Below are 144,179 nucleotides of genomic sequence, written 5' to 3'. Positions count from 1 at the left end.
GAAGTGTGTCAGTGATTGAGGGGAAATGTGTTTGGCTGATGTGTGTCAGTGAGTGTGGTGCGATGTGTTTGGGTGATGTGTGTCAGTGAGTGTGGTGCGATGTGTTTGGGTGATGTGTGTCAGTGAGTGTGGGGCAAAGTGTTTGGGTGATGTATGTCAGTGAGTGTGGTGCAATGTGTTTGGGTGATGTGTGTCAGTGAGTGTGGGGGAATGTGTTTGGGTGATGTGTGTCAGTGAGTGTGGTGCAATGTGTTTGGGTGATGTGTGTCAGTGAGTGTGGGGGAATGTGTTTGGGTGATGTATGTCAGTGAGTGTGGTGCAATGTGTTTGGGTGATGTGTGTCAGTGAGTGTGGGGGAATGTGTTTGGGTGATGTGTGACAGTGAGTGTGGTGCAATGTGTTTGGGTGATGTGTGTCAGTGAGTGTGGTGCAATGTGTTTGGGTGATGTGTGTCAGTGGGTGTGGGGCAATGTGTTTCGGTGATGTGTGTCAGTGAGTGTGGGGCAATGTGTTTGGGTGATGCGTGTCAGTGAGTGTGGGGCAATGTGTTTGGGTGATGTGTGTCAGTGAGTGTGGGGCAATGTGTTTGGGTGATGTGTGTCAGTGGGTGTGGTGCAATGTGTTTGGGTGATGTGTGTCAGTGAGTGTGGTGCAATGTGTTTGGGTGATGTGTGTCAGTGAGTGTGGGGCAATGTGTTTGGGTGATGTGTGTCAGTGGGTGTGGTGCAATGTGTTTGGGTGATGTGTGTCAGTGGGTGTGGGGCAATGTGTTTGGGTGAAGTGTGTCAGTGAGTGTGGTGCAATGTCTTTGGGTGATGTGTGTCAGTGAGTGTGGTGCAGTGTGTTTGGGCGAAGTGTGTCAGTGAGTGTGGTGCAATGAGTTTGGGTGATGTGTGTCAGTGAGTGTGGTGCAATGTGTTTGGGTGATGTGTGTCAGTGAGTGTGGTGCAGTGTGTTTGGATGATGTGTGTCAGTGAGTGTGGTGCAATGTGTTTGGGTGATGTGTGTCAGTGGGTGTGGGGGAATGTGTTTGGGTGAAGGGTGTCAGTGAGTGTGGGGCAATGTGGTGGGGTGAAGTGTGTCAGTGAGTGTGGTGCAATGTGTTTGGGTGATGTGTGTCAGTGAGTGTGGGGCAATGTGTTTGGGTGATGTGTGTCAGTGAGTGTGGTGTGATGTGTTTGGGTGATGTGTGTCAATGAGTGTGGGGCAATGTGTTTGGGTGATGTGTGTCAGTGAGTGTGGGGCAATGTGTTTGGTTGAAGTGTGTCAGTGGGTGTGGGGGAATGTGTTTGGGTGATGTGTGTCAGTGAGTGTGGTGCAGTGTGTTTGGGTGAAGTGTGTCAGTGGCTGTGGTGCAATGTGTTTGGGTGAAGTGTGTCAGTGAGTGTGGGGCAATGTGTTTGGGTGATGTCTGTCAATGAGTGTGGGGCAATGTGTTTGGGTGATGTGTGTCAGTGAGTGTGGGGCAATGTGTTTGGGTGAAGTGTGTCAGTGAGTGTGGGGCAATGTGTTTGTGTGATGTGTGTCAGTGAGTGTGGGGCAATGTGTTTGGGTGAAGTGTGTCAGTGTCTGTGGTGCAATGTGTTTGGGTGAAGTGTGTCAGTGAGTGTGGGGCAATGTGTTTGGGTGATGTGTGTCAATGAGTGTGGGGCCATGTGTTTGGGTGAAGTGTGTCAATGAGTGTGGGGCAATTTGTTTGGGTGAAGTGTGTCAATGATGTGGGGGAATGTGTTTGGGTGATGTGTGTCAGTGAGTGTGGGGCAATGTGTTTGGGTGATGTGTGTCAGTGAGTGTGGGGGAATGTGTTTGGGTGATGTGTGTCAGTGAGTGTGGTGCAATGTGTTTGGGTGATGTGTGTCAGTGAGTGTGGTGCGATGTGTTTGGGTGAAGTGTGTCAGTGAGTGTGGGGGAATGTGTTTGGGTGATGTGTGTCAGTGAGTGTGGTGCGATGTGTTTGGGTGAAGTGTGTCAGTGAGTGTGGGGCAATGTGTTTGGGTGAAGTGTGTCAGTGAGTGTGGGGCAATGTGTTTGGGTGATGTGTGTCAGTGAGTGTGGGGCAATGTGTTTGGGTGATGCGTGTCAGTGAGTGTGGGGCAATGTGTTTGGGTGATGCGTGTCAGTGGGTGTGGTGCAATGTGTTTGGGTGATGTGTGTCAGTGGGTGTGGGGCAATGTGTTTGGGTGATGTGTGTCAGTGGGTGTGGGGCAATGTGTTTGGGTGATGTGTGTCAGTGAGTGTGGGGCAATGTGTTTGGGTGATGTGTGTCGGTGGGTGTGGTGCAATGTGTTTGGGTGATGTGTGTCAGTGGGTGTGGGGCAATGTGTTTGGGTGATGTGTGTCAGTGGGTGTGGGGCAATGTGTTTGGGTGATGTGTGTCAGTGAGTGTGGGGCAATGTGTTTGGGTGATGTGTGTCAGTGGGTGTGGTGCAATGTGTTTGGGTGATGTGTGTCAGTGGGTGTGGGGCAATGTGTTTGGGTGAAGTGTGTCAGTGAGTGTGGGGCAATGTGTTTGGGTGATGTGTGTCAGTCAGTGTGGGGCAATGTGTTTGGGTGATGTGTGTCAGTGGGTGTGGTGCAATGTGTTTGGGTGATGTGTGTCAGTGGGTGTGGGGCAATGTGTTTGGGTGATGTGTGTCAGTGGGTGTGGGGCAATGTGTTTGGGTGATGTGTGTCAGTGAGTGTGGGGCAATGTGTTTGGGTGATGTGTGTCAGTGGGTGTGGTGCAATGTGTTTGAGTGATGTGTGTCAGTGAGTGTGGTGCAATGTGTTTGGGTGATGTGTGTCAGTGAGTGTGGTGCGATGTGTTTGGGTGAAGTGTGTCAGTGAGTGTGGGGGAATGTGTTTGGGTGATGTGTGTCAGTGAGTGTGGTGCAATGTGTTTGGGTGAAGTGTGTCAGTGAGTGTGGGGCAATGTGTTTGGGTGATGTGTGTCAGTGAGTGTGGTGCAATGTGTTTGGGTGATGTGTGTCAGTGTGTGTGGTGCAGTGTGTTTGGGTGAAGTGTGTCAGTGAGTGTGGGGCAATGTGTTTGGGTGAAGTGTGTCAGTGAGTGTGGTGCGATGTGTTTGGGTGATGTGTGTCAGTGAGTGTGGTGCAATGTGTTTGGGTGATGTGTGTCAGTGAGTGTGGGGCAATGTGTTTGGGTGATGTGTGTCAGTGAGTGTGGTGCAATGTGTTTGGGTGATGTGTGTCAGTGAGTGTGGGGGAATGTGTTTGGGTGATGTGTGTCAGTGAGTGTGGTGCAATGTGTTTGGGTGATGTGTGTCAGTGAGTGTGGTGCGATGTGTTTGGGTGAAGTGTGTCAGTGAGTGTGGGGGAATGTGTTTGGGTGATGTGTGTCAGTGAGTGTGGTGCAATGTGTTTGGGTGAAGTGTGTCAGTGAGTGTGGGGCAATGTGTTTGGGTGATGTGTGTCAGTGAGTGTGGTGCAATGTGTTTGGGTGAAGTGTGTCAGTGAGTGTGGGGCAATGTGTTTGGGTGATGTGTGTCAGTGAGTGTGGGGCAATGTGTTTGGGTGATGCGTGTCAGTGAGTGTGGGGCAATGTGTTTGGGTGATTTGTGTCAGTGAGTGTGGGGCAATGTGTTTGGGTGATGTGTGTCAGTGGGTGTGGTGCAATGTGTTTGGGTGATGTGTGTCAGTGGGTGTGGGGCAATGTGTTTGGGTGATGTGTGTCAGTGGGTGTGGGGCAATGTGTTTGGGTGATGTGTGTCAGTGAGTGTGGGGCAATGTGTTTGGGTGATGTGTGTCAGTGGGTGTGGTGCAATGTGTTTGGGTGATGTGTGTCAGTGGGTGTGGGGCAATGTGTTTGGGTGAAGTTTGTCAGTGAGTGTGGGGCAATGTGTTTGGGTGATGTGTGTCAGTGAGTGTGGGGCAATGTGTTTGGGTGATGTGTGTCAGTGAGTGTGGGGCAATGTGTTTGGGTGATGTGTGTCAGTGGGTGTGGGGCAATGTGTTTGGGTGATGTGTGTCAGTGAGTGTGGGGCAATGTGTTTGGGTGATGTGTGTCAGTGGGTGTGGTGCAATGTGTTTGGGTGATTTGTGTCAGTGAGTGTGGTGCAATGTGTTTGGGTGATGTGTGTCAGTGAGTGTGGTGCAATGTATTTGGGTGATGTGTGTCAGTGGGTGTGGGGCAATGTGTTTGGGTGAAGTGTGTCAGTGAGTGTGGGGCAATGTGTTTGGGTGATGTGTGTCAGTGGGTGTGGGGCAATGTGTTTGGGTGATGTGTGTCAGTGAGTGTGGGGCAATGTGTTTGGGTGATGTGTGTCAGTGGGTGTGGTGCAATGTGTTTGGGTGATTTGTGTCAGTGAGTGTGGTGCAATGTGTTTGGGTGATGTGTGTCAGTGGGTGTGGGGGAATGTGTTTGGGTGAAGTGTGTCAGTGAGTGTGGGGCAATGTGTTTGGGTGAAGTGTGTCAGTGAGTGTGGTGCAATGTGTTTGGGTGATGTGTGTCAGTGAGTGTGGGGCAATGTGTTTGGGTGATGTGTGTCAGTGAGTGTGGTGCGATGTGTTTGGGTGATGTGTGTCAATGAGTGTGGGGCAATGTGTTTGGGTGATGTGTGTCAGTGAGTGTGGGGCAATGTGTTTGGGTGAAGTGTGTCAGTGGGTGTGGGGGAATGTGTTTGGGTGATGTGTGTCAGTGAGTGTGGTGCAGTGTGTTTGGGTGAAGTGTGTCAGTGGCTGTGGTGCAATGTGTTTGGGTGAAGTGTGTCAGTGAGTGTGGGGCAATGTGTTTGGGTGATGTCTGTCAATGAGTGTGGGGCAATGTGTTTGGGTGATGTGTGTCAGTGAGTGTGGGGCAATGTGTTTGGGTGAAGTGTGTCAGTGAGTGTGGGGCAATGTGTTTGGGTGATGTGTGTCAGTGAGTGTGGGGCAATGTGTTTGGGTGAAGTGTGTCAGTGTCTGTGGTGCAATGTGTTTGGGTGAAGTGTGTCAGTGAGTGTGGGGCAATGTGTTTGGGTGATGTGTGTCAATGAGTGTGGGGCAATGTGTTTGGGTGAAGTGTGTCAATGAGTGTGGGGCAATTTGTTTGGGTGAAGTGTGTCAATGATGTGGGGGAATGTGTTTGGGTGATGTGTGTCAGTGAGTGTGGGGCAATGTGTTTGGGTGATGTGTGTCAGTGAGTGTGGGGGAATGTGTTTGGGTGATGTGTGTCAGTGAGTGTGGTGCAATGTGTTTGGGTGATGTGTGTCAGTAAGTGTGGTGCGATGTGTTTGGGTGAAGTGTGTCAGTGAGTGTGGGGGAATGAGTTTGGGTGATGTGTGTCAGTGAGTGTGGTGCGATGTGTTTGGGTGAAGTGTGTCAGTGAGTGTGGGGCAATGTGTTTGGGTGATGTATGTCAGTGAGTGTGGTGCAATGTGTTTGGGTGAAGTGTGTCAGTGAGTGTGGGGCAATGTGTTTGGGTGATGTGTGTCAGTGAGTGTGGGGCAATGTGTTTGGGTGATGCGTGTCAGTGAGTGTGGGGCAATGTGTTTGGGTGATGCGTGTCAGTGAGTGTGGGGCAATGTGTTTGGGTGATGTGTGTCAGTGAGTGTGGGGCAATGTGTTTGGGTGATGCGTGTCAGTGAGTGTGGGGCAATGTGTTTGGGTGATGTGTGTCAGTGGGTGTGGGGCAATGTGTTTGGGTGATGCGTGTCAGTGAGTGTGGGGCAATGTGTTTGGGTGATGTGTGTCAGTGGGTGTGGTGCAACGTGTTTGGGTGATGTGTGTCAGTGGGTGTGGGGCAATGTGTTTGGGTGATGTGTGTCAGTGGGTGTGGGGCAATGTGTTTGGGTGATGTGTGTCAGTGAGTGTGGGGCAATGTGTTTGGGTGATGTGTGTCGGTGGGTGTGGTGCAATGTGTTTGGGTGATGTGTGTCAGTGGGTGTAGGGCAATGTGTTTGGGTGATGTGTGTCAGTGGGTGTGGGGCAATGTATTTGGGTGATGTGTGTCAGTGAGTGTGGGGCAATGTGTTTGGGTGATGTGTGTCAGTGGGTGTGGTGCAATGTGTTTGGGTGATGTGTGTCAGTGGGTGTGGGGCAATGTGTTTGGGTGAAGTGTGTCAGTGAGTGTGGGGCAATGTGTTTGGGTGATGTGTGTCAGTCAGTGTGGGGCAATGTGTTTGGGTGATGTGTGTCAGTGGGTGTGGTGCAATGTGTTTGGGTGATGTGTGTCAGTGGGTGTGGGGCAATGTGTTTGGGTGATGTGTGTCAGTGGGTGTGGGGTAATGTGTTTGGGTGATGTGTGTCAGTGAGTGTGGGGCAATGTGTTTGGGTGATGTGTGTCAGTGGGTGTGGTGCAATGTGTTTGAGTGATGTGTGTCAGTGAGTGTGGTGCAATGTGTTTGGGTGATGTGTGTCAGTGAGTGTGGTGCGATGTGTTTGGGTGAAGTGTGTCAGTGAGTGTGGGGGAATGTGTTTGGGTGATGTGTGTCAGTGAGTGTGGTGCAATGTGTTTGGGTGAAGTGTGTCAGTGAGTGTGGGGCAATGTGTTTGGGTGATGTGTGTCAGTGAGTGTGGTGCAATGTGTTTGGGTGATGTGTGTCAGTGTGTGTGGTGCAGTGTGTTTGGGTGAAGTGTGTCAGTGAGTGTGGGGCAATGTGTTTGGGTGAAGTGTGTCAGTGAGTGTGGTGCGATGTGTTTGGGTGATGTGTGTCAGTGAGTGTGGTGCAATGTGTTTGGGTGATGTGTGTCAGTGAGTGTGGGGCAATGTGTTTGGGTGATGTGTGTCAGTGAGTGTGGTGCAATGTGTTTGGGTGATGTGTGTCAGTGAGTGTGGGGGAATGTGTTTGGGTGATGTGTGTCAGTGAGTGTGGTGCAATGTGTTTGGGTGATGTGTGTCAGTGAGTGTGGTGCGATGTGTTTGGGTGAAGTGTGTCAGTGAGTGTGGGGGAATGTGTTTGGGTGATGTGTGTCAGTGAGTGTGGTGCAATGTGTTTGGGTGAAGTGTGTCAGTGAGTGTGGGGCAATGTGTTTGGGTGAAGTGTGTCAGTGAGTGTGGGGCAATGTGTTTGGGTGATGTGTGTCAGTGAGTGTGGTGCAATGTGTTTGGGTGAAGTGTGTCAGTGAGTGTGGGGCAATGTGTTTGGGTGATGTGTGTCAGTGAGTGTGGGGCAATGTGTTTGGGTGATGCGTGTCAGTGAGTGTGGGGCAATGTGTTTGGGTGATTTGTGTCAGTGAGTGTGGGGCAATGTGTTTGGGTGATGTGTGTCAGTGGGTGTGGTGCAATGTGTTTGGGTGATGTGTGTCAGTGAGTGTGGGGCAATGTGTTTGGGTGATGTGTGTCAGTGGGTGTGGGGCAATGTGTTTGGGTGATGTGTGTCAGTGAGTGTGGGGCAATGTGTTTGGGTGATGTGTGTCAGTGGGTGTGGTGCAATGTGTTTGGGTGATGCGTGTCAGTGAGTGTGGGGCAATGTGTTTGGGTGATGTGTGTCAGTGGGTGTGGGGCAATGTGTTTGGGTGATGTGTGTCAGTGAGTGTGGGGCAATGTGTTTGGGTGATGTGTGTCAGTGGGTGTGGTGCAATGTGTTTGGGTGATGTGTGTCAGTGGGTGTGGGGCAATGTGTTTGGGTGAAGTGTGTCAGTGAGTGTGGGGCAAAGTGTTTGGGTGATGTGTGTCAGTGAGTGTGGGGCAATGTGTTTGGGTGATGTGTGTCAGTGAGTGTGGGGCAATGTGTTTGGGTGATGTGTGTCAGTGGGTGTGGGGCAATGTGTTTGGGTGATGTGTGTCAGTGAGTGTGGGGCAATGTGTTTGGGTGATGTGTGTCAGTGGGTGTGGTGCAATGTGTTTGGGTGATTTGTGTCAGTGAGTGTGGTGCAATGTGTTTGGGTGATGTGTGTCAGTGAGTGTGGTGCAATGTGTTTGGGTGATGTGTGTCAGTGGGTGTGGGGCAATGTGTTTGGGTGAAGTGTGTCAGTGAGTGTGGGGCAATGTGTTTGGGTGATGTGTGTCAGTGGGTGTGGGGCAATGTGTTTGGGTGAAGTGTGTCAGTGAGTGTGGGGCAATGTGTTTGGGTGATGTGTGTCAGTGGGTGTGGGGCAATGTGTTTGGGTGAAGTGTGTCAGTGAGTGTGGTGCAATGTGTTTGGGTGATGTGTGTCAGTGGGTGTGGGGCAATGTGTTTGGGTGAAGTGTGTCAGTGAGTGTGGGGCAATGTGTTTGGGTGATGTGTGTCAGTGAGTGTGGTGCAATGTGTTTGGGTGATGTGTGTCAGTGGGTGTGGGGCAATGTGTTTGGGTGATGTGTGTCAGTGAGTGTGGGGCAATGTGTTTGGGTGATGTGTGTCAGTGGGTGTGGTGCAATGTGTTTGGGTGATTTGTGTCAGTGAGTGTGGTGCAATGTGTTTGGGTGATGTGTGTCAGTGAGTGTGGTGCGATGTGTTTGGGTGATGTGTGTCAGTGAGTGTGGTGCAATGTGTTTGGGTGATGTGTGTCAGTGAGTGTGGTGCAATGTGTTTGGGTGAAGTGTGTCAGTGAGTGTGGGGCAATGTGTTTGGGTGATGCGTGTCAGTGAGTGTGGGGCAATGTGTTTGGGTGATGTGTGTCAGTGAGGGTGGTGCAGTGTGTTTGGGTGATGTGTGTCAGTGAGTGTGGTGCAATGTGTTTGGGTGATGTGTGTCAGTGGGTGTGGGGGAATGTGTTTGGGTGATGTGTGTCAGTGAGTGTGGGGCAATGTGTTTGGGTGATGTGTGTCAGTGGGTGTGGTGCAATGTGTTTGGGTGATGTGTGTCAGTGGGTGTGGGGCAATGTGTCTGGGTGATGTGTGTCAGTGGGTGTGGGGCAATGTGTTTGGGTGATGTGTGTCAGTGAGTGTAGGGCAATGTGTTTGGGTGATGTGTGTCAGTGGATGTGGTGCAATGTGTTTCGGTGATGTGTGCCAGTGGGTGTGGGGCAATGTGTTTGGGTGAAGTGTGTCAGTGAGTGTGGTGCAATGTCTTTGGGTGATGTGTGTCAGTGAGTGTGGTGCAGTGTGTTTGGGCGAAGTTTGTCAGTGAGTGTGGTGCAATGTGTTTGGGTGATGTGTGTCAATGAGTGTGGTGCAATGTGTTTGGGTGATGTGTGTCAGTGAGGGTGGTGCAGTGTGTTTGGGTGATGTGTGTCAGTGAGTGTGGTGCAATGTGTTTTGGTGATGTGTGTCAGTGGGTGTGGGGGAATGTGTTTGGGTGAAGTGTGTCAGTGAGTGTGGGGCAATGTGTTTGGGTGATGTGTGTCAGTGAGTGTGGTGCAATGTGTTTGGCTGATGTGTGTCAGTGAGTGTCGGGCAATGTGTTTGGGTGATGTGTGTCAATGAGTGTGGGGCAATGTGTTTGGGTGAAGTGTGTCAGTGAGTGTGGGGCAATGTGTTTGGGTGAAGTGTGTCAGTGAGTGTGGTGCAATGTGTTTGGGTGATGTGTGTCAGTTAGTGTGGGGCAATGTGTTTGGGTGATGTGTGTCAGTGAGTGTGGGGCAATGTGTTTGGGTGAAGTGTGTCAGTGAGTGTGGGGCAATGTGTTTGGGTGATGTGTGTCAGTGAGTGTGGGGCAATGTGTTTGGGTGATGTGTGTCAGTGAGTGTGGGGGAATGTGTTTGGGTGACGTGTGTCAGTGAGTGTGGGGCAATGTGTTTGGGTGATGTGTGTCAGTGAGTGTGGGGCAATGTGTTTGGGTAATGTGTGTCAGTGAGTGTGCGGCAATGTGTTTGGGTGATATGTGTCAGTGATTGTGGGGCAATGTGTTTGGGTGAAGTGTGTCAGTGAGTGTGGGGGAATGTGTTTAGGTGATGTGTGTCAGTGAGTGTGGTGCAATATGTTTGGGTGAAGTGTGTCAGTGAGTGTGGGGGAATGTATTTGGGTGATGTGTGTCATTGAGTGTGGGGCAATGTGTTTGGGTGAAGTGTGTCAGTGAGTGTGGGGGAATGTGTTTGGGTGATGTGTGTCAGTGAGTGTGGGGGAATGTGTTTGGGTGATGTGTGTCAGTGGCTGTGGTGCAATGTGTTTGTGTGATGTGTGTCAGTGAGTGTGGGGGAATGTGTTTGGATGATGTGTGTCAGTGAGTGTGGGGGAATGTGTTTGGGTGATGTGTGTCAGTGAGTGTGGGGCAATGTATTTGGGTGAAGTGTGTCAGTGAGTGTGGTGCGATGTGTTTGGGTGATGTGTGTCAGTGGGTGTGGGGCAATGTGTTTGGGTGAAGTGTGTCAGTGAGTGTGGGGCAATGTGTTTGGGTGATGTGTGTCAATGAGTGTGGTGCAATGTGTTTGGGGAAGTGTGTGAGTGAGTGTGGGGAAATGTGTTTGGGTGATGTGTGTCAGTGAGTGTGGGGGAATGTGTTTGCGTGATGTGTGTCAGTGAGTGTGGTGCAATGTGTTTGGGTGAAGTGTGTCAGTGAGTGTGGGGCAATGTGTTTGGGTGATGTGTGTCAATGAGTGTGGTGCAATGTGTTTGGGTGATGTGTGTCAGTGAGTGTGGGGCAATGTGTTTGGGTGAAGTGTGTCAGTGTGTGTGGGGCAATGTGTTTGGGTGATGTGTGTCAGTGAGTGTGATGCAATGTGTTTGGGTGAAGTGTGTCAGTGAGTGTGGGGCAATGTGTTTGAGCGATGTGTGTCAGTGAGTGTGGGGCAATGTGTTTGGGTGATGTGTGTCAGTGGGTGTGGTGCAATGTGTTTGGGTGAAGTGTGTCAGTGAGTGTGGTGCAATGTGTTTGGGTGAATTGTGTCAATGAGTGTGGTGCAATGTGTTTGGGTGATGTGTGTCAATGAGTGTGGTGCAATATGTTTGGGTGAAGTGTGTCAGTGAGTGTGGTGCAATGTGTTTGGGTGAAGTGTGTCAATGAGTGTGGTGCAATGTGTTTGGGTGATGTCTGTCAGTGAGTATGGTGCAATGTGTTTGGGTGAAGTGTGTCAATGAGTGTGGTGCAATGTGTTTGGGTGATGAGTGTCAGTGTGTGTGTTGCAATGTGTTTAGGTGAAGTGTGTCAGTGAGTGTGGGGCAATGTGTTTGGGTGAAGTGTGTCAATGAGTGTGGTGCAATGTGTTTGGGTGATGTGTGTCAGTGAGTGTGGTGAAATGTGTTTGGGTGATGTGTGTCAGTGAGTGTGGTGCAATGTGTTTGGGTGATGTGTGTCAGTGAGTGTGGTGAAATGTGTTTGGGTGATGTGTGTCAGTGAGTGTGGTGCAATGTGTTTGGGTGATGTGTGTCAGTGAGTGTGGTGCAATGTATTTGGGTGAAGTGTGTCAATGAGTATGATGCAATATTTTTGGGTGATGTGTGTCAGTGAGTGTGGCGCAATGTGTTTGAGCGATGTGTGTCAGTGAGTGTCGTGCAATGTGTTTGGGTGAAGTGTGTCAGTGAGTGTGGTGCAATGTGTTTGGGTGATGTGTGTCAGTGAGTGTGGTGCAATGTATTTGGGTTAAGTGTGTCAATGAGTATGATGCAATGTGTTTGGGTGACGTGTGTCAGTGAGTGTGGCGCAATGTGTTTGAGCGATGTGTGTCAGTGAGTGTGGTGCAATGTGTTTGGGTGATGTGTGTCAGTGAGTGTGGTGCAATGTGTTTGGGTGATGTGTGTCAGTGAGTGTGGTGCAATGTGTTTGGGTGAAGTGTGTCAATGAGTGTGGTGCAATGTGCTTGGGTGAAGTGTGTCAGTGAGTGTGGTGCAATGTGTTTGGGTGATGTCTGTCAGTGAGTGTGGTGCAATGTGTTTGGGTGAAGTGTGTCAATGAGTGTGGTGCAATGTGTTTGAGTGATGTGTGTCAGTGAGTGTGGTGCAATGTGTTTGGGTGAAGTGTGTCGGTGAGTGTGGAGCAATGTGTTTGGGTGAAGTGTGTCAGTGAGTGTGGTGCAATGTGCTTGGGTGAAGTGTGTCAGTGAGTGTGGTGCAATGAGTTTGGGTGAAGTTTGTCAATGAGTGTGGTGCAATGTGTTTGGGTGATGTGTGTCAGTGAGTGTGGTGCAATGTGTTTGGGTGATGTGTGTCAGTGAGTGTGGTGCAATGTGTTTGGGTGATGTGTGTCAGTGAGTGTGGTGCAATGTATTTGGGTGAAGTGTGTCAATGAGTATGGTGCAATGTGTTTGGGTGATGTGTGTCAGTGAGTGTGGCGCAATGTGTTTGAGTGATGTGTGTCAGTGAGTGTGGTGCAATGTGTTTGGGTGAAGTGTGTCAATGAGTGTGGTGCAATGTGTTTGGGTGATGTGTGTCAGTGGGTGTGTGGCAATGTGTTTGGGTGATGTGTGTCAGTGAGTGTGGGGCAATGTGTTTGGGTGATGTGTGTCAGTGGATGTGGTGCAATGTGTTTGGGTGATGTGTGTCAGTGGGTGTGGGGCAATGTGTTTGGGTGAAGTGTGTCAGTGAGTGTGGTGCAATGTCTTTGGGTGATGTGTGTCAGTGAGTGTGGTGCAGTGTGTTTGGGCGAAGTGTGTCAGTGAGTGTGGTGCAATGTGTTTGGGTGATGTGTGTCAATGAGTGTGGTGCAATGTGTTTGGGTGATGTGTGTCAGTGAGGGTGGTGCAGTGTGTTTGGGTGATGTGTGTCAGTGAGTGTGGTGCAATGTGTTTGGGTGATGTGTGTCAGTGGGTGTGGGGGAATGTGTTTGGGTGAAGTGTGTCAGTGAGTGTGGGGAAATGTGTTTGGATGATGTGTGTCAGTGAGTGTGGTGCAATGTGTTTGGCTGATGTGTGTCAGTGAGTGTCGGGCAATGTGTTTGGGTGATGTGTGTCAATGAGTGTGGGGCAATGTGTTTGGGTGAAGTGTGTCAGTGAGTGTGGGGCAATGTGTTTGGGTGAAGTGTGTCAGTGAGTGTGGTGCAATGTGTTTGGGTGATGTGTGTCAGTTAGTGTGGGGCAATGTGTTTGGGTGATGTGTGTCAGTGAGTGTGGGGCAATGTGTTTGGGTGATGTGTGTCAGTGAGTGTGGGGCAATGTGTTTCGGTGATGTGTGTCAGTGAGTGTGGGGCAATGTGTTTGGGTGATGTGTGTCAGTGAGTGTGGGGGAATGTGTTTGGGTGACGTGTGTCAGTGAGTGTGGGGCAATGTGTTTGGGTGATGTGTGTCAGTGAGTGTGGGGCAATGTGTTTGGGTAATGTGTGTCAGTGAGTGTGGGGCAATGTGTTTGGGTGATGTGTGTCAGTGAGTGTGGGGCAATGTGTTTGGGTGAAGTGTGTCAGTGAGTGTGGGGGAATGTGTTTAGGTGATGTGTGTCAGTGAGTGTGGTGCAATGTGTTTGGGTGAAGTGTGTCAGTGAGTGTGGGGGAATGTATTTGGGTGATGTGTGTCATTGAGTGTGGGGCAATGTGTTTGGGTGAAGTGTGTCAGTGAGTGTGGGGGAATGTGTTTGGGTGATGTGTGTCAGTGAGTGTGGGGGAATGTGTTTGGGTGATGTGTGTCAGTGGCTGTGGTGCAATGTGTTTGTGTGATGTGTGTCAGTGAGTGTGGGGGAATGTGTTTGGGTGATGTGTGTCAGTGAGTGTGGGGCAATGTGTTTGGGTGAAGTGTGTCAGTGAGTGTGGTGCGATGTGTTTGGGTGATGTGTGTCAGTGGGTGTGGGGCAATGTGTTTGGGTGAAGTGTGTCAGTGAGTGTGGGGCAATGTGTTTGGGTGATGTGTGTCAATGAGTGTGGTGCAATGTGTTTGGGGAAGTGTGTGAATGAGTGTGGGGAAATGTGTTTGGGTGATGTGTGTCAGTGAGTGTGGGGGAATGTGTTTGCGTGATGTGTGTCAGTGAGTGTGGTGCAATGTGTTTGGGTGAAGTGTGTCAGTGAGTGTGGGGCAATGTGTTTGGGTGATGTGTGTCAATGAGTGTGGTGCAATGTGTTTGGGTGATGTGTGTCAGTGAGTGTGGGGCAATGTGTTTGGGTGAAGTGTGTCAGTGTGTGTGGGGCAATGTGTTTGGGTGATGTGTGTCAGTGAGTGTGATGCAATGTGTTTGGGTGAAGTGTGTCAGTGAGTGTGGGGCAATGTGTTTGAGCGATGTGTGTCAGTGAGTGTGGGGCAATATGTTTGGGTGATGTGTGTCAGTGGGTGTGGTGCAATGTGTTTGGGTGAAGTGTGTCAGTGAGTGTGGTGCAATGTGTTTGGGTGAAGTGTGTCAATGAGTGTGGTGCAATGTGTTTGGGTGATGTCTGTCAGTGAGTATGGTGCAATGTGTTTGGGTGAAGTGTGTCAATGAGTGTGGTGCAATGTTTTTGGGTGATGTGTGTCAGTGTGTGTGTTGCAATGTGTTTAGGTGAAGTGTGTCAGTGAGTGTGGGGCAATGTGTTTGGGTGAAGTGTGTCAATGAGTGTGGTGCAATGTGTTTGGGTGATGTGTGTCAGTGAGTGTGGTGCAATGTATTTGGGTGAAGTGTGTCAATGAGTATGATGCAATGTTTTTGGGTGATGTGTGTCAGTGAGTGTGGCGCAATTTGTTTGAGCGATGTGTGTCAGTGAGTGTGGTGCAATGTGTTTGGCTGAAGTGTGTCAGTGAGTGTGGTGCAATGTGTTTGGGTGATGTGTGTCAGTGAGTGTGGTGCAATGTATTTGGGTTAAGTGTGTCAATGAGTATGATGCAATGTGTTTGGGTGATGTGTGTCAGTGAGTGTGGCGCAATGTGTTTGAGCGATTTGTGTCAGTGAGTGTGGTGCAATGTGTTTGGGTGATGTGTGTCAGTGAGTGTGGTGCAATGTGTTTGGGTGATGTGTGTCAGTGAGTGTGGTGCAATGTGTTTGGGTGAAGTGTGTCAATGAGTGTGGTGCAATGTGCTTAGGTGAAGTGTGTCAGTGAGTGTGGTGCAATGTGTTTGGGTGATGTCTGTCAGTGAGTGTGGTGCAATGTGTTTGGGTGAAGTGTGTCAATGAGTGTGGTGCAATGTGTTTGGGTGATGTGTGTGTCAGTGAGTGTGGTGCAATGTTTTTGGGCAATATGCTTGTCATGGTTGAATAGCTGATAGTGTGTACAAGCTGTGAGATGTGGGTGTGTGGCTTCTAGCAGTGGTAATTGTGTGAGGGTGAGGTGAAGCTATGAATGTGAGGTCTAAGGTGTGTTTGGTAGAGTTTGTTGTTATGTGATTGCTGCGGTGCATTGAGCAATGTGTGGGGCTAGTGATGCAGATGGTGGGATATGGCATTTGAAGAACTATTCACAGAACTTGACCACTTGTGTGGTGTCATTAAACTTCTTTCTGCACTGCATCTAGGTTCTCGGGGCTATACTGCTGACATTCACCATGACGGCTATCTGCTCCCAATGTCTTCTGTACATTTGCCTGGAATAGCTCCTGGCCCCCTGTTGAAACAGGACCTCTCTCCTCATGTTCAGGTAAGGCCTCAGTACGTCGGCAGGAATTTCAGCGGCAGCAGCGGGGCTATAAAAGGCCCCAGAGACCAGGTAAGGCCTCAGTGCGTCGGCGGGAATTTCAGCGGCAGCAGCGGGGCTATAAAAGGCCCCAGAGACCAGGTAAGGCCTCAGTGCGTCGGCGGGAACTCAGTGGCAGCAGCGGGGCTATAAAAGCCCCAGAGACCAGGTAAGGTGTACCAGTCTCCAGTCTGGGAACTCGGAGGGAAGGAGAGAGGTAAAAAGTAATCCAAGTGTGACGTCACCAGAAAGCGGGTAAGTGATTGGTTGGTAAGTATTTCTCCCTTTTTAAGCTTAAATCTCTTTGGTTTATAGTTTCTAAGGTGCGATATTCATCATCCAGAATCGGGACAGAGTGTATTTAAAAGTAATATCAAATTTAATTAATTACATAGAGTGGGAGATCAGGTGATGTGTTGCTGCTGCAATATGTGGGAGCTGGTGGACACCATTGATGGTCACGGTGATCACATTTGCAGTAAGTGTTGGCTGCTCGAGGAATTCCGGCTCTGTGTTGAAGAGCTGGAGTCCGAGCTTCAAACACTGAGACACATCAGGGAGGGGGAGAGTTACCTGGACTCTGTGTATCACGAGGTATTCACACCAATTAGATTAATTAATTCAGATGTAGTCCGTGGCCAGGGTCAGGATGGTGTGACTAGAAGTGAGGCAGGTACGGGGATCCAGGAGGTAGTGTTGGAGGAGCCGCAACCCTTGCACTTGTCCAACAGGTTCGAGGCTCTTACTCCCTGTGAGGATGGGAACAGGGACTGTGGGGAGGATGAGCAACCTGGCCACAGCACCGTGGAGCGGGGGGCCATTCAAGTGGGGGGAGTTAAAAGAAATGTTGTAGTGGTAGGGGATAGTATCGTTAGGGGGATAGATAGAGTTCTCTGCAGCCGAGAGCGAGAGTCCCGAAGGCTGTGTTGCCTGCCCGGTGCCAGGGTTAAGGACATCTCCTCTGGACTGGAGAGAAACTTGGAGTGGGAGGGGGAGGATCCAGTTGTCGTGGTCCATGTTGGTACCAACGACAGAGATAGGACAAGGAAGGAGGTTCTGCTGAGGGAGTTTGAGCAGCTAGGGGCCAAATTAAAAAGCAGAATCACAAGGGTAATAATCTCTGGATTATTACCTGAGCCACGAGCGAATTTGGCTAGGACAAATAAAATTAGAGAGTTAAATGCGTGGCTCAAAGACTGGTGTGGGAGAAATGGGTTTTGCTTCCTGGGACACTGGCACCAGTACTGGGGCAGGAGGGAACTGTTCCGTTGGGACGGGCTTCACTTTGCCAGTGCTGGGACTAGAGTCCTGGCGGATCATATAACTAGGGCTGTAGAGAGGGCTTTAAACTAACTAGTGGGGGGGAGGTTCCTAGAGAGCAAATAATAAAAATGACAACAGGGAAGGTCATAGACTTAGGTAGCAGTGGGGAAATAAAAAACCAGAGCGTGTCAGGAAGGGGCAGAAGGTATGGAGTAAAAGGTAAAGTAATAAAAAGGGCAAAAGCATGAACTAAGTGTCACAAAACATCTTTGAAAGTTCTCTATCTGAATGCACGTAGCATTCGTAACAAAATAGACGAGTTAATGGCACAAATAATTACATATGGGTATGATCTTGTGGCCATTACAGAAACATGGCTGCAGGGTGACAATGCCTGGGAATTAAACATACCAGGTTATTTAACGATCAGGAAGGACAGGCAGGAAGGAAGGGGAGGTGGGGTGGCTATGTTAATAAAGGAAGGAATCACTGTAATACAGAGAAATGATATTGGGTCAAAAGATCAGGATAATGAAACAGTTTGGGTGGAGGTAAGGAATAATAAGGGGAAAAAAACACTAGTGGGCGTAGTCTATAGGCCTCCGAACAGTGGCAACTCTGTTGGACGGAGTATCAATCAGGAAATAGTTGAGGCATGTAATAAGGGAACATCTATAATTATGGGGGATTTTAACTATCATATTAATTGGACAAATCAAATTGGGCAGGGCTGCCTTGAGGATGAGTTCATTGAGTGTATTAGGGATGGGTTTCTTGAGCAGTATGTAACTGAACCGACCAGGGGGCAAGCAACCTTAGATCTGGTCCTGTGTAACGAGACAGGATTAATTAATAATGTCCCAGTAAAGCATCCCCTTGGAATGTGTGACCATAACATGGTTGAATTCCATATTCAATTAGAGGGTGAGAAGGTTGGATCTCAAACAAGCATGCTAAGCTTGAATAAAGGAGACTATGAAGGTATGAGAGCAGAATTGAGTAGAGTGGATTGGGAAAATAGATTAAAGGGTGAGACGATACATGATCAGTGGTGTACATTTAAGGAGTTATTTTACAACTACCAAAAAAAAAATATTCCACTGAGAAGAAAAGGGTGTAAAAGAAAAGACAGCCATCCGTGGCTAAGTAAAGAAATTAAGGATAGTATTCGACTAAAAACAAGGGCAAATAAGGTAGCCAAATCTAGTGGGAGGATAGAGGATTGGGAAAACTTTAAAAGACAGCAAAAAAATAACAAAAAGATTGATTAAGAAAGGGAAGATAGATTATGAAAGTAAATTAGCAAAAAATATTAAAAACAGATAGTAAGAGTTTTTATAGTTATATAAAAAGAAAAAGGGTGGCTAAAGTAAATGTTGGTCCCTTAGAGGATGAGACCAGGAAATTAATGGTGGGAAATATGGAGATGGCAAAAACACTGAATGAATATTTTATATCAGTCTTTACAGTAGAAGACACTAAGAATATCCCAACACTGGACAAACAGGGGGCTAAAGGGGGGGGGAGGAGCTAAACACGATCAAAATCACTAAGGAAGTGGTACTCGGTAAAATAATGGGACTCAAGGCGGATAAATCACCTGGACCTGATGGCTTACATCCTAGGGTCTTGAGGGAAGTGCCGGTAGGGATTGTGGATGCATTGGTAATAATTTTCCAAAACTCCCTGGACTCGGCAAAGGTCCCGGCAGACTGGAAAACTGCTAATGTAACACCCTTATTTAAAAAGGGCAGTAGACAGAAGGCTGGAAACTATAGACTGGTTAGCCTAACATCTGTGGTAGGTAAAATTTTGGAGTCCATTATTAAGGAGACAGTAACAGGACATTTGGATAATCATAATTTAATAGGACAAAGTCAGCATGGTTTTATGAAGGGGATGTCATGTTTGACAAATTTGCTGGAGTTCCTTGAGGAAGTAACATATAGGGTGGATAAAGGGGAACCAGTGGACGTAGTGTATTTAGACTTCCAAAAGGCATTTGACAAGGTGCCACACGAAAGATTATTGCTTAAGATAAAAAATCACAGGATTGGGGGTAATATTCTGGCATGGATAGAGGATTGGCTATCTGACAGAAGGCAGAGATTTGGGATAAATGGTTCATTCTCAGACTGGCAATCAGTAACTAGTGGTGTTCCGCAGGGGTCAGTGCTGGGTCCCCAACTCTTTACAATCTATATTAACGATCTGGAGGAGGGGACCGAGTGTAACATATCAAAATTTGCAGATGATACTAAGATGGGAGGGAAAGTAGTGAGTGAGGAGGACACAAAAAACCTGCAGGCTAAGTAAGTGGGCAGAGATTTGGCAGATGAAATACAATACTGGAAAGTGTGAGGTTATGCACTTTGGCAGGAAAAATCGTAGAGCAAGTTATTATCTTAATGGGAAGAAACTGGAAAGTACTGAGGTACAAAGGGATCTGGGGGACCTGGTGCATGAAACTCAAAAGGTTAGTATGCAGGTGCAGCAAGTGATTAAGAAGGCCAATGGAATGTTGGCTTTCATTGCTAGGGGGATAGAATATAAAAATAGGGAGGTATTGCTTCAGTTGTACAAGGTATTGGTGAGACCGCACCTGGAATACTGCGTACAGTTTTGGTGTCCATACTTAAGAAAGGACATACTTGCTCTCGAGTCAGTACAAAGAAGGTTCACTCGGTTAATCCCGGGGATGAGGGGATGGACATATGAGGAGAGGTTGAGTAGATTGGGACTCTACTCATTGGAGTTCAGAAGAATGAGAGGCGATCTTATTGAAACATATAAGATTGTGAAGGGTTTGGATCGGGTGGATGCGGGGAGGATGTTCCCGATGATGGGTGAAACTAGAACTAGGGGGCATAGTCTTAGAATAAGGGGCTGCTCTTTCAAAACTGAGATGAGGAGGAACTACTTCACTCAGAGGGTGGTAGGTCCATGGAATATGCTGCCCCAAAAAGCTGTAGAAGCTACATCATTACATAAATTTAAAACAGAAATAAACAGTTTCCTAGAAGTAAAGGGAATTAAGGGTTACGGGGAGCGGGCAGGAATTTGGACATGAGTCTAGGTTCAGAGCGGTCATGGCCCTGTGGTTAGCGGAGCGGGCCCAGGGGCCGTGTAGCCTGATCCTGCTCCTATTTCGTGTGTCTAATTCTGTTAGATTCAGGAGATGGTTCTGTGATAGTGGATTGGCGGTTTGGATCAGATCAGCCATGATCTTATTGAATGGTGGAGCAGGCTCGAGGGGCCAATTGGCCTACTCCTGCTCCTATTTCTTATGTTCTTATGTTCACCTACTACACTAAAGCCTCCAGTGCTGCTTTGGAGAACTTACAGCACACTCTCTCCCCTGTTGTGACATCAGTAGATTTTTTTGCTGCTCTGACTCTCTTCCCCAGCCCGTTCTATCACCTACTGCAGCCAGATTGTGCCTCCCCTTTAAGATGTGCAGGCTGCCTTTTGGAAGTGCAGGCTAGCTTTAATTTGTGCCAGCCTCGCACGAACTTGGGCCCTGAATGTTCAGCTACTTAGCAGCGCATTCAGTGCTGGGCTTGTAGGGGTTCGCAAAAATCCCCTAAATCCCTGAAGATCGGAAAATATTGGTCCACATCGTGGACGAAGAATTGCGTGATTTGAATTGTCTCAACATCAGGACTTTAAGATTAAAATGGTACCTCTGAGTTTCGAACTGTGTATGTTGCAAAGAGGTTTGAAAATGGCTGTCAGAAAGGCATGGCCAAATGACGAAAGAAAGCAGCTCGAAGTGTCTGTGTAAGTGGGAGGATCAAGCAGTGGCGGTCAGACCTGTCAATCACCCTGTAGTACAAGATGTTTGTTTATAGGAACTGCAGAGACGATCGATTGATACTGCTGCCTTATTGACATAATAAAGGATTAGCTGCGGTTACTCTAAACCGCAGAACAAAGGGCTGTTTACACAGCAATCCAGCCCATTGAAAACCCTTTACACACACAATGAGACACATTGAAACTACGGAAAATACTTTGATAGGGGGCAGATCAGTATGGATGAGTTTTGAATCACCCATTACTCACTTTTGTTCAGCCCAGGGAGCTCCGGATGTGGCGGGAACATTTCAGCCCCAGAATGCAGACACATTCAAACCACTCCAAGGCCATTTGAGTCAGCCAATCATGGTCTTTCTCTTGTATATTCAGACTTTTGGGTGCGAATTTGCACACAGACCCCTTTCAGCGCAAAGCAGCAGGAGCTGGCAGGATATAAAGGTAGCTCCTGAGAAGCTATCTCTCTCTTACTTCCTTGGACCACAGGTGAGCAGGTTTCTGACTCCTCAGCAAGGCAACCTAGTAAGGAGTTAAAGGGGGGGTGTTAATTTGAGGGAAATTTCTAAGATTGTTTAATTAACATTGTAGCCATTTATCCCTCATTTTTGCCACCTGTCTTCCCCCATTTAAGCAATTGTACAGTGATTACTAAAATCGTGTGGTGTAGTTTTCTTTAGTGTAATAAAAGTTGATTTTCTCACATCCAGACGAGTTGTCCGCTTTTAGTATATCATTAATTATAAGTCCTCTAGTCCGAACTGGAAGGTGGGGTTTAGTGATTCGAAACCGCTGTTTGGGATTGGTCAGAGGTGCAGTGGCAAAAAGCTGCTTGACCAGGTAAATTACCGTAAACCAGGTAAAGGAAGGTAAATTACCATAAATCCCGAAAAAGATGCCCCCCTACACATTGGCGACCGCGGCAGGACTGGAGGTATTTCTTGATATGATGAGTGGTCTGGATCTGGAGAAAGCATCAGCTCTTGTTGCTCTCATTTTCAGTATGTGGGTAGCCCTGCGGATGTTAGCGGCAGCGTGTAGGCTGACCTATCATGGTATAGGTGGCTGGGTTAAGAAGGGTGAGATGAGGAAGCAGGAGCAAGTGACAGAGGCGAAGAATCGGGAGTCAGAGTTGGGAAAATGCCAGGCAGAGATAGAGCGCCTTGAGCAGGAAGCACTGAGGCCAGAGATAACGAGATGAGACTGCGGGAAGAGAATGTCCGCCTCATCTCAGAAGTTACAGCAGCTTATAAGCTGGCCTGCAACCAAAGGTTTAGTGAAGCAGCTCATGGCCCCTGTAGGGCAGAGACAGAAAGCCTTAACATGGCTTTTAAAGGAGCAAGGGGGATGATTTGCCTGATCGGCCCGAAGGCATGTCAGCCAGATTTTACCAGCAGCCCAAATCAAACCGCCCCACAGGTACACCCAGGGAAAGGCTGGCTAGGGAATTAGAGATCCCAAGACAGCAGGCCACAGCTCCGGGTTTTGAGGAGCTCTGGCAGCAAGAAGGGGTGGACAATGGGGTGGTAGGAGAATGCCAGCAGGTCCCGCTAGGCAGGCGGGGACCAGGACCAGTGTACCCTCTCCGACAACAGAGGTACAGTCCGCCCGTGAATGATAATGACCCAGGGGCTGTTCAGCATACCTATCTGGTAGCCTATGATACCCCACAGCTCAGAGGCCTGGTGAAACATATTTCCCTGCTCTCCGAAAAGGGAGACCCCTCAATGCACTTCCAACAAGTAGACCAGGCAGCCGGTGTTAACGGCTGTGATGATGAAGAGAAAGCCAGAATGTTGCTTTTCTCTGTGGATAGCAAGCTCTATCAGAACCTTTCCGATGAGGCTAAGAGAGGGCAGAAGGGTTTTGAAGACCTGAAGGAGGAAATACTGGAAGCCATGGGTGCGAACAACGGCGATCCGTTCGATCGCGTAGGGAAAACCCTGCAGAAGGAAGGGGAGACCCCACAGGCATTTGCAGACAGGCTGTGGCCAGTCTACAACAACGCGTGTACAGGGGGACAAAATAGGGCACACCTGAACGAGAGGCAGCGGGCCCAATGGCTTTGTTGCCTGGTGTTCAATTGCCTGCCCCAGATAAAAGTAAAGGCTGATACTTGGTTCGACCCCCGAGACCCCCTAGCAACTGAAGAGACTGTAATCCGGCAGCTCACGGTAGCATATAGGAATGGGAGGAATAGTGGGACCCCCCAGCAAAAGGGTAATGTCCACGAGGTTAAACCTGGGGCTCAATATAAGAAAGAGTGGCGCCAGGAGGGGAGCCGTCCCTCCCAGAACAAGGTCACTTGTTACAAGTGCGGGGAGGAGGGCCACTGGTGCAGGGATTGTAAAAAGCCTGGGGGAGACGATAAAGCCGGGACCCCCGCAGCCCCAACTCAAAGGTTAGAGACAGGAACTGCCCCCACCTCAGTCGAGTTGCTACTGGAGGCAATGCGGTCTCCCCTGACTAACCAGGGAAAGGTGGCAGCCATCAGTGGTGCTGCAGCCCCCTCGCCCACCTCTGCCTCCCCACAATGACTGGACGGTAGGCTGGCCAAGGAGGGTGCATGAGCAGGCACTTTCTGTGACCCATATGAGTCCGGGCCAGTGGCAGCGATAACAGGCAGGGATGGGACACAGGAAAAATCAGGAAAATTGCATAAATGTGACAACACAAGTTCAAGTTCACAGCCTGTAAAGACAGGTGCTGTGGCTTGTTTCCGGGGGAAAGTTGTCCAGCCCACAAATTGGGACACTTCCCTGCCCCATTGGGACTTAAGTTTTGGTCAAAGTTTAAATTTGGACAAGTTACGTGGCTCAGAAACAAATAAACAGCAACCTGAGATTAGAAATCTGCAGGCTGCTGCCAATCCATTCACAGAGACTGCTCACGCAAGCGCGGTTCCCCAGCCCGTACCCCCAGCAGTTCCTCTTCAGCTTTCCCGCGCAGGTGCAGTTGCGCGCCTGAGGGGAGAGGTTTGCCAACACCAGGTTCGCGCAGGCACAGTCGCGAACTTGGAACCCCCAGCGGCTCCTGTTCACTGGGAGGCTGAGCGCGCAGGCACAGTCGGCCGTTTAAAGGTCCCCGCTTCCCAATCTATATGCGCAGGTGCATTAGCCTGCTTGGAAGACCCAGCAGTTCTTCCTACCCTTTCCAAAGATATCGAATGCGCAGGCGCCGTTGCCTGTGCTAGTGTAGCAGTTCCCCAGCCCTTTAAAGAGAGTGTTCACGCAGGCGCAGTTGCCGGCGGGACCACAGCGGCTCCTCATCAGTTTTCCCGTGCAGGCGCAATCGCATGTTTGAAGCCAGAGGCTTCACAGCCTCTGCCGAGGGACTCCGGGGAGAAGGTTTGTGCAGGCGCAGTTGCCTGCTGGACCCCAGCGGCTCCTCATCAGTTTTCCCGCGCAGGTGCAATCACCTGTTTGAAGCCAGAAGCTTCACAGCCTCTGCCGAGGGACTCCGGGGAGGAGGTTTGCGCAGTCGCAGATGCCTGGTTGAATACAGAGGTTTCACAGCCTCTGCTGAGGGACTCTGGGGAGAAGGTTTGCGCAGGCGCAGTCACCTGTTTAAAGGGACAAGCTTCCCAGCCCACTTCCAGAGTGGTTCCCCCTATGGTGTGTGACCCTGGGGAGGCAGGGATAGCAGTCCCTCTTGCAGCGGAGCCGGTACCAGGTTTTGGACTTGGAGAGGAAGATTTTCAGCCACCAGCAGCGGGTGGTGAGGCAATACCTGCCCCCAGGACAGGAGTGTGTAGGGAAAGGGAGACAAACCCGGAGTACCGGCAGGCTGCCAGGTATATTATACAGTCCGGGCTGTTTGCATCGGGGGGAGAAGGTTCCCAGCCAGCTAGGGCTGTGACCGAGGCTCAGGGTCCGCCAGCCAAAGTTTCCCCCACAGAGACGCCCCTCAGAAAGTCTCAGCGTGTCCGCAAGCCCAAGAAAAGATGGTCAACAGAGTACCTGCCACAGAGAGCAATCTCCCGACCCGGGGGGAAGCCAAAGAGCAGAGGTCCCCAACCAGCAGCCATAAGCTGCGAGGGACTAGAGGCAGGAGACAGTCCAGGTTCGCTGCAGCCAGCAGTAATCTGCGACAGTGCCAGAGATTAGCCTGGCCGCCCGGAGATGGGCGGCATTTGTATTATAGCTTTGGTTTGAATATAGCGTGCTTTTAAGGTGAATTTTAAGTTTTGATATAACTAGTTTTGTAGTTTTAAGTTTAAATTTTAAGTTTATAAATGTGCCAAATGTTTGTATTTTGGTCCGAGGTCGAGGGACCCGGCCATGTCTCCACCTAAGGCAGCAGGTCAGTGAGAGACCTGGCTGCATGGCTATTTAAGTTTTTTCAGGAGAATGAACCAAGGAGCAGCCCTGTTCGCCCAGCCCGAGCTGGGCATCGAATGAAGACGGAAAGATGGGATCACCTCGCCACCGGACAAATCCAGAAGGAAACCCTGCAGCGACCTTCGGAAGAAACCGGACAGGGTCCGGAGGAACTTGCCTACTCCTCCTACGTGGAAGAGATGGCCCCAGCTGGGTGGGGCACGGCCCCCAACCCAGCACAATCCTGACCGAAGTTCACTTGCGGGAGACCTCGCTGTTGAGGAGTCATGGTGGGGAAGCGCGGGTGCCTTGTCAGATAGGGACGCGTTCCCTGGGAGTGGGTGATGACGGCCCAGGAAAGATTGTAAAGGGGAGGGGGAGACCCAAGAGTCATGTGGGTGCGTTCGGGGAAGGGAGGAACTCACCCGAGGGCCCACGGGCAAGGTTAGAGTGTAAGTGTGGCTAGGGAGGATGAGTGGGTGGCCGGACCTGGGATCCAAGTTTGAGGGGCCAGTGAGAGCCGCCACACAGGCCCCCATCATTTTCTGCAGCCAGTCGAGGGAAGACGGGAGGGGGAGGGACTGGGAGTTGCGATCCCATACTCCCTGGTCTCAGTCTGTGCCAAGGTAAATTTAAACATGAGGGGTACCCCGCCTCCACAAAGGGACAAGGGAACGGCTCGGAGCTGGCAGAGCAGACTGTTCTGTAAATTCCATTCTGCATGTTTTAAAAGTTTAAGACCATTCAAGGGGGGTGGAAGGAACATTTACTGCCCGGGTGAGAGGAGCAATACCCACTCGAATTTCGCGACCCATCATTGGCACGTGATGGTCGGGGTTTGTTTACGCGTGTTGTTCAAGATTTTTTTTGTATTTTGTGTTACAGCCCCAAGTTGAGCAGAGGCATAGGATCCTCTCCGTGCTTGGGATCATTTTGTGACAACTCCAAGTTGAGCAGAGGCGTAGGAGCCTCTCCATGCTTGGGATCATTTTGATTACATTGTATGACTAAGAGTGCAACATTTTGTAATAAGTTGTAATGTAACAAGTGATTGTAAATTTTGATTGCATTGTATAATGTAACAAGTGATGCAGGGCTATGAGACCCCTTATTGTAAACTGATGTATCTGTAAGGTGCCTACCATACCACGGGTTTTTTTTGAATTTGAGGGGAATAGATGGGTCGGGGGATAAGTGGTAGGTAGCTATAGGTAAACACAGGGGATGGTTGTTTGTCGGGGGTCAGAAAATTTTGCTCACTCCTTCGAGTGGATACTACAATCAAGTTGGAAGTATCCAAAGGGCGGAATGTAGGGGTTTGCAAAAATCCCCTAAATCCCTGAAGATTGGAAAATATTGGTCCACATCGTGGATGAAGAATTGCGTGATTTGAATTGTCTCAACATCAGGACTTTAAGATTAAAATGGTACCTCTGAGTTTCGAACTGTGTATGTTGCAAAGAGGTTTGAAAATGGCCGTCAGAAAGGCATGGCCAAAAGACAAAAGAAAGCAGCTCGAAGTGTCTGTGTAAATGGGAGGATCAAGCAGTGGCGGTCAGACCTGTCAATCACCCTGTAGTACAAGATGTTTGTTTATAGAAACTGCAGAGACGATCGATTGATACTGCTGCCTTATTGACATAAAGGATTAGCTGCAGGTACTCTAAACTGCAGAACAAATGGCTCTGTTTACACAGCAATCCAGCCCATTGAAAAACCTTTACACACACAATGAGACACATCGAAACTACGGAAAAGACTTTGATAGGGGACAGATCAGTATGGATGAGTTTTGAATCACCCATTACTCCCTTTTGTTCAGCCCAGGGAGCTCCGGATATGGGCGGGAACATTTTGGCCCCAGAATGCAGACATATTCAAACCACTCCAAGGCCATTTGAGTCAGCCAATCATGGTCTTTCTCTTGTATATTCAGAATTTTGGGCACGAATTTGCACACAGACCCCTTTCAGCGCAGAACAGCAGGAGCTGGCAGGATTTAAAGATAGCTCCTGAGAAGCTATCTCTCTCTCTTACTTCCTTGGACCACAGGTGAGCAGGTTTCTGACTCCTCAGCAAGGCAATCTAGTAAGGAGTTAAAGGGGGGTGGTAATTTGAGGGAAATTGCTAAGATTGTTTAATTAACATTGTAGCCATTTATCCCTCATTTTTGCCATCTGTCTTCCCCCATTTAAGCAATTGTACAGTGATTACTAAAATCATGTGGTGTAATTTTCTTTAGTGTAATAAAAGTTGATTTTCTCACATCCAGACGAGTTGTCCGTTTTTAATATATCATTAATTATAAGTCCTCCAGTCCGAACTGGAAGGTGGGGTTTAGCGATTCGAAACTGCTGTTTGGGATTGGTCAGAGGTGCAGTGGCAAAAAGCTGCTTGACCAGGTAAATTACCGTAAACCAGGTAAAGGAAGGTAAATTACCGTAAACCCCAAAAAAGATGCCCCCTACAGGCTGTACGCTACATCATGTTAATCAGCAGGCACCACAATGTTAGCATGCTGCCTGCATTAATTTGAATGGGAATGGTTTGATCCCACATTGCAATCCCGTGCCTGTTTTCGGCTGCAAACCAATTTTTAGCCGAGACATTTTATTTTGTTTATACTGGGAATTTAAAAATGATTGCTAACAGAAAGATTTATTTATGCAGTTGCAGTGAGTAAAGATTGACCTAATTTTTTTTTTCCAGGAATCAATCAAAACAATGCTTGCTTCACTGTCTGTAACAGAAGTCCTAGAAAGTCCTTTGCAAATTCTTTCACGAGAGATAAGCAGCACTCCCAACATTCTCCTCCCCCTGAACAGCATAATCTCTGGCTGCCCCTGAGCAATGCAATGCTAATATAATAAAGACAATATACATGTGCACATTTACTATCCATCACATTTCAGGAGCCACATTCCTGCATTGTACCTCAGATGTCATGCTTCTGATATGCAAGTCATAATTCATATTTATAGTTCAGTCATATTTACACCTGATTGGCTCAAAATTTGTATTTATAAAATAAAAATAAATCAGATGGAAATATAGAAATTTTAAAAACAGAAAATCAATCAAATCACTCAAAAAAGTTTTCTCTTGCTTCAGAATATTTTACTTACCATTTCTCTTTCTCACAAACATAAATATCCAGCGGTCAGAATAAGTTCCCCGGCTTTATGCAGATCTTCAATCCGAAGTCTGGATTCCCAGGTAGGCCCTATTTCCACCAGCCAGGAGGCTCTTATCTTTTATCTCTTTTCACCTGAGAGACTGGATCCAGACCTAGGAGTCTCCAACCCCTGGCCATGCCCTCGTGACGGGTGGGGGGCGGGGTGGTGGCGAAGGTGGGCGTGTTTGGGGCAGACAGAGGATCTCTCACAATCATGGCCCTGCAGAAACTCGGTGTCAAGATTTTACACCTGGCATATCTGAATTCCAGCCTAATTTGAGGATCTTCCACTGCACTCCCATTCAACTTATGACAGGAGTGAACAGGAAGACCTGTGAAAATTGGGACCAAAGTTTATAAAAGGACAGAAACATAAGTAGTTACATGTTTTGCTATAATGGGGGAAAAATTCAGTTGGTTTGCGTCTCCCGTTAGCGCCTTAAGAGGGCGCTAATGGGGCGCAAAGCAACTAGCGTCCGGGCGCGGTGATGTCTGTGCTGCTCGCGAAATTGACCAGAAATTTTGCGGCGGCACTAAACAAAACTGCCCCGATCTCCTGCGCCCACAGATCTTGACATCATTCGAGTGTGTAATGCCCTTGTGCCGCCCCGGACCGGATATTGTGTGGCGCCCCCCTTCTTTCCACCTGGCGCAAGCAACGACAGGTAGACTGCAACGTTTCCCAGTCGGTGTGGGGCTGGGGGGGGCGCTATTTAAAGGCAGCCTCTTCCTGGCTTTTTCTGTGGTAGACATTTTTGCACCACTCATTCTGACAGAGAGATTCTGAGAGAGAGCAGAAACTTCTGCATTGAGTCAATGCTGTGTGAAATAGTTTTGGCTACTGAGCATCACTTTGCAGGTACTTTTGTTTTTGACCTTCATTACTTTGATTGTCAAGAGACTATGGGGGCTGCACTGATTCTGGGCGTTGTCCTGCACCTGCAGATTCGGAGGCCACAGACTCGCAGAGAGTGGCAATCATGACCAGATGGAGGAGTGCCAATAGGCCACTGTACAGGAGACCTTACGCTCCCAGGGTATTTTGCCAACAATTCTTCTACATTAATTTGTCTGAGGAGCAGTGTTTGCGCAGGTTGCGCTTCAGCAAGGAGGTGGTTACTGAGCTCTGCCACCTACTGCAGCCAGATCTGCAGCCTCTACTGAGGACAAGGATGTCTCTGTCGGTGGCAGTGAAGATCACAGTGGCTCTGAAATTTATGCCACCAGCTCCTTTCAAGCAGCTACTGGGGACATCGCCAATATAACCCAGTTCGCGGTCCATTGCTGCATCCGTCAGGTCACAAATGCCGTCTATAAAAGGAGACACCAATACATCTCTTTCCCGATGACCCGGGCCAAACAGCATGAACGCGCATTGGGCTTTGTGAGGATAGCGGGCTTCCCCATGGTGCAGGGCGCCATTGACTGCAGGCATGTGGCATTGCGAGCACCGCATGAGAATATAGAGGATTTCCGCAACTGCAAGGGCTTCCACTCCTTAAACGTTCAGTTAGTCTGTGACCACAGACAGCTGATACTCACTGTCAATGCCCGCTATCCTGGCAGCAGCCACGATGCATTCATCCTGCACCAGACTGCTGTGGCAGAACTTTTCCAGGCACTGGATCACCCAAGTGGTTGGCTCCTCGGGGACAAGGGTTATCCACTGTGCACCTGGCTGATGACACCACTCCATAACCCCAACACCCCTGCTAAGCTGCGGTACAACAAGAGCCATCTCACCACCAGGAACATCATTAAGCAGACGATCGGCGTGTTCAAGCAACGGTTCCGCCATCTGGACCATTCTGGAGGAGCCCTGCAGTACTCGCCTGATCGAGTCTCCCACTTCATAGTTGTGTACTGCATGCTGCATAACCTGGCAATCCTCAGGACCAGCCAATGCCACCAGGCCTTGGAGCACCACCAGAGGAGGAGGAACAAGAGGAGGAGGAAGAGGAGGAGGATGATCATCAGCAGCACCAAAGCGGGAGGGAGGACCACAATGTTGAAACTGGAAGGACCGCCCGTCAACGGCTGATAACAAGCTGCTTCTAGGCCCCTGCTGAGGAAATGGCTTCTGCCATTGAGAACAACATGAATGAAACCAACCCGCAACCCCTAAGCCGGCCAAGGCAGCAATGATTCCAAAGAGCAAACGTGTACATTTTGAATACAAAAACTTTTTATTTTACAAACTCTGTGTGTGTCATTTCTTCATGACAAACTAATAGAAAGAAACACAAAAAAACAGTCTTTAACATAACTGGTTCTCACAACCTGGAGATAATGTCCAAAACACTAAGCTAAAGTTTGAACACAAACCTCGGCCTTTAATAAAAAATTGACCAACATTTTGTCACACCTCCTACCTTTTGACCTTCGAGGGTGATCTCCTTCCCTTGCGCACTTCCCTCCTTCCCACCCTACTGCTCCTCCATAATGGGGCCCCAGTGGCTGCAGCAAGGCTGGTGGAAGGCTGCTGATTGTCAGAACCTGAGACTGCAGGTGCCCTTCAAGGACAGCCTCGACCAGCTCTGGGCCTGGAGGGACCGCCTGCAGACTGCACCAACTCTGAATGGGCGGCAGCAGTCTGGGCTACAGGATGTGGCAAGTGCAATGGGGAAGTGACAGTGGTGGCAGAAGGAATGCTGTCATCTTGAGAGAGGACAGCATCTACCTGCTCGACCGACACACTGGCACTCCCATGGGGCAGCATATCAGCATCCGGAGCAATCTGCTGGAGCACAGATTGCTGGCCTGCTGCGGCGCGGTGAGAGCCCCATGGAAATGTGTCCAGACCAGCAACAATGGCAGCAGTCAGTGCTTGCTTGGCCTCAATCTGAGTCTGCATGAGAGCAGTCTCAGCTGGGATCTTGGCAGCCAGTGACTGAATTGCAGCACTAAGCTTTGGCGTGGTATCTGCCTGTACTACAGCAAAGTGCTCCACACTCCTTGCCAGTGCATCAATTAATTCGGGCACCCTTCTCACTGCACCCATGAGCTGAGTGCACATGCCCACCGCCTGGGTGTTCATTTCAGCGATGAGCCGCTCCTCTGCATCCAGTGCAGCAGGACTCGCTGACCTACTCTCCGTCCAGGGAGAAGGCCCCCAAGCTTCCCTACCCCCATCGCGTTGCTGCAGCCCGCTGGGTCCTGGAGCTTCACCCTCATCAGACCCTTCCCCCCTGCTGCTCTCCAGGGAAAGCGTATTCCCAGTGTGGGCATAGGCTTCCTCGGGAGAGGTTGACGCTGATGCTCTGGCTTCCTCTTCCTCCTCGCCTGCAGCTTCATTTCCACTGGCAGCTTGAGGGCCCGTCTCCTCAGCTGGTGAATCACCATCTGAAAGCAGGGAGGTACAAGAGTGGCTTTAGCGTGAGGACAGGGTGGCAGTAAGGGAGGAATGAGTGCAGCGATTTAGTAAGTTGGATTGAAAGTATCAAAGGCTGGTATTCTGAGGGACAAGTGGAATGGGAGAGGACAAAAAGGTGATGACCTTACCATTGCTGTCCAGAACGGGGTCGAACTCTCCAGGGGCAACGGAACCGATCACCTGGCTTGCCGCAATCCTGTGGATGCCTGCCTCAAGATCACTGAGGGTTTGCAGCTGAGGCCGTCCTCCACCCGTCCGTTGCTGCTGTCTCCTATTATTAGATAGCTTGGCCTGCAAGAAAAAGGACGGCAACTGAGTAAATATACAGCCATGGTCTTGCCTGATATGCCTCCCATAATTGAATAGCCCTTACTGTATGCAGCCATGGTCTTGCCTGACGTGCCTCCCATAGGTGAATAGCCCTTACTGTATGCAGCCATGGTCTTGCCTGATGTGCCTCCCATAGTTGAATAGCCCTTACTGTATGCAGCCATGGTCTTGCCTGATGTGCCTCCCATAGGTGAATAGCCCTTACTGTATGCAGACATGGTCTTGCCTGATGTGCCTCTCATAGGTGAATAGCCCTTACTGTATGCAAAGTGTGGATTGTGCGTGTGTGTTTCATGAGAGGGCAATACGTGTTGGATGAGTGTTGGGCATTGGGGTTTGTAGACCCTCTGGCCATAGAGTGAGGTTGAGATGGGGGGATGGAGAGGTATTGAAAAAAAGCCACTCACCCTGACGGGTTGAACTTTTTTCGACATTGAGTATGAGTCCTGGGCACCATGCTCCTGGAGGAGATGTTCTGAGCCACCTCCCTCCACACTCTTCTGTACTCGCACGGCAAAGGCCTCCTGCCACTCTCAGGTTAGAGTATAGATCTTCTACACTCCACCGCGCCAACCAGAGCCTCCAATGCCCGCTCGCTGAAGCACTGTGCTCATTCTCTCACCCTCTCCATAGTCCTTGGCTGTAAGATTTAGGCACAGGTCTCTCCAGGCCGAGATTCATGGCTCCAATGTGCAGGGTATGGCTGGAGAGCAAGATCGACCCTCCCCTTTAAGAACTGTCTGGCGCCAGTGTGTCTGTGTTCCATCGCTAACTGACATCACCTGGGCTGCGCCCGCGCTCTGAGTTAGCGCCTCGCTCCTCGGCATTTGCGCTTTAAGACAGGTGTGCAGTGCCTGATTTAGCGCTTCAATCACCTCCGGGGGCGATAAAAGCCAAGTTTGCAGTTGGAGGCGATAATTAGCGGCAGGCGCTAAACTTTGCGCACGGCTGATAATTGCGCCCCAAACGGGGCGATACTGAATTTTCCCGCAATATGTTTAACTTTAACTGTACAGTTGTTTTTTTCCTACCTTTCAAAACCTTCAACATCATTTTTCTTCAGCGGTCTCTTTCAGCTTTATTGGGAAGCCTGGAGCTATCTTTCTCCTTGTATCCAACTGCGGGAAACACTCAACAAGTCAGTTTGCATCTATTGCTAGAACAGACAAGTTAATATTTCAGGTGTGGATCCTTTAGCAGAACTGGAGGATATAAAAGATGGAAAGCATTTAAAATCAACAGAACAAAGAGAGTACAGTATTAGGTGGGGTTAGACTAAGAGAGAATACAAGAAGGTCTAAGATAGGCTTATAGTGCATGTGTGTAAACACACGACGCGTGGTAACTAAGGTTGGTGAGCTGCAGGCGCAAATAGCCACATGATAATATGATATCATGGCAACAATGGAAATCTGGCTCAAAAAAGGGCAAGATTGGGTAATAAATATTCCTGGATATAAGGGGCCCGATTTTGTGGATTGTGTGGGAAATGGTCGGATTCCCCCGAATGTGGGGTTCTGACACACAAAAAAATGGGTCAGCCAGCTCCATGCAATTTGCCCTCAAGTGGCCAATTAATTTCCAGCTTGTGGGCAGCCTTGCTAATTGTCCATTTCGAGTCAGAGAGCCCCACAGTATGATGTCATCATTCGTGATGCTTTCAAAGTGTCCAGCAAGCTTCTCCACCTCTGCAGGCTTCTCATCCACTCTTGCACAATGGCAGAGGAGCCTGCACCAGCTGCTGCCAGTGGCAGAGGCCGAGCTGCGGCCAAATTCAACGAGACGTCACTGCAGACCTTGGTGGATGAGGTAAGGGCCCACAGGGAGGTCCTCTATCCTCGCTCCGGGAGGAAGAGGCCTCCCAATGAGTCCACGGCTGCCTGGATGGAGGTGGCAGCAGAGGTAAACTCTCTGGGTGTCACCCGTCGTGCCTGGCTGCAGTGCAGGAAGTGCTTCCGTGACCTTCACCACACAGTGAAAGCAAGTACGAAGTTTCCATCACCCTCAACCTGATCCCCATTGCCTTTCCCCAACAGCACTCAGCTTCAGCAATCTCTTCCTCCACATCCCACTTCACAGTCACATCCATGCACCCTTACCCATTCCGTCTCTCTCTATGCTCACATTCACATAACTATTCCACCATCCAGTCGTGTAAATAGTTTTAATGCCATCATTTTCCTGTACATAAAAAATCTGGTGCCAGCTGCTGCAGTTATGACGTCTGTCATTTGGCGAATGGGGATGTCACATAGAGGCCTTAGGATAACTTGCAGATGACAGCAAGCTGGTCAAAGTTGTTGGTAAGTGCAGGCATGGGCCACTGTCCATGGTCAGTTCAGAAGCAGTGAGGCTGCAGTGTTTGATGTACCAGGCTACGCAAATCTGCCCAGGATGAGTGCGTTCCTTGCATTCCGCCCAGCAATGTTCTCGCGCACTGGTGCCGCTAGTTGGCGGGCCTCTGCAGGATGCTCGTTTCCGTCCTCCTCCTCCTCCTCCTCCTCCTCCTCCTCAGCATCATCCTCATCCGAGGCGGCTCTGTGAGGAGCCTCTTGGTTCTGCGGAATCGCCAAGCCACGACGCTGTGCCATGTTGTGAAGCACACAGCATACCACAACGATTTTGGAGACCCTGGCTGATCAGTACTGTAGGGCTCCACCTGATCTATCGAGGCATCTGAAGCGCATCTTCAGCAATCCGATGGTTTGCTCAATAATGCATCTGGTGGTAATGTGGCTGGAGTTGTAGCGCTCCTCAGCTTCGCTGGCTGGTCTCCTCAACGGCGTCATTAGCCAAGAGCGCAGGGGATATCCCTTGTCTCCAAGTAGCCATCCTTGAAGTTTGTTTGGCAGACTGAATAGCGGAGGCACAGTAGACTGGCGCAGTATGAAGGAGTCATGGCAGCTGTCAGGGAACCTGGAACAAACATGCAAAATCATCTTTTTGTGGTCACACACCAGCTGAACATTAAGGAAGTGGAAGCCCTTGCAGGTTGACAAAAACTCCTGGATTGTGATGAGGTGCACTAAGGGCCACATGTGTGCAGTCAATGATGCCCTGCACCCTTGGAAAGTCTGCCAGCTGAGCGAATCCACGCGCTCGCGCCGTCACACTTGCGCGATCCCTGGTGTAATGGATGTGATTGTGTGCGATGACAAAGAGGGCATCGGTTACCTGCGTGATGCAAGTGTGTGCGGCCGCCTGGGAGATGCCGCTGATATCGGCTGCTGATCCCTGGAAGGAGCCTGAGGCATAAAAGTTGAGTGCGGTGGTGACTTTGATGGCCACTGGCAAGTAGTGTGGGCCTGTTGCTCTGGGCTCCAGGTCTTGCTGCAGCATTGCGCAGATGTCAGTCACAACCTCTCGTGAAAGTTGGAGCCGCCTCGGGCACTGCTGCTCAGTCATGTTGAGGTAGCTGACCCTGTGTCTGTAGACCCTGTTTGTGGGGTATCTCCGGCGCCGACGGCCTTCCATGCGCTGGCCCCTTCTGGCCTGTGCTGCCCCAGGTGGCTGAGCCGCAGCCTGCCGCTTCTGCTGGTGCTGCTGTTGTTGCTGGTGATGCTGTTGCTGGAGTTGCCCCAGCCTCCTCTGCTGTTGGAGATCCTCTAATACCAGGAAGGGAAGGTACCAAAGGCCTCCCATGCTTCTGGCAGATGCCTCCGTTGAGGAGGCGCTGAGTTAGGGTGGTGAGAGGGGCTTCCCAGGAGCTCACACTGTGCCTAAGCCTTCAAAAAGTTCCCCCAAGCCTTCATCATCAAGGTCCTGCAGCCTGCAAATGTTGCCTGTTTAATCTCTTCAGTCCTCATTGACCTGCAGCTGCAAGCAAGCAAGCCAACTGTTTTCACACCAGGTCTCATCCGCGGTGTTCCAGCAATGCGTGCTTCACGTGGGGGAAGCCACAAAATCGCAACGGCCCCTGAAAATCGGCTGAAACATGGTAATAATTGCTTATTATTGTTCTGACGGCCAGTCCCGCCAGCGGCGGGCAGGACTGAATCGGGTCGCGGAGAAACGGCGGTCCGAAAGTCGGACGGGGCGGGGAATCAGGCGGGGGGGTCGCGACCCGCTTTTTCGGCGATTTTTGGCCCCCGGCTGCCTGAAAAGCCGCCCGACAGCTGACAGAAAATCGGGGCCAAGGTGTTCAGGAAAGATAGGGAAGGAAAGAAAGGAGGTGGGGTGGCAGTATTGGTTAAGCAGAATGTTATAATGTTGGAGAGAGAGGATGTTCTGGAGGGGTCAAGGACAGAATCTATTTGGTTAGAGTTAAGAAACAATAGAGGTGCCATTACACTACTAGGTGTATTCTATAGGCCACCTACGAGTGGGAAGGATATAGAGGAGCAAATTTGCAGGGAAATTACAGAGAGTGCAAGAACTATAGAGTAGTGATAATGGGGGACTTCAACTATCCTAATACAGACTGGGATAGTAATAGTGTAAAGGGCAGAGAGGGGAAAGATTTACTGAAGTGTGTTCCAGAGAACTTTCTTGATTAGTATCATAAGGTTTAGATTAGCTGTGGAAAAGGACAGGGAGCAATCTAGAGTAAAAATATTTAATTGGAGGAAGGCCAATATCAGTGGGTTGAGAATGGATCTGGCCAGGGTAAATTGGAATCAAAGATTGGCAGGCAAAACTGTAATGGAACAATGGGCTGCCTTTGAAGAGGAGATGGTTCGGGTATAGTCGAGGTACATTCCCACTAGGGGGAAAGGTAGGGCAACCAAAGTCAGAGCTCCCTGGATGACAAAAGAGATAGAGAGTAAGATGAAGCAGGAAAAGGGGGCAAATGACAGATGTCAGGTTGAGAATACAGTGAGAACCAGGCTGAATATAGAAAGCTCAGAGGTGAAGTGAAAAAGGAAATAAGAGGGGCAAAGAGAGAGTATGAGAATAGATTGGCAGCTAACATAAAAGGGAATCCAAAAGCCCTCTATAGGCATATAAATAGTAAACAGGCAGTAAGAGGACGGGTGGGGCCAATTCGGGACCAAAATGGAGACCTATGCATGGAGGCAGAGGGCATGACTGAGGTACTAAATGAATACTTTGCATCTGTCTTTACCAAGGAAGAATATGCTGCCAAAGTCATAGTGAAAGAGGAGGTAGTTGAGCTACTGGATGGGGTAAAAATTGATAAGGAGGAGGTACTAAAAAGGCTGGCTGTAGTTGAAGTAGATAAGTCACCAGGCCCAGATGGGATGCATCCTAGGATGCTGAGGGAAGTAAAGGTGGAAATTGCAGAGGTACTGCCCATAATCTTCCAATCATCCTTAGATATGGGGGTGGTGCCAGAGGACTGGAGAATTGCAAATGTTACACCCTTATTCAAAAAGGGTGTAAGGATAAACCCAGCAACTACAGGCCAGTCAGTTTAACCTCGGTTGTGGGGAAGCATTCAAAAATGATAATCCGGGACAAAATTAACAGTCACTTGGACAATTGTGGATTAATTAAGGAAAGTCAGCACAGATTTGTTATAGGCAAATTGTGTTTCACTAACTTGATTGAGTTTTTTGATGAGGTAACAGAGAGGGTTGATGAGGGCAATGCGGTTGATGTGGTATACATGGACTTCCAAAAGGCGTTTGATAAAGTGCCACATAATAGGCTTGCCAGCAAAGTTGAAGCCCATGGAATAAAAAGGACAGTGGCAGCATGGATACAAAATTGGCTAAGTGACAGGAACCAGAGAATAGTGGTGTAAGGTTGTTTATCGGACTGGAGGAAGGTATACAGTGGTGTTTCCCAGATGTCGGTACTAGGACCACTGCTTTTCTTGATATATATTAATGACTTGGATGTGGGTGTACAGGGCACAATTTCAAAATTTGCAGCTGACACAAAAATTGAAAGTATAGAGAACAGTGAGGAGGATAGTGTAGTGTCCGTGTGTAGATAAAGACACTGAAGACAGGAGTTGGTTCATAGGTATTTACTAAGCAAGTCTGGGGGGGGGGTTTCTAAAGGATATACACAATACACAGGCTTATATAGCCCAAGTGGCAATTACCGGCATTACGCACACCTGGGGCTCTTAAAGGCACATACACCATAATTGCTCTTAAAGGCACATACACCACAATTCCTCCCCTTCTAGCTAACTAGTACATCATATTTTAAGTAATTATTAATTACATGTTATATGCAAAATAATATACATTGCTGTATTAATTAATTATAAGTTAGTCTCTCAGGAGGCTTCCTGACTCAGTCCGGATAACGCCTCGGGGGTGTAGTAGTTTCTGGTGGTGTAGTAGGTTCTTCTGGCAAGGCTGATTTGGCATGAAGGCCAGTGTCGGGTTCATCGGGCTCCAGTATCACCGGATCGGAGGTAGATATGGGTATCTCTACTTCATCGTTAGATGTATAGAGTGGTGGTGTAGGTTGTCCCTTTTCGGATGACTTGATGATTTGGTCAGCATGGCGCCTTATTATGCTGTCTCCAATGTCCACGGTATACATCAGTGGTCCTAATCGTGTGCAGATAGTTCCAGGCTGCCATTTCTCGGTACGGTAGTCCCGGGCCAAAACTGGTTGGCCTATCTGGAAGGCCCTAGTTGGCCTTTCATTCATGCCCTGAAACTGCCGGTTCTCCACGTCCCTTCGGATGTTGGGCTTGATCAAATCCAGCCGGCATCTTAGGTTTCTATTGTAGAACATCACAGCGGGAGTTTGGTTAGTAACCATATGCGTTGCATTCCTATATGCAAATAAGAAGTTATCCACCTTGTGCTGAAGTTTTATGTCTTCATTACCCATGGCCTTGATGGCCTTCTTGAAGGTCTGGACAAACCTTTCAGCCAATCCATTGGTGGCGGGATGGTATGGGGCGGACGTGTAGTGCTTTACCCCATTGTTCTTTAAGAACTTTCTGAATTCTTCGGACACAAATTGCGGTCCATTATCAGAACATATCTGCTCCGGCAGCCCATTCCTGGCAAATATGGTCCTTAATACTGTGATGGTTTTTTCCGTGGTGGTGGAGGACATCTTTATTACCTCCGGCCACTTGGAGTGTGCATCAACTGCGATTAAGAACATTGAGTCCATAAATGGACCAGCAAAGTCGACGTGCACCCTTTGCCAGGGAGATGAGGGCCACCCCCATGGATGTAGAGGGGCCTGTGGCGGAGCATTTTGGACCTTCTGGCATCCTAGGCAGCTCTTGGTCATGTCTTCGATGTCTCCATCGATACCTGGCCACCATACAAACGCCCTAGCTAGGTTCTTCATTTTCACTCCACCCAGATGCCCCTCGTGAAGCTCCTTTAGCATTTTATCCTGGAGTTTGGGTGGAATCACCACTCTGGATCCACACATCAAGGTTCCTCGGCACACTGACAGCTGTTCTCTTCTTTGCGAGAATGCTGGCAACAGTGGTTCGCCATGTGCTGGCCATCCCTTCACTGTTAAATCGTAGACCCGTGAGAGAGTAGGGTCATTTCTTGTCTCCCTTTCAATGGCAGAATTTGTCACCGGTAGACATTCCACTATGGTAGAGTGGAATATCTCTACTGGGTCTACTGTAGGTGCCTCTTCTATCGTTGGCAACGGTAGGCGTGATAAACCGTCAGCATTCCCATGCTGTTTTGACCCTTTGTATTCAATGTTGTATTGGTGTGCCCCTAGAAAAAGGGACCACCTCTGTAGTCTTTGTGCCGTCATAATGGGGACACCTTTTTTAGGGTTGAATATGGAGATGAGGGGTTGATGGTCAGTCAGCAAGGTAAATTTTTGTCCGTGTAGGTAATGGTTGAATTTCTTCACTCCCCATACCAGGCTGAGTGCTTCCCTGTCTATCTGGGCATAGTTACGCTCAGCTGAGTTCAATGAGCGTGACGCAAAAGCTATCGGCCGTTCCAAGCCATCAGGGAATCTATGGGACAATACCGCTCCTATGCCGTAAGGGGATGCATCGCACGCCAGTCTGATTGGTAGTGATGGGTTGTAATGAGCCAAAATTTTCTCGGATGTGATTAAGTCTTTACATTTATGGAAGGCACGTTTACAGTCTTCGTTCCATTCCAAATCACTCCTGTCTGTAGAAGATCATTAAGAGGGTGTAGAATAGTTGATAAGTTCGGTAAAAATTTATGATAGTAATTTATTAATCCCAGGAATTACCTTAATTGTGAAACATTTTCAGGTGCTGGGGCTTTTATAACTGCTTCAATTTTTTCAGGTGACTTATGCAACCCTTCCTTATTAATTATGTGGCCACAATATGATATCTGATTTTGGAAAAATTCGCACTTGGGGCGATTTGCTCGTAGGCCCCGTTGTTTCAGCCTAGTGAGCACCTGCTCCAAATTGGCAAGGTGCTCGTTGTCGTTTTCTCCTGTTATAAGGATGTCGTCTAGGTAGCATTGAGTCCCCGGAATCCCTTGCAGGACTTGCTCCATAGCTCTTTGCCAGATAGCTGGAGCTGATGCTATTCCAAAAACCAGTCGATTGTACTGGTACAGGCCTTTGTGTGTGTTTATTGTGAGATACTTTTTAGAGGTCTCCTCAACCTCCATCTGTAGATATGCCTGTGCCAAGTCAATTTTTGTGAAACGTTCCCCTCCGGATAGTGAGGCGAAAATATCTTCTATCCTCGGAAGAGGATACTGTACCGTGTGAAGGACCGGGTTTACAGTCACCTTAAAGTCCCCACAGATGCGAATTTTTTTCTGTTCCTCAGAGTTATTTTTCAATGTTTTTTTCATGACTGGAACGATGGGTGTTGCCCATTCGCTCCAATCTATTTTGGATAATACGCCTGCCTTTTCCAAATTCTTCAGCTCTGCCTCGACTGCCAGACGTATTGCGTATGGCACCGGTCTTGCCTTAAAAAATTTTGGAATTGCTGTATCTTCCACTTTTATTGAGGCGGTGATGCCTTTCAAGGTTCCTAGTTTCTCTTGAAACACTTCTTTGGCGTTGGCCAAGATGTCTTTTAATCGTTCAGGTATGATGTCATCATTGTTTTTTTCCTTACTGGTCACCGTCAGTGCCTGAATGGAGTGCCAGTCTAAACGTATCTTCCTTATCCATTCACGTCCCAACAACGGTGGACCACCATCTTGTAGAATGTATAAATACAACTTTTGTATTTCTTTGCCGTTGTATACCACAGGCACCCTTATTTTTCCTTTGGGGTAGACTTTCTGCCCCGTATATGTTTTTAAGATAATGGATGTGTCTTTTAGAGGTATATGCGAAAATAGCCTCTCGTAATCTCGTCGATTTATTACGGTTAGAGCTGATCCTGTATCTAGCTCCATTTTAACTGGGGACCCTGCTATTGTGAGGGTAACCCAAATGGTTTGGTAATCCTCTTTGGCAAGTACATTATGTAATTTGAGACAGCTTAGTCTCTTGTTTCCGGAGTCGCTATCGCTATTCTGGTCTTCGGAGCTATTGTCCGTCATCATTTGTACCTTCCTGTACTTTTCTTTATTGATTTTTTGTTTTCTGTCAGTGGATTTATTTTGTCCAGATTGGCATACCCATGCAATGTGTCCAATCTTACCACATTGCCTGCATGCTTTGCCCTTGAACCAGCAGTCCCTCTGGTTATGGGTGGATCTGCCGCAGCGATAACATCTTCCGAACTCCTGTGTCATTTTATGGGTGCCGAAGTCTTGTGTCTCTTGTTGTATCTCTGCAGCTCCTTTTGCTGCTGCTTCATATGATACAGCCATACTGAAAGCTTTGTCCAATGTTAAATCTTTTTCAGAAAGCAGTCTTTTTTGTGTTCCTTCACTTAAGAGACCGCAAACAAATTTGTCTCGAAGATAATCCGATAGTCCTGCTCCGAATTGGCAGTACTTTGATAGCTTTCTTAATTCGTTTAGGTAATCAGCGTTACTTTCATTCTTGTGTTGATTTCTCTTGAAGAACTTGAATCGTTCCGCTATCAGCAGCGGTGTTGGGTTTAAATGCTCCTGCAGGGTATCAACAATTTCTTTAAAAGTCTTGTCCTTTGGTTTGGCTGGTGTGATTAAATTTCGTAACAGCCCGTATGTCTTCACGCCCATTAAGTTCAGAAGTACTGAAGCTTTTTTTTCATCTGTTATTCCATTTGCAGTGCAATAAACCTCTACTCTTTCCACGTATGTGGTCCAATCTTCTATTTCGCCATCAAAAGCCTCAATATTACCAGATTTAGGCATTTCAGAAAAGATATGGCGCTTCCCGCGCTTTTATTTTTCTCTCTCTGTAGCAACGATATGGCGCTTCCCGCGCTTTCCCGCCGCTGCTACCGATAACAACGCTGTTTTACTGTGGTTTCCGTTTATTCACTGTTGGAGACTCGTTCCCGACGGAGGTCTAAACGCTGACCTGCTTGCCGCGCCGGCCGTCTCTCGAGTGCACCCTCCCAGTCCGTTATTGCTTGCCTCCGATTTCGCTGCCTGTCTCAGCCGTAGAGCCCGCCGCTGGAGCTCCAGCCTGACGCCCAGGAAGGATTAGCGCAGTACCTGTCACCAGCTTGGCCAGCTGGTGAAACCACAGTTTCTCTTACTTCCTTGAGTCTTCTGGACGCTGGAGGAATCGATGTCCTTGAGGCGCTGCCGAATTGCAGGTAAGTCCGTTTCCACTTCGTCGCCACTGTAGTGTCCGTGTGTCGATAAAGACACTGAAGACAGGAGTTGGTTCATAGGTATTTACTAAGCAAGTCTGGGGGGGGGGTTTCTAAAGGATATACACAATACACAGGCTTATATAGCCCAAGTGGCAATTACCGGCATTACGCACACCTGGGGCTCTTAAAGGCACATACACCATAATTGCTCTTAAAGGCACATACACCACAATAGTGATAGACTTCAAGAGGACATGGACAAACTTGTGGAATGGGTGGACACACGGCAGATGAAATTTAATGCAGAAAAGTGTGAAGTGATACATTTTGCTTGGAAGAATGAGTAGAAGCAATAAAAACTAAAGGGTACCTTTGTCAGCTTCCAAGAGAGCAGGAGCTAAAAAGCTGCATGAGTGGAGACAGAGAATCAGCGGGAGTTCGGCTCTGTGACACCCCCCAACCGCATTTGGAGAAAAATAAAAGGTGTCATCACAGGGAGAAGGGTTAAGTGATTGGTTGGTGAGTATTTTGCTCACTTTTCTTATCTTTTAAAGCCCAGGAAATTTATTAGTAATTGTAAGGTTTCATTAGTATTAGTAAAGTTTCCTAGCAGTAATAAACCTTATTAGGGTTTGTTAATTATTAATTAATAAAAATAAATAAATTAAGACTCAATAAAGATGGCAGGGCAGGTGATGTGTTGCGACTGCAGTATGTGGGAGCTCCTGGAAGGCAGTGTTATTCAGAAAGAACACGTCTGTGGTAAGTATCTGCGGCTCGATGAGCTTCGGCTCAGAGTTGATGAGCTGGAGGCCGAGCTGTGGACTCTGCGATGCATCAGGTAGGAGGAAGTTACCTGGACACTTTATTCCAGGAGGCAGTCACACCCCTTAGGATAGGGTCTTTGATTTGGTCAGTGGTCAGGGACAGGAGGATGTGAGTGAGGCAGGTATGGGGACCCAGGAGGTGGAGGAGCCTCAGCCTTTGCAATTGTCCAACAGGTTTGAGGTTCTTGCGGCCTGTATGGATGAAAGCGGTGTCTGCAGTGTGGATTAGCAAACTGACCATGGTACCGGGGTACAGGAAGCCACTTAAGCGGGGGGGGGGGGCAGTTAATAGGAATGTAGTGGTAATTGGGGACAGCATAGTCAGGGGGATAGATACAGTTCTCTGCGGCCAAGAGCGAGAGTCCAGATGGCTGTGCTGCCTGCCCTGTGCCAGGGTTTGGGACATCTGCTCTGGGCTGGAGAGGAACTTGCAGTGGGCTGGAGAGGAGCCAGTAGTCATGGTCCATGTAGGTACCAACGACATAGGTAGAACTAGGAAAGAGGTTCTGCTGAGAGAATATGAGCAGCTAATGGTTAAATTAAAAAGCAGAGCCTTAAGGGTAATAATGTCTGCATTATTACCTGAGCCACAAGCAAATTGTCATAGGGTAAATAAAATTAGAGAGATGAATGCATGGCTCAAAGACTGGTGTGGGAGAAATGGATTTTGATTCCTGGGGCACTAGCACCAGTACTGGGGAAAGTGGGATCTGTATCGACGGGATGGTCTTCACCTGAACCGTGCTGGGGCTAGTGTTCTGGCGAGTTGTATAACTAAGGCGGCAGAGAGGGCTTTAAACTAAGTAGTGGGGGCAAGGGATCAAATTTGGGAAGATGTGGTAAATCAAAGTGTAGAGACAAGGCAAGAGAGAAAGGTATTAATATGGAAAATAATAAACAGACCGTGACAGGAAGGGATAGAGAGTACAAATCTAAGAGTAAATCTAAGAGTAGAGGGATGACCTAAGTTCAGGAAACCAGGATGTAGAAGCGGTTTGGGTAGGGATGAGAAATGATAAGGGCAAGAAGTCACTTGTGAGAGTGGTGTGCAGGCCCCCTAACAGAAACCACATGGTAGGATGGAGTATAAAGGAAGAAATAATGGGAGCTTGTCAGAAACATAGAAACATAGAAACATAGAAGATAGGAGCAGGAGTAGGCCATTCGGCCCTTCGAGCCTGCTCCGCCATTCAATGAGATCATGGCTGATCATCCAAATTCAGTACCCTGTCCCTGCCTTCTCCCCATATCCCTTGATCCCTTTAGCCTTAAGAAATATATCCAACTCTTTCTTGAATATACTTAATGAACTGGCCTCCACCGCCCTCTGTGGCAGAGAATTCCACAGGTTCACCACTCTCTGGGTGAAGAAATTCCTCCTCATTTCAGTCCTAAATGGCTTACCCCTTATCCTTAGACTATGACCCCTGGTTCTGGACTCCCCGGCCATCAGAAACATCCTTCCTGCATCTAGTCTGTCCAGGCCTGACAGAATTTTATAGGTTTCGATGAGATCCCCTCTCAATCTTCTAAACACCAGTGAGTATAAGCCCAATCGACACAATCTCTCCTCATACATCATTCCTGCCATCCCAGGTATCAGCCTGGTGAATCTTCGCTGCACTCCTTCCATGACAAGAATGTCCTTCCTCAGGTAAGGTGACCAAAACTGCGCACAATACTCAAGGTGTGGTCTCACCAATGTTAGATCCGTGGTTCAGTGGATAAATAATTACACGGATGCTGTACATAAACAAATAACAGGTATTTACTGGAGGAGGGTAATTTCTAGACTGGGGTACAGAGGCATGCGCACAGCTTATATACCGGTGTGGTTACTGCCGGTACTACAGTATACAGGAGCTGTAAAAAGTAGTTCTGACTTAAAGCACATAAACTACAATTCCTCCCTTTTTAGATTAATAATACCCCCCTTAATATTCAAATAACAATTACACTTTAACATGTACATTCAATAACAAAAGTCCATTTATAGATTCAGTCTTTGGGGCGGCTTCCTGACCCTTTCGGGATAGCGCCTTTCCGAAGGTTCTTGTTCTTGGTGCAGAGGCGATTCTGACCCCTTTTCATCGGGTAGTTCATCGGGTTCCACTGCTACTGGGTCTGAAGTAGATGCTACCGGTATGTCGGGTTCATCCCCAGGTACTCGAGACATGGGGTTGATGCCTTCCTGTGACGCTAAGATCTGATCGACGTGGCATCTTACAATGTTCTCCCCGACATCCACTGTGTACATTAATGGCTCCTGCCTTGTACATATCGTTCCGGGTTGCCATTTCTCTGTTTCGATAGTCACGGGCCAAGGCTGGTTGCCCTACATTGAAGCTCCTTGTCGGCTTCTCGTTGATGTGCTGGAATTGTTTGTCCTCAACAGTTCTTCGCACATTTGGTCTGAGCAAGTCCAGACGAGATCTCAACCGTCGGTTAAAGAACATCATGGCCGGGGTTTGGTTGGTAACTGCATGTGTCGCGTTTCGGTAGGCTAATAAGAAATTGTCCATCTTATGCTGTAGTGGAATTTCCTCATCGCACATGGCATTTATCGCCTTCTTAAAGGTTTGTACGAACCTCTCAGCCAATCCATTGGTGGCTGGATGAAACGGGGCGGATGTGTAATGCCTTACCCCATTCCTCTTCATGAATTTTTGGAACTCGTCGGACACAAACTGTGGTCCATTATCAGAGCAGATCTGCTCTGGCAAACCGTTTCTGGCAAATATGGTCCGTAGGACTGCAATCGTTTTCTCTGTAGTGGTTGAAGACATCTTTATCACTTCAGGCCACTTTGAATGAGCATCCACTGCTATTAAGAACATTGAGTCCATGAATGGACCAGCAAAATCAAAGTGCACCCGTTGCCATGGAGAGGAGGGCCACTCCCATGGGTGTAGAGGTGCATGTGGTGGTGCATTTTGGACCTTCTGGCATCCTAAGCAGCTCTTAGTTAGGTCTTCAATTTGTTGATCGATTCCCGGCCACCACACATAAGCCCTAGCAAGGCTTTTCATTTTCACTCCCCCCAGATGACCTTCATGTAGCTCCTTTAGCACTCTCTCCCTTAACTTGGGTGGAATCACCACTCTGGATCCACACATCACTGTCCCCTGGCATACTGACAACTGTTCTCTTCTGGATGAGAATGCTGGCAACAGTGAGTCGCCATGTGTTGGCCATCCCCTCACCTTCAATTCATATACCCGTGACAGCGTCAGATCATTGCAGGTCTCCTTCTCTATATCCGCGTTTGTTACTGGCAATTGTTCAATTGTCGATGAATAAAATATCTCGATAGGGTCCACTGCTGGTGCTTCCTCCACCGTAGGCAGTGGCAGGCGCGATAGCCCATCAGCATTCCCATGCTGTTTCGTGCCTTTATAATCTATTTCATATTGATTCGCCCCTAGAAACAGGGACCAGTCATTACTGGCACGCCCTTCTTAGGATTAAAGATGGAGACAAGTGGTTGGTGGTCAGTCAGCAAGGTGAACTTCTGCCCATGCAGATAATGGTTGCATTTTTTACTCCCCATACTAGGCTGAGGGCCTCCCTGTCAATCTGGGTGTAGTTGCGCTCGGCTGAGGTTAGTGACCGAGACGCAAAGGCTGCTGGCCTCTCCAACCCGTCTGGGAATTTGTGCGACAACACCGCTCCAATGCCGAAGGGTGATGCATCACATGCCAAACAGATTGGTAGTGCTGGGTTGAAATGGGCCAACACTTCTTTTGATGTGATCAATTCTTTATACTTCTGGAAAGCTCATCTACGTTCGTCATCCCACTTCCATGGTACCCCTGTTTGCAGTAGGGTGTTCAGCGGGTGTAATACCATAGGCAAATTTGGTAAGAACTTGTGGTAATAGTTTACCAGCCCGAGGAACGACCTCAGTTGTGACACATTTTCCAGTGCTGGAGCCTTGACTACTGCCTCAATCTTGTCAGGGGACTTATGTTACCCCTCTGCATCGATGACGTGGCCGCAATACGAGATCTGTTTTTGGAAAAACTCGCACTTGTGGCGATTAGCTCGTAGCCCATGTTCCTTTAATCTGGCGAGCACCTTCTCCAAGTTAGCGAGGTGGTCACCGTCATTTTTGCCCGTGACCAAGATGTCGTCCAAATAACACTGGGTCGCTGGAATCCCTTGCAGGACCTGATCCATCGCCCTTTGCCAGATAGCCGGAGCCGAGGCTATTCCAAACACCAGCCGGTTGTATTGATAGAGACCTTTATGGTTGTTGATCGTAAGGTAATGTTTCAAAGCTTCTTCTACTTCCATTTGCAAGTACGCCTTGTCTAGATCAATTTTGGTGAAGCGTTTACCACCAGATAGCGAGGCGAAAATATCCTCAATTCGTGGAAGCAGATATTGCTCCGTGTGAAGGACTGGGTTCACTGTCACCTTAAAATCCCCACAGATGCGGAACTTCTTTGGTTCCCCAGGCGTATTACTCAACGATCTCTTCATTACAGGAACGATGGGTGTAGCCCACTCGCTCCAGTCCACTTTGGACAGTACTCCTGAACGTTCCAACCCTTCCAGCTCTGCTTCAACCGCTGGTCTGATCGCATAAGGCACTGGTCTGGCCTTCAGGAACTTTGGGCTTGCATTATCCTCCATTTTAATTGTTGCTGTTATTCCTTTTAGTGTTCCTAGTCCCTCCTGGAACACTTCTGTTGCGTCAGTTAGCATTTTGGACAGTCGGCCAGGTGTGACGTCGTCATCCTTTTTGGCCTCTACCTTCAGTGCCTGTATGGAATGCCAATCTAAATGTATCTTCCGGATCCATTCACATCCTAGCAGTGGTGGTCCTCCATTTGGCAATACATATATATCCATTTTAGGTATTTCCTGACCTTTATATGTCACTTTCACCCTTATTTTTCCTTTGGGGTAGACTTTTTGCCCCGTATACGTCTTCAAGACAATCTCTGTAGCTTTCAAGGGTATGTGTGAAAATAGCCGCTTGTAGTCTCTTTGATTTATGACTGTTAGAGCTGACCCTGTGTCCAATTCCATTTCCACTTGGACTCCGTCTATCTTGAGTGTAACCCAGATAGTCTGGTGATCCTCCATTTCTGTTACATTATGTAGTTTCAGACAACCCAGCTCCTTGCTTCCGGAGTCTGTGTCACTTTTCTGTTCGTCTGAACCACTGTCCATCACCTGGTGTACCTTTTTGCACTTCTCCTGTGAAGATTTCTTACTGTTGGTTTTCTTCCCAGACCTGCAGACTCTTGCTATGTGTCCTGCTTTCCCACACTGTCTGCACACTTGATCCTTGAACCAACAATCTTTCTGGTCATGTGTTGTTCTGCCGCAGCGATAGCACTTCCCTGTTCCGTAGGTCATTTCGTTGGTGCCGTATTCTTGCGGTCTCCATTGTATCTCTGCAGCGCCCCCTGCGGCTGCTTCATGTGATACTGCCATATTGAAAGCTTTGTCCAGCGTAAGGTCCTTTTCTGATAGAAGCCATTTCTGGGTTCCTTCACTTTGTAGCCCACACACAAACTTGACCCTTAACGTGTCTGCTAGTCCCGCTCCAAACTGGCAGTATTTCAATAGCTTGCGCAGTTCCGTAGGTACTCAGCTTTGCTTTCGTCTTTGTGTTGGTTCCTTTTATGGAACTTAAATCGTTCTGCTATCAGCAGCGGTGTGGGGTTTAAGTGGCCCTGTAGGATTTCTACTATGCTTTCAAAATTCTTGTTTACCGGCATCTCTGGGGTTATTACATTTCGCAGTAACCCATAAGTTTTTGCACCCATGGAATTTAACAGAACCAGTGCTTTATTAGAATCTGGCACTTCATTCGCCCTGCAGTATACCTCAATACGTTCCACATATGTCGCCCAATCTTCGACTTCATTGTCGAACGTAGAGATACTGCCACTCTTCGGCATCCTTGGTTGTGCGTTAACTATCCCCAATGGCGCCTCCCGCGCTTCCCCTTCTTCTCCGCTGGCACAAAATGGCATCTCCCGCGCTTTCCTTCCTTCCCGCGCTCGCCCGTCTTCTCCGCTGCGGCTTCACAAAATGGTGTCTCCCGCGCTCATCCTTCTTCTCCGCGGCTCAATGGCGCCTCCCACGCTCTCCCTGCTTCTCCGCGGCTCAATGGCGCCACCCGCGCTCTCCCTGCTTCTCCGCAGCTCAACGGCATCTCCCTTGCTTTGCCCCGCGGACCCTGATCAGCCCGTGATCCCTGGCTGTGCTCTGCGCGTTCTTCTCTTGATATTTGTCGATGCCGCTCAATCTAGAACCCAGCTGTTTCTTACCCTCTCTCTCTGCGGTTTGCATTATTTTTCCTCGACGCCGCTCGGCGATCAACCCCCGGCTGCGCCCTGCTCTCTTCACCTTCTTTCTTACCCCGTCGACGCTGCCCGGATCTCTCTCTCTGCAGTCGGTTGGCTCCAGCCGCCACTGCTCGGGAAGGGTCTGCTCTGGACCTGTCGTCGGTCTCGTACTGCTCGTTGTGGCTGGGGAACCAAGCCCGGCTCTCCACAGCCTCCCCAGCGAAGTTGGATCTCTGCCTGACTGCTGGGCGGTTGCTCGCGGTCGACGCCCGTGTTCCTGGACTCGACTATTTATTTTTTTATGTTGCAGGTAGATTCGCGTCAACACTCGTCGCCACTGTTAGATCCGTGTTTCAGTGGATAAATAATTACACGGATGCTGTACATAAACTAATAACAGGTCTTTACTGGAGGAGGGTAATTTCTAGACTGGGGTACAGAGGCATGCGCACAGCTTATATACCGGTGTGGTTACTGCCGGTACTACAGTATACAGGAGCTGTAAAAAGTAGTTCTGATTTTAAGCACATACACTACAACCAAGGCCCTGTACAACTGCAGCAAGACATCCTTGATCTTGTACTTGAACCCTCTTGCTACGGAGGCCAACATACCATTTGCCTTCTTAACCGCCTGCCGCACCTGCATGCTTACCTTCAGTGACTGGTGTACAAGAACACCCAGGTCTCTTTGCACTTCCCCTTCTCCCAACCTATTGCCATTCAAATAATAATCTGACTTCCTGTTTTTGCCACCAAAGTGGATAACCTCACATTTATCCACATTATAGTGCATTTGCCATGTTTCTGCCCAATCACCCAACCTGTCCAAATCGTGCTGGAGTTTCATGACATCCTCCTCACAGCATACCCTCCCACCCAGCTTTGTGTCATCTGCAAATTTGGAGATATTACATCCAATTCCCTCGTCCAGATCATTAATATATATTGTGAACAGCTGGGGTCCTAGGACCGATCCTTGCAGTACCCGACTAGTCACTGCCTGCCACTCGGAAAACGACCCGTTTATTCCAACTCTTTGCTTTCTGTCCACCAACCAGCTCTCTATCCAAGTCAATACCTTGCCCCCAATCCCATGTGCCTTAATTTTGCATGCTAATCTCTTATGCGGGACCTTATCGAAAGCCTTCTGAAAGTCCAAATACACCACATCCACTGGTTCTCCCTTATCTATTTTACCAGTTACATCCTCAAAAAATTCCAGTAGATTAGTCAAGCATGATTTACCTTTTGTAAATCCATGTTGACTTTGTCCGATCCAGTCACTGCTTTCCAAGTGCTCTGCTATTTCATCTTTTATAATGGACTCTAGCATTTTCCCCACTACCGATGTCAAGCTTACCGGTCTATAATTCCCCGCCTTTTCTCTACCACCTTTTTTGAATAGTGGGGTAACATTAGCTACCCGCCAATCCATGGGTACCGTTCCAGAGTCTATCGAGTTCTGGAAGATGACCAGCAATGCATCTACTATTTCTAGGGCCACTTCCTTAAGTACCCTGGGATGTAGATTATCAGGCAATAATCATGGGGGATTTTAATCTACCTATAGACTGGAAAAATCAGATGGGCAAAGGTAGCCTAGATGAGGAGCTCATGGAATGTTTTCACGATAGTTTCTTAGAACAGCATGTTCTGGAGCCAGCCAGAGAGCACGCTATTCTAGACCTGGTATTGTGCAATGAGATAGGGTTAATTAATGACTTCATAGTGAAGGTGCCCCTAGGCAGCAGTGATTATAATATGATTGAATTTTACATTCAATTTGAGGGAGAGAAGAGTGGGTCCAAGACTAGCATTTTAAACTTAAATAAGGGCAATTATGAGGGCATGAAAGCAGAGCTAGCTAAAGTGAACTGGCAAAGTAGGTTAAGGGATAGCTCGATAGAGATGCAGTGGCAGACATTTAAGGGGATATTTCAAAATACAATGAATAGATACATTCCAACGAAAAAGAAAAATTCCAAGGGGAGTACCCACCATCCGTGGTTAACTAAAAAAGTTAAAGATAGTATCAAACTTAAAGAAAAAGCATATAATTGCACAAAGATAGGTGGCAGGTCAGAAGATTGGACAGAATATAAAAAACAGCAAAGAATGACTAAAAGATTAATAAGGAGAGAAAAATTAGAGTACGAGAAAAAGCTAGCTTGAAATATAAAAGAAGATAGTAAGAGTTTCTATAGATATTTTAAAAAGAAAAGAGTTAACAAAGTGAGTGTTGGTCCTATAAAAAGTGAGCCTGGGGAATTAATAATGGAAAATAAGGAGATGGCAGTTGAATTGAGCAGGTATTTTGCATCATAGAATCATAGAATCATAGAAAGTTACAGCATGAAAGGAGGCCATTTCGGCCCATCGTGTCCACGCCAGCCAACAAAGAGCTATCCAGCCTAATCTCACTTCCCAGCTCTTGGTCCGTAGCCTCTACCACCCTTTCAGGCAGTGAGTTCCAGACCCCCACAACCCTCTGGGTGAAGAAATTTCCCCTCAATTCCCAATTACAAAATCTGTGCCCCTGGTTTCTGACCCCTCTGCTAAGGGAAATAGATCCTTTCTATCCACTTTATCTAGGCCCCCTCATAATTTTATACACCTCAATAAGGTCTCCCCTCAGCCTTCTCTGTTCCAAGGAAAACAATCCCAAATTACCCAGTCTTTTCTCATAGCTAAGATTCTCTACTCCCAGCAACATCCTTGTAAAGCTCCTCTGTACCCTCTCTAGTGCAATCACATCTTTTCTGTAATGTGGTGACCAGAAATGCACTCAGTTCTCTAGCTGAGGCCTAACTAGTGTTTTATACAGTTGAAGCATACCCCCCCTGCTCTTGTATTCTATGCCACGGCTAATAAAGGCAAGCATTCCGTATGCCTTCTTAACCACCTTATCTACCTGGCCTGCTACCTTTAGGGATCTGTGGGCATGTACTCCAAGATCCCTTTGTTCCTCTACACTACTCAGTGTCCTACCATTTAATGTGTATTCCCTTTCTTTGTTAGCCCTCCCCAAATGCATTACTTCACACTTCTCCGGATTGAATTCCAGTTGCCACTGTTCTGCCCACCTGACCAGCTTATTGATATCTTCCTGCAGTCTGATGTAATAGCAGAGCACTTGGAAAACAGTGACAGGATTGGACAAAGTCAACATGGATTTACAAAAGGTAAATCATGCTTGACTAATCTACTGGAACTTTTTGAGGATGTAACTGGTAGAATAGATAAGGGAGAACCAGTGGATGTGGTGTATTTGGGCTTTCAGGAGGCTTTTGATAAGGTCCCGCATAAGAGATTAGTGTGTAAAGTTAAGGCACATTGGATTGGGGGCAAGGTCCTAACCTGGATAGAGAACTGGTTGGCAGACAGGAAGCAAAAAGTTGGAATAAACAGGTCTTTTTCCGAGTGTAGGCAGTGACTAGTGGGGTACCGCTGGGATCGGTCCTAGGACCCCAGCTATTCACAATATATATAAATGATCTAGATGAGGGAATTAGATGTAATGGCCCAGAAATTCGGGTCGGGGGCTTCCCGCGGGTGCAAGCCCCCGATCTGCACTTACCTTGCGCGCCGGCCGTTCAGCTGTGAGCCCCCATGGAATTCCGATCCGGGGCCTGGTCCAGCTGCCGGCGCGCAGTGCTTGCGTATCCCAGGGGCGCAGTTAGTTCGATGCATCCCCTGGGATCACGTGGGCCATGGGGAGCCAATCGGAGAAGGGAATGCTCCATTCATAATTCTGACAGGAAGTGCTGTCAAGACTGAAAAATACTACGGACCCAAAACAGCACTAAATCTTCAAATAAATTTTTAAAAAACATCACATTTTTTAAATAAACTATAAATTACGTGAAATAACTATTTTAAACAATAATTCAAATTTAAAAAAAAAATGATTTTATTTTCTAACGGGGCTAAAAATAAACTTACCTTGCTTTAAAGTATTTAAAAATAATAAACCTGTGCAAAAAATGTTTTAATTTTAATTAATTCACCACTTAACTTGTAAAAAGCAGGCCTTATGACTGCTTTTTACATGTCTAACTTCTGGAGACTTACCCTCCCGGGAACACCTGTAAAAAAAAATGAAGTTCGATGCGCACGCGCAGCCCCTCCTGCGCACGCGTTCGACCTCTGAACCCCTTCATTCAGAGGAACGGAAGTGCCGGTTTCCCACGCATGCGCAGTGCATGCAGGAAACCGGCACTTCCATTGGGGATACGGGTGAGTAACCTGTGCGTACTCACCCACGGAGACCCGAATTTCTGGACCAATATCTCCAAGTTTGCAGATGACACAAAGCTGGGTGGGCGTGTGTGCTGTGAGGAGGATGCCGAGAAACTCCAGTATGATTTGGACAGGTTGGGTGATTTGGCAGAAGCATGGCAGATGCAGTATTGATTGTTGGGCAGGAGTGCGGGAAAGGCGGAGCGAGGCGAGAGCGGACCCTATTGTGATGGCGCCGGTGAAGATGGCTGCCATCCTTGCGGACTCCGTGCGTACCAGGCATCTAAGTGTCCTTTGCTGCTTGGTGCGCTCGGCTCCTTAAGAAAAACGCATTTCACTGACTGGATTTCACTTGTTGTATTTGGTTATGTGACAAATAAAATTGAAAAAATTGAAATTGAATAATGTGGATAAATGCAGGGTTATCCACTTTGGTGGCAAAAACAGGAAGGCAGATTATTATCTGAACGGCAATAGATTGGGAGAAGGGGAAGTGCAACGAGACCTGGGTGTCCTTGTGCACCAGTCGCTGAAGGTAAGCATGCAGGTGCAACAGGCAGTTAAGAAGGCAAATGGTATGTTGGCCTTTGTAGCGAGAGGGTTTGAGTACAGGAACAAGGGTGTCTTGCTGCAGTTGTAAAGGGCCTTGGTGAGACAACATCTTGAGTATTGTGTGCAGTTTTGGTCGCCTTATCTGAGGAAGGATGTTCTTGCCATGGAGGGAGTGCAGCGAAGATTCACCAGACTGATACCTGGGATGGCAGGAATGACATATGAGGAGAGATTGGATCGATTGGGCTTATCCTCGCTGGAGTTTAGAAGAATGAGAGGGGATCTCTTTGAAACTTATAAAATTCTAACAGGACTAGGCAGACTGGATGTAGGAAGGATGTTCCCAATGGCGGGGGAGTCCAGAACCAGAGGTCACAGTCCAAGGATAAGTGTTAAGCCATTTAGGACACAGATGAGGGGGAATTACTTCACCCAGAGAGTGTTGAACCTGTGGAATTCTCTACCACAGAATGCACTGGAGGCCAATTCATTAAATATATTCAAGAAGGAGTTAGATATATTTCTTAAGGCTAAAGGGATCAAGGGATATGGGGAGAAGGCAGGGACAGGGTACTGAATTTGGATGATCAGCCATGATCTCATTGAATAGCGGAGCAGGCTCGAGGGGCCAAATGGCCTACTCCTGCTCCAATCTTCTATGTTTCTATGTCTACAGTTTCCTTCTTCAGTTTCAAACACACAGCCAATTTTAGTATCATCTGCAAACTTCTTAATCATACCCCCTATATTCAAGTCTAGATCATTGATATATACCACAAAAAGCAAGGGACCTAGTACTGAGCCCTGCGGAACCCCACTGGAAACAGCCTTCCAGTCACAGAAACACCCATCAATCTTTACCCTCTGCTTCCTGCCTCTGAGCCAGTTTTTGTATCCAACTTGACACTTTGCTCTGGATCCCATGGGCTTCTAACTTCGTGACCAATCTGCCATGTGGATCCTTATCAAAAGCCTTGCTAAATTCCATATAACACTATATCAAACACACTACCCTCATCTACCCTCCTTGTTACCTCCTCAAAAAATTCATTCAAGTTTGTCAGACACAACTTTCCCTTAACAAATCCATGCTGACTATCCTTAATTAATCTGTGTTTTTCTAAATGAAGATTTATCCTGTCCTTCAGAATTTTTTCCAATAATTTTTCCACCACCGAGGTTAGGCTGACTGGCCTGTAATTACTCGGTCTATCCTTTTCTCCCTTTTTAAACAAGGGTACCACATTAGCAGTCCTCCAGTCCTCCGGCACCACACCTGAAGCCAGAGAGGATTGGAAAATGATGGTCAGGGCCTCTGCTATTTCCTCTTTTGCTTCGCTTAACAGCCTGGGATACATTTCATCTGGGCCTGGGAATTTATCCAATTTTAAATCTGCCAAACCCCTTAATAGTTCCTCTCTTACAATGTTTATTTCATCTAATATTTCACATTCCTCCTCCCTGACATCGATCTTCACAATAGAGGATACAAGTAATATCCCAGAAATAGCTGTAAATCAAGAAATGGAAGGGAGGGAGGAACTCAAGAAAATTACAATCACCAGGGAAGTGGTACTGAGCAAATTGTTGGAGCTGTGGGCTGACAAGTCCTTGAGTCCTTATGGACTTCATCCTAGGGCCTTAAAAGAAGTGGCTAATGAGATAGTTGATGCGTTGGTTTTAATTTTCCAAAATTCCCTAGATTCGAAGAAGGTTCCATTAGAATGGAAAATAGCGAATGTAACTCCTTTATTCAAAAAGGGAGGGAGACAGAAAGCAGGAAACTACAGGCCCGTTAGCATAACATCTGTCATAGGGAAGATGTTAGGAGCTATTATTAAAGACGTTATAGCAGGGCACTTAGAAAAGTTCATGGTAATCAGGCAGAGTCAACATGGTTTTGTGAAAGGGAAATCATGTTTAACCAATTTATTGGAGTTCTTTGAGGAAGTAACATGTGCTGTGGATAAAGGGGAACCGGTGGAATTTCCAGAAGGCATTTGATAAAGTGCCACATCAAAGGTTATTGCGGAAAATAAAAACTCATGGAATGGGGGTAACATATTGGCATGGATAGAAGATTGGCTAGCTTACAGGAAACAGAGAGTAGGCATAAATGGGTCATTTTCTGATTGGCAAGATGCAACAAGTGGTGTGCCACAGGGATCAGTGCTCAGGCCTCAACATTTTACAATTTATATAAATGACTTGGATGAAGGGACCGAAGATATGGTTGCTTAATTTGCCGATGACACAAAGATAGGTAGGAATGTAAATTGTGAAGAGGAGATAAGGAGGCTACAAAGGGATATATACAGGTTAAGTGAGTGGGCAAAGATCTGGCAAATGGAGTATAATGTGGGAAAATGTGAAGTTGTCCATTTTGGCAGGAAGAATAAAAAAGAAGTATAGGGGGAAAAATTCATTTGGTTTGCGCTTCCTATTAGCACCTTAAGAGGGCGCTAATGGGGCATAAAGCAACTAGCACCCGGGCGCGGCGATGTCTGCACCTCTTGCGAAATTGACCGGACATTTTGCGGCGGTGCTAAACAATACCGCCCGATCTCCTGTGCACGCAGATCTTGATGTCATTCGAGCGTGCAACACCCTTGTGGCATCCCAGAACGGAAATTGAGTGGCGCCCCCCTCCTTTCCGCCTGGCGCAACCAACGACAGGTAGACTGTAACGCTTCCGATGTCGCTATGGGGCTGGGGGGCTACTATTTAAAGGGGACCTCTTCCTGGCTTTTTGTGTGGTAGACATTTTTGCACCACTCGTTCTGAGAGAGAGAAAGATTTTGAGAGAGAGAAAGAGAGACTTCTGCAGTGAGTCAACACTGTGTGAAGTAGTTTTGGCTTCTGACCATAACTTTGCAGGCACTTTGGTTTTTGACCTTCATTACTTTGATTGCCAAAAGACTTCAGGGGCTGCACTAATTGGGGGCATCGTCCTGTGCCTGCAGGTTCGGAGGGTACAGAGACGCAGAGAGAGAGTGGCAATCATGGCCAGATGGAGGAGGGCCAACAGGCCTCTGTACAGGAGACCTTACCCTCCCAGGGTATTTCGCCAATAATTTTCACACATTAATATGTCTGAGGAGCAGTGTTTGCGAAGGCTGCGCTTCAGCAAGGAGGTGGTCACTGACCTCTGCCACCTGCTTCAGCCAAATCTGCAGCCTCAACTGAGGAGCAGGACGTCTCTGTCAGTGGCAGTGAAGATAACAGTGGCTCTCAACTTTTATGCAACCGGCTCATTTCAATCAGCTACTGGGAACATCGCCAATATCTCCCTGTTCGCGGTCCATTGCTGCATCCGTCAGGTCACAAATGCCCTTTATAAAAGGAGACGAGAGTACATCTCTTTCCCCATGACCCCGGCCAAGCAGCATGAACACGCTATGGGCTTTGCGAGGATAGCGGCCTTCCCCATGGTGCAGGGCGCCATTGATTGCACGCATGTGGCTTTGCAGGCTCCGCATGAGAATGCAGAGGACTTCCACAACCGAAAGGGGTTCCATTCCTTAAACGTGCAGTTGGTCTGTGACCACAGACAGCTGATACTCGCTGTCAATGCCTGCTATCCTGGCAGCAGACACGATGCATACATCCTGCGCCAGACTACGGTGGCAGAACTTTTCCAGGCACTGCATCACCCAGGTGGTTGGCTTCTCGGGGACAAGGAATATCCACTGTGCATCTGGCTGATGACACTGCTCCATACGCCCAATACCCCTGCTGAGCTGCGGTACAACGACAGCCATCAAGCTACCAGGAACATCGTTGAGCACACAATCGGCGTGCTCAAGCAATGGTTCTGCTGTCTAGACCATTCTGGAGGAGCCCTGCAGTACTCGCCTGAGCGAGTCTCCCACTTTGTTGTTGTGTGCTGCATGCTGCATAACCTGGCAATCCTCATGACCCAGCCAATGCCACCAGGCCTTGGAGCACCACCAGAGGAGGAGGAGGAGGAGGAGGAGGTTGATCATCAGCAGCACCAAATCGGGAGAGAGGCACACAATGTACAAAGTGGAAGGGCAATCCGTCAACGGCTGATAGCAAGCTGCTTCTAGGCCCCTGCTGAGGAAATGGCTTCTGCCATTGAGAACAACATGAATGAAACCAACCTGCAACCCCTAAGCCGGCCAAGGCAGGAATGATTGCAAAGACCATACATGTACATTTTGAATACAGAAACTTATTTATTTTACAAACACTGTGAGTGTCATTTCCTCATGACAAACTAATAGAAAGAAACACAAAAAAACAGTCTTTAACATAACTAGTTCTCACAACCTGGAGACAATGTCCAAAACACTAAACAAAAGATTGACCACTAACCTCGGCCTTTAATAAAAAATTGACCAACATTTTGTCACACCTCCTACTTTTTGACCTTCGAGGGTGATCTCCTTCCCTTGTGCACTTCCTCCCTTCCCACCCTACTGCTCCTCCGTAATGGGACCCCAGTGGCTGCAGCAAGGCTGGTGGAAGGCTACCGATTATCACAACCTGAGACTGCAGATGCCCTTCAAGGACGGCCTCGACCAGCTCTGGGCCTGGAGGGCCCGGCTGCAGACTTCACCAACTCTGCATGGGCGGCAGCAGTCTGGCCTACAGGCAGTGGCAAGTGCAGTGGAGAAGTGACAGTGGTGGCAGCAGGAATGCTGTCTTCTTGAGAGAGGACAGCAACTCCCTGCTCGACCGACACACTGGCACTCCCACGGGGTAGAACTTCAGCATCCAGAGCAATTGCTGGCTTGCTGCGGCGCGGTGCGAGCCCCGGAGAAATGTGTCTGAACCAGCGAAGATGTCAGCAGTCAGTGCTCGCGTGGCCTCAATCTGAGTCTGCAGTCTGAGATGTGGTCATGGCAGCCAGTGACTGAATTGCAGCACTAAACATTTGCATGGCATCCGCCTGTGCTACAGCGAAGTGCTCCACACTCCTTGCCAGTGATTCAATGCATTCGGGCACCCTTCCCACTGCACCCATGAGCTCAGTGTGCATGTCCACCGCCTGGGTGTTTATTTCAGCGATCAGCCACTCCTCCTCTGCTTCCAGTGCAGCAGGACTCGCTGGCCTACTCTCCCTCCGGGGAGAAGGCCCCCAAGCTTCCCTACCCCCCATCGCGTTGCTGCAGCCCGCTGGGTCCTGGAGCTTCATCCACATCAGACCCTTCCCCCCTGCTCCCCTCCAGGGAAGGCTTGTTCCCAGTGTGGGCATGGGTTTCCTCGGGAGAGGGTGGCGCTGATGCTCTGGCTTTATCTTCCTCCTTGCCTGCAGCTTCACTCCCACTGGCAGCTTGAGGGCCCGTCTCCTCAACTGGTGAATCACCATCTGAAAGCAGGGAGGTACAAGCGTGGCTTTAGCGTGAGGACAGGGTGGCAGTTAGATAGGAATGAGTGCAGCAATTTAGTAAGTTGGATTGAAAGTGTCAAAGGCTGGTGTTCTGAGGGACAAGTGGAAGGAGAGAGGACAAAAAGCTGATGACCTTACCATTGCTGTCCAGAACGGGGTCGGCCTCTCCAGTGGTGACGGGACCGATCACCCAGCTTGCCACAATCCTGTGGACACGCTCCTCAAGCTCACTGAGGGTTTGCAGCTGAGGCTGCCCTCCACCCGTCCATTGCTGCTGTCTCCTATTATGAGATAGCTTGGCCCGCAAGAAAAAGGACGGCATCTGAATAAATATACAGCTATGGTCTTGCCTGATGTGCCTCCCATGGGTGAATAGCCCTTCATTTATCCAGACATGGTCTTGCCTGATGTGCCTCCCATAGGTGAATATCCCTTACTGTATGCAAAGTGTGGAATGTGCGTGTGTGTTTCATGAGAGGGCCATAGGTGTTGGATGAGTGTTGGGCATTGAGGTTTTAAGACCCTCTGGCCAGAGAGTGAGGTTGAGATGGAGGGATGGAGAGGTATTGAAAAAAAGCCACTCACCCTAACGACCCGAGTAAGGTCGTTGAACTTTTTTCTACATTGTATATGAGTCCTGGGCACCATGCTCCTGGAGGAGACGCTCTGAGCCACCTTCCTCCACACTCTTCTGTAATCGCGTGGCAAAGGTCTCCTGCCACTCTGGGTACAGTATTGATCTTTTGCGCTCCACCGCACCAACCAGAGCCTCCAAGGCCCGCTCGCTGAAGTGCTGTGCTCACTCCCTGGCCCTCTCCATAGTGTTTGGCTGCAAGATTTAGCCACATGTCTCTCCAGACCGAGATTCAAGGCTCCTATGAGCAGGGTGTGGCTGGAGAGCAAGATCGACCCTCCCCTTTAAGAACTGTCTGGCGCCAGTGTGTCTGTGTTCCATGGCTAACTGACATCACCTGGGCTGCGCCCGCGCTCTGAGTTAGCACCTCGCTCCTCGGCCTTTGCACCTTAAGAGAGGTGTGCAGCGCCTGATTAGCGCTCCAATCACCTCCAGGGGTGATAAAAGCCAAGTTTGCAGTCGGAGGCGATAATTAGCACCAGGCGCTAAACTTCGCGCCCGGCCGATAATAGCGCCCCAAATGGGGCGATACTGAATTTTTCCCCCATACTCTTCTTGTACTTGGTTAATTAGAGTGCATGGTGACACTATTATTCAGAATGCTGACTGCATGGCTGTGAAATGAGCAACTTTAAATGTATACCACAACCTCCTCCATCTGACAGCTGGAAGTATCTCATGTTCAATGAGTTTTGCTTCAAAAGCTATTTCCTTTAACTTATCAAAGGTATCTTGTCACTAATGTGTCTCCTATGACATCCATCATATAAAATGATTCATTTGCTGTGAAATATTGGGTAATTTTAAATTACTATAATTTGGTGTCAAATGCAACATAAATAGAGTGGATATAAGAACACAAGAACATAAGAAATAAGAGCAGGAGCAGGCCATACGGCCCCTCGAGCCTGCTCCCCATTCAGTAAGATCATGACGAATCATCGACCTAAAATCCACTTTCCTGCCCGATCCCTATATCCCTTGATTCCCCTAGAGTCCAAGGGGGAAAAATTTGGTTGCTTTGCGCCTCCTGTTAGCACCTAAGAGGGCACAAAATTCAGCGGGAGGTTAGTGGCGGCGGTAACCATTAGAGCCCCGTGGCGCTGCGCCACCAGCAATGACATCATCGCCGTGCACAGCACCCCGTTTGCGCCCCGGCCATGATCTTCGGTATCGCCCCCTGACTTACCGCCGGACGCTATGTCCAACGGGGTCAGGGGGGCCTACCTGCAGCTGGGGCGGCACTAATTAAAGGCGGGGTGCCGGGCGGCCATTTCTGTTGCTGGCCGCCTGCCAGCACCTGCCCCCGTTGCCGTCCCCAGCCTCCTCAGCAGCCCCCCCGCCCCGATGATTGCCGGCTGCGCTCTGTCAGCCAGGCATTTCTCTTGAGTGCTGAGCTCTTTTGCTGGCACTCCGATCCCTGGTGGCCCAGCTGGGCCCCGGGTCGCAGTGCGCTAGGCCCCGCCCCTTTAAGAAGGGTTGGAAGGCCTGCAGTACCGTGGCGCGACGTGTTGCAAAGCATGGCGCTGTGGCATGTAGCGCCACGATTCTCTCTTGCAGCGCCCCAAGAGGGAGGCGGGGTGCTTCCAGTAGCTTCCCTCTTGGGGCGAGACTGGTGAACTTCAGCCGCAGGGTGCTAATTTTTTCGGTAGCGCCCCGGAGAAGTCAGCGCCCCAAGGGGATGTCATGAATATTATCATGACTCATGAAGTAACACTGGGTGGCCAGCTGGTGGCGCCGTCCAAGGAGTATAAATACTCGGGCGTGGGCCCAGCTTGCTCAGGATGTTTCTGTAACCAGGAACTAGTGATGTAACTAGAAATCTCATGGTTTTGAAATAGTTGATTAAAGCCTTGTTTTATACTCAAACCAAGTCAGTAGTCTTTTTACATCAGGGAGCACGATTCAATTTTTCCCCCAAAAAATCTATCGATCTCAGCCTTTAATATACTCAAAAGACTCAGCATTCATAGCCCTCTGGGGCAGAGACTTACAAAGATTCACAACCCTCTGAGTGAAGAAATTCCTCCTCATTTCGGTATTAAATGGCCGACCCCTTATCCTGAGACTATGCCCCCTAGTTCTAGACGCTCCAGCCAGGGGAAAAAACCTCTCAGCATATGAATGGATTTGAAGCAGACCTTTTACATTAAAAACATGATATAAAGTTATGCAGCTGACCATATTTCCTTGAAGCTATACCTTGTAAAACTAAGCATATTGCAATATCCTCTGAAATGCAGGTAGGAGGCCAGCCAGCAGAACATTGGAGTACTCAAATCTGGAGATGACAAAGGCATGAACGAGGGTTTCAACAACAGATAAGCTGAGGCGGGGGGAAGGCTGGTGATGTCACAGAGGTGGAAGTGATTGAGCAGATATGGGGCCAGGAACTTGTATTCATGGAGGATTCCTGGTGGTATCCCCAACAGTAAACAGAGCCCTGAGGAAAATCCAGCTCCATCCAACTCTTACAAGGTGAATATTGTCACATCGGAGCCCAGGGAGAAGATTCCTTACGCCAGCAGTTCCCATTTCTCAGGCTTATTTTGGAGCTGGCATAGTACTGAAGGTCATTATGCTGAGTGAGATCAGGTGTACCAGCCTTCAGGTGGGTCCATGTGAGCCCCACCAGGGGAGGGGGATGATGGTGGAAAAGCCAGACAAATGGTCTGTACCCCTGAAGATTGCTAAAAAATTTTTTTTAATTGTCTTGATCTGTCCCCTGAAAGGGACATGGCTAAATTTGGCGGGGGGGAGTGCGGGGTGGGGGCTTGCAAACCCCACCCTCATGACAGACAGACACTGAATTTATTAGCTGCAGGGAGCAGGTGGGCGCCAGAAATGCGCCCGCGGTAGTCTTTGCACCCATCATGTAAATTGGGTGCTGTACCACTGACCTCACAAATTCCAATGGAGTCAGCACTGGAGGGCACCAGCAATCACGATCCCAGCAGAGCCACAAAGATTGCACCTGCAGGTTTTCAGGGTATTATACTTTACAAAACAGGCAAAAAGAGAGAGAGAAAAAAGGCACACAAAGACAGAGACACATAAGCAGACAGGGACAGGCAGAGGGGGTGGTTTTAAACATATGCCCAAATGGGCGTAAAGTTCAGGATGCCTCTGCTGTGCCCACCCAAGCCCTTTAAAGGGAGGCCTGAACTATTTTGAGGTTTGGGCTTCATTATATGACAGTCAGTGAGTTACCCATTGCTCAATGAGCACTAGCGGGCAGCTCTCCGAATCTAAAGGCCAAAGTCTGACACTAAAGGGGGGCCTATCTAGTAGCTGATAGCAGGCTACAATATTTTTGTGGGGCGAAGGCTCCGCTTGGCCTCTTAAAATTCCATCATACATGGTCCAAGTCATTTTTGAAGCCGCTCTTTAAGAACCACTGGTTAGACCGCTGACCACCTGGTACAAATGGGCAAAGTTTTGGGGATGCACGCTCCACCCATTTGTACTTTAAATTTGGAACCAGGGTCATAGAGACAGCGTAGGACCCTAATCTGCATACGCAAGCTGCCCCCTGCCTGTTTCCAGCAGGGGAGCTGGGCGCCCATTTACAGGCCTGCCTGATGATCACAAACGGGCATCCAGCAGTTAATAATCTCCTCAGATAGACATAAACAAAAACAGATTAAGATGTATAAAGAAAGAGGGAAAGACTCATGGCTGATCATCCAAACTCAGTACCCTGTCCCTGCCTTCTCCCAATATCCCTTGATTCCTTTAGCCTTAAGAAATATATCTAACTCCTTCTTGAATATATTTAATAAATTGGCCTCAACTGCCTTCTGTGGTAGAGAATTCCACAGGCTCACCACTCTCTGGGTGAAGAAATTCCTCCTCATCTCTGTCCCAAATGGCTTACCCCTTATTTTTAGACTGTGACCCCAGGTTCTGGACTCCCCCGCCATCAGGAACATCCTTCCTGCATCTAGTCTGTCTAGTCCTGTTAGAATTTTATAAGTTTCAATGAGATCCCCTCTCAATCTTCTAAACTCCAGTGAGTATAAGCCAAATTGGCCAAATCTCTCCTCATATGTCATTCCTGCCATCCCAGGTATCAGTCTGGTGAATCTTTGCTGCACTCCTTCCATGGCAAGAACATCCTTCCTCAGATAAGGCGACCAAAACTGCACACATTACTCAAGGTGTGGTCTCACCAAGGCCCTGTACAACTGCAGAAAGACATCCTTGTTCCTGTACTCAAACCCTCTCGGTATGAAGGCCAACATACCATTTGCCTTCTTAACCGCCTGCTGCACCTGCATGCTTACCTTCAGCGACTGGTGCACAAGGACACCCAGGTCTCATTGCACTTCCCTTTCTCCCAATCTATTGCCGTTCAGATAATAATCTGCCTTCCTGTTTTTGTCACCAAAGTAGATAACCTCGCATTTATCCACATTATACTGCATCTGCCATGCATCTGCCCAATCACCCAACCTGTCCAAGTCATACTGGAGTTTCTCGGCATCCTCCTCACAGCACACACGCCCACCCAGCTTTGTGTCATCTGCAAACTTGGAGATATTACATCTAGTTCCCTTGTCTAGATCATTAATATATATTGTGAATAGCTGGGATCCTAGGACCGATCCCTGTGGTACCCCACTAGTCACTGCCTGCCACTCGGAAAAAGACCCGTTTATTCCAACTCTTTGCTTCCTGTCTGCCAACCAGTTCTCTATCCAAGTCAGTACCTTGCCCCCAGTCCCATGTGCCTTAACTTTACATGCTAATCTCTTATGCGGGGCCTTATCGAAAGCCTTCTGAAAGTCCAAATACACCACATCCACTGGTTCTCCCTTATCTATTCTCCCTTATCTATTCATCCTCAAAACATTCCAGTAGATTAGTCAAGCATGATTTACCTTTTGTAAATCCATGTTGACTTTGTCCGATCCTTTCACTGTTTTCCAAGTGCTCTGCTATTACATCTTTTATAATGGACTCTAGATGTAGCTTTCCACCCAAGCATCAAGGTGACTATCATTCATAGGACTCCTCAATAACAGCTACTAGGGGCATCAGAGCACACTTATCAATGAAGCGTTCTCATTTGTTTAATACAGTCTAGCCTTGTCACCACTGCCATAACTTATTTTGTCTCACTTTCAAATGAGCAACTTCCTTTAATCCTGTACCTATTATATAATATCACATCATGCAAACTTTTTGACCGTAAATGACCATCCAAGTCTTAAATGATCTGATTGAGTAAGCTAGCACAAAATAAGTGTTACTTTTCCTGTTTAGCTGTTATCTCCATGAATAATAGATCACAACATAAGTGCATATTCTCCTTTAATAGGTGAGGTGAGATTGACTGCCCTTGACATCAAGGCAGCATTGACCGAGTGTGGCATCAAGGAGCCCTAGTAAGACTGAAGTCAATGGGAATCAGGGGGAAAATGCTCCACTGGCTGGAGTAATACCTAGCACAAAGGAAGATGAGTGTGGTGGTTGAAGGTCAATCATCACAACCCCAGGACATCGCTGCAGGAGTTCATCAGGGTAGTGTCCTAGGCCCAACCATCTTCAGCTGCTTCATCAATGACCTTCACTCCAATGTAAGGTCAGAAATGGGGCTGTTCACTGATGACTGCACAGTGTTTAACGCCTCAGATAATGAAGCAGTCCATGCCCGCATGCAGCAAGACCTGGACGACGTTCAGGCTTGGGCTGATAAGTGGCAGGTACATTTGCGCCACAGAAGTGCCTAGCAATGACTATCTCCAACAAGCGAGAGTCTAACCAGCTCCTCTTGACATTCAACGGCATTACCATCGCTGAATCCCCCACCATCAACCTCCTGGGGGGTCAACATTGACCAGAAACCTAACTGGACCAGCCACATAAATACTGTGGCAACAAGAGCAGTTCAGAGGCTAGGTATTCAGCAGCGAGTGTCTCACCTCCTGACTCCCCAAAGCCTTTCCACCATCTACAAGGCACAAGTATGGAGTGTGATGGAATACTCTCCACTTGCCTGGATGAGTGCAGCTCCAACAAAACTCAAGACTCTCGACACCATCCAGGACAAAGCATCCCGTTTGATTGGCACCCCATCCAGCACCTTAAATATTCACTCCCTCCACTACCGGCGTACCGTGGCTGCAGTGTGTACCATCTATAAGGTGCACTGCAGCAACTCGCCAAGGCTTCTTCGGCAGCACCTTCCAAACCTGCGACCTCTTCCACCTAGAAGGACGAGGGCAGCAGGCGCATGGGAACACCACCACCTCCAAGTTCCCCTCCAAGTCACACACCATCCTGACTTAGAAATATATCGCCAATCCTTCATCGTCGCTGGGTCAAAATCCTGGAACTCCCTCCCTAACAGCACTGTGGGAATACCATCACCACACGGACTGCAGCGGTTCAAGAAAGCAGCTCACCACCACCTTCTCAAGGGCAATTAGGGATGGGCAATAAATGCTGGCCTTACCAGCGATGCCCAGATCACATAAACAAATTAAAAAAAAAAATTAAATAAAAGCAACGCAGAAGTGACCATAAGCCAACTTATTCTTTCCTCACACTATACTTTCCCCAGGTGATGAAACATGCTGCGTGCTTCTCTTAGTTTCATCACTACCCTTATGTTCTGGAAACCAGTGTATGAAGTACTGTCTGTTCCTTCCCCTATTGCCAGCAGAGCACAGTTTGTGCTTCAGTGGAGATGGAGGCACTGACTCATCCCTGGCCCTTTTCCTGGCCACTTTTAGGTGAGAGCCTGCTGCCTCCTTCTCCACTGATGTCTGCGATGCAGCAAAAGCTTCCCTGACGTTGCCACAAGTGAGAGCTGTAGATTGAACAGTGATACTTGTCAATTGCTGCACATTCTTGGAGAGTGACCTCAGAGTCTGCACGTAGTTATGATGTTCCTGATAGATCCTTCCTTTCAAGCAAATACCCATTAGTTCTACGATTCGTGTCTCCTCAGCCACCGGCACTGGGAAGGTGGTACATCCTACACCCCTCCCACTCCTCCACCTCCTTCATGCTCTGTGAATTCTCCAGTGTCATATCCACACTAAAACGATCTAATTCCTGCAGTGTGAAAGTATCAGAGCTGGTACATGGGAGTAGGAAAACAAATGATGCAATGGGTGATATTGAGGGGGTTGGTGCACAGGAACATGAGGCAGGATCATGCTCCAGGAACTCCTGCATGGCCTGGTCCTCATTATCATCTTGATTTTTACAGTCAATGAGAAAGAAATTTATTCACTGTTTCTGGCTCTTGATGCTGTGAAGGATCTGCAAGAAAGGAGGGTACAAGCTAAAAATGGATTAACATTATCCCTTTCATTGCATTGTATGCTATTTTCTCCTGCAACAGGATTGCGTGAATTAGTTGAAGACTAGCCATTGAGTGTGTGCCAAGTGCATGGAGGGGCTGAAGTAAGAGGCGAGGGTGTAGCATCTTGTTAAAGTGGAAGAAGGGGTTTCTGGGTTAGAAGCAATTGCTTTTAGGGGAGATGGGTGGCCTTACAGTAACATCCTGTGTTAGTAGCTCCCTTAACCAGAGGACATTCTGATGCTTTAGTTGAATGCTGCTACTTTTAGTGAGTGAAAGGTGCGTTGGTGTCCAAGGAAGGAAAGGGAGAGCCTTTTCTGGTCAGGCCACTGAACTTTTTGCAGCATTGGTCTGAAGTCATGGGGTGAGATAGTTGACACTCAGTGCCAGTTCCTCCACATGGCATGAATGACTTTACTGGCAGGTTTCCTGTTCGTAGACAGTCTGGGTCACCTGAGCTCAATTTCATCCAGGTGTTTTTGCAGATCTCTGTCCAGCAAATTGTGACATCTTCTTTTGTACCATGCCTTTGTTCCTTGTTTGGCTACCTCTGTCAGCTGTTCCTGTGGCAGACATTCTTCAAAAGTGGCACAAAAACAGTCGTGACATATCCAGTCAGGTGGCTGACAGTAAACTGAATGGGCCAAGCACTTTTCTTACTTAGCTATAGGGCTGCTGCTGCAATTTTCAGCCAGGACTGGCTTTTCAGTGGCAGCATTCTAATTTCCATGCACCTCATCAGATTTTCCCATTTTATCCTATTTTACATGCCTTTTCACCAATCACTACTCCAATGGATAGGCAAATGAGGGGGAGGGCGAACAGCCAAAGGTTGTGGTCCACATTGGTACCAACGACATAGGTAAAAAGAGGGATGAGGTCCTGCAGCAAGAATTTAGGGAGCTAGGTAGAAGATTAAAGAGCAGGACCTCAAAGATTGTAATCTCTGGATTACTCCCGGTACCACGTGCTAGTGAGTATAGGAATAGGAAGATAGAACAGATGAATGCGTGGCTAAAGGGATGGTGCAGGAGGGAGGGCTTTAGTTTCCTGGATCACTGGGTCTACTTCTGGGAAAGGTGGGATTTGTACAAGTCGGACGGTTTACACCTGAACCAGAGGGGGACCAATATCCTTGCGGGGAGGTTTGCTAGCACTGTTGGGGGAGGTTTAAACTAACTTGGCAGGGGGATGGGATCTCCCAAAAAGAATGAGACCTATGAAAGATACATCTTCTGTTCTCGGACACAGCAAAATGAGACTTTTGATAGCTTTATAACTGATCTGAAACTAAAAGCACAGACATGTAATTTCTCTGAGCTCAAAGCATCCATGATTCATGACCAGATTGTGTTTGGTATTCATGATAAAAAAGCCAGGGAACGTCTGTTGAGAGAAACCGAACTAAATTTGGAAAATGCAGTGAAAATATGCCAAGCCAGCGAGCTAGCTCGAAAGCACGCGAAGACTTTCAGTGAAATCAATAATGATGCGATTGTAATGAGTGATAATGCTACTGTCGGTGCTGTGTCCTACAAGGGGAAGAAACGTGGGCAGAACAGAAATGAAAAGCAATCGGAGGATGACATTTTTAATTGTAAACACTGTGGTTACAAACACCAGTTAAGACAATGCCCAGCGTTTGGCAAAATGTGCACAAAGTGTAATGGAAAGAATCACTTTGCCAAACAATGCTTTTCAAAAGTAAAAACTAAGAAAGGGCAACGAGTTAATGTAATTGAGGACACTGATTTAAGTGAGACATTTTTTGTAGGAATGGTGTCATGTGACAATATCAAAAAGGATACAGAAAATGTGCAGCCCTCAGAAATGGACAATGCTGAACATAAAGTTAATGCAGTAAAAGAGGACAAATGGATGATCCCACTGCAGGTAAATGGAGCATTCGTTACCTTGAAACTAGACACTGGGGCAAAAGCAAACTTAATCAGTATGAGTGACATTAACAATATGAAAGAAAAGCCCAAAATACAGAAAAAGTCAGTACTACTGAAGGACTACAGTGGACAGAAAATAGATAGCTTAGGTGTATGCAGACTCAAAGTGACAATCAAAGACAAAGTGCATCATCTCATGTTTTCTGTTGTGGCTGAAAGACTTGATTCGATACTAGGTGACAAAGCTTGTGAAGACTTAGAACTGGTCAAGAGAGTCTACCGTATAAACTGTGCCATAAGCAGACCAGATGACTCAGGTGATGAAGCAGAGAGCCCATCAAGGATGAAAAGGCCAAAGGGTATCCATGTCTTCAAAAAGCCTAGTTTCTCCAAGAAGAAAGAAAAAGACTTGAAGGTCAAAGAGAAGCCAAAGGAAGAAAAGCACAAAGAGAAAAAACACAAGGAGAAAAAGTCCAAAGATATAACCGCAGCAGATGTTGTTAAGCAGTGGAAAGAGAAAAAGCATAAGAAGAAGCCTGCACCAGAGCAGGAAGCAGTTCCGGTGGATACTCCTTCTTCCCTCAGGCCAATCTTTGGTGTTCCATTAGCCGAGGCTGCTGAGAGGACTATGCTGTATTGGGATCCAGCTGCCAGCAGTTTTTCGAGAGTGCATTGACTACATTGAGAGTTATGGCATGAAGAGTGAAGGAAACACTGAAACCCTCTCCAAGCAAAGATCGCAAGGAGACCTCGATCTGTACAAGAGCAGATTGATGACAATGCCACAACTGCATCTTGTCATTCACCACCAGAACAATCTCATGAAGACACATCAGACTTACCCGTGTTGAGAAGATCCACACGTGAAGTAAAAGAGCCTGATAGACTTAATCTTTGAGTACAATGTAAAGCTTTGAAAATGTGTTGACTGTTTTGAAAATGTTTATGTTTATAGAGCACTAACAAAAGTGTTACTGATATTATCTTTATTGTTTTCTTGAAAGTTGATTGATATTGATTTTGTTAAACCTCAAAGAAAGGGGGATGTAATGATCAATAACATGTCATTCTATAGTGGACACTAGGTGGAGCCGTAGAGCTGTGTAGAGCTGTATATAGCGGTATGTATAAGACTACACTACCCAGCTATACATATATATTAAGACTACATTACCCATGAGGCACTAGGCTACCCACAAGGCAGCAGTCAAGATGGAAGCCTCTACAGATACTGTACCTAGTCCACATGTGCTCAATAAAGTAACTAGCAAAAGCTAGCTGTGTTCATAATAAGAATGTCTATTTATTAATGAACATAAGATTCACCAGACTGATTCCTGGGATGGCAGGACTGTCGTATGAGGAGAGATTGGGTCAACTAGGCCTGTATTCACTAGAGTTTAGAAGAATGAGAGGGGATCTCATTGAAACGTAAAAAATTCTGACAGGGCTAGACAGACTGGATGCAGGGAGGATGTTTCCCCTGGCTGGTGGGCCTAGAACGAGGGGTCACATTCTCAGGATATGGGGTAGGACATTTAGGACTGAGATGAGGAGCAATTTCTTCACTCAAAGGGTGGTGAACCTGTGGAATTCTCTACCACAGAAGGCTGTGGAGGCCAAGTCACTGAATATATTTAAGGAGATAGATAGATTTCTAGACACAAAAGGCATCAAGGGGTATGGGGAGAGAGCGGGAATATGGTATTGAGATAAAGGATCAGCCATGATCATATTGAATGACGGAGCAGGCTCGAAGGGCCAAATGGCCTACTCCTGCTCCTATTTTACTATGTTTCTATGTTTCTATGAGAGATTGAGTAGACTAGGCCTATATTCTCTAGAGTTCAGAAAAATGAGAGGTGATCTCATTGAAACATACAAAATTCTTACAGGGCTTGACAGGGTAGATGCAGGGAGGATGTTTCCCCTGGCTGGGGAATCTAGAACCAGGGGTCACAGTCTCAGAATAAGGGGTCAGCCATTTAGGACTGAGATGAGGAGAAATTTATTCAGCGGAGGGTGGTAAATCCTTGGAATTCTCTACCCCAGAGGGCTGTGAAGGCTTAATCGTTAAGTATATTCAAGACAGAGATCAATAGATTTTTGAATATTGAGGAAATCAAGGGATATGGGGATGGTGCAGGAAAGTGGAGATGAGGTAGTAGATCAGCCATGATCTCATTGAATGGCAGAGCTGGCTCGAAGGGCCAAATGGCCTACTCCTGCTCCTATTTCTTATGTTCTTATGAATCTGCTTCTACCACCCTTTCAGGCAGCGCATTCCAGATCATAACAATAAACTTGAGTAACACATTGGGCTGGATTTTGCCAGCCCTGTGGAGGCGGGTTTGGAGGCGGGACTGCCGGGAAAATGGCAGAATTTGGGGGACGTTGCCCAACCCGCCCTCAACCCGCCTCAATGCCATCTTGCAGGAGGCGGGTAGCTGACCCGTGCTGGGTCCCGCCTCCTCGAGGCAGGAAGGGGATTAATGTCCATTAACTGCCTGTTAACAGGTAGTTAACAGGCAATTTTTTGGCTAATCCCTATTTTGAGCCCTGAAGTGTGGGCTTCCCGACGGCTCCGAACCTCGCCAGGGTCAGCGAGGCGGGTCATCGGTCTGCGGGGGTCGGAGGGGCCGAGATGTCCAGTGTGCAGGTGAGTAATGGGTGCATGTGTGCAGAGGTAAGTGTGTGAGGTGTGTGTAAAGTGTTTTAATAAGTTTTACTTACCTTTACTTCTTCCTACAGGCTTCCTCCCTTCAGGTCTCGGGTGTCCCTCAGCTCACCGGCACAGAAAGCAGAATGGCCGCTGAACTGTCAAAAGCTGCAGCCCTCTGCTTTCTGGTCAGGAAGGCTTTCTAATTGAGTCTTGAGTAAAGACACAACTTAGAAGACAGATTGTCAGTGTTTGACAGCTTCACAGAGCTGTCAAATGATGACATTTCATCTGTCAAAAGCTCTTGACGGAGGAAACGTCACTCGTTGACATCACCTGTAACTGACTTTCCCTTAATTGGCCTGCTAAGCCCACTGGGCGGGCTTAACAAGGTCAATCAAGGGAAAATTGCATGGGTTGGCCACAAGTGGATGGAGGCGGGACTAAAACCCAATAAGTGGGAGTCCCGCCTCCAAAAGCTCCCCATTGACAAAATCCAGCCCATTAACTTAAGGGAATATGAACAAGCTTGTAATAAAACTTTAACAGCACTTAACATGGCAGTAACTGCACTTTTAATGTTCTTACATTATTGCTACAACTCAATTCATATTTTATAAACCATTGAAGCTGACCAGAAAGGATTTCATGTCATTATTATATGCTCTGCTATATAATTATTCCACACCAGATTTGCCACTTCTTATGCATCATTTATGTTACATGCTGTTGGATTCCAATTCATATTTCTCATCTAAATGTTGCCGCTTGGCGACATCATCTGAAAACACAGCATCAGTTTCCACATGTACGCTGATGACACCCAGCCCTACCTCATTAACACGTCACTTGATCCCTCCACGGTCTCTAAATTGACACACTGCAGGCGCAATGTTGCCAGCCCTGGGGAGGTGGGTATGGAGGCGGGACGGCCGGGAAAATGGCAGAATCTGGCGGCGGGTGCCCATCCCGCCCCCAACCCGCCTCCATGCCATCTTGCCAGGAGGCGGGTAGCCGACCCGCACCGGTTCCCGTCTCCTGGAGGCGGGAAGGGGATTACAGCCACTTAACTGTCTGTTAACAGATAGGTAACAGGCTGTTAAGAGGGTTATCCACATTTTTTCAATAGAGGCGCGGGCTTCCCGATGTCAGGAAACCCCGCCAGGGTCACCGAGGTGGGCAGTGGGTCTGCGAGGGTCTGCGGGGTCCAAAAGTGTGACGTGAAATTAAGTGATGGGTGCAAGTGTGGAGAGGTAAATATGTGAGGTGAGTGGAAAGTGATAGAAAATGATTACTTACCTTTGTTTCTTCCTGCAGGCTTCAACAGTTGGGGATGCAGAGAGTCTCGCATCTCACCGGCAGAGATTACAGATGGCTGCTGCATTCTCCGATGCAACAACCATCTAATTTCTGCAAAAGAAAGAGGTTTGATGTGTCTTGAATACAAGGACTCATCAAACAACATAGAATGGCAGCGTTTGACAGCTTCACAGAGCTGTTAAATGATGACAATTCATCTGTCAAATATTTTTGACAGATGAAAAGTCATACGCTGACATTCTCTGCATCCGGCTTCCCCTTAATCGGCCCACTAAACCAGCTGGGTGGGCTTAACAAGGTCAATCAAGGGAAAATAGTGTGGGTTGGCCACAAGTCGATGGAGGCGGGACAACGACTTGACAAGCAGCAGTCCCGCCTCCAACGTGCCCCCATTAGCAAAATTGCCCCCTGCTTGTCCGACATCCAGTTCTGAATGAGCAGAAATGTTCTCGAATTAAATATTGGGAAGACTGAAGCCATTGTTTTCGGTCCACAGCACAAATCCATTCCTTAGCCACTGACTCCATCCTTCTCCCTAACATCTGTTTGAGGCTGAACCACACTGTTTGCAACCTTGGTGCCATATTTGAAATGAGCTTTTGACCGCATATCCGCAGCATAACTAAGACCACCTATTTCCACTTCCGTAACATCGCCCGTCTCCGTCCCTGCCTCAGCTCATCCGCTGCTGAAACCCTCATCCATGCCTTTATTACCTAAGACATGACTATTCCAATGCACTCCTGGCTGGCCTCCCACATTTTGCCCTATGTAAACTTGAGGTGATCCAAAAGTCGGCTGCCCATGTCCTAACTCGTACCAGGTCTATCATGTCTAAATACTTAAAGCACCAAGAAAAAAAACACACAAAAATAAACTGGGACAGGAGAGAGGTGACAACTTGTGTATGTGTGCAATCTCACCCTCTCCAGGATGGGCCTCCTTCCAGTAGACGCCCATTGTGGTTGCCTCCAGTTGCTGTGTCAGCTGTGGCTCGGTTGGTGGCAGTCTTGCTTCTGGGTGGGGGGGTTGTGGGTTCGGGTCTCGCGCTGGGGACTTAGGCGCAGGGGTCTGGGCTGGCGCTCTGGTGTGGTGCTGGGGGGGTGCTGCACTGTCGGATGGGGTGTTGGATCGGGGTCCCGTCTGCTCTCTCGGGCCCACTTTTTCAAAGAAGAGCATTATCTAAGGAAGGATGTAAATGCGTTGGAAGCAGTTCAGAGAAGGTTTACTAGACTAATAGCTGGAATGGGTGGGTTGTCTTATGAGGAAAGGTTGGGCAGGCTAGGCTTGTATCCACTGCAGATTAGAAGAGTAAGAGGTGACTTGATTGAAACACATAAGATCTTGAGGAGTCTTGACAGGGTGGATGTGGAGAGGGTGTTTCCTCTTGTGGGAGAATCTAGAACTAGGAGTCACTGTTTAAAAATAAGGGGTCGCCCATTTAAGACAGATGAGGAGAAATTTTTCTCACGGAAGGTCGTGAGTCTTTGGAACTCTTCCTTAGAGGGCGGTGGAAGCAGAGTCTTTGAACATTTTTATGGCAGAAGTAGGTAGATTCTTGATAAGCAAGGGTTATTGGGGGTAGGCGGGAATGTGGAGTAATCAGATCAGCCATGATCTTACTGAATGGCGGAGCAGGCTCTAAGGGCCGAGTGGCCTACTGCTCCTAATTCGTATGTTCGTATGTAGGTCCTGTTCACCCATCATCCCTGTGCTCGCTGACCTACAGTGGCTCCCGGTTAAGCAATGCCTTGATTTCAAAATTCTCATAATTGTTTTCAAATCCCTACCTGGCCTCGCCCCTTTGTATCCCTGTAATCTCCTTCAGCCCCACAACCCCCCGAGATATCTGCACTCCTCTAATTCTGCCCTCTTGAGTATCACTGATTATAATCGCTCAACTATTGGTGGCCGTGCCTTATGTTGCCTCGGCCCTAAGCTCATAAATTCTCTGCCTAAACCTCTACGCCTATCTACCTCTCTTTTCTCATTTAAGATGTTCCTTAAAACCTACCTCTTTGACCAAGCTTTTGGTCACCTGCCCTAATTTCTCCTTTTGTTTTATTTATTCATGGGATGTGGGTGTCGCTGGCAAGGCCAGCATTTATTGCCCATGCCTAATTACCCTTGAGAAGGAGGTGATGAGCTGCCTTCTTGAACCACTGCAGTCCCACTGATGAAGGTACTCCCACAGTGCTGTTAGGGAGGGAGTTCCAGGATTTTGACCCAGTGACGATGAAGTAACGGCGATATACTTCCAAGTCAGGATGGTGTGTGACTTGCAGGGGAACTTGGAGGTGGTGGTGTTCCCATGCGCCTGCTGCCCTTGTCCTTCTAGGTGAAACAGGTCGCGGGTTTGGGAGGTGCTGCCAAAGAAGCTTTGGCAAGTTGCAGCAGTGCATCTTGTAGATGGTACACACTACAGCCACGGTACGCCAGTGGTGGAGGGAGTGAATGTATAAGGTGGTGGATGGGGTGCCAATCAAGCGGGCTGCTTCGTCCTGGATGGTGTTGAGCTTCTTGAGTGTTGTTGGAGCTGCACCCATTCAGGCAAGTGGAAAGTATTTCATCACACTCCTGACTTGTGCCTTGTAATGGTGGTAAGGCTTTGGGGAGCCAGGAGTTGAGACACTCACCACAGAATACTTAGCCTCTGAACTGCTCTTGTAGCCACAGTATTTATGGTCCAGTTAAGTTTCTGGTCAATGGTGACCCCCAGGATATTGATGGTGGGGGATTCGGCGATGGTACTGCCGTTGAATGTCAAGGGGCAGTGGTTAGACTCTCGTTTGTTGGAGATAGTCATCCCTGTCACTTGTGTGGCGCGAATGTTACCTGCCATTTAACAGCTCAAGCCTGAAAGTTGTCCAGATCTTGTTGCATGTGGGCATGGACTGCTTCATTATCTGAGGAGTTGTGAATGCCACTGAACACTATGCAGTCATCAGCGAACATTCCCATTTCTGACCTTATGTTGGAGGGAAGGTCACTGATGAAGCAGCTGAAGATGGTTGAGCCTAGGACACTGCCCTGAGGAACTCCTGCAGCGATGTCACGGGGCTGTGATTATTGACCTCCAACCACCACAACCATCTTCCTTTGTGCTAGGTATGATTCCAGCCAGTGGAGCGTTTTCCCCCCGATTCCCATTGACTTCAATTTTACTAGGGCTCCTTGATGCCACACTCGGTCAAACACTGCCTTGATGTCAAGGACAGTCACTCTCACCTCACGTCTGGAATTCAGCTTCTTATGTCGCTCATTGCCAAATTTTTTGCCTTAAAATACTCCTGTGAAGTGCCTGGGACATTTTACTACGTTAAAGGTGCTATATAAATGTAAGTTGTTGTTGTTCATATTGACACATGATTTTACATTTAATTGATGTTAATAGTACGCCTGCTGCTTTGTGGCTATGAAACCACTCTATCATAAACCAATTTCATGTGTGCTAAAGGCTATTGGAATAGAAATCCAAGCAGCAGTTATTATTAGAGATAAAAATGAAACCGGGAATGCTGAAAATCTAAAATAAAATCAGAAGATCTTGTAAATGTTCCACAGGTTGATCAGCACGTGAGGGATGAAGACAAGTTGGGGTAAATCTTCATCCTCACCACATGGATGGTAACCTGGTGAAGCAATTTGCCCATTCATTATGGAACCCGTCTGATTTTTATTTCGAATGGAGTGAAAATCGGGCCGGTTCTAAAATAGGTGTGCAATCTGCTCTGCCAGATTACCACCCATGTGGTAAAGACAAAGATATGCCCCGTACATATTTTCTGCGTGACTCTTTAGACTGACAAGATACAACGAGGCTGGAGAAGCCCTTTCTTCAGGTTATTATTACAGGCTTAAGAGAACGAAAAGGGAGGAAGAACAGCCCGTGGTCAATCTTCCATTTTCACAAAGAACAGCTTAAGAGGTTTAATAGTGATGTTAAAATCCTAGCAAGAGGTGTAAAGTAATGTACTCTATACGGTAATTGTATCAGTCCACACGGAGCCTATCCTGCTGTCAGTGCGTATCAGGGAATTATGATGTTTGCTGCCCACAATTTTTTGGCCATCAAATTTAATGGTTGGAAAGTCGTGGGCAGCACATACCCGAATTTCCAATTTGTGCTGCTGGCACAGGAACCTCCCGCCAGCAGCACAGACATGCGAAATTACCCCCTATATGAAGCTCGTCTTAAAGAGGGAGTAGATCTGCAGACATTTGAAAGGCAAAGCAATGCATCAGACCTAGCTTCCAAAAGGCAGGAAAATCAGCAGAATGTGACCGACACCTACTGAGAGCATCCCAATAGCTCATTGTTACTCTTACTCTCAGTGAATTAAGATGTTGGAGCTCTGAAATCTTATACAAGTGTCAGTTGTAATATCATGTCACTACTTTACGTTAGTATTTCACTACGTTCAAATCTCTTGGAGCCTGATTTGACATTTATGTTTACATGGCTAGTTGTCAGATTGCTCTTTTTTAGCTGCATACAGTACAGAAATAGAACAGGGTAATTCAGTCATTTTGCAGTTTGCTTTTCTTTATTTAAAAGAAGAAAACAAAATGAAAAATCTAAAAGTAAATCGGGTACCGAGGGGTTCCAGAATATTGCCTTTCACTCTTGGATTTGGCACGACTGAATGGGGGAAAGTCTTCTCTCTCTTTCAGTTGAAAGGGACCTAGTTGTTCAGTTAGCTACACTCAAACCAGTACTGACTGGGCATGAGCCCAAGCTCAAAGCTTCACTTAATTCACAACCATTTGGGATAAAGTCAGTTAGAGAATCTGTAAAGATTATTGGAGTAAATGGAAAATTCACGCTTACAACTGGGAGAAAATGTTATTGGGGAAGAGTAAAAGGTGCTTTAATCTGCATGGAACCTGTGCTTTACCTGGCCTGGCAGTTCGTGATGTTTGCATTCTTGGCAAAAGTTAAAACTTCATGTGGGCAAAAAGAACATCAATTTTTTTAAAGTCTTGGGGATAAAAATTGAGTATGGGGCGCTAACTTCGCCGGGGCGATACTTTTAGTGCCCTGGAAAAATTTGCACCCCCACGTTGGAACTTCAGTGGTTGCACCCCAAGAGGGAAGCGGGGCATTACTGGAAGCACCCCGCATCCCTCTTGGAGCACTGCGAGTCAATATCATGGTGCTATGGCGCTGCGGCACGTCGCGCCGCGGTATTGCACGCCATACTCCACTTCTTAAAGGGGCGGGGCCTTGCGCAGCGCGACCTGGGCCCAGCTGGGCCCCCGGGGATCGGGAGTGTTGGCAAAAGAGCCCGGCACTCAAGAGAAGTGCCCGGCTCTTGGAGCACAGCTGGCACTCCGCAGGGGTGGCTGCTCAGGAGGCTGGGGACGGGAGCACAGGCAGCTGCTGGCAGGCGGCCAGCAACAAAAATGGCCACCCCGCACCTCGCCTTTAAATTGAGCCTCCCCAGTCGCAGGTAGGCTCCCCTGACCCCGTCGGACATAGCGTCCGGTGGTAAGTCAGGGGACGCACCCGAAGAATGCGGCCGGAGTGCGAGCGGGGCGCTGCGCATGGCGATGATGTCATCGCTGGTGGCGCAGCACTGCGGGGTGCTACTGGTTAGCGCTGCTGCTAACCTCCTGCTGAGTTTCGCAGGAGGCGTGGGCGATGCCACGCCCAGGCGCTGGTTGCTTTGTGCCCTGTTAGCACCCTCTTAGGCTCCCACGAAATTCAGCAGGAGGTTAACAGCAGCGCTATCCGGTAGCACCCCACGGTGCTGCGCCGCCAGCGATGACGTCATCACCGTGCGCAGTGCCTCACTTGCATCCTGGCCGCGTTCTTCGGGAGCGCCCCCTGACTTACCGCCAGACGCTATGTCCAAAGGCGTCAGGGAGGCCTACCTGCGGCTGGCGAGGCTCAATTTAAAGGCGAGGTGCGGGGTGGCCATTTTTGTTGCTGGCCACCTGCCAGCAGCTGCCTGCGCTCCCGTCCCCGGCCTCCTGAACAGCCACCCCCGCGGAGTGCTGGCTGCGCTCCAAGAGCCCTCTTAGGGCGCTAACGGGAGGTGCAAAGCAACCCAATTTTTACCCCTTGTTATTCCTGAGAACTTTGTTTCCGCACCTACCAAAATATTAGACCATGAAGTCACAAAGATAAAAAGACACACTCACCAAATTTACATGATTCTATGAATATTGAAGGTTTGAGGAAAGATCAGGGAAATGGGATTAGAGCGCATCACACTGATGTGGAGCTTGCCACTGGCACAAGCATAATGTGCCAAATGGCTTCCTTCTGTGCTGAAGTTTCAGTAATTCTATAAAACTGTGGCAACACCATAATCTTATTACACAGGCAGAAATTCAATATACTCTATTTCAAAAGAAGTATTCCCCAAGTGTCAGAGGAAAACAGCTTGAAGTTGATTTATAGTTTAATTAAAATCAAAAAAAAGCTTTGCCTTCCATGTTTTAATTATTTTATTAACTAGTAAAAGTATAACAGCTGTTTAAGAGTGGCCGGTGGCACTCTGAGATCACAGTGTTCTATGTGGACTTTGATATTCCTCTGTTAGCCAATTATCCTGCCCTGTCTTATTTTTTGAAGTACGCTAGCCCGAAGTCAATCTCTTTAAATATTTGTATGTTAGCATTTGAAGCGCCCAATTTCTAGGCATACAATAGGTTAATTGTGTTTGAAGGGAAATTACACAGTTCCATCTCTTAAGTATGCATATAACCTTTACATTTTGCATTTATTACATTGTTATTTTAATCTCAATAAATACAGGGGCAGTATTCAGTTGCTACAATGCACCACAAATCACTTAACTTAGAGCAATGAATGCATCATCTGGCTCTAAAATTTATCGCCACATATTATTAAATGGAGAGTACAGGTTGTACATTCAGGTTTGAACTCATCTGGTTCATTCTTGTTGCTTTGCTCTTTCTTTGCATCTGTTGCACTGCCAATTAAAATATTGATTCAGTGATCTGCACTTCTTTGTTATATATGGAAGACTTGAAGCAATCAGAAGAGCACTTCAGTCAGAGATCAATGGTGGTATTCAAGCCGAGATTCCCCACTGATTTTTGTATTGGTCATTAGGATGGCATATTGTGCTAGCTGAAAAGGCTAGGTAATAGGCTTCACAGTACCAATCCCTACAACTGTAAAACTATATCAGCAGTAGGCACATATTTTCACTATTTATGCACAAATGGTAGATGAATTCTGACACCAAAGACGTCCACTCATTCAACAAGCAAACTATTACTTACCTGCAGCCTTATTCCATTTCTTTGTCAGTCCTCAGATCGGAAGCATTGGCCCTGACAGCGTAAATATCTTTCGATCACCAAAGCTTTCATTCTAAAATCATCACTGTGAAACACATCACCAAAGGATTTCCTTTCATAAAACAAATAAACACTTGTTATTCTCAAAGAAATATGATTTTTCACTCCTCCGAACCTATTTTTATAGTTGCGCAGATGAACAGTTCAATATAACTTGAAGCAATGTGTCAAGCCTCTAGAATGGCTTTATCCTACAGCATTCATAATTAAAAAGCATTATATTTTCTTTTAATTATTGTACTTGCAAAGTCATCATGATAATCAATAAATTACCCCTGTCAATTAGGGTTGCTATTTTCATAAAATACATAAGTAGGTACATTCCTAATAATTTTAATGGACAGTCACAGAATTGGTAACATTAAACAGAATATTAAAACAGCAAAATCGAGTGCTCCCATTCTGAACAGACTTTGTTCCATTTTGAAAACTACCCGTGTGTAAGTGTATTGTCTGAAAACTAAATAAGTAAATTAAGCATAGCAATACAGTAGAACAAGGGGTTTTGCTTTTGTAAGGAGTACTGTAGAATGGGTTATTATTGGACTGGACCATGAATTGCTCTCTCAATTGTCATATAATCACATGGACATCATATGAGTACGCTATACACACCACAGACATCATTCCCGAGCAGATTAATGATATCTTGAAAGCTGTTGAAAAAGGAAAACCTCTGGGTAAGTTTAAATATAATTTACTGTGTGGCAATATGTCTTTCAGCTGGATGAAACTACTGTTAGAAACGCTGTGTATGGTTCATACCCGCAGGGGATGTAACATAGAACTCCTCTGGGAAGCTTAGTTTATGGAGCAGAGTTGTGTAAGATCAAGGGTCAAATAACAGACAGCGTTGGAAGCAGCAGTTGGAAACATAAGTAGTTTACACTCAATGAATCTGCCTCTCCCTACGGTCTCTACCTTTTCCTGTTACATATGATGCTACTGTAGAGTTCCAGGCCCATGAAAACCAAGCAAAGCTACACTTACACCAAACACGAATATTTATTCTTCCTCTGAGCCAGATTCTAGATTTGCTAAGTTATTCATAACATGGGCAGATTAGTCACAGGGTGAGGGGCACCTACAGCAATAATGCAAGCAGATCTTCCTGCCTTACACCTACAAGCTTCTCTCTTTTTACCTCGGCAATTAACAGTTCAGATGTGACTTGAGTTGACCTGAGTTCTCCCTTTGCCAAGCTAATGCATTAATGCTGGCTGTATTAGCAGTGAAAAAGGGAGAACTGAGCAGGCTCCTGGTAGTTAAGGGGTAAACGGGGCCTGTTCTCAGGTTACTTCATCAGGCTGGAGAGATGCTACACCTTTTTAATCCTCAGAGACCCATATTTGTTTTATATATTTGGGTAAAGGGCATCCAGTTTGATCTCTCGGGGTTTCCAAATTCTGATATGAAGGAATATTTGGTTTATTAATTTTCTTTCAGTTTCTCCCAGTAAATGCACTGAAGAAATACTTTCTTTATGGATATCTTCTATAAGAGAGACATGTAAGGGATTGATCTAACATCAGAGGATGGTCTATTGTCCTACTAGTGGCCCTTTTCTCCCTAGACTGAGAAAGACCTGGCTCAATTTATCTTTACTCCAACTTCATTTTAAAATAAAATAATTGCTTATTTGGGAAGTGTGGAGGATAAAGACCCTACAGGAATGCATACTGTGACATAATACTTTCTTATCTCTACAAGTTGCTACAGAAGTTTGAGAGCAACATCAATAAAGCACAGAAGTAAATTATTTTTTCATAGATTCTTCCCTTTATCTTCCCCCACACACAGGCTCCATAGAGATTCTTGTAATATATAAAACAAATATGGGTCTCTGAGGATTAAAAAGGTGCAGCATCTCTCCAGCCTGGTGAAGTAACCTGAGAACAGGCCCCATTCTTGGTGTCAATCTTAGAATCCAGCTCCAAGGGAGAAAAATTCAGTATCACGCCGTTTGGGGCACCATTAGCGGCCGTGCACAAAGTTTAGCGCCTGGCGTTAATTATCGCCTCCGACGACAAACTTGGCTTTTATCGCCCCTGAAGGTGATTGGAGCGCTAAATCAGACGCTTCACACCTGTCTTAAGATGCAAAGGCCGAGGAGCGAGGCGTTACCTCAGAGCACTGGCGAAGCTCATGTGATGTCTGTTGTGTATTTTGAATGTTGTATTTGAATTGTCCCACATAGCTTACCGTAGTTGTGATGTGAAACGCACTATGGGAAATAGAGTGCATTGAGTGGAGAAGACTCTCTGGAAAGTGATGGCTGTGAACTGAACTCTGTCTCCTGCGTACTCTTAATTGTTATACATGCAAGGTTATTAAACTCTTGAGATTTAACAAAAGTGGCGACGAGGACGTCTGAACTTACGTGGCTCTGCTGTGCGGAAGATAGTCGGGTTTATGTGTTTAAAACTGTTATTTGTGCCGTGGACAGTTAATTAAAGTGAGGCTGGCTCGAGGAAAGGAGCTTGCAATGGCGGGAAGATGAGATGGCGTATAAGGTACTAACAACTTGAGGAAGGGGAGGAAAAGCAGTGATTAAATCGGGAAGGACATTTATTCAACTGTGAAACGATCTGTGAATTGAAGCACTAAAATACTGATAGTGATTTTAGTTGAGTTCAACATTGGAAGGATCCTTAGTGAATGATAATTAGGAGCCTGAGAGAAGGAAAATGGCTGGAATTATCAGTAACATTGGACTGTTTGATGAGAATGTTGAACAATGGAGCTCATAATGTAGGGGTTCGAAAAATCCCCTCAGTCCCCGAAGATCGGGAAATATTAATCCACATCGTGGACGAAGACTTTGTGTGATTTTAAATTGCCTTTGGGTTGGACAATGTTTTAAAACATACCCAGAATCGCAGGGGGGCTGCGTTGAGCTGGGTGGCACGTCGACAACACCGGAATCGAGGAACTTTGTGGGAAAATTCGCACACTTTAAGACAGCACATTTTATTAAAAAATTGCACTCGAGGTTGGTAAATTGCCCAGGGATAAAAATGGCCGTCAGAAAAGCATGGCCAAGGACAAAGGGGCTTGGAAGCAGCTCGTGTATGTCTGTGAAAAGGGGGAGGAGCAAAGTTGGCAGTCAAATTCTGTCAATCAAAAGGGGAGTTTCCCCTCCCTCCAGAGACAAGATGTTTGTTTACAGAAACTGCTGAATGTTGACATAAAGGATTATTCACTTAGGCTGCGGTTTCGACTGACCACAATGAATGGGTTTCTGTTTACATAGTAATACAGCCCCATTCAGAACCCATCAGGTTGAATGGAGATGGTTCAAAGGCTCAACACAGACATTTGAAAAAGACACTCAAACTGAGGAAGGAACAGTTTAAGAATGAATGGGTTTGAATCACCCATTACTAGACAATGGGGCAGTTGTATCCCTTTTGTTAGCCCAGAAAACTCCGGATGTGGGCGGGAACATTTTGGCCCCAGAATGAAGACACATTCAAACTACTCCAAGCTTTATTCGAAACCCATCCCAGACAATAGGGCAGTTGGCTCCCTTTTGTTTTAGCCAGATGAACTTGGATTTGGGCGGGAACATCTCGGCCCCAAAATGGGGTATATAAAGATAGCTTCTGAGAAGCATCTCTCTCTCTCTGGCTTGCCTCCGTGTGCCTCTCTCTATAGCATGGAAATCTGTCTGAAGAAGTAAAAACACCAGCAGTTTACTTTTAAAACACCGGGGTGTTTTCTTTACTTCGGGACAGTGAAGATCGCAGGGCACGGAGCTAGCATTGCAAGTGGTGAGCATATATTTTTCTGGCCTTCCACAAGGCAACTTAGGGTAGGCTTAGGGGTGGGGGTAAAGTGGGGATTTCGTTAAAAATTGTGATTTTAGTCATTTTCCCTCGTTGTGCCCGTTTTTTCCTCCCCTATCTAAGCAATTTTACAGTGATTACTTTAATCGTGGTGTAGTTTCTTTAGTTTAATAAAGTTTGACTTTCTCGCATCCAGGCCATTTTGTCCGTTTTAATATATCATTAATTATAAGTTCTTCCAGTCAGAACTGGAAGGGTGGGTTTAGCGATTCGAAACCGCTGATTGGTATTGGTCTCAGTGCAGTGGAAAAAAAAGGCTGCTTGACCAGGTAAATTACCATAAACCAGGTAAAGGAAGGTAAATTACCGTAAACCAGGTAAAGGATTGCCCCCTACAATAAACAGAATGATTTGAATACTTCACACAAGCAAATGACATTGGAGGGAACAAAGTAGTACCTACATTGTTAAGTGTGATGGGACCAAAGACTTTCAATCTTTTGTGTACTTTAGTGCATCCAGATAATCCAGGGACTAAACAATATAGCAAAATTGTGGAGATACTAAAAGGGCATTTTTCACCCAAACCCCTAGTCATAGCTGAGAGGTTTAGGTTCCACAGACGTAACCAGGAAGAAGGAGAAACAGTGACCATGTTTGTAGCTGCACTAAAATGACTATCAGAGCACTGTGAGTTTAATGATGTGCTAAATGATACTATAAGAGACAGGCTAGTATGTGGTATGAGAACTGAAGCCATACAGAAGAGACTATTAACAGAGAGCAATATGACTCTACAAAAGGCCATGGAAATCAGTATTTCCATGGAATTGGCAGCTAAGGAAGCTCAACAGTTGGGTGCAACAGAAAAAGTGCACAAAGTAAGAACAGAGAGCAAAGGGCCATGCTTCCGTTGTGGCAAAACGGGGCATCTTGCATCTGCATGCTGGTGTGTGGACATGGATTGCCACAGCTGTGGTAAAAAGGGAAATATTCAGGTGCTGATGAAGCGTTCCCTGGCCTTGCGATGCCTTTAGAGAGTGTGCCAGGGTCAAGGATGTCACTGAGCGGCTGCAGGGCATTCTGGAGGGGGAGGGTGAACAGCCAGAGGTCGTGGTCCACATTGGTACCAACGACATAGGTAAAAAGAGGGATGAGGTCCTGCAGCAAGAATTTAGGGAGCTAGGTGGAAGATTAAAGAGCAGGACTTCAAAGGTTGTAATCTCTGGATTACTCCCGGTGCCACGTGCTAGTGAGTGTAGGAATAGGAAGATAGAACAGATGAATGCGTGGCTAAAAGGATGGTGCAGGAGGGAGGGCTTTAGTTTCCTGGATCACTGGGTCTACTTCTGGGAAAGGTGGGACTTGTACAAGTCAGACGGTTTACACCTGAACCAGGGGGGGACCAATATCCTTGCGGGGAGGTTTGCTAGCACTGTTGGGGGAGGTTTAAACTAACTTGGCAGGGGGATGGGATACAGAGTGGAGCTATAGTAGGGGGTGATTTACAGCCAAATACGGAGCAAAAAACAAGTCAGCTGGGAAGGCAGAGCAAATATGTGAAGGCAAAAGGGAATATGGCAAGGCTGGAAGGCATTTATTTTAATGCAAGGAGTCTTGCAAATAAGGTGGATGAACTGAAGTTGTTGTTGAACACATGGGAGTACGATATTGTTGCTATCACGGAGACATGGTTGAGGGAGGGTCAGGACTGGCAGCTCAATATTCCGGGGTATAGAATCTTCAGGCGAGACAGAGGGGGGTGTAAAAGGGGAGGGGGTGTTGCAATTTTAATTAAGGAGTCAATTACTGCTGTAAGGAGGGATGATATATTAGCGGGTTCCTCTAATGAGGCCATATGGGTAGAACTTAAAAACAGAAAGTGGGCAAGCACTTTGCTGGGAGTGTACTATAGGCCCCCAAACAGTCAGGGGGAGATAGAGGCACAGATATGCAGGCAAATCTCAGAGAAGTGCGAAAATAATAGGGTAATAATAGTGGGGGATTTCAACTTCCCCAATATTAATTGGGATAGTCAGAGTGTGAAAGGCTTAGAGGGTGCGGAATTCTTAAAGTGCATCCAGGAGAGCTTTTTGAGCCAACATGTAGAAAGTCCTACAAGAAAGGGGACCTAATTCTAGGGAATGTAGCCGGGCAAGTGGTGGAAGTGTCAGTAGGAGAGCATTTTGGTGACAGTGACCATAATTCGGTGAGATTTAAGGTGGTCATGGAAAAAGACAAAGACGGCCCGGAAATAAGGGTTCTAAATTGGGGGAAGGCCGATTTTAATATAATAAGGCAGGATCTGGCCAAAGTGGACTGGGAGCAGCTACTTATAGGAAAATCCACATCAAAGCAGTGGGAGACTTTCAGAAGGGGAATAGAGAGAGTACAATGCCAACATGTTCCCGTAAAGGTCAAGGGTGGGACCAACAAGCAAAGGGAACCTTGGATGACAAGGGATATACAAAAATGCATTAGGAAAAAAAGGGGGGCTTTTGGCAGTTACAAAAGACTAAAGACGGAGGAAGCCCTAGAGGAGTATAAAAAGTGCAGGGGCATACTTAAAAAAGAAATTAGGAGGGCGAGGAGGGGCCATGAAATAACACTGGCGAGCAAAATAAAGGAATATCCTAAGATGTTTTATAAGTATATTAAGGGCAAGAGGATAACCAGGGAAAGGGTAGGGCCCATTAGGGACCAAAGTGGCAATCTGTGTGTAGAGCCAGATGATGTAGGCGGGGTTTTAAATGAATTTTTTGCATCTGTGTTCACTATGGAGAAAGACGATGTAGACATAGAAATCGGGCAAGGGAACTGTGACATACTTGAACATATTAGCATCGAGAGGGAGGAGGTACTAGCGGTTTTAGCAGGCCAAAAAGTGGATAAATCCCCAGGCCCGGACGAGATGTATCCCAGGCTGTTGTGTGAGGCAAAGGAGGAGATTGCAGGGGCTCTGACACAAATTTTCAGAACCTCTCTGGCCACAGGGGATGTACCAGAGGACTGGAGAACAGCTAACGTAGTACCATTATTCAAGAAGGGTAGCAGGGATAAACCAGGGAATTACAGGCCGGTGAGCCTAACATCTGTGGTAGGGAAATTATTGGAAAAAGTTCTGAGGGACAAAATTAGTCTCCACTTGGAGAGGCAAGGATTAATCGGGGATAGTCAGCATGGCTTTGTCAAGGGTAAATCATGTCTGACCAATCTGATTGAATTTTTCGAGGGGGTGACTAGGTGTGTGGATGAGGGAAATGCTGTGGATGTGGTTTACATGGATTTCAGTAAAGCTTTTGACAAAGTCCCGCATAGGAGACTGGTCAAGAAGTTAAGAGCCCATGGGATCCAGGGTGCCTTGGCGCGTTGGATCCTAAACTGGCTGAGTGGCAGGAGGCAGAGGGTGATGGTCGAAGGTTGCTTTTGTGACTGGAAGCCTGTGTCCAGTGGGGTACCTCAGGGATCGGTGCTGGGTCCCTTGCTGTTTGTGATCTACATAAATGATTTGGATGAGAATGTAAAAGGTATGATCAGTAAGTTCGCAGATGACACGAAAATTGGTGGGGTGGTAAATTGCGAGGAGGAAAGCCTTAGGCTACAGGATGATATAAACGGGTTGGTCAGATGGGTGGAAAAGTGGCAAATGGAATTTAACCCTGAAAAGTGCGAGGTGATGCATTTTGGATGGACAAATAAGGCAAGGGAATACACAATGAGTGGTAGGACCCTAGGAAGTACAGAGGGACAGAGGGACCTTGGTGTACATGTACATAGATCCCTGAAGGCAGCGGAACAGGTAGATAAGGTGGTTAAAAAGGCATATGGGATACTTGCCTTCATTAGCCGAGGCATAGAATATAAGAGCAGGGAGGTTATGATGGAGCTGTACAAAACGCTGGTGAGGCCACAGCTGGAGTACTGTGTGCAGTTCTGGTCGCCTCACTATAGGAAGGATGTGATTGCTTTGGAGAGGGTGCAGAGAAGATTCACCAGGATGTTACCTGGGATGGAGCGCCTCAGCTATGAAGAAAGACTAAACAGGCTGGGGTTGTTTTCCTTGGAGCAAAGAAGGCTGAGGGGGGACCTGATTGAGGTGTACAAAATGATGAGGGGCATAGATAGGGTAGATAAAGAGGAAAATTTCCCCTTAGTAGGGGGGTCAATAACAAGGGGGCATATATTCAAGGTAAGGGGCAGGAGGTTTAGAGGGGATTTGAGGAGGAACTTTTTCACCCAGAGGGTGGTTGGAATCTGGAACTCACTGCCTGAAAGGGTGGCAGAGGCAGGAACCCTCCTAACATTCAAGAAGCATTTGGATGAGCACTTGAAATGCCATTGCATACAAGGCTATGGACCAAATGCTGGAAAATGGGATTAGACTGGACAGGGATTGATGGACGGCGCAGACATGATGGGCCGAAGGGCCTCTTTCTGTGCTGTATAGCTCTATGACTCTATGAGTGTTTCATGGTCTGAACAAACCTCTCAGCTAGACCATTGGTCGCAGGGTGGTATGGTGCAGCCCTGATATGTTGTATGCCATTCACCTGCAGGAATGTAGCCATTTATTGTAACACACCACATGTGACCACAAAAGCATCACCAGCCACTCGACTGCTCAAAAGAGAGCTACGGACCAACTTCGACCTGCTGAAACTGCCAAAGGTGAACGATGTGGTACAGTATCAGCAGGACAAGCAGATCAAGCGACGTGAACAATGCTCCAAAGACAGAATCTTCAGTCCAGGTGAATATGTGTTGGCACAGAACTACAGTGGTGGACCTAAGTGGGTTCCTGCTACGGTCATTGCACAGACTGGTCCAGTATCCTACACTGTACAGACACCCGAGGACATTGTCTGGAAGAGACACACCGATCAGCTTCTACGAAGTGCAGCAACACCCACTGAACCACCAAAAGCAGTTTCTCTGCCATTGGGTGACACTGTGGGTCATCCACCTTCTACACCGAGAAGCTCACCTTCTGAGGAAGCAGCCGCTTCAGCCCCTATCTCATCAGCAAGGGAGACCTGTTGTCGGATTTTGCAATAATGTCAAAATGTTCTACAGTTCTAAAGATTGATTTTTGATTAAAGAATACCTGGGTAGAATATACTTTTAAAAATCCAGGGATCAAAATGGCCATCAGAACTCATGGCAGAAGACAAAAGGACAGTCTCTCTTCAAAGCATGGGCTGACAAAGAGGACTGAAAGGCAGCCTGTGTGTGTCTGTGAAAAAGGATAATCAAAGATGGCTGTCCGGCCTCGTGGCAGGAGATATCACACAGGCTGTGTGCATATGAAAAGGGAAAATCAAAGATGGCTGACAAAGGATTTAGAAAAAAACTCCAGCCCCTGTAGCAATGGAGTAGTTAAACTGTCAATCAAAGGCAGTTCAGGGAGTTTCCCTCCCTGCAGGACAATCGATGTTTGTTTACACTAAATTGCTACAATGTTGAACCACTTGAGACTGCCAATCAATTGTGGTTGGGCATGACCACAAGACAATCAGTTTGTTTACACTAACCTCCAAGGGCTGTTTACTCAGCCATTAAGGAAATAGACATGGTTTTTCAAACTGAGACAATTTCATTCAACCCATCACAATGAATGGGAATACATTCAACCCATCACAATGAATGGGGATGCATTCAAAAACCCATTACAAGGGAAATGGGTAGTTGATGGGGACATCAGATCCCTTTTGTTTAGCCCAGATGCATCCGGATTTGGGCGGGAAGATTTCGGCTCCAAATGGGGTATAAGATAGCTTCTCAGGAAGCCTCGCTCTCTCTCTGCAGCCTCGCCTCCGTGCCCTTTACAACTTGGGAGCCTGCCCAAGGGAGTGGAATACCAACAGTTACTTTTAAACACTGGGGTATCTCTATCTTCAGGGTGGTGAAGAATCTAAGACCGCAAGGGCATGGGGCAGGCATTCATTGGTGAGCATACATTTTCTGGCCCATTACAAGGCAACTTAGAATAGGTATAAGGGTGGGAATTAAAGGGGAATCTTGTTAAACTGTAATTTTAGTCAATTTTCCCTCATTGTGTCTGTTTTCTCCTCCCCTATTTAAGTAACAGTGTTGCACTAAGCAGAAAAGTGCTGTAGCGAACACTAAGTAGCTGTATTAAAAGTGGTGTATCTAAGTACCAGTGTTGCACTAAGCAGAAAAGTGCTGTAGTGAACACTAAGTAGCTGTATTAAAAGTGCTGTATTTAAGTAAAGGCCACTAAGCAAAAGGTGCTGTAGTGAGCAAAGTGTACTGTATTAAAAGTGTGTTGCACTAGTTAAAAGTGCTGTATTTAAGTAAAAGCCACTAAGCAAAAGGTGCTGTAGTGAGCAAGGTGTACTGTATTGGAAGTGCTGTATTTAAGTAACATAGCTGTATTAAAAGTGCTGTATCTAAGTAACAGTGTTGCACTAAGCAGAAAAGTGCTGTAGTGAACACTAAGTAGCTGTATTAAAAGTGCTGTATTTAAGTAACAGTGTTCTATTAAGCAAACAGTGTTGTAGTAGGCACTAAAGTGTACTGTGAGAAGTAAAGTGCTGTATTTAAGTAAAAGGGTGTTGCACTGAGCAAAAGAGTGCTTTAGTGGACAATAATTGTACTGTGTTAAGTAAAGTGCTGTATTTCAGCATAGGTGTGCTGTGTTCTTTATTTTCAATTTGTTTCTTTTTGCTTCAATAAATACTGGTCTGTTTTGCACCCAACCATGAGTCACGTTTTCTGCCTACATCGCTACCGAATAAGTCCGGCGGTCATAACCAGGAATAGGGGAGCGCTTCGAAACTGCACGGAGGTCCCTGGAGCAGCTCAGAGGCTTCTGACTGGCCAAAGACAATAACCCCAACCCCACTTGTATTAATTCCTACACTGTATGCAGGCACCTCAGCCGCCTACACCTGTGTTGACGTCACCTGTGAGAGACAATGAACTGGAGAGCCAGGTTGACCGCCAGTATCCTACCAGAGAGCGGCAGGCCCCTATATGTTTGAACTTATAATTCAGAGGCTTACACTTTATCTGGGGCAGAATAATCCCCATGGGTATAGCCATGGTTGGAGGAAGTCTACCCTCACTCCCAGGTTATTGTGTTTTAAAAATGTTGTGGTTCTATTGGGACATCTAATGTAAGAGGGGAGGAGATGTTGTGTATTTTGAATGTTGTATTTGAATTGTCCCACATAGCTTACCGTAGTTGTGATGTGCAATGCACTATGGGAAATAGAGTGCATTGAGTGGAGAAGACTCTCTGGAAAGTGATGGCTGTGAACTGAACTCTGTCTCCTGCGTACTCTTTTAATTGTTATACAAGCAAGGTTATTAAACTTTTGAGATTTAACAATATCAGTCAGCAATGGAACACAGACACACTGGCGCCAGTTCTTAAAGGGGAGTTCTGATGAAAGGTCATCAACCAGAAATGTTAACTCTGTTTCTCTCTTCACAGATGCTGCTTGACCTGCTGAGTTTCTCCAGCATTTTTCTGTTTTTATCTTAAAGGGGAGGGTTGATTTTGCACTCCATCCACATCCTGCTCATTGCAGCCTTGAATCTCGGCCTGGAGAGACCTGTACATCAAATCTGCTGGAAAGAGCAATGGAAAGACCCTGGGAAAGAGTTCAGAGTGCAGCCCCCACAGTCTCTTCTAAATAGATACAAGGAAGGGCAAATCAAAATGAACCGGCAAAGTGCTGCTCAGTATGCAAAACTCTTTCACACAGCGTTGAATCTCTCCAGAAGTCTCTCTCTCTCTCTCTCTCTCAGAATGCGTAGTGCAAAAATGTCACCAACAAAAAAAGGCAGGAAGAGACCACCTTTAAATAGCACTCCCCCAGTCCCTTCCTGACTGCATAATGCTCCCCTCAACCTGTCGTTGCTAGTGGCAGGCGGTAAGGCAGGGGGTGCCGCTCAATATCCGGTCCGGGGCGCTACCGGGGCATTGCGCACTCGACTGACGTCACGATCTGCCGGTGCAGGAGATCATGGCGGTAGTATTTAGCACCGCTGCAAAATGTCTAGTTAATTTTGCGAGTGGTGCAAACATCGCAGTGCACGGGCGATAGTTGCTTTGCGCCCCATTATCGCCCTCTTAGGGCACTAATGGGAGGCGCAAACAACTGAATATTTCCTCCCAAATCTTTAATGCGTTGCACAAAGATTTTCAGATGAAATCCCTCTGTTTTCTACTTTAGCAAGGTGTGAGCTGATTTAAAATAAACGGGTTGATGCCTTTATTGAAACAGCAATCAGAGAAATTTCATATGAATGCTGACATAATAAAGACTCACTACGCACTTGGTTGCACATAAAGCAAGGCTGTAATCGACTTGTAACAAAACATGGAGGCCTAGTTAGTAGTCACTAGTTTCCTGTTTCCAGATTGTCTCTGGTCAAGGTGGGCCCACGCCCGAGCATTTATACTCCTCGGATGGTGCCCTCAGCTGGCCGCTCAGTAGTACTTCCTGAGTTACTTCTTGTAGAAGTTGCGATTTATGACATTCTTCCTCCCTAAAAGGTTTGGAAGACCAGTCTTCTGTTAACGGACTAGCTGGACCAAAAATAGCCGTAGTCATTTAGCTTTCTGCTTGTGACCGGAAGGCACGTCTCCCCGGACCGTGTCCTGGTCCCTGGGTCACTTGACCCATACAGGTAAGTCGGTAGAGTCCGCGTCATCTTGATCATCCTGTGGAGGCCTGGGAATATCATGACTCCGGGTGTGGGTCCCCACTGGCGCAGAGCTGGCCTCATCCTGGGTTGTAGCCGGAGATTGTCCAGCGTCCTGATTTTGGGTGGCCATCCTACGGGGAGCGTTCGGCTCCCTGAGTTGATCTGGTAGCACTGCCGGCAGATCTCTCGATGTCCCAGGTAGGGCGTCATCTTCATAGGGGTGCGGAGTGTTGACATCATCGTCGTGGGATCCTTCATCATTCGGGCCCGTGTGACCGGTTGGGCAGGGAGCCAGATATCTGAGCGAGACAGTGGACTCCCGGCCATTGGGGTACCGCACGTGCGCATACGTGGGGTTTACCTCCGTTAACTCCAACTCGTCAGTGAGAGGGTCGTTCTTGGCAGACCGGACAAACCTCCGGAGTAGCACAGTGCCTGGAGCCACCAACCATGATGTTAGAGATGTCCCATGTGTAGAGCGATGCCGGAATTTGAAGAATCGCTCATGAGGTGTGATATTAGTGGACGTGGAGAGAAGAGACCTGATACAGTGTAACACGTCGGGGAGCACAGTTTCCCACCGCTGGTCTGGTAGGTTGCGTGACCTCAGTGCCAGACGGACAGCGTTTCAGATGATGGCGTTGTATCTTTCAACCTGTCCATTGCCGATTGGGTGATATGGTGTCGTCTTACTTGAGGCGATTCCCCGTTGGGAGAGATAACTTTTAAGTTCACTCGACATAAAGGAGGGACCCCGATCCGTGCAGATGAAATTGGCCGTCCCGCAAAGGGAAAAGACCTGATCGAGGCATTTAATTACCGTAGAGATAAGCATATTAGGACAGGGGAAGGCAAAGGGAAAGCGTGAATACTCGTCTACCATCGTAAGTAGGTAGGTATTCCGAGTCGACGAAGGCAATGGCCCTTTAAAGTCTATGCTGAGCCTCTGCATAGGCTGCATTGCATGTATGAGTAAGTCATCTGATGGGCGGAAGAATTGTGGTTTCAATTCTGCACAAATCCTACAGGAGGAGCATGTTTTCTTTACGTCCTCCGTTGAGAATGGTAGATTTTTGGAGCGCACAAAGTGCAACATACGGGTAATGCCAGGATGGCATAAGTCTATATGCAGATCCGCCAGAGTCGACGTTGACATTGAAGAGCAAAATGCCCGTGTGAAGGTATCTGGGGCCACATTCTGTTTGCCGGGTCGATAACGGATAGTTAATCCAAAGGCGGCCAACTCTATCCTCCAGAGTTGAATTTTATTATTTTTGATTTTCGTGTGCTTCCAGTTATCCAACATGAAGGCCACGGAGTGCTGGTCAGTTATGAGCGTGAAATGACGCCAAGCAAGAAAATGACTCCATTGGCGTACAGCCTCGATGATGGCTGTAGCCTCCTTCTCGATGGGGGGGTAATGGAGCTCACTACCCTGTAAGGTTCTGGATAGGAATGCCACGGGTCGACCACCTTGATTCAAGGTAGCCGAGATCGCCACCTCCGATGCATCGCATTCGACCACAAAAGGAAGGTTTCATCAATGGAGCAGAGCGTGGCTTTCTCCAGCTGTCATTTCAGGAGGTTGAAGGCAGAAATTGCAGTTGCTTCCAATGGAAAAGACTTCGCATGAAGCAGGGGCTGTATTTTATCAGAGAAGTGAGGTATCCAATTTGCGCAATAAGCAAACATGCCAAGTGCCCGACGAAGAGAGCTGAGAATTGTAGGGGGAGGGAGCTCCTGAAGTGGATGAAGTTGCTCTGGATCCAGTCTAATAACACCGTTGCCCACCCAGTGGCCGAGAATGTTCGCTGATGGCACCGATTTCACCAATTTGGATTCGTTTAACGTTAAGTGGCGACGACGGAGAACGTCAAAAAATCTCTGAAGATTGGCGTCATGCTCCTTTTGATCATGGCCGGCAATCGTGATATTGTCTAAATACGGAAAGGTATCCGTCAAGTTCTCTTGCCGGACTAGGCCATCCATTGCCCGTTGGAAGACGGCCACCCAACTAGTGACCCCAAATGGAAGGCGACAAAGCTGATAAAGCCGACCATTGGCCTCAAAGGCCATATACTTTTTGTCAGTCTTTCAGCAGTACCTGATGGTACGCGCTCTGTAAATCGAAGGTTGAAAATACCTTGTATTTGGCAAGGTTGTTGACCATGTCATCTATGCGTGGTAGCGGGTAGGCATCATAAGAACATAAGAAATAGGAGCAGGAGTAGGCCAATCGGCCCCTCGAGCCTACTCCACCATTCAATAAGATCATGGCTGATCTGATCCTAACCTCAAATCTACTATCACTCTGCATCCCACCCGAACCCATGTGATCGCCTGGGAGAGGCGAAAAACCAGATAAACACAAACAATGGCCAATTTGGGAGAAAAAATCTGGGAAATTCCTCTCCGACCCATCTAGGCGATCGAAACTCGTCCAGGAGATCACTCTGTCCCTATATTTTCTACAGTACTTACCTTCTGTAAAAGGTGATCTCCACCCCAGCCAGGAACAGGAATAGAACCATCTCCTGAAATCTAACACATAATTAGAATACAAGAAGTAGGAGCAAAACCAGGCTACACGGCCCCTGGGCCCGCTCCACTACCCACAGGGCCATGACCGTTCCGAACCTAGACTCATGTCCAATTTCCTGCCCGCTCCCCGTAACCCCTAATTCCCTTTACTTCTAAGAAACTGTCTATTTCTGTTTTAAATTTATTTAATGATGTAGCTTCCACAGCTTTCTGGGGCAGCAAATTCCACAGACCTACTACCCTCTGAGTGAAGAAGTTTCTCCTCATCTCAGTTTTGAAAGAGCAGCCCCTTATTCTAAGATTATGCCCCCTAGTTCTAGTTTCACCCATCATTGGGAACATCCTCACCGCATCCACCCGATCAAGCCCCTTCACAATCTTATATGTTTCAATAAGATCGCCTCTCATTCTTCTGAACTCCAATGAGTAGAGTCCCAGTCTACTCAACCTCTCCTCATATCATCCAGATCGGTATATTGATTAATAGTCTGCGAATAATCAATACACAGACGTTTCTTATGTTGTTTTAAAGGGTTTTTCACAACGACGACTTGAGCCCGCCAGGGAGATGAACACGGCTCGATAATACCGTCAGCTAAAAGGTGAGAGATTTCTGCCTCGATAAATGCTCGGTCATCTTGGCTAAAGCGCCGCAATTTGGTGGCTATGGGTTTACAACGGGGGGAGAGATTGGCAAACAGGGAGGGCTCACTGAGTAAGGCCACCGAGAGCGCACAAAACAGCACCTTAGCAATGGTAAGCTCCGGCTTCGACCCTCCAAACTCAAAAGTGAGTCTTTTGTGCTGCTTCTGGAAGTCCTGCCCCAGAAGCACATCGCTACATAAGTTTTTGAGTACTCCGAGCTGGGTGGAGGGATACGTGCTGTTCATAGACTACAGCTCAGCATTCAACACTATCGTCCCCAACAAGCTGGCCACCAAACTCCAAACTCTTGGCCTGAACACTTCCCTCTGTAACTGGACCCTGGACTTCCTAACAAACAGACCCCAGTCTGTCAAATTAGGTAACCACACCTCCCCCCCCTGACCCTGAACACGGGGGCCCCACAAGGATGTGTGCTGAGCCCCCTCCTCTACTCCCTCTTCACCCACGACTGTGTGGCTGTTCATGGTTCCAACACCATCATCAAGTTTGCGGATGATACCACGGTAGTAGGCCAGATCACCAACAACGATGAGTCAGCCTACAGGGAGGAGGTCCAGCACCTCGTGAAGTGGTGCGCCGATAACAACCTGGCCCTTAACATTAAGAAAACCAAAGAAATCATTGTGGACTTCAGGAAGTCTAAAGGCGGAAGTCACACCCCCATCCACATCAATGGGGCTGTGGTGGAAAAGGTGGACAGCTTTAAGTTCCTCGGAGTCCACATCACGGAAGACCTCTCCTGGTCCCTCAATACCTCCTCTCTGGTGAAGAAGGCTCAGCAGTGCCTATATTTCTTAAGGAGGCTGAAGGGATGTAACCTGTCACCCTTGATCCTCTCTAACTTTTACCGCTGCACAATAGAGAGCATCCTGACAAACTGTATCACAGTATGGTATGGCAGCTGTAGCTACTATGACCGGAAAGCCCTGCAGCGGGTAGTCAAAACTGCCCAACGCATTACCGGCACCCGGCTACCGACCATAGAGCACATATATCAGAAACGCTGTTTACGGAGGTCATGGTCCATCATCAAAGACCCTACCCACCCCAGCCACAGTCTGTTCGCCCTCCTGCCATCTGGGAGACGCTACAGATGCAGTCGTACCCGTACGACCAGATTTAGGAACAGCTTCTTTCCAGGGCTGTCATCCTACTGAACTCCACAAATAAACTCTAAAGCCTGCACATCTGCCAATGCACTTTATTATGGTTATGTTTATGTTAATGTATTACAAGCCAAATGTATGTTGAATGTTTAAATGTCTTAATCTAAATGTACACTCTCGGGAGCCACAAGCCTACATTTCGTTGTACTGCACTTGTGCACTAACAATGACAATAAAAGTTGATTTGATTTGATTTGATTTGATTTGATTGAGGATGAGGTTGACAAGACAGAAGCCAGAAGAATTGGTGGTCAGAGTCGTCAGAGCCATTGCAATCTCCCTGTCCGAGGGATAAATGCGCAGTTTTAACCTGCTGACAGCCCGCTTACTAATGAAGCTGTCAGAGCTGCAGGAGTCGATTAGCGCACTCAGAGTGTGCCCATTTACTGAAACCTTCGTGGCTGCATGGGACAAACTTTGGGGAAAAACAGCTGTGATGGGAGGAGGGGTAATTTTTCCTTTGGCAGCTGTAGCCTTAGCAGTGATTCTTAGGGGAGGAGCAGCTCCATAGATAGCAGCTGTGAAGCTAACAGGGGCTCTCGACCGGTATACTTTAGAGAAGCGGCCTTTCTTGTTCACAGAGACCCGTGACTGGCTTACCTTGGAAAAGTGTCCTTTCTTGCTGCAATGATTGCAGGTCGCATTACGAGCCGGGCAAAATTTTCTGTAATGGAACGTACCTCCACAAAAGAAACACTTTCTTCCTGATTGCCAGGATGCTGCTAGGGCGGGGTCATCATCAGCAAAGGCCTCTAGGGTAGGGTCATCGTCCATTATAGTAGAGTCATCATCAGCGGGGGCATCCACCCGAGACCTATCGAAAGACTTATTAAAGGTGATAGCCGCCGCCCGTGCACGTGGTGGGAGATAAGTGTTCGCATTCTTCTTGGCCAAATCCAGGGAACACGCCTGGTCATAAGCAGCCCGTAAATTGAGGGTTTTATTTTCCAGCAGGCGCTGACGTATAAAAGGGGACGCAATCCCATTGATAAAGGAATAGCAGATTAGTTCCTCTTGATACTGTTCAGCTGTAACCATTTTAAGGTTACAATCTTTGCTTAGCCTGCAAAATTCCTGGAGGAATTCATCGAGTGATTCCCCAGGCTGCTGCCGAGTTGTGGCCAGTAGGTGTCGAGCAAAGATTTCATTTGGGGACTTGACATATAGCTGCTGTAAAATTTCGATAGCAGCATCGTAGTCTATACAGTCCTCAATATAATCATACACATGAGGGGATACGTAGTTAATAAGAATTCGTAACTTATTAGAGACACCCTCCCCACATTCTTCAAGAAAGTTGCTAAAGGTACGAAACCAATGCTTCCATACCTTCGCTGCCACAGGTGCATTCGGGCCCAGGTCAAGACGAGCGGGTCTAAGGAGTTTTCCATGATGGATCAGTTTCCTGCCCAAGTCCCTTTCTGCGGTTCGAGTTGCAGCTGGTTGTTCCGAATCACCCAAGGCATGGAGACGATAACAAGTCGATTAAATTGACGTAATAAAGACTCACTACGCACTTGGTTGTACATAAAGCAAGGCTTTAATTGACTTGTAACAAAACATGGAGGTCTAGTTAGTAGTCACTAGCTTCCTGTTTCCAGATTGTCTCTGGTCAAGGTGGGCCCACGCCCAAGCATTTATACTCCTCAGACGGCGCCCTCAGCTGGACGCTCAGTAGTACTTCCTGTGTTACTTCTTGTAGAAGTTGCGATTTATGACAAATGCATTATTCATTTGTTACTAATAGCAACTAACATGCTTTCAACTCATATGGTGCTTGGGCACTAACATGTGCCACATTTAACTGAACATGGAACATTTGGAGGTAAAAGTAATTGTTTTACATTAATTTACTACAGAATATGAGAGTATGCTTCAGCTTAGGTATGTCTGTTCTTTTGTTTACGCACAATAATTCCTGTTAGCTTGCTATAGAAATCAATGGTGTAAAAATGAATTAAGGATAAAATGGCAGAAATGTAAATTTAAAAATAATTTCTCATCTGGATCTCTTTTTATTGATGAGGCTTCAGTTCCACAGTATAGACTATAACCCTCAGAAGTACTAGTCCCGATTTAACCCTGCCCGACCGATGGGAACAGTGCAGGTCGAGGAATCAAAATGGCGGTTGGGCTCTAACCCGCTGTGTTTCCACCACGTTCACGCCGATGGCGCCATTTTAACTGCTGGGTTTTCAGGAAAGCCAAGGCTATCCGCTGCAGGCAGTTGGGAAATTATTAATGTTGAAATGTCGAGGCACGATGACATCATTCAGACGCCGATGTGATTTTAACAGGGGATTGCGGCTGCAAAGGGCCACAAGGAGCCCAGGTAAGTACTTTTTAAAACATTTTTTAAAGGTTTCCTTATGGGTTGGGAAGAGCAGGGGGGGGGGGAGCTTCGCCTAGTCCCACAAGCAAACCTTGGGCCTCCTGTGCCCTGGATGTCTGCTGCCTCCCCAGATGCTATCCCCATCGGACTCCCAGATCAACAGCACTCCTAGCAGCTGCGATTGGGGCCCCTTCTGCTGTAACCCTCCCCGGCACTTAGCTGAACGCTGCTGGCAGTGAGACAAGGAGACCGAAATTCATATGTTGCAATGGGCAAACTACCTGTGGAGGCACGACAGGCGCTGGCAGCTCGCCTAAATTGTTGAAGTGAAGCCTGAAGCCGAATTTCAGCCTGGGACTGTTCCTTCCAATTAGGGGTCCCTGTGCAGCCCCAATTCTTGGCCCAAAAACAGGCCCAGATGAAATTCTACCCTTAAATGTAAAATAGTCATGGCCAGAGTGGGAAGGGTTCAATAGGGGATTTCGGGGAGTCCACAAGGTCTTTCTGATATTAGAGCCCCAATTTTAATCCAGTTCCCCATGCGGTCAAAATGGCAGTCCACAGCGTTCCCACCCCCAATTCCCAACGCCCCTGCTACAGGCAGGTGGGAGCCTAACTAAAAGGATGAAAGTAGTGGCCTGATGACAAAACTTGGCCGATGATACAATAATTGGATGTGCAATTGATAGTGAGGACAAAAGTTGTAGACTGCAGGAAGATATCAATGGACTGGTCAGGTGGGCTGAAAAGTGGCAAATGGAATTCAATCCGGTGAAGTGTGAGGTAATACATTTGGGGACAAGGCCAGGGAATGCACAATAAATGGTAGGATACTAAGAAGTGCAAAGGAACAGAGGGACCTTGGCGTGCATGTCCACAGATCCCTGAAGGTAGCAGGACAGGTAGATAAGGTGATTAAGAAGGCTTACGGGATACTTTCCTTTATTAGCTGAGGCATAGAATATAAGAGCAGAGAGGTTACGTTTGAACTGTGTAAAACACTAGTTAGGCCTCAGCTAAAGCACTGTGTACAGTTCTCGTCACTACGTTACAGGAAGGATGTGATTACACTAGAGAGGGTACAGAGGAGATTTACAAAGATGTTGTCAGGACTGGAGTATTTTAGCTCTGAGGAAAGTTTGGATAGCCTGGGGTTGTTTTCTTTGGAACAGAGGAGACTGAGGGGAGACTTGATTGAGGTGTATAATATTATGAGGGACGTAGATAGAGTGGATAGGAAGGACCTATTTCCCCTTAGCAGAGAGGTCAATAACCAGGGGGCATAGATTTAAAGTAATTGGTAGAAGGATTAGAGGGAAGTTGAGAAGAACTTTTTTCACCCAGAGGTTGGTGGGGGTCTGGAACTCACTGCCTGAAAGGGTGGTAGAGGAAGAAACCATCATCCCATTAAAAAAGTACTTGGATATGCACTTAAAGAGCTGCAGCCTACAAGGCTACGGACCAAAAGTTGGAATGCGGGATTAGGCTGGATAGCTCTTTTTCGGCCGGCACAGGCACAATGGGCCAAAAGGCCTGCTTCTGTGTTGTAAATTTCTATAATTCTATGATTCTAATGTGATTTTAACTTAAGATTACAGGAAGCTGGCACCTTGCCAAAGCCACCAGCAAAATCTGGCAGGAGGCAGGAGTGTGGCCAAAAGAGGCCAAGGTATATGTTATTTAAAAAAAAAAATGCATGAGGATTCCTTCTGGGCCAGCAGTAGTCGGGCCCTGCAAAGAATCCTTGGGTCTCCCCAGCTCTGGCCATCGCTCTCCCTCCCACCCACTGACAGCCCTTTGCAGACCCCACCACCACCCCCCCACGCCACCGTCAACCTAGCACTCACCTTATGCTAGGGACAGTTCCCTCGGTTCCCAGGCTGTGTTGATCTCCTATCGAATTTCCCACTCCTGCCCATTGGCTCTTTGCATCATTCCCTGGGACCAGTTCAAACCGGACGGTTTGCACCTGGGCAGGGCTGGAACCGATGTCCTAGGGGAAGTGTTTGCTAGTGCTGTGGGGGAGGGTTTAAACTAAAATGGCAGGGGGTTGGGAACCTGAGCAGGGAGACAGAGGAAAGGGAAACAAGGATAAAAGCAAAAGCAAAAGATAGGAAGGAGAAAAGCAAAAGTGGCAGTCAGAGAAATCAAAGGTTTAAATCAAACATGGCCACAGTAAATAATAATTCTAATAGGTCTAAGAGCGTTAAAAAAACAAGCCTGAAGGCTTTGTGTCTTAATGCGAGGAGCATTTGTAATAAGGTGGAGGAATTGGCTGTGCAAATAGAAGTAAACAAATACGATTTGGTTGGGATTACGGAAACATGGCTCAAGGAAGGCCAGGACTGGGAACTCAGCATCCAGGGGTATTCGATATTCAGGAAAGATAGGCAAAAAGGAAAGGGAGGTGGGGTAGCATTACTGGTTAAAGAAGGGATTAACACAATTGTAATGAAGGATATTAGCTCTGATGAGGTGGAATCTGTATGGGTAGAATTGAGAAATACTAAGGGGAAAAAAACGTTAGTGGGAGTGGTTTATAGACCTCCAAACAGTAAGGCAGAGGTTGGGGATGGCATTAAAAGGGAAATTAAAGAAGCGTGCAATAAGGGCGCAGCAGTCATCATGGGTGACTTTAATCTACATATAGATTGGGCCAACCAAATTAGTAACAATACTGTGGAGGAGGAATTCCTGGAGTGTTTACGGGATGGTTTCCTGGACCAATATGTCGAGGAACCAACCAGAGATCAGGCCATCTTAGAGTGGGTATTATGTAACGAGAAAGGATTAATTAGCAATCTTGTTGTACGAGGACCCTGATCGAATTCTTCATTAAGATGGAGAATGAAGTAGTTGACTCGGAGACTAGGGTCCTCAATTTAAATAAAGGAAACTACGAGGATCGAGTTGGGTAGGATTGATTGGGGAATTGCACTCAAAGGGTTGATGGTGGCTAGGCAATGGCAAACATTCAAAGACCGAATGGATGAACTACAGAATTTGTTCATCCCAGTTTGGCATAAAAATAAAACAAAAAAGGTGACCCAACCGTGGCTAACAAGGGAAATTAGGGATAGCATAAGGTCCAAGGAGAGGGCATATAAATTGGCCAGAAAAAGCAATAATCCTGAGGATTGGGAGCAGTTTAGGATTCAACAAAGGAGGACAAAGGGATTAATTAAGAAAGGGAAAATAGAATATGAGAGTAAGCTTGCAGGGAACATAAAAACTGACTGTAAAAGCTTTTATAGATATGTGAAGAGAAAAAGATTGGTGAAGTCAAGCGTAGGTCCCTTGCAGTCAGAATTGGGGGAATTTATAATGGGGAACAAAGAAATGGCAGACTGAAAGGGTTAAAAGCAAATCCTCTCAGTTTTTAAAATGCAAAGCAAACAAATTACAAAGGAAAGAGAAAGGGGTTATGTGCGAAATCACTAAGAGCTGAGGAGAAGCCAGGTGGCTAGATAAAATGTCTGCCCAGCTCAAGGACTTTATACAATGGAGCCTTACAAGAATAAGATAAGGCATAGCCACCAAGCTACACACAGCTAATGCTGAACTGTGAGAAAGATTTAATAAACTTAAACTAGTAACATAAAGAAACAAAATGGCTTGCGTAGATTATTAAAGAAACCTCAGCCTAGCAACTATGGTCTAGCAGCCTGTAGAACCAGACGTCATAACACAGGTGGCAGAGATAAGAAATAGAACAGAAAGAATGGGCTCAGTTACAAACGAGTTGCTGATACTGTAACCTATGACCTGCAGCCCAGTATTGCAGACCAAGAAGGGTCACGAGGGCCTAACCGCCAGAATCATTGCAGGGGAGGATTAATTAGCTATTGTATTGAAGGGGTTAAATTGAACCCTCTCAGAATTCGGACAGCCGAGGTGACCACTAATTAAGTGATGCTAGCAAAATTAAACTCAGAACAAAGGAGTGGGGTCATGTGAAAGTGAATAAGATAAGAAATATCACAATAAAAATTGACTTAGTAAAAAGGCAAAACCAAAACAAAGAACAATGTGAGAAGCTTCGAAAAACCAAGATAAGACACAGTTGTGGGACCAGACAGAATATGTGCGTTTTGCGTAAGCGATAAGGAATATGCTGCTTTAGCTAAAAATTGTAGACACAGCAGAATATAGGGGTCATGGGAATTTGACCTGTAACCAAAGGCATAGTAAGATGTAACTAACCTTTATTAATACTGAAAAGAATCCATATGTGATCAAGTGATTATTGTAATACAATGTGATTGGATGAAAATAGAATAAAAAGCTGTACCAACCAAGAGAGAACGAGAAGGTGCTCACACAGACCACGGGGTCTAAGGTGCTTCTCCCAGAGCTCTGAAAATAAACTGCATCTTTTTACTTTTACATGGTTTAGATGTGAATTTATTTTCACCCCAACACAGACCAACTAAATATATATTTTGGTTCTGTCTTCACAAAGGAGGACACAAATAACTCCCCAGAGATGCCGGGGAACATAGGGTCTGATGAAAGGGTGGAACTGAAAGAAATCAGTATTTGTAGGGAAATGGTGTTAGGAAAATTGATGGGACTGAAGGCCGATAAATCCCCAGGGCCTGATAATCTACATCCTAGGGTACTTAAGGAAGTGGCCCTAGAAATAGTAGATGCATTGCTGGTCATCTTCCAGAACTCGATAGACTCTGGAACGGTACCCATGGATTGGCGGGTAGCTAATGTTACCCCACTATTCAAAAAAGGTGGTAGAGAAAAGGCGGGGAATTATAGACCGGTAAGCTTGACATCGGTAGTGGGGAAAATGCTAGCGTCCATTATAAAAGATGTAATAGCAGAGCACTTGGAAAGCAGTGACTGGATCGGACAAAGTCAACATGGATTTACAAAAGGTAAATCATGCTTGACTAATCTACTTGAATTTTTTGAGGATGTAACTGGTAAAATAGATAAGGGAGAACCAGTGGATGTGGTGTATTTGGACTTTCAGAAGGCTTTCGATAAGGTCCCGCATAAGAGATTAGCGTGCAAAATTAAGGCACATGGGATTGGGGGCAAGGTATTGACTTGGATAGAGAACTGGTTGGCGGACAGAAAGCAAAGAGTTGGAATAAACGGGTCATTTTCCGAGTGGCAGGCAGTGACTAGTGGGGTACCGCAAGGATCGGTCCTAGGACCCCAGCTGTTCACAATATATATTAATGATCTGGACGAGGGAATTGGATGTAATATCTCCAAATTTGCAGACGACACAAAGCTGGGTGGGAGGGTATGCTGTGAGGAGGATGTCGTGAAACTCCAGTATGATTTGGACAGGTTGGGTGATTGGGCAGAAACATGGCAAATGCACTATAATGTGGATAAATGTGAGGTTATCCACTTTGGTGGCAAAAAGAGGAAGGCAGATTATTATTTGAATGGCAATAGATTGGGAGAAGGGGAAGTGCAAAGAGACCTGGGTGTTCTTGTGCACCAGTCGCTGAAGGTAAGCATGCAGGTGCAGCAGGCGGTTAAGAAGGCAAATGGTATGTTGGCCTTCGTAGCAAGAGGGTTCGAGTACAAGAACAAGGATGACTTGCTGCAGTTGTACAGGGCCTTGGTGAGACCGCACCTTGAGTATTGTGTGCAGTTTTGGTCGCCTTACCTGAGGAAGGACGTTCTTGCCATGGAAGGAGTGCAGCGAAGATTCACCAGGCTGATACCTGGGATGGCAGGAATGACGTATGAGGAGAGATTGTGTCGATTGGGCTTATACTCACTGGAGTTTAGAAGATTGAGAGGGAATCTCATCGAAACCTATAAAATTCTGTCAGGCCTGGACAGACTAGATGCAGGAAGGATGTTTCTGATGGCCAGGGAGTCCAGAACCAGGGGTCATAGTCTAAGGATAAGGGGTAAGCCATTTAGGACTGAAATGAGGAGGAATTTCTTCACCCAGAGAGTTGTGAACCTGTGGAATTCTCTGCCACAGAGGGCGGTGGAGGCCAGGTCATTAAGTATATTCTAGAAAGAGTTGGATATATTTCTTAAGGCTAAAGGGATCAAGGGACATGGGGAGAAGGCAGGGACAGGGTACTGAATTTGGATGATCAGCCATTATCTCATTGAATGGTGGAGCAGGCTTGAAGGGCCGAATGGCCTACTCCTGCTCCTATCTTCTATGTCTATGTCTATTCCCGCCGGCTCCGGGTGGGAAACTGCGAAGACACAGTTAAATGAGGCTAGGGAGTCAAAATTTCCTCGGCCTCATGCCGAGGTTCTCCAGCCCACCCCAGGTAAAACTCAAAGCTCTAGATTTCTCTATTGTTCCTAATTTGTTGACTTACTAGCACATGGGTACAGTAGGAAAAAAACATTTGCTGCAATGAGAGCGCTGTTTTCCTTTGTAAAATGTCTTTTGAGAGTTCAGACGGGGGTTCTTGGCAGTATGTCAATACTTGCGGAGGATCCCCAGGAGTGTGTCAATAATTGCAGGGTCCCGACATGGGATAGTGTAAAATCCACTGGCTAAGGAGTAAGTCGTCAATCATCAGCTAAATAAAACAGAAGGCTTAGCAGCAGCCTAATTCTGATATCATTTTACAAGTAAAATGTCTTGTATTAGCTCAGTGTACTTCTAAAAGATTTGAGCTTACAGCAGAATCAGATCCAAAAAAGGAAGAAAAATTCCTTCCCTTGCTCCCAGCTCTCTATTAGCCTGTTAAGCCCTGAGGCATGTCTGTACATAGTGAGCGCTAGAGAATTGTAATTTTCTTGGTAAATTGATGCTAACAGTGCAAAAATTGGATTGGCTGGAACAGACAGTCGGCTAACCCATTGTGGCACATAGTCTACTGCTGACAGATATAAGTGGCTGTCATCACTAGCCCTTAGACCTGGGACCATGAAAATGTGTAACAAGCAATTTAACCACTTCATTTCTACTGTCTCTTTATCTCTAATTAATAACAGAAACTTTACATTCCTCTATTCATTGCTAGTACTTGTCATTAAATCCTGACAATTTAAGACGGCAAAAAAACTAGCACTGGTACTTATGTCATGGGTTATCATGGGTGACTTTAATCTACATATAGATTGGGCTAACCAAATTAGTAACAATACTGTGGAGGAGGAATTCCTAGAGTGTATACGGGATGGTTTCCTGGACCAATATGTCGAGGAAACAACTAGAGATCAGGCCATCTTAGACTGGGTATTATGTAATGAGAAGGGATTAATTAGCAATGTTGTTGTGCCAGGCCCCTTGGGGATGAAAGGATTCGCAAATTTCATGCCTCCCCCGAAGATTTACTTTTGGTTTATTAAAGAAACCCTGGTTGGACTGAGTTTAAAATCCCGGGCACAACAAGATGGCTGCGGTCAGCCTCATGGCAAAAGCCTGTAAGTTTCAGTTTGGACTGACCGCTTGTATTCTGATGACTGTGAGAAGGAACTTTCCAGAACTCGAATGCAGGCAGACCTTCTGCACTTATGCATTAGAAGCAAACCCAGTGGCATTCGGGCCTCTGATTAAAAGCCATCAAGGTTGTTTGCACAAACAATCAACAGCAGTCAGGGCCTATTGAATATGTAGTGGGACAAGCTCAGCAGCATTCAGGCCTTCGTTTAGAGAACATCAACACTGTTTACAAACAATCAACGGGGCATTCAGACTGGAATGGCCCCATCATAAAACCAGTTAGACAACGGGGAATACTGATGAGATCAGTAAAACCGATTACCGGCCATCCAGGTCGATGGGCCCAGATCGGTACCTTTGGTATAAGTTTCAATACGTCCAGATTAGACAAAATAAATGAGCTGATCTGGCGGGAGATAAGGGCTACCGGGAAAGGTATAATTAATCCCTTGGGAAGCCGTATCTCTCTCTCTCCTGCCTCGCCTCCGGTGCCCTGCCTTACCATCAACCCAGCAAAAAGGACCGTCGACGAAGAGCCCATCCAGGAAAGTAGAATCCCCGCAGTTACGTTTAAATTACTGGGGTATCTCTGCTTTGGGGCGGTGAAAACCTAAGACATCGGCAGGCAACAGGGCACAAAGCAGGCATTTCAACATCCTAGACTGGTGAGCATCAATTTTCTGGCCCATCACAAGATAACCTAGATAGGTGTAAAGAGTGGGCATTAAGGGGAATTGCTAAAGTGTCACTTTAGTCATTTTCCCTTGATGTGTCCATTTCTCCTCCCCCATTAAGTGTAATTGTGCTGCATCCATAGTGATTTTCTCTGTATAGTAATTGTTCTCTATTTTAATAAACATTGGTTTTCTTTGCACCGAACCACTGGTCTAATTTTTCTATATCGCTACTTGTAAATAAGTCCGGTGCTCAGAACCAAAAAGGGGAAGCGATTCGAACTGCATGGGGCTGGAGCAGCTCAGACACACGACTGACCAGACACAAACTCCAAACCAAAAACCCCCTACAGAAATGGCGAGCCAGGTAGGAGCATCGGCGACAATATGCGATATGACAGACAGTGGTGCGGAGGGAGAAACTGCAATGGAAGAGCGGTTGCCCACTTATGTGTGCAGAAAGGTCAATATCGCCAAGAAATGGGTGGGCGCTATGTTAAAGGCCGAGCGTCCCATAGAAGCCGCCACCCAGTGGACGGCGAGTAAACAGCATAAGAGGGCAATTGAAAATGGTCTGGTTAATGTGTTACAAGAAACAAGTCCTAGTGCTGGACAGTGTTGTAGCAGCACAGGCTGCCAAGCTCAATAAATTGGCCCTAGAAATGCAGGATAAGGTTTTAGCGGAAGAGAAAGTGCTAGTGGCACTTCAGGCGTTAAGCCAAGAAAGAGCGCAGACCGCAAAGGAACACCAGGCAAAGGTAGAGCGCCTGGAGGCCCGGGCCGGTGAAGTGCAATGGGAACATCAGGCAAGGGTAGAGCGCCTGGAATACCAGGCCGCTGAAATTAAAGCCAGTGCTAGGCGCAAGATGGAGCACTTGGAATACCAGGTCAGAGAGGCGAGGGGCAGCGAGATAAGGCTGCAGGACACGATTTGCGACCTCACCCTAGAATTAAAAGAGCAGGAGGAGAAAGTAAGGGCGGTAAAGGCAGCATACAAGCTAGCCTGCGACCGGGGGTTCGAGGAGGCAGATCACAGGCCCTGTAGGGAGGAGATAGAAAGCTTGGGCATGGCCTTATCGAGGGCGAAGGGCATGATATGCCTTATCAGCCCGAAGGTGGACCAGTCGGACTTTACCGGCAACCCAAACAGAACCGTCCCACAGGCAGCACCTAGAATAAAGTTGGCTAGGGAATCAGAGGTCCCACGGCCACCACCAATAGCTCCGAGCTTTCAGGAGTTCTGGCAGCAAGGGGGGGTGGAGGATGAAGTGGTAGGGGAAGCACAGCGGGCCCCGCTAGATAGGCCGGGACCAGGACCGGTGTACCCCCTCCGACAACGGAGGTACGGCCCGCCCGTTGATGACGAGGACCCAGGGGCCATCCAAAATCAGTTTGTGGTGCCGCATGGCACCCAACAGCTCAGGGCCATGGTTAGTCACATCCCCAAGCTCACCGAAAAGGGAGACCCCTCTCTGCACTTCAGGGATATAGAACAGGCAGCGTGTGTTAATGACTGCGATGACGCAGAGCAAGCTAAGATGCTGCTGTTTTCTCTGGGGAGTGATCTCCTCCAGACCCTATCTGATGAATGTAAAAAGGGGCAGAAAGATTATGAGGATTTGAGGAATGAGATATTGGAGGCCATGGGACTCAATGACGGTAGTCCGTTCGCCCGGGCGGAAAAAACGGTACAGCTCCCAGGGGAGTCCCCGCAGGCCTTCGCAGACAGGCTGTGGCCAGTCTCCCGGAGCGCATGCCCAGGAATGCCAGCGCGGACATTACTGAACCAAGTCCATTTTGACCCACTGGCTCCGTTGTCTAATGACAAACTGCCTGCCCCAAATCCGAGCCCAGGCTGCGGCCTGGTTTGACCCCCGAAACCCCCAGACCACCAAAGGAACGGTGATCCGCCAGCTCGCGGTAGCATTTAGGAATATGAGGGATATCGAGATGCCCCAACCTAAGGGAAAAGTCCATGAGGTTAAACCTGGGGGCCAGAATAAAAAAGAGTGGCACCAGGAGGGGAACCGTCCCTCCCAGACTAAGCTAAACTGTTATGGGTGAGGGAAGGACGGCCACTGGCGCAAGGATTGTAAAAATCCATGGAAAGACAATAAAGTAAAGAACTCCACAGCCCCAGCCCAAAAGGCAGAGCCAGGTATCCCTCCCGCTGCGATCGAGCCACTCTTGGAGTCGATACAGTCCCTACGATCTCTCCTCCTGACCAACCAGGGGAAAATAGCAGCCACCACCGGTGTGGTGGTTCCCTCAGCCCCCTTTGACGCCCCACAATGACAGCAGCCCACGCAGCCTGTCTACCTGTGTGCTCTCCGGTATGACGGATGGAAGAGACCGCTCGTGCAGATGGAGGTAGAGAAGGTTAAAGGAACTTATCTGCTGGATACGGGAGCATCATGCACCATGATCCATGCAGCTAACCCCACCACCTCACCTCTGTCTAGCAGGGTTCCATACGTTCTATCGGGGTTCACCGGTAAGGAACGGGCTGGAGCATTCTCCAAGCCACTCTCAATCCGCCTGGGCATGCTCCGGACCAAGTGGACGTGCATTCTGGCGAAGTGGGAAGCAGAGGCAGGAAAGAGGATCCTAGGGGCCGACTTCATCGTGGGCCACGGGATCCTCGTGGATCGCCGCAATCATTGCCTTTGGGGAGCCAACGCGGGTAAAGAGGGAGGTGTAGTAGTCATCCCAAGTAAGGAAGGGAAGGGGACCCTGTGTACTGTGAAGCTGAAAGAAGGTTACAACCTCGGGCTCATGGTCGACGGTGTCCCGGGGGAATTTCAGGCATTCGTGTAGGCTAACCTAGCTGCGTTTGCCACGCACAAACACGACTGCAGGATGGTCACCGTGTTTGAGGTCAGAGTGGACGGGGACCCCATGGCCCGGCCCCAGAAGCAATATAACTTCCCCAGAGAAGCAGAGCCCGACATGGAGGCAGCCATGTCCCCTTTCGTACAGCAGGGTGTGTTGAGGCCCATAGCCACCCATGTCAACTCTCCGCTTTGGCCGGTCAGAAAACCGGACAATTCATGGAGAGCCACGGTGGATTATCGGGTGCTCAACAGCAATATCCCTGCATGCGCCCCCACAGTGGCAGCAGTGGCCAACCTCATCGGGAGTATTCCAGCATCCGCGACCATGTTCACAGTGCTGGATATTTTAAATGTGTTTTCGTCCATCCCCTTGAGGGACACCAGTATAAGTTCGCTTTTACTTTTAAGGGGCAACTGTATACTTGGAACTGCTTGCCACAAGGCTTCCATAACAGCCCCAGCATCTTCCACCAGTGTATGGCGGATAGCTTAAAGGAATTTAGTCAGCCCACCCAGTTGCTGCAGTATGTGGATGACCTGCACTTGTTTACCGACTCAGTCGGCGAGCATGGCCCGCTACTCGCCGAACTGCTGGAGCTGCTACAGAGTAAGGGGTTCAAAGTCAACCCGAAAAAGGTGCAGATCGGCCAGCGGGAAGTTAAATTCCTGGGCCTAACCGTCCGCGCAGGGGAGAGAGCCACAGACAAGGCTAGGAGGGAAGCGGTCCAAGAGTTGCCGGTCCCCAATACAGTGAGAGGTGTGAGGTCGTTCCTAGGGTTAACGGTGTACTGCAGGGACTTCATTGAAGACTATGCAGCCACAGCAGCCCCTTGCTCCGACTCCTACACAAAGGAGTGGAGTGGTCTTGGGATGAGGGTTGCCAGGCAGCATTTGTCAAGCTCAAGGGAGACTTGCAGACCGCACCAGCCCTAGGAGCCATAGATGGGGGAAAAGGGTTCTTCTTGGAGGTAGCGGCCAGCGGGGATAGTCTCAGTGCTGTGCTGCTCCAGGAGCGGCACGGCAGGCTAAGGCCCGTGGTCTACTCCTCCAGAGTACTCACTGATGTGGAGAGGAGCTACTCAATTTGCGAATGGCACCTTTTGGCTGTGAAAAGATCCTTGATCTTCACAGGCACCTCTCCCATCACCCTCCTCACACACCACACACCCACCCAGATGCTTCTGGACGGGTGGATTAAAGATGGGACAGTCAGCAGTGCACGCATTGCATGCTGGACCCTCCTCCTCTCACAGATGGATCTGAAGGTGAGGAGCCTTTGCGAGCCAAAGCTCGCGGCCAATATGCTATATCCTGGAACAGCCCATCGGTGTTCCATAGAAGGTGAACGTAGGTTTACCGGTCAGGATACATCCCTCAGGCTGCAAAATCTATGTAGACGGTTCTAGCATGGTATCTGCTGGCGAACGACTCACGGGTTGTGGACTTTATGACCCAACGGCAAACATTGCCCTGGCGATCAAGCTCCCCATCACCATGAGCGCCCAACAGGCTGAACTGTCCGCGGTGGTGTACGTGGTTACCCACCCCGAAAATCTTCCCCACCCCATACACGATTTGCTCGGACAGCATGTTCACTTGCAACTCGTGTACGGAATATCTGGCCATCTGGTCCCGTCGCAGGTATACCTCCGCCGACGGGAGGCCCTTGACAGTAAAGCCCCTGCTGGAGAAAATCCTGGCAGCCGTGGGGGAGGAAGGCGAGGTCTTCATCCACAAAGTGAAGGCCCATTCCTCCACAGAACCCCGCAGCCAGGGTAACCAGCAAGCCGACATGCTGGCCAAGGAGGGTGCACACGCAGGCACTTTCTGGGACCCATATGAGTCCGGGCCCGTGGCAGCAGTGAGAGGCAGGGATGGGACCTAAGGGAGCTTAGGAGTAGTGTTAGCCCCGGACCTTAAAACGGTCCAAGCCCAGGACCCTGTCCTGAAAACCGTCATTAGCGCAGTAGTGGAGGGCAGGAAGGTAGAAGGCCCTTACGGCGCAGCGGCCCTCTCCATAAGGGAAGGCATGCTGTTCAAAGAAGAACAGTGGGTAGTACCCCAGCAACACCGGAGGGAGTTCCTTCAACTGGCCAATGAGGGGTGGGGAGCGGGACACTCCAGGCCTGAGACCACCTGGCAACGGGTGGAACAGGCGGGATGGTGGCCAGGACTCCGGGAAGACATCCGCGAGTTCTGTGCTAGCTGTCTTGTGTGCGTTGCAAACAACCCCGACCCCCACAGAAGGAAGGTGCCCATGGGACACGTTAGGAGGGTAGAGGGCCCATGGCAGTCGATCCAGATCGACTACATAGGGCCCCTGCCCACCGCCCAGGGAGGCTACAAATACTGCCTCGTCCTGGTAGATTTATTTTCCAAGTGGGTGGAAGCCTTCCCCTGCAAAACGGCCACAGCATTGGGGACTGCAAGGATCTTGGTGCGAGAGGTGTTCTCGCGGTGGGGACTACCCCAGTTTGTGGAGTCCGGCCAGGGAAGCCACTTCACCGACCAGGTCATGCAGAACACCCTTATGCTGCTCGGTATTCAGGGGAAGTGGCACGTAGCCCACAATTCACAGTCCTCAGGGATTGTGGAGCGCATGAACCGCACCGTTAAAGAAAAGTTGAGGAAGGAGACAGTGGGCTCGCCCCAAAAATGGGTGGAGGTTCTGCCTCTAGTCTCATGGGGATCCGGCCCAGCCAGTCCAAGAGTACAGGGTATTCCCCGCACAAACTCATGACCAGTAGGGTTATGAGGACCCCCACCCATGTCCTAGCCCCAGTTCTTACTGAAGGGCAGCTTCGGGAGATAAATCGGGATAAATTCGCCCAAACACTCCTCGAGCGCCTGAAACAGATTTATGAACAGGCAGCAAGTAGCATGGGGAAGCAGCATCGGAATTAACGGTTGCTGCTCGAGCCTAGCAAGAGTCACCAGTGGGAGATAGGGGACCAAGTGATGGTTAGGAATTACGCCCGAGTGGGGAGTTTAGAGCCACTGTACATGGGACCCTATAGCATAGTCGATAAAGCCAGCCCCATGGTTTACGCAGTAAAAATGCCCCGGTGCACAAAATGGTTCCATGTGAATCAATGTATGTTATTTAAGCCGGAGGCAGGGAAAGAGACAGCTGGGATTCAACCCGAGGTTAGAAATCTTCAGCCCGCAGTGGGTACGCGCACGCAGGCTGCACACGCAGGTGCAGTCGCGTGCATCAAGGGAGAAGTTCGCCAGCACTTTGTCCAGACCACTCCCCCTCTCCTATGGGATTCCGAGAAGGAGGAGCCCGAATCAGATGGCCCTGCCTCCGAACCGGGTTTTGAACCTGGAGGGGAAGACCCTCAGCCACCGGCAGCCGGTGGCGAGGGATTGCCCGTCTCCAGTTTAGGTTTGGGAGGGGAGGGACCCGAGGGAGAAGGCCCCCAGCCAGCGAGGACTGGGACCCGAGCCAAGGGTCTGCTCGCCAGTGTAGCCCCACCGGTAGCACTCCCTAGGAGGTCTCCTCGGCCACCCCAGCCCAGAAAAGTATGGTCACCGGCTCTTCAGTTAAAAAGGGCGGCCTCCTGTGTCAGGGAGAAGCCGAAAGACAGAGATCCCCAGCCAGCAGCCATAAGCTGCGAGGGACCAGAAGTGGAGATCAGTCCAGCTTCGCTGCAGGCGCAGACGGGCGGCAGATGTACATAGCTTTGTTTAAGTTTAGTAATGTGTATAAGGTTAAGTTAGGGTGTTTTAATTTAATTCTATGTAAGGATCCGGCAGTCTATAAGTTTTAAGTATGGAACCGTTCCAGAGTGCTGTTTACGTGAGCCGAGGTCGCGGGACCCGATCATACTTCCCCCGAGCCAGGGAGCCTCCAGGGAACCTGGCTAGATGCTTTTATGTCTTTTTCAGAATTTCAAAATGTACAGAGGCATAATCTGCTTGCCCTGTTCGGGCTGAGCCTCGCAAGAAGGGGCGATGTCGAGGACCATCATATCTTCGGATGTTCGGGGAAGAGAGCGCCCCTAGCACACAATGGAAGTGGCCTACGAGAGGCGGATTAAATCGCCTCGTATGTCCATGAGGGGAGCAGGCCAGAATGGATGGGATCCAATTCGACCCAGTATTCTAGCGAGACCGGCTTCACATATGGGAAGGCCTCCCTCCAGTGCCCAAGGATACAAAACGTCACCCCAAGGATTAGCGTCACCGCGGGCAAAAGAATATGTTTGACGTGTAACGGAGACGTTCCCCTGGACAGGTGGTGGTGGCTCAGAAAGTTAAGCAAAGACATGGGGAACCCCAGGGTAGAGTGGGAAAGGTTAGGGAATGACACTCACAGGACCATTACAGAGACCCAGGGAGGGTTAAGTGTGTGCTGGGATAAATGGTGGGAACCGGATCAGGGGATCTACGTCTGTATGTGGGGATCAGAGAAAGTCTGCCCCACAGGTGTTTCCATCATTTTCCGCAGCCAGTGGCAAAATAACGGGAGGGGGATGGACTGGGAGTCCTGCCTGGACGCATGCGCGATCCTGTACTCCCCAATCTCAGTTAATGCCACTGAACTAGTGAGCCGCCCCCGACGGCCCCTGCCCACGACCCCGACATCACAGACAGTAGCAGAGGGATGCCCCGCCACCACCAAGGGACCAGGGAACGGCCTGGTGCTAGTACCCACAGACCAGGTGCTGTACCAAGGGGTGCATTACGCGGTGGCCTCGGTGATTTTAAACCTCACTGAGGTACACTTGCCCACGTGGTGCCCCGCAGAGACTGCCAATTTGTATCAAGCCCTATTAACAGAGATGTTTTGAAAATTCCGTGAATTTGACTTTTCGGAGGTCAATAAGACTGAATTGTATACTCACCACGAGATTTGGGACGGGATTGGGAGGCAAAGAAGGGGTGTTCTTAATGATGTTTTAACTGGTTTTAACACGGGGTCCTCGGTCATCAACAGTTTAGATGACATCGAGCTGCAGACCCAGATTAATGGTCCAAAAACGAAATTAAAGGGTTTTTTAACTGATGAGAATAAGGTGGTAAGTTCTGAGTTGCATGAAGACCAGGCCATGACTCTCCATTTGAAGGAGATCATCGTGGAGCTGGAAAAACATGAAAAGACGGTAAATGCTCTCATCAGGGAGGACAGAAACGCTTCTGGCCAGGCTGCGCAAAATGAGGTGTGCGTGCTGTATGGGGCATGGTTGCTGGGCGAGGACCGCAGCAATCTGGAGGATTTAAAGCAAGGTTTAGTCCCCTCCTGGATCAGCAACAAACACCTCGCAGCCCTCCGCACTTTTAAGGGTTTTTTCAACTCTTGGGCAGTTTAAACAGGAAGTAGAATCCGGGTATAAAAGGGGAGGGGCTAGTGCGGTGCACGGAGTGCTTTGTGCATTGAGTGCTGTTGGAGTTTTGCTAAGTGGGAGAGTTCGGATAAGTGGGAGGTGAGGGTGTGTTTTTTGCTCTGTTTTGTTCCCCACTCCCAGGCTTAGACATCACTGCAGAGGCGGAGCAGCGAGACGAGTCAACCAAACAGGCTCCACAGACAGTATTCAAGGAGGAGGTTGGTGATCAGCTGGTTGGTTGGTTTTCTTCCTTCTCTTCTCTTTCATACCTTTAAGTTGGTAAGTCCTATTGAATAGTGGTGTGATATTATCATATATATCCGGGCAGGGTCTTCATAACTAATAATAAGAAATTAAATTAATTATATAGAATGGAGCAGGTGATGTGTTACTGTTGCGAGATGTGGGAGCCGGTGAACCCCATTGAGGCTAACGGTGATTACATCTGCGACAAGTGTTTGCTGCTAGAGGAACTCAAGTTCCATGTTATGGAGCTTGAGACCGAGCTTCGGACACTGCGACACATCAGGGAGGGGGAGAAGTTCCTGGACTCTATGTTTCAGGAGATGGTCACACCTATGAAGTTAATTACTGCAGATGTAGTCCGTGGTCAGGGACAGGACGGTGTGACTACGAGTGAGGAAGGTACAGGGATCCAGGATGTAGTGTTGAAGGAGACGCAGCCCTTGTTCTTGTCCAGCAGGATCGAGGTTCTTACTCCCTGTGAGGGCGGGAGCGGGGACTGCAGGGAGGATGAGCAACCTGGCCACAGCACCGTGGTACAGGGGGCCATTCAAGTGGAGGGAGTAAAAAGAAATGTTGTAGTGGTAGGGGATAGTATCATTAGGGGGATAGATAGGGTTCTCTGCAGTCAAGAGCGGGAGTCCCGAAGGCTGTGTTGCCTGCCTGGTGCCAGGGTTAAGGACATCTCTTCTGGGCTGGAAAGAAACTTGCAGTGGGAGGGGGAGGATCCAGTTGTCGTGGTCCATGTTGGTACAAACGACGTAGATAGGACAAGGAAGACGGTTCTGTTAAAGGAGTATGAGCAGCTAGGGGTCAAATTAAAAAACAGAACCTCAAGGGTAATAATCTCTGGGTTATTACCTGAGCCACGAGCGAATTTGGCTGGGATAAATAAAATTAAAGATTTAAATGCGTGGCTCAAAGACTGGTGTGGGAGAAATGGGTTTTGCTTCTTGGGACACTGGCACCAGTACTGGGACAGGAGGGAGCTGTTCTGTTGGGACGGACTCCACTTGGCCAGTGCTGGGACTAGAGTCCTGGCGAATCATATAACTAGGGCTGTAGAGAGGGCTTTAAACTAATTAGTGGGGGGGAGGTTTCTAGAGAGCAAATCATAGAAATGACAACAGAGAAGGTCATAGACTTAGGTAGCAGTGGGGGAATTAAAAAACAGAATGTGTCAGGAAGGGACAGAAGGTATGGAGTAAAAAGTAAAGTACTAAAAAGGGAAAAAACAGGAACTAAGTGTTACAAAACATATTTGAAAGTTCTTTATCTGAATGCACGTAGCATTCGTAACAAAATGAATGAGTTAACGGCACAAATAATGACATATGGGTATGATCTTGTGGCCATTACAGAAACATGGCTGCAGGGTGACCATGACTGGGAATTAAACATACCAGGTTATTTAACAATCAGGAAGGACAGGCAGGAAGGGAGAGGAGGTGGGGTGGCTATGTTAATAAAGGAAGGAATCACTATAATACAGAGAAATGATATTGGGTCAAAGGAGCACGATAGTGAAACAGTTTGGGTGGAGGTAAGGTATAATAAGGGGAAAAAAACACTAGTGGGTGTAGTCTATAGGCCTCCGAACAGTTGCAACTCTGTTGGATGGAGTATTAATCAGGAAATAGTTGAGGCTTGTAATAAGGGAACAGCTATAATTATGGGGGATTTTAATTATCATATTAACTGGACTAATCAAATTGGGCAGAGCAGCCTTGAGGAAGAGTTCATTGAGTGTATTAGGGATGGGTTTCTTGAGCAGTATGTAACTGAACCGACCAGGGGGCAAGCAACCTCAGATTTGGTCCTGTGTAATGAGACAGGATTAATTAAAAATGTCCTAGTAAAGGATCCCCTTGGAATGAGTGACCATAACATGGTTGAGTTCCATATTCAATTAGAGGGTGAGAAGGTTGGATCTCAAACAAGCGTGCTGAGCTTGAATAAAGGAGACTATGAAGGTATGAAAGCGGAATTAATGAGAGTGGACTGGGAAAATAGATTAAAGGGTAAGACGGTACATGACCAGTGGTGTAAATTTAAGGAGTTATTTTACAACTTCCAAAAAATATATATTCCACTGAGGAAAAAAGGGTGTAAAAGAAAAGATAGCCATCCGTGGCTAAGTAAAGTAATTAAGGATAGTATCCGACTAAAAACAAGGGCATATAAGGTAGCCAAATCTAGTGGGAGGATGGAAGATTGGGAAGTCTTTAAAAGACAGCAAAAAATAACAAAAAGATTGATTAAGAAAGGGAAGATAGATTATGAAAGTAAATTAGCAAAAAATATAAAAACAGACAGTAAAAGTTTCTATAGTTATATAAAAAGAAAAAGGGTGGCTAAAGTAAATGTTGGTCCCTTAGAGGATGAGACCGGGAAATTAATGGTGGGAAACATGGAGATGGCAAAAACACTGAACAATTATTTTGTATCAGTCTTTACAGTAGAGGACACTAAGAATATCCCAACACTGGACAAACAGGGGGCTCTAGGGGGGGAGGAACTAAATACAATTAAAATCACTAAGGAAGTGGTACTTGGTAAAATAATGGGACTCAAGGCGGATAAATCCCCTGGACCTGATGGCTTGCATCCCAGGGTCTTGAGGGAAGTAGCGGTAGGGATTGTGGATGCATTGGTAATAATTTTCCAAAACTCCCTGGACTCGGCAAAGGTCCCGGCAGATTGGAAAACTGCTAATGTAACACCATTATTTAAAAAGGGTAGTAGGCAGAAGGCTGGAAACTATAGACCTGTTAGCCTAACATCTGTGGTTGGTAAAATGTTAGAGTCCATTATTAAGGAGACAGTAACGGGACATTTGGATAAACACAATTTAATAGGGCAAACTCAGCATGGTTTCATGAAGGGGAAGTCATGTTTAACAAATTTGCTTGAGTTTTTTGAGGAAGTAACATACAGGGTGGATAAAGGGGAACCAGTGGACGTAGTGTATTTAGACTTCCAAAAGGCATTTGACAAGGTGCCACACAAAAGATTATTGCTCAAGATAAAAAATCACGGGATTGGGGGTAATATTCTGGCATGGGTGGAGGATTGGCTCTCTAACAGAAAGCAGAGAGTTGGGATAAATGGTTCGTTCTCAGATTGGCAACCAGTAACTAGTGGTGTTCCGCAGGGGTCAGTGCTGGGTCCCCAACTCTTTACAATCTATAATAACGATTTGGAGGAGGGGACCGAGTGTAACATATCAAAGTTTGCAGATGATACAAAGATGGGACGGAAAGTAGTGAGTGAGGAGGACATAAAAAACCTGCAAAGGGACATAGACAGGCTAAGTAAGTGGGCAGAGATTTGGCAGATGGAATACAATACTGGAAAGTGTGAAGTTATGCACTTTGGCAGGAAAAATCATAGAGCAAGTTATTATCTTAATGGCAAGAAACTGGAAAGTACTGTAGTACAAAGGGATCTGGGGGTCCTGGTGCACGAAACTCAAAAAGTTAGTATGCAGGTGCAGCAAGTGATCAAGAAGGCCAATGGAATGTTGGCTTTTATTGCTAGGGGGTTGGAATATAAAAACAGGGAGGTATTGCTGCAGTTGTACAAGGTATTGGTGAGGCCGCACCTGGAATACTGCATACAGTTTTGGTGTCCATACTTAAGAAAAGACATACTTGCTCTCGAGTCAGTACAAAGAAGGTTCACTCGGTTAATCCCGGGGATGAGGGGGTGGTCATATGAGGAGAGGTTGAGTAGATTGGGACTCTACTCATTGGAGTTCAGAAGAATGAGAGGCGATCTTATTGAAACATATAAGATTGTGAAGGGGCTTGATCGGGTGGATGCGGTGAGGATGTTCCCAATGATGGGTGAAACTAGAACTAGGGGGCATAATCTTAAAATAAGGGGCTGTTCATTCAAAACTGAGATGAGGAGAAACTTCTTCACTCAGAGGGTGGTAGGTTTGTGGAATTTGCTGCCCCAGAAAGCTGTGGAAGCTACATCATTAAATAAATTTAAAACAGAAATAGATAGTTTCCTAGAAGTAAAGGGAATAAAGGGTTACGGGGAGCGGGCAGGAAATTGGACATGAGTCTGGGTTCGGAATGGTCATGGCCCTGTGGGTAGTGGAGCGGGCCCAGGGGCCGTGTAGCCTTGTTCTGCCCCTACTGTGTTCTAATTCTGTTAGATTTCAGGAGATGGTTTTATTCCTGTTCCTGGCTGGGGTGGAGATCGCCTTTACAGAAGGTAAGTACTGTAGAAAATATAGGGACAGAGTGATCTCCTGGAAGAATTTCGATCGCCTAGATGGGTCGGAGAGGAATTTCCCAGATTTTTTTCTCCCAAATTGGCCATTGGGTCTTTATCTGGTTTTTCGCCTCTCCCGGGAGATCACATGGGTTCGGGTGGATGCAGAGTGATAGAAGATTTGAGGTTAGGATCAGATCAGCCATGATCTTATTGAATGGTGGAGCAGGCTCGAGGGGCCGATTGGCCTACTCCTGCTCCTATTTCTTATGTTCTTATGTTCTTATAGAACGCATTAAGCCCGTGCCAGCTCCGGTTAGCTTTTGCGGCCTACCCAGTCCCAGTGAACTGTGGGCGGTCCAATCACACCGTCATGGGGATAGTTGTAAGAATGCCAGTCATGGGCGGGGCGGCCCGACCCACGCCGGTATACAGGGTGGAGAACATTGGAATCATTCAAGGGGGTGCGCTCATTCGTTTTACAGCGGTCCTGCCCTATGTCATAAAGTGGGAGCACGCTATGATGGGTACTGACCTCTCGGGGTGCCATAGCCGGGGAGCACACATCATCCTGTGTCCCCAGCACTTGAATGCCTATTTGAAACCACAATGCGGGTTCAGAGCTGCTGACGCAAAACCTATAAATTGTACCATGGAAGCCATGGCACAAGGCCCTGTTCCCCCACAGGTAGCATATATAGGGGGTGGGACATATTGCATCACCACAGGAGCGTCTCACTACCAGCACGGACAGCACAGCTGGTGCGTGGTGAGTGACAGCAGCTTCTGCTTCAAACCCGAGGCAGAAGTTCAAGTGGCACAGACACGAATTGTCCCCATTCCTGAACCGTCCACTGTTCACCTCACTGTGGAGGAGAGTTTCACCCACCTCCAGAAATATGTCGCCCACTTTGGTTACCCAATTCCCCCTCTCCCAGAGCACCTTACCAAATTATTAAAAGCCATTCTAGTATCACAAAAGCACTTCTACACTTTGGAACAGAAGACTGTGCAGATAGGAGCTGACATTTTAGCTATTACGACCCCACCCTGGTGGGATGTTTTTGAAAGTATAGAGGTCCCCTCCTGGATTTGTATTGTATCCCACATCTTAATAGTCTGTCAGCTAGGGATCGTCTTCTACCTGGTTTGTGTCCAGTGTAGGAGAAAGGGTCCCGAGGTAGAATTTAAAGCGAAAAGGTTGTGGAAGGACCGGTATGCCCGGGTGGAAGAAGAAACACCCGTGTGAGCTTTGTGTCATATCACTGCCGAGTGATGGCAGATCCGTTTGTTATTTTTAATAAAGCTCGTTCCTTCCGTTCGTTATTTTTAATAAATATGCTTTTGGCCTGATGTTAATTTTATTAATGCTTGTGTATTGTAATGAAGTTTTATGATGTCCCAAGTAGTGCAGGGGTATTGTTCCCCTCCGTGCTTGGATTATTGTAACAGATTATATTTTCTATCAATAGATGCCTGCCGTGCATTGCGGTTTTCTCTAATTAAGGGGAATGCATGTGTCGGGGGATCGTGGATAGATAAATATAGGGGAAGGTTGTTTGTGGGGGGGTCAGAAATGTTGCTCACCTTGAATGGACACTTCAAGCAAGTTTCAGTATCCTAGGGAGGACTGAAAGGATTCGCAAATTTCATGTCTCCCCCGAAGGTTTACTTTTGGTTTATTAAAGAAACCCTGGTTGGACTGAGTTTAAAATCCAGGGCACAACAAGATGGCTGCGGTCAACCTCATGGTAAAAGCCTGTAAGTTTCAGTTTGGACTGACAGCTTGTATTCTGATGACTGTGAGAAGGAACTTTCCAGAACTCGAATGCAGACAGACCTTCTCCATTTATGCATTAGAAGCAAACCCAGTGGCATTCGGGCCTCTGATTAAAAGCCATCAAGGTTGTTTGCACAAACAATCAACAGCAGTCAGGGCCTATTGAATATGTAGAGGGACAAGCTCAGCAGCATTCAGGCCTTCGTTTAGAGAACATCAACACTGTTTACAAACAATCAACGGGGCATTCAGACTGGAATGGCCCCATCACAAAACTAGTTGGACAAAGGGGAACACTGATGAGATCAGTAAAACCGATTACCAGCCATCCAGGTCCATGGGCCCAGATCGGTACCTTTTGTATAAGTCTTAATACGTCCAGATTAGACAAAAGAAATGAGCTGATCTGGCGGGAGATAAGGGCTACCGGGAAGGGTATAACTAGTCCCTCGGGAAGCCATATCTCTCTCTCCTGCCTCGCCTCCGGTGCCCTGCCTTACCATCAACCCAGCAAAAAGGACCAGCGACAAAGAGCCCATCCAGGAACGTAGAATACCCGCAGTTACGTTTAAATTACTGGGGCATCTCTGCTTTGGGGCAGTGAAAACCTACGACATCGGCAGGCAACAGGGCACGGAGCAGGCGTTTCAACATCCTAGACTGGTGAGCATCAATTTTCTGGCCCATCACAAGATAACCTAGATAGGTGTAAAAGGTGGGAGTTAAGGGGAATTGCTAAAGTGTCATTTTAGTCATTTTCCCTCGATGTGTCCATTTCTCCTGCCCCGTTAAGTGTAATTGTGCTGCATCCATAGTGATTTTCTCTGTATAGTAATTTTTCTCTATTTTAATCAACATTGGTTTTCTTTGCACCGAACGACTGGTCTTGTTTGTCTATATCGCTACTTGTAAATAAGTCCGGTGCTCAGAACCAAAAAGGGGAAGCGATTCGAACCGCACGGGGCTGGAGCAGCTCAGACACACGACTGACCAGACACAAACCCCAGACCTAAAACCCCCTACAGGGAGGAGCGATGATAATATGATAGAACTTTTCATTAAAATGGAGAGTGAAGTAGTTGACTCAGAGACTAGGGTCCTGAATTTAAATAAAGGAAACTACGATGGTATGAGGCACGAGTTGGCTAGGATGGATTGGGGAACGTTACTTAAAGGGTTGACGGTGGATAGGCAATGGCAAACATTTAAAGATCGCATGGATGAACTACAAAATTTGTTCATCCCTGTTTGGCATAAAAATAAAACAAAAAAGATCACTCAACCGTGGCTAACAAGGGAAATTAGTGATAGCATAAGATCCAAGGAGAGGACATATAAATTGGGCAGAAAAAGCAGCAAACCTGAGGATTGGGAGTAGTTTAGAGTTCAGCAAAGGAGGACAAAGGGATTAATTAAGAGGGGGAAAATAGAATATGAGAGTAAGCTTGCAAGGAACATAAAAACTGACTGTAAAAGCTTCTATAGATATGTGAAGAGAAAAAGATTGATGAAGTCAAGCATAGGTCCCTTGCAGTCAGAATCAGGGGAATTTATAATGGGGGACAAAATAGAAACATAGAAACACAGAAGATAGGAGCAGGAGTAGGCCATTCAGCCCTTCGAGCCTGCTCCGCCATTCAATGCGATCATGGCTGATCATCCAAATTCAGTACCCTGTCCCTGCCTTCTCTCCATATCCCTTGATCCCTTTAGCCTTAAGAAATATATCTAACTCCTTCTTGAATATATTTAATGAATTGGCCTCGACTGCCTTCTGTGGTAGAGAATTCCATAGGTTCACCACTCTCTGGGTGAAGAAATTCCTCCTCATCTCAGTCCTAAATGGCTTACCCCTTATCCTTAGAATGTGGCCCCAGGTTCTGGACTCCCCGGCCATCGGGAACATCCTTCCTGCATCCAGTCTATCTATTCCTGTTAGTATTTTATAAGTTTCAATGAGATCCCCTCTCATTCTTCTAAACTCCAGCAAGTATAAGCCCAAATGACCCAATCTCTCCTCATACGTCATTCCTGCCATCCCAGGTATCAGCCTGGTGAATCTTCGCTGAACTCCCTCCATGGCAAGAACATCCTTCCTCAGATAAAGCAACCAAAACTGCACACAATACTCCAGGTGTGGTCGCAGCAAGGCCCTGTACAACTGCATCAAGACATCCTTGTTCTTGTACTCGAACCCTCTCGCTACAAAGGCCAACATACCATTTGCCTTCTTAACCGCCTGCTGCACCTGCATGCTTACCTTCAGCGACTGGTGCACAAGGACACCCAGCTCTTGATGCACTTCCCCTTCTCCCAATCTATTGCCATTCAGATAATAATCTGCCTTCCTGATTTTGACACCAAAGTGGATAACCTCGCATTTATCCACATTATATTGCATCTGCCATGCTTCTGCCCAATCAACCAACCTATCCAAATCATACTGGAGTTTCTCGGCATCCTCCTTACAGCACACACTCCCACCCAGCTTTGTGTCATCTGCAAACTTGGAGATATTACATCCAATTCCCTCGTCTAGATCATTAATATATATTGTGAATAGCTGGGGTCCCAGGACCGATCCCTGCGGTACCCCACTAGTCCCTGCCCACCACTCGGAAAAAGACCCATTTATTCCAACCTTTTGCATTCTGTCTGCCAACCAGTTCTCTATCCAAGTCAGTACCTTGCCCGCAATCCCATGTGCCTTAACTTTACACGCTAATCTCTTATGCGGGACTTTATCGAAAGCCTTCTGAAAGTCCAAATACACCACATCCACTGGTTCTCCCTTATCAATTTTACCAGTTACTTCCTCAAAAAATTCCAGTAGATTAGTCAAGCACGATTTACCTTTTGTAAATCCATGTTGACTTTGTCCGATCCTGTCACTGGTTTCCAAGTGCTCGGCTATTACATCTTTTATAATGGACTCTAGCATTTTTCCCAATACCAATGTCAGGCTTACAGGTCTATAATTCCCCGTTTTCTCTCTACCACCTTTTTTGAATAGTGGGGTAACATTAGCTACCCTCCAATCCATGGGTACAGTTCCAGAGTCTATCGAATTTTGGAAGATGAGCAGCAATGCATCCACTATTTCTAGGGCCACCTCCCCAAGTACCCTAGGATGTAGATCATCAGGCCCTGGGGATTTATCGGCCTTCAATCCCGTCAATTTCCCTAACACCATTTCCCTACAAATATTGATTTCTTTCAGTTCCTCCCTCTCATTAGACCCTATGTTCCCGACATCTCTGGTAGGTTATTTGTGTCCTCCTTTGTGAAGACAGAACCAAAGCATGTATTTAATTGTTCTGCCATTTCTTTGTTCCCCATTATAAATTCCCCTGATTCTGACTGCAAGGGACCTACGCTTGACTTCACCAATCTTTTTCTCTTCACATATCTATAGAAGCTTTTACAGTCAGTTTTTATGTTCCTTGCAAGCTTACTTTCATACTCTATTTTCCACCTCTTAATTAATCCCTTTGTCCTCCTTTGCTGAATCCTAAACTGCTCCCAATCCTCAGGTTTACTGCTTTTTCTGGCCAATTTATTCATCCTCTCCTTGGATCTTATGCTATCCCTATTGTCAAGAATTGTAGGGGGTGGTGTGGGGTGGCACGTGCGCCCAGTCAGTTATGCCTCTGACTGTTTATGAGCGGTTCGAATCGCTCCCATGCCCCTGGGTTCTAGACACCGGACTTAGGTACAAGGCGGCGATACAGAAAAGACTCGAGTAGACAGGTGGTTGGATGTAAGCAAAAACCAAGATTTTTATTGAAGAGGAAATTAATACAATCTTATGAACAAGTTACTAGTATACACTTTTACAGGCAAAATACAGAATATCTATACTTATACAGGGAATGGGGAACACACGGCACATCGAGGGAAAACAAACTATCTTAACAATCCCCTTATCCTTATCCCACCACCCCATACCTAACTAGATAAAGCTATGAGGGGTCAGAACTTCATGCTCACCAATCAAAAGGGGTCTGCTGAACTCAAAACAGCGGTGGGGTTCGGGGTTCGCGCTTGGTGCTCTCTAGAGCCTGCCATCATCACGTGTTCTCCAGGTGCTGCAAGGGCATTGTCCAGGTACAAGTACCCCAAAGTTAAAGTCTGCTTGGGTACTTTACCTTGCAGGGATGGCGGTTTCTCTTCCTCGGCCGACAGTTTGAGTTTGCATGAAGATAGTCGCAGGTCAGCTGAGACTGAAGGCCCGATGATTTGAAGCCTGTCTTCAGTCGTCTTCCTCAGTTCGTCTTCTCCGTCGTCTTCCTCACTTTGTCTCCTCCTCGCCTCGTCACGTCCCTCCTCGCCTGGCCTGAATTGTCCATGTCTGCCCGATGCAGTGCCTGGGCGTTTCCGGATGGAGTGGGGAAAAGCACGGGCAAAGGCCAGGGGGTAAGCGCGGGACGGGGAAAGAGCAGCAGCCACGAGGGTGAGGGGCCGGAGCCGGAGCAAGGCTGAGAGCAGAGCGAGCAGGTTGCCGGTGGGCCTACAATTATACTTCTTTGGATGGCCCTTATCTGCGCGCCAAATCAGGTTAGATCTTTGTCTTAATTTTGGCGGGCTTTTTAAATAACGGTGGCAATCTACTCTAACTGTTTTTAGATGGCTGGTAATCGCATCTACCGGCCCGATAATTGACTTGTTTTGTCATGAATGCACCTTGATGGGCCTGTCCAGCCTTGATGGCTTCCTTAATCTGTTGCCGGTTATATATGCAAACTGCTTGACGGCCTTATCTGTAGGCCTAACTGGGTTTAGATTTGTCTCCAATTTGATCTAATACATAATTCAAAGCTCTGTTTGGTTTTAAAAATGCAAAGTCTCTCTTCACAGAAACGGCAGCTTTGGTTTCGATTTCTCCACGAGCTGCCTGTGCCGCAGCGTCCAAGTTTAAAAAATCTCACAGGCTTTCTGCCACAAGGCGCGGACTCCATTTTGGGTACCCTTTTTTCATTAAAATGTCCATGCAGGGTCCCTTTTCTTGTTAATAACCTTTGGGGAAATGTAGAAATTTTGTCAACTTACAGAATGACATATGAGGAGAGATTGGGTCGATTAGGCTCATATTCACTAGAGTTTAGAAGAATGAGAGGGGATCTCATTGAAACTTATAAAATTTTAACAGGACTAGACAGACTAGATGCAGGAAGGATGTTCCCGATGGCGGGGGAGTCCTGAACCAGGGGTCACAGTCTAAGGAGAAGGGGTAAGCCATTTAGGACTGAGATGAAGAGGAATTTTTCACCCAGAGAGTGGTGAACCTGTGGAATTCTCTACCACACAAGGCAATTGAGTCCAATTCATTAAGTAAATTCAATAAGGAGTTAGATATATTTCTTAAGGCTAAAGGAATCAAGGGATATGGGGAGAAAGCAGGGACAGGGTACTGAATTTGGATGATCAGCCATGATCTCATTAAATCACAGAATAGGCTGGAGGGGCCGAATGGCCTACTCCTGCTCCTACCTTCTATGTTTCTACGTATCTATGTCAAGGGAACGGTAGCATAGTGGTTATGTTAATGGACTAGTAATCCAGAGGCCTGGACTAATAATCCAAGAGACGTGAGTTCAAATCCCACCATGGCAATTAAATAAAAAGCTAGTATCAGTAATGTTGACCATGAATGCTAGCGGATTGTTGTACAAGCCCATCTGGTTCACTAATGTCTGTTAGGGAAGGAAATCTGGCCTATATGTGACTCCAGGCCCACAGCAATGTGATTGACTCTTAACCTGCCCTCTGAAATGGCCACTCATTGGTAATAAACCGCTACATGAAACAATAATAAGAATAAAATCAGATGGACTCTGTACAGCGTCCTGTCTCATCAGAAGGACAGACCCACTGAAGGTGGTGGCACAGTGTTATACAGCCAGGATGGTGTGGCCCGGGTAGTCCTCAACATTGACTCCAGACCCCATGAAGCTTCACGGCATCATGTCAAACATGGGCAAGGAAAACCTCCTCCTAATTAGCACCTACCATCATCCCTCAGCTGATGAATCAGTACTCCTCCATGTTGAACACCACTTGGATAGAAGCACTGAGGGGAGCAAGGACACAGAATGTACTTTGGGTAGGGGAGGTCAATGTCCAACACCCAGAGTGGCTGGATAGCCTGAAGGACATAGCTGCCAGACTAGGCCTGCAGCAAGTGGTGAGAGAACCAACATGGGGGGAAAAACATACTTGACCTTATCCTCACCAATCTACTTGTTGCAGATGCATCTGTCCATGTCAGTATGGGTAGCAGTGACCACCACACAGTCCTTGTGGAGAAGAGGTTCCCATCTTCACGCTGAGGACATTCTCCATCGTGTTGTGTGGCACTACCACCGTGTGAAATGGGATAGATTCAGAACAGATCTAGCAGCTCAAAACTGGGCATCCACGAGGCGCTGTGGGCCATCAGCAGCAGCAGAATTGTATTCCACCACAATCTATAACCTCATGGACCAGCATATCCCACACTCTACCATTAACATCAAGCCAGGTGATCAATGAGGAGTGTAAAAGAGCAGTACCAGGTGTACCTTCTTTCAGGCTCAAGGGATATGGGGAGAAGGCAGGGACAGGGTACTGAGTTTGGATGATCAGCCATGATCTCATTGAATGGTGGAGCAGGCTCGAGGGGCCGAATGGCCTACTCCTGCTTCTATGTTTCTATATCTAAAAATGAGGTGCCAACCTGGGGAAGCTGCAACACAGGACTACGAGTATGCTAAACAACAGAAGCAGCATACTATAAACAGAGCTAAGCGATTCCACAACCAACAGATCAGATCAAAGCTCTGCAGTCCTGTCACATCCAGTCATGAATGGTGGTGGACCATTAAACAACTGACGGGAGGAGGAGGCTCCATGAATATCCCCATTCTCAGTGATGGCAGAGCCCAGCACGCGAGTGCAAAAGACAAGGCTGAAGCATTTGCAACCATCTTCAGCCAGAAGTGTTGAGTGGATGATCCATCTTGGCCTCCTCCTGAGGTCCCCACCATCACAGAAGTTGTCTTCAGCCAATTCGATTCACTCCACATGATATCAAGAAATGGCTGAGCACACTGGATACAGAAAAAGGCTATGGGCCCCAACAATATCCCGTCTGTCATGCTAAAGACTATTGCTCCAGAACTGGCCGTGACCCTTAGCCAAGCTAGTTCCAATACAGCTACAACACTGGCATCTACCCAACAATGTGGAAAACTGGACAGGTATGTCCTGTCCACAAAAAAACAGGACACATCTAACTCGGCCAATTACTGCCCTATCAGTCTACTCTCAAACATCAGCAAAGTGATGGAAGGTGTTTGCAACAATGCTATCAAGCGGCACTTACTCACCAATAACCTGCTCATCAATGCTCAGTTTGGGTTCCGCCAGGACCACTCGGCACCACACCTCAATACAGCCTTGGTTCGAACAAGGACAAAGAGCTGAATTCCAGAGGTGAGGTGCGAGTGACTGCCCTTGACATCAAGGCAGCATTTGACCGAGTGTGGCATCAAGGAGCCCAAGTAAAATTGAAGTCAATGGGAATTGGGGGGAAATGCTCCACTGGCTGGAGTCATACCTAACACAAAGGAAGATGGTTGTGGTTGTTGGAGGCCAATCATCTCAGCCCCAGGACATCGCTGCAGGCATTGCTCATGGCAGTGTCCTAGGCCCAACCATCTTCGGCTGCTTCATCAATGACCTTCTCTCCAACATAAGGTCAGAAGTGGGGATGTTTGCTGATGACTGCACAGTGTTCACCACCTTTCATAACTCCTCAAATAATGAAGCAGTCCATGCCTGCATGCAGCAAAAGACATGGATGACTTTTAGGCTTGGGCTGATAAGTGGCAAGTAACATCCGCGCCACACAAATGCAAGGCAATGACTATCTCAAAAAAGAAAGCATCTAACCACCACTCCTTCACATTCACCAGCATTGCCATTGCCAAATCCCCCACCGTCAACATCCTGGGGGTCACCATTAACCAGAAACTTAACTGGGCCAGCCACATCAATACTATGGCTACAGGAGCAGGTCAGAGGCTAGGTATTCTACGGTGCGTGTCTCACCTTCTGACTCCCCAGAGCTTTTTCAACTTCTACAAGGCACAAGTCAGGAGTGTGATGGAATACTTTCCACTTGCCTGGATGACTGCAGCTCCAATAACATTCAAGAAGTTCGACACCATCGAATGTGCATAGAAGAAGCTTTGGCAATAAATTCAAAGAACTCTCGGCAATAAATATGCCTGCAACTTATTAATTCAAACTTACATAAAAGTACCCCCTTAACAATTGAAACATACATAAAAGTACTCCTTTAACAACATCTAAGCTTATGTCTGACTTTTATACATACTCCTTCATCTCTGGGTGAAAGATCAAGGGAAATTGTAAGTCAAAACATAAACTGTCCAGCTTTCTCAGTTCATTCTGCCTCCTGTACTGTCTTCTGTGTTCTTCTTTGTTCTCTGAAAACTCCCGCCACTGGGTTATAAGGCCTCGTTGATCATAAATTATGCTCTGCCTCCCTTGGATAGGTCAGTTCCACTCCAAACCTTCCCTGATTGGAGTTCCTTCCGCATGACACATTCCTGTTCCTGTGAGATGTAAGGGGCCAGGACTTCCTTGTCAATCATGTTCTCCCTTCTTCTCCATGTGGCCTCTCAAACAAAGAACACATACTGACTACCAGGCAAAAGACCCTCTTCTGACTTCTGCCATTTTGTCTCTTCACAAACAAAGAACACATGCTGATTTCCTACATTTTGAATCCGTCCGTTATCATCTTACAATTCGTTCGCAATTTCGACTTCCACACGGTAGCAGCGCTTTTATTACACTTTTCAGAATCTTACAATCCTCCCTCAAATGTAACTCATGTTTATTCATGTGCAGACATTTCACCAGGGTTGGAGCAGTATGTATTCCAATTGGACATAGTCCCCCTTTATCCCCTATAATACGATATCTGTACCCCATTTCACATTATTAAAGCTAATTTGGGAACAGTCCCCTCGTATGCCTCAATTGTCTTCCCTTGTTCTTTCTTTGGTTACGTCTTGCCCTCATTCCCCACTCCCACATAAGCATGATCACACACACTAGCTGTAACCATAACAGAGCTTGTGAGCACAGTCGTACCCATGGAACTACATCTATATGATTAAATCCCAAATCCCACCAAGAAGACGCCTCAATAATTAACGAGGTTATTATTCTGGCATTAGCATCATCTTCTCTTTTAACACTGCGAATGTCCTTCCCACTTCTCCAATCCATTTCACAAACTCAGTGCGATTTTCATTTGTCCAAGGTAACCCATATCCAAAAATGGACACGTATTTCCCCAAGTCATCGATCTCAGTTGATGCCTTAACATGCATCGGATTCTGATCCATTCAACGCAGGATAGTCCTGTTCCTGATTGTTACCATCCTTTTAGGTTAAATACACATAGTACTGTTAGATACCAGACATATTAATAATAACCTCCCTTGCATCTAATACTGTTGTGTATGTACCTTTAAGAGAATAACTGGTCTCAGACTGCAGTACCGGCAGTGACCAGCCCTGTATAAAAGGCGCTAGAGAGCCTCTGTTTGTTAGTTTCACTATTGACTTCCACCAGTAAAGATTTGTTTGTTTTCACTCCTGCTGGTCCGTGTCTCAATCATTCATGGACTTAACACTGGCGACGAGTAAGAAACGAAATTACCTGCAACTCGGCAGCACCTCAGACGACGTTGTTGAAGGTCGGAGCCAGAAGAAAGAAGAAAAAAAAAATAGAGTCCAAAGAAACTCGGGAAACGGGCGTCGACCGTCAATCATCGGTTTGAAAACTTGCAGGAGAGACTGTCCAGAGCCAGGCTGGGTTCCTCGGTCTGTGGTTTCCCAGCTAATCGGGCTCATGGCAGGTAGTGCTCTGATCCTTCCTGGGCTGCAGCGGGCTGAAGCTCGATCGGGTGGCTTTTCAACGGGGCCGGACAGCGAGTCGGGAAGCAAAGAGAGAGAGAGAGGGTGGAGCACACAGGGCGCAGCTGGTGATTTGAAGCCGGGCAGCGTTCAGACCTAAGAAGAGGGAGGGAAGTGTCCCAGAGGGTCCGCTCCACGACGGGAAAATAATAAAAGAAAAAGAATCAATATTTAACGCGCAAGAAACCGTGGAAAGCAGCGCTAACAACAACGGGGAAGAAGGCAAAGCGCGGGAGGCGCCATTTTGTTAAATCGGGGAAGAAGGCAAAGCGCGGGAGGCGCCATTTTAGATTTGCAAGATGCCGAAGACTGGCTGTATCACTGCTTTTGATAATACATTAGAGGACTGGACCACGTATGTGGAAAGAGTCGAGGTATATTTCGAGGCAAACAAAATAGCGGAGGGGAAAAAGGCATCGATATTGCTAAACCTAATGGGCGCTAGAACGCACGGCCTATTGCGGGACCTGATTACTCCAGCCAAACCGAAGGCGAAGAGTTTTAACGAAATTGTTGCTGTCCTACAGGAACACTTAAACCCTGCACCGCTGTTGATAGCAGAAAGATTTAAATTCCACAGGAGAACTCAGCACAAAGATGAGAGCAATGCTGAGTATCTTACGGAACTACGCAAGCTATCAAAGCACTGCCAGTTCGGAGCAGGACTGGCAGATACCCTACGGGACAAATTTGTCTGTGGACTCCTGAGTGAAGGAACACAGAAGAAGTTACTCTCAGAAAAAGAGCTGACGCTAGATAAGGCTTTCAGCGTGGCAGTATCGTATGAAGCAGCAGCCAGGGGAGCTGCAGAAATTCAACAAAAACCACAGGAATACGGCACCCACGAAATGACACGGGGATTTGCAAAATGTTATCGCTGCGGCAGAACTAACCATGACCAGAAGGACTGCTGGTCCAAAGACAAAATATGCAGACAATGCGGGAAGATTGGACGCATTGCACGAGTTTGCAGGTCTGGGAAGAAGACCAGCGACAACAAAAAGGCTACTAAGGAACCGTACAAGAAAGTACAAAAGATGACGGACAGTAGTTCCGAAGACCAGATGAGCGATAGTGAATCCGGAAACAGGAGACTAAGCTGTCTCAAACTTCACAATGTAATCGCAAAAGAGGATCACCGAACCATTTGGGTCACCCTCACGATAGCAGGGTCCCAAGTTAAAATGGAATTGGATACAGGATCAGCGCTAACTGTCATGAATCGACGAGACTACGAGCGGCTATTTTCACACATACCCTTGAGAGAGACATCCATCGTCTTGACGACGTATACGGGGCAAAAAGTATACCCCAGAGGAAAAATAAGGGTGCCTGTCGAATACAATGGCAAGAAAATACGGAAATTGTATCTCTACATACTGCCAAATGGTGGACCACCGTTATTGGGACGGGAATGGATCAGGAAGATAAACTTAGATTGGCATTCCATTCATGCAATGATGGTGGGTGGTAAAAAAGATGAAGACGTCACTCCTGGACGATTGTCAACAATCTTAGCTAACGCCAAAGAGGTATTTCAACAAGAACTGGGCACGCTTAAAGGCGTAACCGCCTCGATAAAAATAGAAGAGAATGCAGTTCCCAAGTTTTTCAAAGCAAGACCGATACCATATGCAATTCGCCCAGCCGTCGAGGCAGAGCTGGAGAATCTGGAGAAGGCGGGCGTGTTGTCTAAGGTCGACTGGAGCGAGTGGGCGACACCCATCGTTCCTGTCATGAAGAAAACGTTAAGCAATAAGTCCGGAGAGCCAAGGAAGATTCGCATCTGTGGGGATTTCAAGGTGACGGTGAACCCTCTCCTTCACACAGTACAATATCCTCTTCCAAGGATAGAAGACATCTTCGCCTCACTGTCTGGAGGGAAGCGTTTTACAAAAATTGACCTAGCACAAGCATATTTGCAGATGGAGGTTGAAGAGTCCTCTAGGAAGTATCTCACGATAAACACTCACAAAGGTCTTTACCAGTATCATCGATTGGTATTCGGAGTAGCATCGGCTCCGGCGATATGGCAAAGAGCGATGGAACAAGCCCTGCAAGGGATTCCGGGGACTCAGTGTTACTTGGACGACATCCTTGTAACAGGTGAAGATGACAGTGAACACCTTAACAACCTAGAACAGGTGCTCACTAGACTACGGGAACATGGGCTGCGAGCCAACCGCCCCAAGTGCGAATTTTTTAAGAAACAGATATCGTATTGTGGCCACGTGATTGATGAAGAGGGGTTACATAAATCCCCTGACAAAATTGAAGCGGTTGTTAAAGCCCCAGCGCCTGAAAATGTGTCGCAACTGAGGTCATTCCTCGTGTTGGTGAATTACTATCATAAGTTTTTGCCGAATTTGTCGACAATTCTGCACCCACTGAACGCCCTGCTACGAACGGGGGTAGCATGGAAATGGAACGATGATTGTAAGCGTGCTTTTCAGAAGAGTAAGGACTTAATCACTTCAAGGGAAGTAATGGCTCACTACAACCCAGCACTGCCAATCAGGCTGGCGTGTGATGCGTCTCCCTACGGCATTGGTGCGGTACTGTCACATAAATTCCTTGATGGTTTAGAGAGGCCGATAGCTTTTGGGTCACGCTCGTTAACTTCTGCCGAGCGTAACTACGCCCAGATTGACAGAGAGGCCCTCAGCTTAGTGTGGGGGGTGAAGAAGTTCAATCATTATCTGCACGGTCAAAAATTTACTCTACTAACCGATCATCAACCTCTTGTCTCCATTTTCAACCCTCAGAAGGGCGTACCGATAATGACGGCACAACGGCTGCAGAGATGGTCCCTTTTCCTAGGGGCACACCAATATGACATCGAGTACAAAGGAACTAAACAGCATGGAAATGCTGATGGATTGTCACGCCTACCGTTGCCGACAGTGGAAGAAGAAGACCTTGCAGTGGATCCAATGGAGTTATTCCACTCGACCATAGTCGAATGTCTCCCTGTGATGAATGCAAACATAGAAAAGGAAACACGGAATGACCCGACACTATCACGGGTCTATGATTTAACGGTGAAGGGATGGCCAGCACATGGCGAACCACTGCTGCCAGCATTCTCGCCGAGAAGAGAACAGCTGTCAGTGTGCAGAGGAACCTTGATGTGTGGATCCAGAGTAGTAATTCCACCTAAGTTGACGGATAGAGTACTCAATGAGCTTCATGAGGGTCATCTGGGTGGGGTAAAAATGAAGAACTTAGCCAGAGCGTTTGTGTGGTGGCCGGGAATCGATAGAGAAATCGAAGAGATGACCAAGAGCTGTGCAGGATGCCAGAAGGTCCAAAACGCCCCACCACAAGCTCCTCTGCATCCATAGGAGTGGCCCTCATCTCCATGGCAACGGGTGCAAATTGATTTTGCTGGTCCCTTCATGGACTCGATGTTTTTAATTGCGGTGGATGCACATTCAAAGTGGCCAGAGGTAATAAAAATGTCCTCAACCACCACGGAAAAAACTATCACGGTTTTGCGAACCATATTCGCCAGGAATGGGCTGCCTGAACAGATTTGCTCTGACAATGGACCACAGTTTGTGTCTGAAGAATTCCGGAGGTTCTTAAAGAACAATGGCGTTAAACATTACACATCTGCCCCATATCATCCAGCCACTAATGGATTGGCCGAGAGGTTTGTCCAAACATTCAAGAAGGCTAGCAAGGCAATGTGTAATGAAGATATACCCCTACAACACAAGGTGGACAACTTCTTGTTTGCGTACCGGAATGCGACACATGCGGTTACCAACCAAACTCCAGCCATGATGTTCTTCAATCGAAGACTATGATGCTGCTTGGCTTTGGTTAAGCCAAACGTCCGAAGAGATGTGGAGAACAGGCAGTTTCAGAATATGAATGAAAGGCCGACCAGGAGTTTTAAGATAGGTCAACCAGTTTTGGCCCGGGACTACCGCACTGAGAAATGGCAGCCATGAACGATTTGTACACGACAAGGACCTCTCATGTATACCGTGGACATTGGGGAGAGCATTGTAAGATGCCATGCTGACCAGATTCTAGAGTCACTGGAAAACGTCAACTCCACACCACGATCTGATACACCTGGTAATGAAATTGACGTACCAATTGCAGCTACCGCAGAACCGGTAATGTTGGAAGCAGATGAGCCAAACAAAGACATTGATCCTGACGCAACATTGCCAGAAGAACCTGATACCCCAAAGAGGCGTTATCCAGACAGAATCAGGAAGCCTCCTCAAAGACTGAACTTATAATTGCTTAAACTTAACCAATGTATCTAGCAACAATAATTGTGCTTGTAATTCGTTATCATTTAGTTGTTAAATGAATGTTATGTACTGTTTATCTAAAAGGGGAGGAATTGTTGTGTATGTACCTTTAAGAGAATAACTGGTCTCAGACTGCAGTACCGGCAGTGACCACCCCTGTATAAAAGGCGCTAGAGAGCCTCTGTTTGTTAGTTTCACTATTGACTTCCACCAGTAAAGATTTGTTTGTTTTCACTCCTGCTGGTCCGTGTCTCAATCATTCACGGACTTAACAAATACAACATCATGTAACATTGGAACTCACTTGGAACCAGCACCAATCCGTTAATTGGAGCAGGGAATGGGATGGGGCACTCTTCACTCCCTTCATCGGGTGGCACTGGTTTCTCTTTCGCCTTTAATTGAATGGCTTCTTTGGCTTCATCAGGACATTGAATATTATCACAACGATTTTTAATTTGAGGATCATCATGGGAGAAATTTCTGCTTACACACATATATATACTCCTGTGTGAAACCACTGTTTGTATTCCTGTTTGTCCTGTTTGTATTCCACTGTGTACATGCCTGGACATGCCTCGGCTGACTCCTCCCACAGGTCCTAGTATAAAGGTGACTGCTCCCCAGCCCTTTGTATCCTGGACCGGTCGACCACTCGAGGCAGACCTCCATTCTGTTGTTAATAAAAGCCTTTAGTTACTCTTCTAACTCTCAGTCTTTTATGAGTAATTGATAGCGCATCAATTTTATTAACAACATTTTTATAATGGAGAAGATCCTCACACCAGCATGCCTGGACTTAGATCATCGGGAGGCGGACTCATCCATCAAGTTTACTCACTGGCTTAAGTGTTTCGAAAAATTCCTGACCGCCTCCGAAGCAATCAAATCGGACGAGGACAAACTGGATGTCCTGACCTCCAAAGTGAACCACCGAGTGTACTCGGTCATCCAAGACGCGACCTCGTACGCGGATGCTATCAAGCTCCTCAAGGACCAGTACACGCGCCCAGTGAACGAAGTGTACGCCAGGCACCTCCTGGGGAGTCGTAAACAACAACCTGAGGAATCGACCGTGGAATACCTTCAGGCACTGTCTGTGCTTGGCCGGGCCTGTGGTTGTAAGGATGTAAAGGCCGCCGTGTACACAGAGGAACTTATCCGGGACGCTTTTGTAGCAGGCCACAGATCCAATTACACACGACAGCGACTGTTGGAGCAGAGTAACCTCGACCTCAACAAGGCCTCTGAACTCGCACTATCGTTGGATGCAGCCTACCAGGGCATGGATGCCTACTCCTCTGCACCGTGGACGCCGCGGGGAATGACAGCCTGGGACACGGTAGGACCGCCTCATAGCGCTGTGCCACCCCAGCCACACCCCAACAATGGCCCAACTACCGCAGCAGTGTCCCAAGGCCAGACAGCAGTGCCCCAAGGCCAGAAATGCTACTTCTGTGGCCAGGCAAAACACCCCAGAGCGCGCTGCCCGGCAAAAAACGCGATCTGCTCGGGCTGCGGGAAGAAGGGACACTACGCTAGCGTCTGCAGGGCCAAAGCCACCCCGAACCCCAGCAGCGCCGCGTGTGGGCCATGCGGGCCGCCATTTTGGACCTCCCCAGCCGTGTGCGAATCACCGGTACAGCAGCCATTTTGGACGCCTCCAGCCACATGGGGATCATGGACGCCGCCATCTTGGACGACAGCCGGGACGCAGCAGGCCCCCGATACCGCCTCATCTGATACCCGCAGCGACACACCGACCCCTACGCTGGCATCCGTTACACTGGACCAAGCGAGACCGCACCAACTGGCCAGTTCCACAATGGACATTAAGGTAAATGGTCACGATACAATCTGCCTTTTTGACTCTGGGAGCACGGAGAGCTTCATCCACCCCGACACAGTGCGGCGTTGCTCTCTCCCAGTCCTGCCTGCGCAACAGCGGATTTCTATGGCCTCCGAGTCCCAGTCGGCGGACATCGGCGGCTACTGCGTGGTGACACTCGTAGTAGACGGGACCGTGTACGATCATTTTAAACTTCTGGTCCTGCCTGACCTCTGCGCTGCCGTCCTGCTGGGGTTAGATTTTCAGTGCCACCTTAAAAGTGTTACGATGGCGTACGGTGGACCCCTACCCCCACTCACAGTCCGCAGCCAGCAGCTTCCAAACTGCCCGCCGCACACCAGGTGCAACCTCTCCACACTCAGAGTCACCCCCCCCCAACTGTTTGCTAACCTCACCCCCGACTGTAAGCCCATCGCCACAAAGAGCAGGCGATACAGTGCCGGGGACAGGGTTTTCATTAAAACCGAAGTGGAGCGGCTCCTGAAAGAAGGGATTATTGAGGGCAGCACCAGCCCCTGGCGAGCCCAGGTTGTGGTCGTTAAGACCGGCGAGAAGCAGCGCCTGGTCATCGACTACAGCCAGACAATAAATCGCTACACCCTGCTGGATGCCTACCCACTCCCCCGTATAGCTGATATGGTCAACCAGATCGCGCAGTACTGCGTCTTCTCGACCATTGACCTGAAATCAGCGTACCACCAGCTCCCCATCCGCCCTGAGGACCGCCAGTACACTGCCTTTGAGGCAAACGGCCGCCTCTATCACTTCCTTAGGGTTCCCTTTGGCGTCACCAACGGGGTCTCCGTCTTCCAAAGGGAGATGGACCGGATGGTAGATCAAAATGCGTTGCAGGCCACTTTCCCATATCTGGACAATGTGACCATCTGCGGCCGTGACTTGCAGGACCATGACGCAAACCTCGAAAAATTCCTCCGCACCGCCCAACTCCTAAACCTGACATATAACAAGGAGAAGTGCATATTCCGCACAAACCGCCTCGCCATCCTTGGCTGTGTTGTGGAACACGGAGTCATCGGCCCCCACCCCGACCGGATGCGTCCCCTTATGGAACTTCCACTGCCCCACTGCCTCAAGGCCCTGAAGAGGTGCCTAGGGTTTTTCTCCTATTACGCCCAGTGGGTCCCCTACTATGCGGACAAGGCCCGTCCGCTGATCAAGTCCACCTCTTTTCCCTTGGCGGCAGAGGCCCGCTTAGCCTTCCACCGTATCAAGGAGGACATTGCCAAAGCCACCATGCACGCAGTGGACGAATCCATCCCCTTCCAGGTGGAAAGCGACGCGTCTGACTTTGCCCTGGCCGCTACCCTCAATCAGGCGGGGAGACCCGTGGCCTTCTTTTCACGAACCCTCCAAGGCCCGGAGACCAGACACTCCGCTGTTGAGAAGGAGGCCCAGGCGATTGTGGAGGCTGTGCGTCATTGGAGGCACTACCTGGCCGGAAAACGATTTACCCTGCTCATTGACCAGCGTTCAGTTGCTTTTATGTTTAACAACAAGCAGAGGGGCAAAATCAAAAATGACAAGATCTTGAGGTGGAGAATCGAACTTTCCACCTACAACTACGAGATCTTGTACCGGCCCGGGAAGCTAAATGAACCCCCGGATGCGCTATCGCGTGGCACCTGCGCCAGCGCGCAGATCGATAGACTGCGGGCCCTCCACAATGACCTCTGCCACCCGGGGGTCACCAGGTTCTTCCACTTCATCAAGGCCCGCAACCTGCCTTACTCTATTGAGGAGGTCAGGACCATGACCAGGAACTGCCAAGTCTGCGCTGAGTGCAAACCGCACTTTTATAGACCAGACAGGGCCCACCTGATAAAAGCCACTCGCCCCTTCGAGCGCCTGAGCGTCGATTTTAAAGGGCCTCTCCCCTCCTCCGACCGCAATGTGTACTTCCTCAATATTATTGATGAGTACTCCCGTTTCCCGTTCGCCTTCCCCTGCCCGGACATGACCAGTGCCACGGTCATTAAATGTCTGAACAACCTCTTCACCCTGTTCGGCTTCCCCAGCTATATCCATAGCGACCGGGGCTCATCGTTTATGAGCGACGAACTCCGTCAGTACCTGCTAACTAGGGGTATTGCCACAAGCAGGACCACCAGTTACAACCCCCGGGGGAACGGACAGGTGGAAAGAGAAAATGCGACAGTTTGGAAGGCCGTCCTGCTAGCCTTAAAGTCTAGGGGCCTTCCAACCTCCCGCTGGCAGGATGTGCTCCCCGATGCGCTCCACTCTATTCGGTCACTGCTCTGCACTGCCACTAACGCCACCCCTCATGAGAAAATGTTTGTCTTCCCAAGGAAGTCCACATCGGGGACATCGCTACCGCCATGGCTGACGTCCCCAGGGCCGGTCCTACTGAGAAGACACGTGAGGACCCATAAAACGGACCCCCTGGTCGAGAGGGTCGACCTCCTCCACGCCAACCCCCAGTATGCTTACATCGCATATCCGGACGGGCGGGAGGACACAGTCTCCATAAGAGACCTTGCACCCTCGGGGGCCGCAGTAACCCACTACCCACTACCACCCCCCCCACGATCCGATATCCAGCCCCAGCAGACGGCAGGCCTGGGCCCCGCGACCCGCTAGACATCTACGAGGACGACACGCCTGTGCCACAGCCTACGCTGGACTCGACGCCGGAAACTTCACTACCCCTGCCGTCGCCACGCAGATCACAGCGGCAGACAAGACCTCCGGAGAGACTCCAATACACTAACTTTTAATACACTTCACCCCGCCGGACTCAATTTTAAACAAGGGGTGAATGTGGTAAACCACTGTTTGTATTCCTGTTTGTCCTGTTTGTATTCCACTGTGTACATGCCTGGACATGCCTCGGCTGACTCCTCCCACAGGTCCTAGTATAAAGGTGACTGCTCCCCAGCCCTTAGTATCATGGACCGGTCGACCACGCGAGGCAGACCTCCATTCTGTTGTTAATAAAAGCCTTTAGTTACTCTTCTAACTCTCAGTCTTTTATGAGTAATTGATAGCGCATCACCGCCCCTGTATAAAAGGCGCTAGAGAGCCTCTGTTTGTTAGTTTCACTATTGACTTCCACCAGTAAAGATTTGTTTGTTTTCACTCCTGCTGGTCCGTGTCTCAATCATTCACGGACTTAACAAATACAACATCATGTAACATTGGAACTCACTTGGAACCAGCACCAATCCGTTAATTGGAGCAGGGAATGGGATGGGGCACTCTTCACTCCCTTCATCGGGTGGCACTGGTTTCTCTTTCGCCTTTAATTGAATGGCTTCTTTGGCTTCATCAGGACATTGAATATTATCACAACGATTTTTAATTTGAGGATCATCATGGGAGAAATTTCTGCTTACACACATATATATACTCCTGTGTGATTGCTTGACCAGAAATTTGTCCAACAGTAACTTGTCCCATCAATTAATGGGGTAGCTACAATTGCTCTTGCCTTCCTCAACCTGTAAGATTTGCAAAATTTCTGCATTTCCCCGAAGGCTGTTATTAGTAAACGGGACCCTGTGTGGACTATTTAAAATCAAAAGGGTGCCCAAAATGGCGTCCGTGCCTCGTGGCAGCAAGCCTGTGAGATTTTAAAATGGACTCTGCAATGCAGACAGCTTGGAGAAATCGAAACCAAGCTGCAGGCTTCTGTGAAGAGAGACTTTGGGCTAGATTTTCAGTTGCTTGCGCCAGCAGTTAGCGCCTTAAGAGAAGTGATTTTCGGGCGTTATGCGTGTAGCGCCTGGTCGCAGCGCAGTTTGCGCCCCGCCCCAAATTAAGTTGCCCGTTAGCGCCGGCGCAAAGTTTAGCGGCCGGCCGGATGCGCGCGCAGAAAATGACGTCACATCCTCGTGCAACGCCCTTTGGCCGCCCCGAATCCAAACTTCAGTCGGACCGCCCCATTGTGCGGCTGGCGTCCAGAGCGTTTGTAAAATGGAACGCAACACACCCTGGGGAGCGCAAATGAAAGGGCACTCGTACAAAAGGCACTCTGCATGTGTTGTGTGGAAGTAAGCAGGGTGTTGTTGTGAAGGGTCCATTTATGTTTCCGGGCACCAATACCAATTCCTCCTCCTCCTCCTCCTCCTCCTCCTCCTCCTCCTCCTCCTCCTCATCATCATCATCATCATCATCATCATCATCATCATCATCCCGTTTCCCCCCAGACTTTGCATTTGAAAAAAATACATGCACCCTTCCCCTTTAAGAGCTCACTGGCACCAGAGTGTCTGCCGTGCGCTGCGCCCAAGCTCGGGTGTTGCGCTCTCCACCGCCGGCTTAGCGCCTAAAGATACTAGTGGAACGCCTCTTTTAGCGCTCCACCAACCTCTTAGGGCGAAGCCACTGAATTTCCGGCAACGGGGCGCTACTTTGGGGCGGGCGATAACTTCGGGCGGGCGCTAAGCTTAGCGCCCCAAAACTGTCTATACTGAAAATCTAGCCCTCTGTATTTTGTTACCAGACAGGACTCTGAATTATGCATTAGACCGAATTGGAGGCAAATCTAAATTCAGTTTAGGCCTATAGTTAAGGCCATCTAGCCGTCTGCATATATTATCAGAGACAGATTAACCGAGCCATCGAGGCCAGACAAGGCCCATCAAGGAACTTTCAGGGCAATACAAGTCAATTATCGGGCTGGTAGATGCGATTACTGGCCATCTAAAACCAGTTAGTATGGATTGCTACCATTATTTAAAATAGCCTGCCAAGATTAAAACAAAGAACTAACCTGATTTGGTGCACAGATAAGGGTTTTCGACGAAGGTATAATTGAAGGCCCCCTTGGGTAGCAAGGAGTTCAGTTCGAGTGGAGTTGAGGTCAAGTTTTCGGTCGGGTGTTCTTGTTGGTTGGTGTGCTGGTGCTGCTCTTTGGCCCCTCGCCCTCATGGCTGCCGCTCTTCCCCCGTCCCGTGCTTACCCCCTGCCCTTTGCCCGTGCCCTTTTCCCACACCATCTGGAACTAGCCCCGGCACCAGGTCGGACGGACACGGACAATTCAGGCCAGGCAAGGCGGGACGCGACGAGGGGAGGGGAGGAGGGAAGACTACCGGAGAAAGACCAACTGAGGAGAGGCTTCGAATTATCAGGCCTTCAGCCTCAGCCGACCTTTGAATAACTGCACACCAACTCAATCTGGCGGTTGTCGACGAAGAATCATCCCTGCAAGGTAAAGTACCCAAACAGAGACTTTAACTTTCGGGTACTTGAACCTGGGCAACGCCCTTGCAGCGCCTGGAGGCCACGTGATGACGACAAGCTCCAGAGAGCACCAAGAGCGAACCCCGAACCCAACCGCTGTTTGGAGTCTAACAAACCTTTTGATTGGTGAGCATGAAGTCCTGACCCCTCATAGCTTAATCTAGTTAGGTATAAGGGGTGGGATAAGGATAAGGGGTTTGTTAAGATAGTTGTTTTCCCTCGATGTGCCGTGTGTTCCGCATTCCCTGTATAGGTATAGTTATTATTCTTTTGCATTTGTATTTTCGCCTGTAGAAGTGTACACTAATCATTTTTCCCATGAGATTGTATCAAATTTTTTCCTCTTCAATAAAATCTTGGTTTTGTTTACATCCAACCACCTGCCAACTCGAGTCTTCTCTGTACCGCCGCCTTGTACCTAAGTCTGGTGTCTAGAACCCAGGGGTGTGGGAGCGATTCGAACCGCTCACAAAACAGTCAGGGGCATAACTGACTGGGCGTACGTACGCGTCAAACAACACCACCACACACCACCCCCTACAAATCTCAGGTTATTTGTGGCCTCACCTGGTGCAAAACAGAGTTCTAGGGTTGTCCCATTTGGAGTAGTCTCATTT

Source organism: Somniosus microcephalus, chromosome 15 (assembly GCF_052327205.1).
Source record: "Somniosus microcephalus isolate GS21.2 chromosome 15, FLI_Smic_1.0, whole genome shotgun sequence".
Lineage (NCBI taxonomy): Eukaryota > Metazoa > Chordata > Chondrichthyes > Squaliformes > Somniosidae > Somniosus > Somniosus microcephalus.
Note: the sequence above shows the minus strand (reverse complement) of the source record.